This window comes from Phyllostomus discolor, chromosome 11 (assembly GCF_004126475.2).
Source record: "Phyllostomus discolor isolate MPI-MPIP mPhyDis1 chromosome 11, mPhyDis1.pri.v3, whole genome shotgun sequence".
NCBI classification, from domain to species: domain Eukaryota; kingdom Metazoa; phylum Chordata; class Mammalia; order Chiroptera; family Phyllostomidae; genus Phyllostomus; species Phyllostomus discolor.
Genome location: NC_040913.2, coordinates 3,909,597 through 4,053,775, shown reverse-complemented (window position 1 = coordinate 4,053,775; position 144,179 = coordinate 3,909,597).

Genomic DNA, 144,179 nt, shown 5'->3' with positions numbered 1-144,179 from the left:
CGGCTCCAAACTTTGGGTTCTTTAATGCACAAAACAGAGAGCCCTCCTGTATTCCTCACTCATTTTGCTTTTGCGTAAATTGAATCGGTTTTGCTCCATACCATTCCCCAACTTTCTTTCTGTCCTGGGTGTCCCCAGGCAGCTGTTCCCCAAGGGCGTGCTTCCTAGTTGCGGGGGGGGCGGCTGCATTTAATGCCCTTGCTGTCTAAGGTGTTAATCCACGCGGCTGAAAACAGGGCCTGGCCAGGAATCCTTTTCAGTCCAGTATTCAACATCCCATTTCCCCTGGTGTTGAGCCCAGGGTTCTCAGGACGTCTGAGAGGAGTGTATTCACTCATTACATCTAGTCCCGTGACACTGTTGCCTCTGCTGTCTGAGAATGAGTCACACGTGACCACAGCGAGCGTTCATGTTGCTTCTTAGAGCCCCCAGCGTTTTCACAGCTATAACCTCATTTAGACATGGTCCTCATCTCAAAAAGCTCACGGTAAACAATTTGGGAAATAAAAACGAACAGCTATGTGCTATCCCAGAAGAATTAAGCGGTGGTGAGTTTGCATCTAACTATCAGACCGGAGGAAGGTCAGTGTAGGCTGAATAAATCCCATTCAATGGGACTCAGCCTAGTCCCGCCTCAGGTTGGCTTTGTGAAAAACGTAGTAACTGAACTTCCCTGTACGGAGAGCATAGACGCATCCTCTTAGCTCACCAATCTCTGAGCTGTAAGAATACTGGTTTGTTCATACCCCCCAGACACAGAACACGCCTGCACCTAATCACATTTGTTGATTGATTCCTTTCCAAGCCAGAGACATGCGCAATTACGGAGTAAAATTAATGCCAGAAGGAACTCTGGGAACGAAGACATCCGTTTTCATTCTAAGACACAACAGATGAAGGTCCCACTTGACTTATGTTGTTTTGCTGCCATTCGCCTCCACCGTGGTGCTGGGTGCCTCCCAGAGAACCACTTGAAGATCTTGCAATTTGTTATGTTTTCCATCCGTTTCTCAACTGCAAAGCCTCATTACCCCAAGTTATACCAATTATTCCTTCGGGACCCATGGGCAACGGGAGGAACATTCAGACTCCAAATTAGCTGAGTTTTGCAGCAGGAAAAGTGGGAATTCACTTGGCTTTCTGTTTGCTTGAACCTCATTCTGTTCGTTAAGTCCCGCTGGGAGCCCACTGGCCACCCACAACGGCACAAAGCCCCGGAGGGGGCTCACAGTTGTCAGTCTGGGTCTCACTATTGTGTCTGTCTAATTGTGAGAGTAGCACTTATGCGTTGATTACATGTCCTTAGAAACCAGCATCATTAGAAACAAGAGATTTATTAAACGGACTTTGAACAATTTTATTCAGAATGTAGGTCAGTGATCATCCAACCCCTGCAGCCTGATGCACTTGGGATCCCGGGTCCCTTAAAGATTCCGAGTCAGGAAATCAGAGATGGAGTCGGGGCACCTGGGTTTTTAGCGCGTGCTTGAGATGATTCCAACAGAATCGGCCCGCCTGCCTTTGGAAATGCTGGCCTGGATTCATGAAAATGTTGAGGGTTAAAACGCATCACTGCGAATTACCTGAAAACAGGTTCTAATTCACTGCGGCTCATCAAGCCTGTCTTTTTGAGCTGCAGTAAGGTTGATTATTTTGAATGTGTTTATTTAAATGTGGCTGATGCTACTTTTGAGCAGTTTTTTCACCTTTAGAAGACTACTTCTCTACTATTTAATTTATTTTTTACTATTCTATTTTTATTTAAGTGCTATTGTTTCTGAAGGAAAATCTGATGCGGTACATATAAACTTTAATAGTTCCAAATTCACATACAGTGTCTTTTATGTCTTTGTTGTGAGATTAGTTAATCAATCAGTTACTCCATTTATGAATGGTGTATCAGGATAGGGAAGATTGTGTTTAGGGACCAACAACGTCTAATTTTATTGTTTTGAAGAGCCAATGTCGATGCATCATTGATAACTAAAGCCCATAGTTTACATTAGGATTTACTCTCTGTGTTGTACGTTTTATGGGGTTTGACAAACGCATAATGACATGTATCCAACGTGATTACAGTATTATACAGAATATTTTCACTGCCCTCAAAATGCCACGAACCTGTAGCAACTACTGACTTTTTACTCTCCTCGTGGTTTTGCCTTTTCTAGAATGTCATACAGCTGGAATGACCCCGTGGATAGCCTTTTCATTCAGCTGCTTTCGTTTAACCCGTTAAGGTTCCTTCATGTAGTTTCATAGTTTGATAGCTCGTGTGTTTATCACTGGATATTCCATCGTCCGGTTGTACCCAGTGTATTCATTCTCCTATTGAAGAACATCTCGGTTGCTTCCAGGTTTTGGCGGCTATGGCCAAAGATGTTACAAACATCCACGTGCAGGTTTTTGTGTGAATATGTATTTTCCACTCGTGTAGGTCGGTACCAAGGAGCATAGCTATCAGACCATATGACAGGAATAACATTTCAACATTTTAAAGCAAAAATCTTTCATGTTTGCTCAAACTAAAGGTTCACCTTGGGTTGGACTGGGGACTCTGCTCTCTTCTTCTCCCTCAGGGACTCCACCCCAAAGCACCTCTCGGCTTGACACGGGCGTTCACGGTCACGGCAGAAGAAATGGGGGAAACTCTGGGGGTCTTGAGCAGCAATTTAACACTCGGGCCAGCACACGGCCCGAATCACTCATGCTCACTTGTCTCATGCCTCCCCCCCCGCACACACACAAAAAGGGGCTGGGGAATTCAGTTCCCCGAGTTTCCAGAAGGAACACAGAACTGGATTTCAGTGAGCAGCGATGAGAACCACCGCACGATGCCCACGTGTTCATCAGATACTTGGTTTGCTGTCCTAACCACGTATGAAGTGATCTCGCTTCCCTCTGAGAACCACAGCCAGCAGGTCCATTTAGTCATGGCTTCGGCTCCAAGTGAGGGGTCTCTGGGTTAGACATTGTGGGCTGCACCCCAAGGGTGGGAGAGAGTCTTCAAATCTGGGACAGCGCCATCACCAGTCAGGCTTGTTGGGAGGAGCTTTTCATAACCCCCAGCTTCACTCTCTGGGAGATTCCTGCTTTTTCTCATACCCTGTTTGGCCAGCTATACAGTGGGAATTGGGGGACACCGTCTCTTGCGGCCTGAGCAGCCTCGACAGCCTACTTCTTCCTGTGACGGTTGAGACTCTCATGTGCCTTTCAGGGTTCACAGCTTTGGTTTGTTTTGGAAATTCAGTCCTCTCCATAGCTTAGCTTTTTCTTTATTTTAGTCTGGGTACCAGTGTGTGCTAGCAGCCACATCCATCCTTATTTTCAGGTATTTTCCCTACATTTGCTATGTATGTTTGTTCCCTCATCCTCATCTCCCCCGCCATCCCCCCCCCCCTTTCTTACTTATCCCCATGGCCTTTGCAACCAAGCTATCAGGCTGTTTTGGCGGAATCATCCCAGTAGTCTCCTTTGTGCTAAATACCATTTTCCCCTCAACTAACGCAATTTGTGGATGTCACCTTAATGTGTCCAGAGAGTTTAACCACAGGTGAGAAAGCTAAAGTCTTGGTTCAATTCCTGTTGCACTGTGGTGTTCTAACTGGAATTTGTGACTCAAGACATTTGTTTTTTCCTTTACTCATTAGACTTGAGACGTGGTTGTCTCTCCCAAACTTGGAAGTGCCTGGATTTGCGAGCTCTCTCTACCCCGTAAAACGTTTACAATGTGCTGTATTCTTTCCTGATTTTGTGTCTTTCTTGCAATACCTGTGTTATGGGCAAACATTCTGTGCCCTTCCCCAAAGAAACGTTGAAGTCTTGAGCCGCCAGCGCTTCAGAACGTGACCTTATTTGGAAATAGCATCTTTATAGGGGCAATAAAGTTAAGATGAGGTTATTAGGATGGACTGTAACAATACAAAACAATGTGTGTTCTTATAAAACGGGGAAATTCAGACACAGCGATAGACACAGGCGCAGAGACGGGATGAATGGCAGGTGACAATGAAGGCAGAGAGCGGAGTGACGGATGCACCAGACAAGGAGCACTGAGGACCGCCAGCAGCATGTCAGAAGCTGGGAGAGAGGCGTGGAGCATTCCCCTTTCACGGCCCTCAAACGGAGCCGACGCTGCCTACACAGTGACCCCGGATGGCTACCCTGTGAGACGAGACATTTTCATGGTTTAAACATGACCCCCAAACCCCCAGTGTTGGTGGTATTTTGTGATGGCAGCCCTAGCAAACTGATACATCCTGCAAATGAAGCGAACTATGTTAAGAAGATAGTATTACTATTCTGATTACTCACCACTTCTAGAGAAGGACATTTACTGAGTATATTTTTTAGCTTTCCAAATTACGTTAGGCAATAATCTTGTCCAGTACGCCATTGCTATATAATGTGGATCCCCACATTTCTAGGCCCAGCCCCTGCTTCATTCAGGGTGGGTAGTGCTGCTGACACACAAACCTGGACTCTCAGCTCACGTGGGGACGGACTCTTCCCCTCAAGCTATAGACTCGCAGCAGGCCAACTGGCAGGCTGCACTCCCCGCGGCCCCATTCCGGGCTCCAGGCTGATGCAACGTTCATTTCAACGTGATTCCAGGGTCACCACCGAAATCAAAAGGAGAAAAATGCTTAAAGGTCTCCCACCGAGAATTAAATGCTCTGTTCATGCACCACATACTGGCCGGAACCCATGACGCACCACCAGCCAACTACAAGTCTGGTCTCTTGTGTGCTCAGAGGGAAAGCAGGGCAAGCTATCAGTGTCACGCTGATAACTACCTTCAAAACACCCCCAATACATCAGTCTTGGAACATCTAGTGTTTCAGCTGATTCATTGACCTAATATTGAGCGAGTCCTTATTATGGAGCCGACACTACGATAGGTATTGGGGGCCAAGGGGCAGTAAAACTGAACTCCTATGTACGTGGGGAACTTACAGCCTGGTAGGGGACATGGACGTTTATCACATAAGAAAGTGTAAAATGGAAACGACGGTAGTTGATACAAAGAAGGGATAGAAAGAACTATATACTTCCGATGAAGAGATCTGACCTAGTCAGGGAGGCTAAGACACTTCCTAAGGCGGTGATATGGGAGCTGAGGTCTAGAGGATGAGTCTCACACAGGAAACCAGCGACAGAGTGACAGGAAGAAGGAACGACGCAGCAGAGGTCCCAGGAGAGAGGGAGTGTGAGACAGGAGTGGGGTGAAGGTAGCTGGGGACGGCGTCCTTAGAGACAGGGTGGAAGGGACCGATAGGCAGCACGTTCTGCAAAGACTGTTAAGCCTTGGGGACAAGTGTTGTCTCTGTCTCGATATAAACCGAATCCACTACAGGGTTTCAGTGGGACCAGCGTCTGAAGTGGCTCTCTGTGGCGGATGGCCGGCGGTCGCCTACAGGGCCGCTGGGCAGCTCGTCCGCGTGCGCTGTCACTCACTGGACACGAGGAGGGCCCCGCTTGGGACCAGACTTGGGCTGAGGCCAAGTGCAGTGTCTGCCTCGGGCAACCTGGGGATCGAGACAGCAAAGTCGGATGCAGAAAACACCGCCAAGTGCGGCGGGTGAGTCTGTCTGAAGGACGAGATCACAGTGGGGAGAAAAGCGCACCCAGCTGTTCTCCCCCGAAACCCTGTCGTTAGTGCATGGACCTTCCCCTCCGGGCCTTTCCCCACATCCTCAGCGCCTGCACCCAGCTCTAAAATAAACTTTCATACGAGAACATTTGATTTTTTCCCCCATCTGACTATTCATAACCTCTTTAACATTGATTTATAGTCTTATGGTCTTCACATTAATTCCGGGCGTAAGCCAGGAGAAGGTCATCCTCCTCACGATTTTTACAGTTTGCCGGTTTTTCTCCTGCCCGGCTTAAAGCCACAGCTTCCATTTCACGGCTCTGCAGCCCCTGCCTTCAGTGTGAAAATTACGTCAGGCCGCCCACCCCGACCTGGTTCATCACACACGTGCCTCTGCGGGGGGTGGGGGGGGTCATCTGGCTCTGGACAAGGCCGCCTGCTCAGTGGGGCACCGCCCAGTCTCGTCGTTTCCCTGAGGCCGGGAGAGTGGCCACGAAGGACACTCAGTCCCGTGTGACAGACAGGAGGTGGCCTCCCTGGGGGAGCACGATGCGCTGTAAAGAGATTCCATGTTTGGTTCATTCTGGCCCTTTGGGCTGCCAGACAGCCCCTCTGGGGTAACTCTGGGGACCACCGCTTCGATCCTTTGCTAAATTTCAGTTTAGAAAAGCCTTTTCCTAAAGTTTGCGCTGCTTCTCCTCGCTGGGGCTGTTCTTCAGTCATCCTGTGCCTTTTCACTGCCTTCTCTCCTGATGCGACCCTCAGTCTTCCGAGACAAGCAAGCGTCTTGGATTAGTGGCTTTGTCTCCCAAGTAAGGGAGGCTCCACGTCTTGGCCGAGACACAGTTAAACTGTAACTAGTATTGACGGAAAGTTTTTGAAAATGCTTTCTCTACTTCCATCTTTACTGCTTAGAAAATATTAAGCTAATATCGTTTTTTAGGTTGCAGGCCATGATGAAGAGTCAGGTCAAGGTCATCTATTCCAGTTCTCACAGAGAGTCGTCATCAAGGACAAGCTCTAGCGCAAGGTCACCCATGAAAATCCGGGTCCTGCCACTTCCGAGCTGCGGTCAGGGGCAAGTCCTTTAGCTCTCCAGGCCTCAGCATCCTCGTCTGTAAAACGACTTCGGGTGCACGAGTCTGTCGTCACCATCTCTCTGCCGAGTCGTGTGCTTGGCACCTGGCATCTAACCTCTCTTGGTCACTGCTGTTTGACTGCTTTCAGCCTCTTCATCCTCCCTCATAAAATGCAATATTTTTGAGCATCTGCCATAGGCCAGGCATTATGTCTCATGTACATTATCTCTTATAACCAGCATGCCGTTTTCTAAGACTGTCTATCGCTCACTAATGAGGAAGCTGTATTTGAATTGCCTATGGTCATGAAGCTAGTACATTGCAGAGCTGTGATTTGCATTTGGTCTGTCCAGCTCCCATCCCTAAAGGTGCTGGTCATTATCCTCATTGTAGGTTCCGTAACCCGGATTCCCCAGGGCTCCCGAGATGTGTTTCTTACTGACTTCTCTGAACAGCCATGCTGTTTCACATGAGGTTCCTTGTATCACCTCTGTTTGGGGGTGCATGTTTATGTCATCTCAATATCCATGTGTTGAAGCTGTACCCTCGAGGAAATGGTATTAGGAGGTGGGGGCTTTGGGGTGCAATTAGGTGGAGATGGGGTCGTGAGCGTAGAGCCCCCAGGATGGGACTAGCACCTGTGGGAGAAGAGGAGGCGACGCAAGACCCAGCCTCCCTCCGCTGGGTGAGGAGGTGGCCAGAAGGTGGGCGATGGCAAGCCGGGAGGGTCACTCTTCCGGGAACCAAGTCTGCAGACACTGTGATCCCGGGTGTCCCAGCCCCGGACTGTGAGAAAGAAATGTCTGTTGTTTATCCCACCCAGTTCATGGTATTTTCATTGCAGCAGCCTAGGCTGAGACCACACCTTCAGGATTATCTTCTCTTAACCTCCTCACCACTGAGTTCCCTGCACCCCACTGACTCCAGTCTCTTATCAGCCGCTTTTCCTGTTCTCTGTGCTTCTGCACCCAATTATTTTAATGACAACACCTCAGACAAATTTGTTTGACTTGTATTAAACATCTTCTGAGTGTACTATGGTAGAAACGATCACATATTTTTTAATCCTCAAAAGAGCCAGATGGAGGTATTTCTACTTTGTTGTTGAAAAACTTGCAGCAGATTGTGGAGTTGGGAAGTGGAAGGACCAGGACCCAAATCTAGGTTAATTTACTGATTGGCACCAGGATTATCAATTGGGAATCCGGGACTGCGATCTGTCATGCTTGAAAGCAGAAAAGGTCCCTTAGCATTAGAGTGGGTGACGCGGGTATTCAGCGTTGAAATGGTTGTTTGAAGGGTCACCTAAGGTCATGGGAAGGGAAGTGCCTGTGAAGACACAGCCTAGGGGCACCTGGAGGCAATTCCTGGGGTGCAGCACCGGTGCACAAGGAACGCTGGTCAGTGGGCTGGCTGCTTCCAGCTGGGCCCCGAAGTTTAAGGGCAAAGGACTGCAGACTCACAGTGTTCATTCCTATCGCCGTTCCCTCTGGCTTTGTGTTGGACGTGTGCATAGTTAGTCTACAGCCTCCAGAATACTGAGACATGATTGCATCCAAACTAGAGAAGGAATATGTGTCACTCAAAGATATGGGCACAAAGATGAATAAGACCACGGATCTCTTTTTTTGAGGAAGAAGTAGAGGTAAGAGTGTTTTTATTTGTATGAGGCGAAGTTACATCACGTTAGGCAGAAGTGCATTGTTTTGCCTTGTGGTTGCGAGCGTGTGTCATGATATAGTCTTTCTTATAAGTCAGCCCTCCCCCCGATCCACCAGGTTGTACTGAGCATGCTCTGAGTCGCTGTTCCACTGCGCACACCCGAAACATGGCTTCTTGGTTGACCGGACTGACGCCATCTTAGTTCAGTCCTGCTGTCCACACTTGTTTCGTTGGCAAGTTTAGTGATGAGAATGAAGGTGTAAAAGGACCTTGATCGAGTACTTACTGGAACAGACTGTGGTTGATACTGCTGGCTGGCTCCCTCAACACCCATTCCAGTGCCTGTGTAGTTTGCTCTCCTCAGCTGCAGAGGATGAAAAGCTAAAAGCTAGATTTCCCAGACTCCCTTGCAGCTTAACGTGCAGGCAAGTGCCTCTGATTCTAGGTTCCACCAAAATCAGTGAAACTATGCGAGACCTGGGGGCCGGCAGGAGCCACAGTGGCCGCTGCCGAGAAAAAGTGCAGTGGCGAGGAGTCTGTGTGTGCAGGGTGATGCGGCAGAGCGCCCCCAGGTGGCCGCGGGGGGAATGCACCTGCTGTTGTCTTGGCTGAGCGGCAACCAGCTCCTTATTGTCTGGGCGGCAAGCAGATTGGGTTCTTCAGCATCCACCGAGACTCTGGCAGTGACAAAGTCCTTCCACACAATTCCCGTCTGCTCCAACTTCTCAGAATGGATTTTGTCATTTTCAACTGGACGCCAGTCAGTCCTTAGGCCTTTTAGTTCTAATTTCCTAGTGTTTCTACTTTATTACAGCCTCTTTTCCAGAAGAAAATATATAAGCAGATGAGTTTGATTAATTACATGTCTCATTTGCAAGATTAAGTAAAAAATAGACTTCCGGAGTCCATGGAGGATCCTTTGAGACCATTAATTTTTTAAGTTTTTCACCTCGGGGGCTTTAAATTGATTTTCTTTTTCAAGGCAATTCTAGAGGATTGTTGTTATTGATTATTTGTGTGAGTCCGCTGTAAAACTAATAAACTCTGTTTCCGTAATGAGAAAGTCGAATTGTTTCTTCTTTCATTAGCTACAGTCGGCCGTGTTATTTATTACATTTTGAAGGCAATGAATTTATGGATTCCCCAAGGATTTTGGAATTGTTAACTGCTCTTCAGGCTTATTGTTATTGAACTGTAATTTTCTTAAGTTTTCTTATATGGATTACCTGACTACGGTAGTAACTTTGTGGCTGTTTTTAGAAGAAGTTCAAGTTGCAGCTGCATAAAGCATGAACTTGCCTCCTGCCCTGGTGAAGCTGGCTGTTTTTAAATTCCAGCATCCATTAAGCATCATTCACAGGGGCTCAGCTTTGAGACCTATGGAGACCTTGGACACGATGACTTCCAAGAAGGAGGAAGGAAGTTGGGTCTACAGGAGACAGAAGTCTCCTTCCCAAGGGCCTAGTCAGAGCAGTGCGATCAAACTGGCTTGGTGCTGACCTCCAAGAGTGTGTGATTCAGTATGCCCCGTAGCCTGAGTCAGGCCCTGGGAGCTAGGAACATACGTGAGGTCAGACAGGTGGTTGTGTGTGGTTAGTTCACGCCGGGTCTTCATCAGTGTGTGAGATTAGTAAGTACAGGATCCATCTTTTAGGAGAGGGGAAGTGTCAGAAGCAGTGCAAATCAGAGATCCCTAACAAGGCGGCTGAGATCAGGGCCGTTATAGCATCAGATGGAAAAAGTTCTGAGTTGGGAAGCTGGGGCAGATGCCCACAGCCAGTAACTGGGCTGATGTGGCAAGCGTGTATGTGTGCATGCATTCTTGCACATGCGTGCTGGGAATCTGAGAAAGACAATACCTGCCAAGAAGGGCTTCTGGTGGCCAACCGGCTCAAGTGTAAAAGCAGACCCAGCAGCCATTTCTAAACAGGGGACTCACAAAGCACACTTTCGGGAGAAGCCTGCATTGAGCTGCTGCCTCTACTGTGTTTGTGCCATCTGAGGCAGCCCTTAGAAGGAGTTCCCGGAATTGTATTTCAACCAATAGGACGGAAGCGCTCTCTGTCCAATCAGAGCTGCACAGCATCTTCACTGACCAGCTAGGAGAGGCCTTTTGGACCAGCCAGACTGCGGGGCTTTGGAGACCTCATGTGCATGAGGCTGGACCAATCAGGAACGAGGGACAGGAACGTCTCTACGAGTCAGCTCCCTGCTGACTCTTGGTGGCTCACCTTGCCTTTCCAACAAAGACTGAGGAGACTGCGTTCCCCTGGTTGGAGCTGAGGCCCCAAAGATGCCCCGCTGGAGCGGAGCGGAGCAGAGTGGACCTGCGTGGAGCGGAGCAGAGCGGTCCAGCTGGACTTGGCCCAGAGCTTCCTTGTCCCAGGCCCGCCCCATCGCAGGGCTTTCTCGCAACGGCGCCGTCTCATAACTGCGCTGTATCAAAGTTGAGCTGTCTGTATGGAATACACTTCCTTTCCTCTCTGCACCCCAAATCTCGGATTCTTGTTGGTGTTGGACTGGTGCCAGGGACCCTCTGTTGACATTTGCACTGTGTCCAGCGTGGGGCTCTAAAGGGACAGCGCGGTCTCCTGGCACCTTCTCAAGCCAGCACACCTGGGCGGTGCCTCGGGGTCTCAGGCAACTCCTCTCAGTTCCAAGATCTCCCACGCTTGTGCCGGCCTGAGACTTTGTTCCCAGAGACTTTATTCTTCCTGGGCAGGGGACCTTCACCCGGTGACCTCCATTCATGCACTAGGACCCAAAGGGAGGCTCCACATGATTTGGGTTTAGTGCTTAAACAGCGTGTCCCTTGCTCACATTTGGCACCAGCGAGGCCTTGCTTCGGTGAGGACATTCCCCCATCGTGCTTGGTATCCGGGAAGGGTATCCCCTTGTCACATTCGGTGCCAGCCCTGTCCTGGGTTGGGACTAGGTCTTGTCTACTAGGTGTGTGGCGACGCGCACGCTAGCAGGCACTTGGAAGGACATTTTTATAAGGAGGATTGCAAACTGTGAGGCCCATGGTCTAAATTTTCACACGTTAGTAAGCCACCGTCTGGAACTCTGGCTGATCGCATGCACCGAATTTGTGGTTCAGAGACTTGCAATTGGCTACGCTGAACAGAAATCAAAGCGAGATGCTTTTTTTTGGCTAAGATGGGGTTTCTTTGAAACCCCAAAGCTCATTTATTTGCATGCTTGATGAGCACACACACACACACACACACACACAAAATAACACACCTTCCAGAAACAGTGGAAAGCTTTTTTAAACTGGTACCTTCAGAGCTCTAAATGAAATCAAGAGGCTATTATTGTGTCTGCCTTTGTGAAAGTAATTCTAAATTGGGTGAGCGCCTGGATAAATTGGAAAAGGAAACCAGCACACATGAAACCAAAACAAAAAGGGGATCATTGGAGAGTTTTTACTGGGGCCCTCGCGTTTGCAAATGCAAAGCTAAGCTTCGTAAGAGAAACTTAGGAGATACCAGTGCGTCCTGCCCCTTCTTGCCCACTACCTCGCTCTCGCATCTCTCTCCTTTCTTATCTGACTTCCTCCCCCACCTTCTTGTCTTTCTGAACTGCCTTTTTACTCTCCTCCAGGCCTCCTGACCCCTCCTGATGCACCTGCCCTTCCTTCTTGCCCTGTGGCAGCCCCTTTCAAAGCTCTAACGGAAGGGGATGGAAATGACAAGCTGCTTACACACCCTGGGCAAAACCGGAACTGCTGGCACTAGTAAAAGACGTCCTAATCTCAAAACTACTTCCCTTGAATGTGAATGAAACGTTAGTCTGATTATTAGTGCTGATCAGCCTGATTTTTCTGACCTTTATCAATGTATTCATATGCTTGTGGGCGCTGTTTTGCTTGAGAATGGATTCGGGCTGCAGAATAAAAATCCCCTTGAGGACTTGAGAACAACTGGTCACCAGGGACGTGGAAAGGCACTGAGAGAGGCGGCTAAGCTGCTAAAGGCAACCCTGAAAATCTCCCCCAGCAAATGACTTCGAAAGCCATTACCACTGTGTGCAGGGACAAGACCAACCTGCCCACGGCTATTCGGATTGATCTGGACAGGCTTTCCAACCAAACTCGGGAATTAAAGAATTGACCGATGAAACTGTAAATTCGTTTAAGTCCCTTTCTGTTCCCGGCCTCTTGAAGTCCCGGGCACTGTCGTTAAACAGCGCGACCCTAACTGGGCAGCAGAACATCCTTGTGCGCTGGCTTCATCGGCAAACTGTTTGGACGGAGAGCCCGGGTCACCTGGGCTTCAGAGCCCCAGGGAAGGGCTGCCAAGCTCACGGCCCTTCAGGTGCAGCAGGTGAAGAGTGATATCCCCAAGGCACTTGCTCCCCGGGACTAAATCCAAAAGATCTGTTTCCATTGCAAAAACAAAACAAAACAAAAACAAAAACAAACCTGGATGTTTTAAAAAGGAGCATCACAGGTTTAAGAAATGGCAAGAGCCGAACCCTGGTGAGGTGCCCCAGGCCCCCTGTATACAATGCTATGGATCCTCAGGGGTGTTTCGAGAAAACTTCCCTGACTCCAAGCCGACCACCCAGGGGAACTGGATAGTAGGATCGGGATGAATTAGCCAGAGCCCTCGTCAGTACTGGAGCCACCGGGTCTGTCCTCAACTCCAGCACGCTTTGAAATGCCACTCTCTCAAGTTCGAATCCATCCAGATGGCCAGGGCGGCCAGCAGGCCCATGAAAGTCCCTCGACTTCCACCTGGCTGGCGGGGAGCCTTGTCCCCAATCTACGGCGACCTTGCAGGTCATGCTGCTTGGCACCTGAGCTGTAACCCACTGACCTGTCCCCCAGCGCTGTGCTCCTCACAGCTGTGCTGAGTCACCGTCGAGCTGTTGGTACCGAATAAAGCTTCCTTCTTCACAGGACCCCAAACTGGGGATTCCTGTTGACATTGACCTTATGCCGACGGCCATCGGTGAGCAACGCTCACGTGCGGATCTGGCAGAGGAAAATGGTAGGGGAAGAAGGAAGAGGGGACGAGTAAGCATGCAAACCAAGATCTGTGAGTTCTACCTTAGGCCCATGGGAGCCTCCATCTACAGCAGCGAGACTCTCTGAAGTTCTAGTAGGTTCCGGGGGAGCTGCCACAGCCCCTGTCCCAGCAGGAACGGAGGAGAGAGTCGCAGGCATGGCGTCCGCAAACCTAGTGAGGGAGGCTCTGCAGGCAGGGACTGACGGATGGGTGACATGGGTGACGCAGGCACCGTGTTTTGGAACCGGAAACAATGAAACTCATTGGCCCGTCCCCTATGAATGGGACGTGAGCAGCCATTTTCAGGCCGATTGCGTTGGCCATCTCATTTTGATAGTGGCAGTTTCGGCCAATTTAATCGTGTGTGTTTTTGTGAGTAATTTAGCATTCCGCTGAATGCGAGACCGCTCTCGGGGGAAAATAGGTAGTCTCTGTGAACATTATCCACAGCTCCGCAAAAGCAAGTCAGTTATGAAACCTACACCCGACAGCAGAGAAGCCGTTGTTCCATATTTATTTTTAAAGGGCGAATTTAATTAGGCATTTAATGCAGAAAAATAGAAACAGCGTTTGCTATCAAGGATGATGATAAACAACTCGGACTTGAATTTGGCAGTATTATCTTTTACTCATTCTCCCTGTTTCTTGCGTTCCAACTTGTTATTAAATATGATCTTCCTCCTCTTCTAATTTTCTCTGTGGTTTTCTCTCCACCATCCCCGCACCTCATTTCCACAGCTGTCATTTGATTTAAGCTCTTATCAGCTGGTTTTCTGATTCTGTAAAAATTCAGTTTTCTCTCCTACTGGCTAACCTTACATAATGCTATGAATTCAAGCTTTAAAAAGACTTGTTTTGTTCTTTATTTCCTTTATGTAAAAAAACCCTTTCCGTACCATCTTTTTGACCGATTCTACATTTCTTAGACTTGTATCCAAAGCTCTCCACAAGTCCTTTGTGTTATTTTTAGTCTAGTTTTTTCTTTTATTTAAACTCTTTGTTCAAGTTTAGCCACTGTCTCCTGAAGATGTGTGTATGCGCATGTATGTTACATGGATACATTTTGCTGGTGTTGAAGCCTCGCCCCTCGCCCCCAAGGCGAGGGGGTAGCCCTGGCAAACCGACACACCAGCCCCTTTTCCAAAGGCGTCAGCGGCCTCAGCCGCCCAGGGCCCCCTCCTCCTCTCTCCCTCGGGCCTCCTGCTCTCCGGGGACTGAGCTCCGCACCCCACCTCCCTCCTCGAGGTCTCTCACTATGCTCCTCCGTGACTCCCCCGAGCAAAATGCCTGCTTGCCACACATATCAGCTCTTCCCACCCCTTCTCCACACGTGCTCCGTGGCTGAGGCTCACAGTCACGTCTGAAAAGCAACCACGAAACTGTGCTTTGTCATCCCAGACTCTCAAGGCCCAGCTCAGAGTCCCTCCTGAGATGCCCCTCTCTCCCATGCACGTGGGACACTCACCCTCCATGAGGTTAAGATGCCCCTTGTCCGCACCCATGGCTTCCTGTGCACGCCTCTCCCAGTGTGCTCAGGACACTAACCCCCAGAGACTAGGTGAAGCTGGGGAGGCCGTAAAATATCCATCACCCGTGTTTGTCACTGAGGCAGACTCAGTGGTTCAGCGCGCCCCCTGAACGGATCCAACTTCACATTGCATTAATGATAGATAGATACTTGGCGGCAGCTTTAGTGGGGAAGGGGAGTGTGAGGGGGTCAGCCTGGCCGTGTCCAGCTCTGCGTCTCTCCCACCGTTCTCTGTAGCCTCCTTAACTGTCTCCTATGCTGAACAGAGCAACAGGACTCTCATTCCTAGCCCTGGCTGGAGTAGCTCAGTGGATTGAATGTGGGCTGTGAACCAAAGTGTCCCAGGTTCGATTCCCAGTCAGGGCACAGGCCCGGGTTGCAGGCCATGACTCCCAGCAACCTCACATTGATGTTTCTCTCTCTTTATCTTTCTCCCTCCATTCCCTCTCTAAAAATAAATAAATAAAATCTTAAAAACAAAAAGACTCTCATTCCTGAGTTGCATGTTCCACCCAAACCCAAAGGAATGAGGAGACGACACTCTGAAGTGTCCGTTACTCTCGTGTCCAACAAGAGGTGAGCAGTGGGGGTATTAGCTTCAAACGACACGAGGCTCCACGAATACTGGGAGAGTGGTATTCGAGACTTGGGAGAGAGCATAGATTTCATGTGCACTGGGTTTACGGCTATAGCTAGAATGCCCTCTGCTAAATGAAATCAGTAGTCAGTTCCTTTGTGATGTTAATACACACACACACACACATCCTGTTAAATGTTATGTGTGATTGGAAAGTGTCTCTTTGAAGCGAAGACATAGACAGTGTTAATTTTATTTTTTCAGCTTTGGAAATTAACACCAGCATTAAAATGCACAAGGATGGGGAATTATGGGGGTAGATCAACCAGATACTGGCTTGTACCTATATTTATGTGGCCTGCATTTTTCTGTGCAATTTTCAGATTCGTAAACTTTAGTGTTACATTAATAATTAGCATGAAGTCCCCATTATTTTAACTTTTTTTCCTCATAAAAAGCGTGCTGCCTGACATAACTCCCTTTGATTGTAGATGGGTCAAGAAATGTCCTTCCTGGTGTCTGACCTGGAACAGGACAACGAGCCCGTCTAGTCTGGAAAACTTGGAGCACTCACCCGTGTCTGTCTATGCAGGAAAAAGGAAAAGAAGGGCTGTAATTAAACGACAATCTTAGTTTTGCTTCTGATTTGAAGCAAATGAAGCCTAATTATCCAGCAGCCTAACTTTAAGAAACCCCACATGGGGTGGAGAACTGCCTACTAAGGTACTCATGAATAATTGATTCCCCTTTCCCCCTTTTTTTAAGCTAGGGCTTAAAACTGGAAAGGCAGAAGGAGGCCAGTCTGCTGAACATAGCGTGAGAGCTCTTTGAAAGGTGTCTTGTGGATTCTCCAGCTTACACAGGGCAGCCCGGGGCTGTGGATTGTAAAGTGGGACACAGAACAAGACCTAACCCCCCTCATCGCCACCGTTCACACTTTGGTGGTAAATAGTTGATGAGCCTCTGTCCTCAGGATGTTCGGGTATACTGTAGAAGTTACTACCTTTTAGAAGGTTCTAGCTCTCTCGCTTCATTTAACTGTGTAGAAATAATCTTTATTCGACCCATATGTGATTTCTGGAAAATTCTCTCTGGTTTCAGGGCTCCCTTAGTGCTCAGGCACTACTTAAGCCAGTTGTATATTTAGTTGGCTAATTCTCTGAGGTTTTGCCCCAAAAGCAATGATCTCCTTCTCGCTGATTCCTTGTAATTTTCTTAGGATTTATATGTACAATTAATATGGATTCTTCAGTTAAAAAATCACAAATGACAGAAAGGACCCCTTTATCCCCCCAGTGAGCCAGACTAAAATTAGTTAAAAGCATATTTGGGGGGCATATTGGAGCTTGCTGTGGTAGCCGCCAGCTGACCAGCGATGCAGATGGGACTCCCCCGCCACCCGCCCCGCCCATGACAGTCTAACAGCGACCACATCACTGTGCTCCAGAAAGAAATCTTTAGTGCATGAGCGGTTGACATGCACAGAAAAACCCTGCTGAGCTTCGGCTCTGAAGGTGACGTGCGCAGGGTTGCCTGCCTGAGCCACATCTTCATAGATCTTTGAGTGTTCCACCTGACAACAGTGTCACTGTCACTGTCACATTCCCGGACATAGGACACGTCTGTTGGCCATGCGACTATCTCTTTTCGTTATTCTGTTTCTGTTTCCAGTTAAGCGGTCGCTTCTTCAGTCCACGACAGGACCGGTTAAACCCTAGGGGAAGCGGACGTGGTTCTCGGCCGTGTTCACAAGGGCAAGCAAACTGCGCTCTGAGCCCTGGCTTCGTGGCCGGTCAGACGGGCATCACCGTGCACAGTGGTGCGCATGGTAACCTGCACCAGTCGGAAGTCCATTTCTCTCTTCCTGCACCGCTGCATGTTTCTCCCTGTTTGGTTTCTGTAATGAGTCACACAGCTCTCATCACGTTAATACAAAGTGTCACATATGCATTATTAGAAAACAATGTCTTCTGGACCGCCTGACGCCAGGGTGACTTGTACCGTGTATGGGGCGCAGTCTAAAATCATTGGAGTTGGCCCAAACCAGCACATGAGCGCCATTCTGGAGGCCGGGTCTGAACCCTACACAAGAAATACCTCGCTTATCAGAAGTAGCCATCTGCCTGCCAAGGGCCCATGCTCCCCAACGGGGAGCCCCAGGATGACTCCGCACTCAAGTTCTAGGCCCTGGGGGCTTTGCTCTACGTCTCAGGAAGAGAAGTTCGAAGAATGCCCCGAGGGGAAGAAACTGGCGTGGGCTGGTGACGTGGACACCAGTGCGCAGTGTCCACGGCATTATGGATGAGACGAGATACATTCACACGGACTACTGAGTCCTGTGGAGGAAAAGGGACAGCATGGCTACTCTCTCAAGGGGAGAACGCCCCAGTCCTTGCCTTGACAGGTTTTTACTGGGTTTCATTTTGCACAGGAATACAGGTCAAGCTCATTAATGATTGTCAGGCAGTAAGGATCAAACAATAGATAGCATACAGAGAACTACAAGGGCTTTTTCTGAGTCAGGGTCTGTTAGCTAAAGGGCTATAAAACTTTGGGAAACAAACTCACTTCCTGCTGGGACCCTTATCATTTAGTTGAGAGCATTCTTAGCAAAGCAGGTTTCACAGGATTTTTTGTATTCTTTCTCAGGCCTGATCACCCAGGGAACCCGCCCGTTCCAGCACAGGGCTGCACCACCCTCTGCCATTGTTTCAGGCTTAAGTCAGGCAGGGGAAGTAAGGCAGCCAAGAGATTAGGAGACTTCTCGCAGACAGAATGAGGACTCAGGCTGTGTCAAAGTGGAGGGCCGAGGGTCCATCACCCCCAAGTCCTTCCTTGGGGGCCTCCCATGTGATCGTGCCTGTCTTAGGTTGCTCCCCCCTTAGGGAATCTTACCCGCTATTGACTAACCAACCAAACATTGGGGACCAGTTATGGATAAAGTAAAAGGAGCAGAAGCGGAACCCCTGCCAGGGAGATAAGCTTTGTCTCTTTAGTGGCTTCTGGTCCGAAGGTCACTCCCTCAGAGCCTTAGCCTTGTGGAGGGGGGTGGTTACAGCTTCTGAAACCAGGCAGGGTGGTTCCCAGCAGGTTGGGGTGCCCTGTTGGGATGACTCTGCCCACAGGCAACAGAGAAGGATTTAGAAAGTTGTAAGAAAGGCACTCCAAATTGAGGGAGCCCCTGACTGTGGCTCCGGGGGTAGACCTGCTCTTTGCCAGAGCCTCAGGAAGACGCTGCCTGAGTCGGTAATTTTCAAACTTTCCCATTCCAGTCATACGCTACCCAAACTCTCTGCTTCGGGATGTGGATTTTCACACCAAACTCCCTCTTCTCTGTTTAGTGTCCACTGGATGTAATGACACCATCAGGGGTGGGGAGATGATAAAATCCTGTGGGAATCCCTGCAGTCCTGCAGAGGAAAAGGGCATCAGGCTGCTTCCTGAGCAAGTGAGACCCGCTTAAAGCCCCTCCCTGCCCTGGGAGCATTTCCTGCTCAGGGAAGATGCGAGTTTAATACCGGAAGCTTTTGCCTTTGTCATCTCAGATCCTCCCTGCCTTTTTTTTTTTTTTCCTACAAGAAGTGTTATGAGGACATTTCTACAGGTACTGTTTCCAGCATGAATATCTATGCTGGTTTCTTCTGTTGGTTGATCGCGTGTCACTCACAGGAGGGGCCTGCCCTTTTTTTCCTCAATAATTTACATTTTCAGAATCATCAAACAAAAATGAAAACTACCAATCTGGTTTTATTATTATTTGCCTCCATATTTTCTTCTTGTTCTTCTCTTTAAGAGCTGCTATTTCCTCTCATCTTCCCAACTCAAGAATGCTTTTTATTTTTCCCTCTGCTTCATTCTTTCTGAAATGAACCCCTCATTTAAAAAACTTTTATTATTTGTAATATTCTTAGGGTGTTTACTGTCCCTCCAAGTGTTAGCTGTCTTCATATTAATAAATTGACCTATGTTTATTTTAACCTCTAGCCCATTAAAAAGCCCATGAACCCACTGTTTTTTATACATAATGGGGTGGATTTTTGGCTTGTTTGATTTGTGCCTTTGACCTCAAAAATTCTCTCTGATTAAGTGTTTTTGGATTTGTTTGCACACCACACCTGTGTTATTCTATTCACTCGTTTGTAAATTAGTGTATTTGTTGGCCATTTGGAAATAGTCTCTTAGAGTGCCTTGCATTCAGAAACCCCAAGCACTTTTGTTTGGTCTTGCTCCAGTGAGGAACTTGACATTGTTAGGATGCCTTCTTTAGGAATTTTTCATGCCTCTACTCTCATGCTTTTGATCAATTTTCCTTCCTTTCTACTTTGTTGGGGGTGTTTCTCTTTTAATTGTGCTCCTATAGCTTGGTGTTTTCTGGGACCTTAAACATCCATGTTTAAACCCTAGAGAATAGGGTTTACAGAATTGGAAATGTCTTAGTGATTTTACTTGGAGAATCAAGATCTGGAATATTAAGGGTTGAAGGAGAAAGTGCAGCTCAAAGTTTTGCGGAAGTTTTTTATTACTTGAACTTTTTTTTTTTTTTTGCCTCTTGCTAGGCTGGGCTAACGCTGCACCCTGGGAGGGACTGGCTTTTAGCCAGTTTCTGGCAATGCACTCGCCTCCCAATTTCTCCCCCTTTAACTTCCATTGGGTTAATGTATTGCACATGATGATACTCATTTCCCCAGGCTTGACCCCTGGAATCCTTTCAAGAAGAGAAATGATGTCTTTGTCCAGTTGTCCTCTTGCTCTTCGCTCAGGGGCTTGGAAAGGTGGCCTCCAGGAGCCCTTTTCCGAATGCCAGTTAATCAAAGAAGACAGGGCTGGAAGAGGGGGGATGTGGGGGTGTCTGTTTGCCACGTCCCCTCCTCCTCTGTGTCCCACGTCTGGGTGAATGTCAAGTACTGAAAGACACTGTGGAAATAGCCATCTGACCACGGAATTTGATGGCCGGGAAGTCAATTTGGAAATGTTCAGTTTTTTTGTTTTGTTGAATCAAATGAGCAACAGAACCTCAAAAGCCCCAAACCAGCGAAAGCGCCTAGGAATCAGAGCTTAGGAAAGTAAATTGCTTTTTTTGAAGAAGAAGAAGGAGGAGGAGGAGGAGGAAGAGGGGGAGAGGGAGAGGAAGAGGAGGAAGAGGAAGAGGAAGAAGAAGAGAAGAAGGAGGAGGAGGAGGAGGAGGAAGAAGAAGAAGAAGAAAGAAGAAGAGTAAGAATGAAAGGGGCCTCCAAACACCATCTCTTGTGTGTAGGAGCCAAGAACCGAACTGACACCAGCATAGAGCAAACGGGACAGAAAAAGCTCGGTGTCATAAGACACAGATTGCAGCTTTACGGTTTGCAGAGACAGATAAGAGGGAGAGAAGACCAGAACAAACCCTGATTTGTTCGAGAGAGAAAACCTAGAATGGAATTTGCGTATTTATCAAGTTCCCAGGGAAAAGGGCTGCTGCGCAAGTGGCATTTACACACGAAGAGATGGAGAATGACCAGAGATGCTTAGATATTAAATTACTTTTAAACTGTGTGACACGAAGGCAGGAGAGCGTAAGAGCTTATAAAGTATCCGTTGACAAAGAGCACAAAAGGCACCACTTGGAAGCCTGTGGCACTGGGTGAGTGAGTCACCGCGACAGAACAGAGGAGGCTCCAGAGAGGAACCCGATGTTCATGGTCAGACTGAGAAGATCCTTTTTAAACCAGCCCGTATGTGTGGGCAGTTTTAGAACAATAGAACAGTGAGAATGCATCACCTATACATGTAAGTGTGGTTAATAGGCCAAGCCTTAAAATAACAAGAAAAAATTTAACATCTATGAGGGGATGGATCAAGGCAAGCTAAGTTATAAATACAACCTCTTTAGGGTGGAATTATACAATCTCTTCTTAAAATAGTGACTCATTGATTAGGCACAGTTGATTATGTATGAAACTGCATCGTTATATTCATCACAGTATTGTACATTCTCAGGGCCATGTCCAGACATTGAGGAGTACACAAGGGGCTGTTGGGGAAAAGCCCCAAAAGTCCAAATTCAGGATCGAGTCCAAAGGACTGACACGTAGCCTTATTCAAATTCATGAGAGCTTTCATAGGGGCAACTTACATACATGGGCAAAGCAGCTGCTCTCCCATGGTGGTGTCTAGGAAGAATCCGCACCCCTCCCAGTACAGGGTCCCCTTTTAAAGGGCGCTGAGAGCAAGGGGCTAATGGGAAAACCAGATGGTGGGTAGTCGTACAGACCCTCTGGGAGAACAATACATCACTAAGTTAAAAGAAAAGTTAAAGGTAACATCAGGCAGTTACTACACTCTACACATTCTTTAGCCTCCTCCCTGGGGGGCATGAGGTTCATCTTTGGGCAGCATTCCTGTCTCCAGGGTAGTCGGCCAGCATGAGGCTTCAGAGAGTTCAGCAGTCAGAGAGAGTTTAACACCCCACTCCATGCCTTTGCAGCTGGGGCCATGTTGTGTCTCTAAAGCGAGTTCCCCTACACTCCACCCGAGATGCCATAGGGGCCCTTCCATTCTATCAACCTTTCTCAGACTCTTTGTACCCTAATGGTCTGGAGTCTGAGGGCACAGCTCACTATATTCCACAGATACGCAGTGTGATCCACAAACAGATAACAATGACACTTATCAGAGTGCTCTTCCAAGACCGTGATAAAGGCTGAAGCCACGAGGATAGAGGTCAGCCCCTAACAATTGAACAGTTGAGATTTGGCTAGTCATTGGGGGTGGAGCAGGGGATATGTTATGATGATTATCAGGAATACACTCCAGGCAGCAAGGGCACACGAGGCAGTCAGGTTGGAGGGGGGGGGGCTGGATCTTCTGTGGGAGTCTGTCGACAGCTGCAGAGGGCACTTCTCCATTGACCCAGGAGCTTCTCTCATTCTGGGGGGTCGCCAACGTGTGAGCCCAGGTGGCCAGGGAGTGACCTGGCACGCTATGGCTGGAAAGACAAGAGAAGGTACAGGCACAAGCAACGGTAAATCATAAGCTTCAGGCAAACTGCAGGCTACTTTGTCACCTGTACTAAGAACTGTGGCTGGTGGCGGTTTCTGCCCTGGTTTGCAATACCACACTGAGTCCCCAGCAGGGGATGGGTTTGCTGGCAAGCTAATGTAAGGGGAGGCGTGATATTTCATTATTCCTCCCCAGGGTCCCTTGGGGTTGAGATGTGGCTCCACCCCAAATCACCACAAAAGCCATGCCCTTAGTGAGTGTTCGGTCGGATGGGTTTTGCACCACCAGCAGGCGAGGGGGTGTTGGAAGCAACCACGGAGATACCTGCAAGTTAAGAGTTTTGTCCCTCCTCATACACTCCAAAGAGCCCAGACCATCTGAGGGGGACCTGCCATTCCCAAGGTGCCCACAGATGCCAGGTCCCTGGTCCTAGGTCACGTGGAGCTGTTGACAGTATGGTGTCATGTCGCCCCAGCTGCAGGGTTCCTGCAGCAGTCGGGCTCTCCAGCCGAATCCTCACTGCTGTCAGGGGTCCTCTGGTTGAGAGGTGATGTGCACTGGGACGGGTACTAACACTCACATCACAGGGGCACCAGAGGAGAGAGGGATCAAAGCATTGAAAACCCGTTTGAAGAAATAATGAGTAAGAATTTTTCTAACCTGGTGGAGGAAATAGACATGCAGGTCCAGGAAGCGCAGAGCACCAGACAAGACCAATCCAAAGAGGCCCACGCCAAGCCACATCACGATAAAATGCCAGGGGATAAAGACAAAAAGAGAATCTTAAAAGAAGCAAGAGAAAAGCAGTTCCTTACCTACAAATGAGCCTTCCAAAAAGACTGTCTGATTTCTCAATAGAAGCTTTGAAGGCCAGAAGGGATTAGCGTGAAATATTCAAAATGATAAAAAGCAAGGATTTACAACTAAGATTCCTCTACCCAGCAAGGGTATCATTTAGAATCAAAGGAGAGAGAAAGAACGTCTCAGACCAGAAAGAGCTGAAGGAGTTCATCACCACCAAACCTGCATTTCAAGAAATATTGAAGAGACGTTTTTCAGTAGAAGGAACAAAATAAGAAGCCCTGGTCCGATAGCTCAGATGGTTAGAGCATTGTATCAATAGACCAAGGTTGTGGGTTTGAACCCCGGTCAGGGCACATACAGGAGTCAGCAAATAAATGCATAAATAAGTGGAACAATAAGTTGATCTCTCTCTCTCTCTTTCTCTCAAAATCAATTAATGATTTTTAAAAAAAATCATAAACACAAATAAAGTGGCAATAACTATATACCTATCAATAATCATTTAAAATGTAAATGGATTAAATGCTCCAATTAAAAGACATACGGTGACTGACCGGATAAGAAAACCAGACCTGCACACACGCTGCCTATGAGACACCCACGTTAGAGGGAAGGACACACACAGACTGAAGGCGAGGAGACGGAATAGGACACTTCATGCAAATAAAGACAAACAGAAAATGTGCGGTGGTAACACTTACATCATACCAAATGGACTTCACCACCAAGTCTACAACAAGAGACAAAGAAGGACCTATCATCATGATGAAGGAATCAATCCAACCAGAGGAAATAACCCTTGTAATCACTTACGCACCCGATATAGAAACACCTAAATGTATAGAGCCATTATTGCTGGACATAAAGGAAGACAGAGGCAGTAATACAGTCATTGTCCTTGTGCATTTGGGTCCTCAAGGGCCGCCTTCCTGCATCGCCAATTTACATTATCCTCAAACAGTGTTTCATCCCCGCCCCGATGTGCCAATTTATATTCTAGCTATTATAATGTCATTCAAAAATGTTCATTGAAGATCAAATTAAGTTCCTGCAAACATGAAGTTTAAAAAATAAACCTCAGCAAAGAGAAAATTCCCGCTGAGAGGGGAAAAAAATGTGCTCTGTTTGACACAAAATTTTGCTGTTTCCTTGCAACAATATCAACTACTGGAGCTCCGGTGACGTGTAGGAGATAAATCATTTCAGAATTTTAATGTGATCGCTCCAGCACTGACTGAGGAAAAGAACAACGTAGCTGTTATGATAAAGTTTCTGCTCAAACTATTTCACAGAAAGGAGACGAAGGCAGAAATGTTTGAAGGCTGCATTGATTTTTTAGAGTCTTGGCAAAGTTTGTTTATGGAAGCTGAGGTAATGCGATGGGCTATTATTCAAGGAAGTAGCGTCTCAATAAATTTCTAAAATTAACGGCTCTGCCTGTATGTTCTGCGCCTGTTGCCCGCAGAATGCGAGTCTATAAATTTATTTCTTTTACCCGTTGGCTTTCCCCAAGTCCTGATCTGGCCTGCTCTTTTCTTCCTGGGTTCTCTCCTCGTCATTTTACCCACATCTTCTAGCTTCGACTCACACAGCAAGGCAGACTATGGCCAAATTCATATTTATAATCCTGCCTTATCTTCCAAGCTCAGTGTCACATTTCAAACTGTCCACAAGACATTTGCACCAAAATGTACCATCCACATCTGAAATTCAAGATATCTAAAATTTAACTCATTTTCTTCTGGCTTTGTTTTAAAAAAAAAATGGCCGTTTTTTTTTTTTTTTTTAACCCTGTACTCTCAAAACATGCAAAATATTCTTGGACCGTCTTCAATTTATTTTTACATCCCTGTTGTCACCAAATCCGGTCATTTCTTCCTTTACAGTAACTCAGTTCAGTTCCACTGATCCATCTGTTGGCCACCTCTCATAGCTATGGCTCTGTACGAAAAACTATGGCTCAAGTATCTCATTAACAACAAGATCTAAACCCATGCCTAGGGACCTTGTGATCTCACTGAGATACGGTTGGGATAAGAGATGAATACAAATTTCAGTCCCAGGGCCATCAGATTAGTTTCCCTGCACTCCATACTCCCTTGCTCAAAAAACCATCTGCTCTTGTTTTCTTCAAGATGAAGCTCATAGGCTTAATTCTGGATTTCCAAGTGGCCCACAATTGGCCTCTCTCACCCTCTCCTAACAGCTTACATTACTTTTGTAAGGTTACTGTCTTCAAGGACTGCTTTAAGCACATTTAACCCATATTTCATTCAATCCTCACACCAAATCTAGAAGGTAAATGTTATTATTATTCCCTTCCAGGTGAGGAAGCTGAGACCCAAAATGTGTGAGTAACTTGCCCAAGGTTGCACAGCTTGTACACGAAAGATCCCAGGGTTACACCCTGGAGTCTGACTCCAGGGGCTGATGTCTGAGCCACCGCGTCCCGGTGCCTACCACACCCGCCCAACTGTGCTCTTCTTCCGCAGACACGACGGGGAAGGACCCTGACCCCCAAGCCCATCTGCAGGCTGGACGGTCAGTTATGATTTGTGTGAGCTGGCTTGAATGAACTGGACCTCTTTGAGGCTTTCTCTTGAGAATTTGAGATAAGAAACAGCAACTACTGCCATTTACATGGGTGTTTAAAATATGGGACTTTCATTCTGTTGTTTGGCTAATTCTGAGGCACTTTGGATGTCTTTGAGTTGAAATTTAAAATGGAAATGAAGATCACTTTTAATTCACATCATGAATGTAAAATGCTTTTCATAATTTTGCATTGAATTGAAATATTTGTCATATCGGTTTTTCTTTTCTAACTTTCTACCTTTTAAATGTTCTTTGGTGGGTTTTCTCTGGTAGCTTGTCCACTTCACTTTTTTTAGTTTCAGTAATTAGTGCTCAAAACGGAATATTTGGGGTGTTTGTTTTGAGCATGTCTGTGTATTTTCTTGCTGATCCAGATCTACTGATCTAGAATAGTATCCTTCCCCAGAGTACTCAGTCCTTCTCGTTGCCTTATTTAATTTAATGCTTTGCTTTTTTATATTTCTGCCAACTTCTAACAGTTACTTCACATTTGTCCAGATTGCTTTGGCCAATTTCATTTCCTTTAGATGCTTTCAAATATCATGTTCCCTTTGTTCACACTTTTTTAAAATATTCTTTTTCAAGTTCTTAAAAGAGGATGTTGGCTATTTTTAACAATTATGAATTTAAATTATATAAGTGCAATTTAAATTTAGATTTTTATTTACAAAAAATATAACTTTGAATTAAAATTTCAATAAGAAAGGTTTTGAATATTTGAATCAACAGCATTGAAAGAAATTTCTCAATATGTGAATGAATGTTGTAAGTTAAAATTTAATTCATACACAATGGTATCTAAAAGAATTCAGAATTAGCCCAGATAATCTTAAAGAAAATGAGCAAAAAAGATCAATTGAAATAGTAATATTTTGACTTCTGATGAACTATTCAAAGTAATTGAAGTAATTCATTTATAAGTAATAAAAATTGAACATATTTGTTAAAGCTGTCGAAACATTCTTGCTAAATTCTTAAACATTCCTGTTAAAAATTAAAGCATACTTTGATAAATACAGAAATCTGGCTGTTCTGCCAACTAGACGCAAGGTAACAGAGCTTTCTAAAAATGCATTTTGAATTTAAATTTGTCTCCACACTTAAATCCAATGGCCACTTCTGTTTCATTTCATTCATCATTTTGGTAGCATTTGCCTGAACCACAGCACTTTTAAAAAGCACTTTCTCCACGTGACGTGCAGAATACCACGCCCTCACTCGGTTCCTTTCCACTCCCTGGGTTTCCTCCTCGGGTTCCGCCTCTCCTGGACACCCGGGTATCAGCATCTTTCCTCCCCTTCACGGCGTTTTTCTTTGGATCTCAGCCAGCCACAGGGTCTCCAAGAGCCTCCCACGCTCTGCTCTTCGGAGCCCGTGCCTTCCACCTGCCCTCATCCCTCACCTCCAGACGCGTGGGTCCAACTGTTGTCCACTTGGATTCTTCATTGCCACTCCCAGTGAAACAGGCTGCGGGGATGACGGTTAATTCGACTCTACCCGTCTTGTTCAAATACCACCAACTTTCGCCTTTTTGTTCATGTAACCACCGACTGATACCTCGCTGCTGCGGCAGCCCGGCTGGTCCGGACTCGGGTCTTGCTCCTGTCCCCGGCCAGAAGGCTCATCTGTCAAAAGGCCACTCTTCAAAGACTCAGTGCACTGCGGTGTCCTCGTCTCTGTGCTCCACAGGGGCCCCACCTGCCTCTTTATGCTCATGCCCCTTTGCTTACCATGGGCCCCAGTGGGCCCCAGCCACACGCTAGTGTTCCTGGTGTTTCTAGAACACTCCAAGCTCACGGGCGTCTCCGAGCCTTTCTACTTGTTCTTTCCGCTGCTGGGAGTCCTGTTCCCACTGACTCTCTTTCACCTGATGTAGATTGTTGCCCAGATGTCACGTTGTTGGGGAAGCCTCCTCTGACCCTCGTATGTGTAGTAGGGCTCATTCTGACTTTCTCCCTTGTGCCTGTCCTATTTCTTCAGAGCCGTCATCGCTGCCTGGCATCGCAGAGCGCGTTTGCTTGTCGTTACCTGGCTCTCTCGCAGGACCCCACGAAGGCAGGGACTTCGTTTCACTCACTCGTGGCTTTCCCAGTAAAGAGCCCAGCAGATGGCAGATGTTCAGTAGACATCGCCTGAATGCACGCGTGTAGGAAATAAATCGCCTTTTACTTGACTTCAGTAACAATGGCCATCCTCAAGCTAATAAAGCTATTGGACTTACAGACGTGGCATCAGTGTCTGTTTGGTTTCCACGGTCTTGCAGCTATTTTCAGCATTATGTTACATCGCACTGCGGCCAATAAAAGCCGCTGTCAAGCTGTGTACAGAAGGCAGCAAGCTGGTTAAGACAAACTGATCTCCTCATGCCAAAGACAAATGTCTGGTTCCCCGAAAAGGCATTTCTCACGAATGGACAGTCACTGGACTGGGTCACCTTCATTGTTTCAGAATAAGAGTACAAGCACCAGGAGGAAAACCAGAAGCATTGTTCTAGAGCCTGACAATGTCACCAAGGTAGAGGGTTTTAGCTGAAGCTGAAAACAACCAATGCAACTGAAATCAGTAGAATGTCACCATTCAGTTGAATGAGCATAATTCTGACATGTTAATGAGGGCTTTATCTTGTGTCTAATTCACAGCACTGGGCATCACATAAAACTAATGGGGGTTTTTATTGTTTGGCCTTCGGACAGGGCATGGCTGATGGTGTTGACCTTCTGCTAGGCTCTAGTCTGCCCTCTGAACACAGACACACAGAACATTCTGCCTGTTGCCAGGTGGGAGGCGGTCTGGGGAGATGGGTAAAAATGGGGCAGAGATTAAGAAGGACAAATTGGATGTTACAAAACAGGCATGGGGACATAAAGTACAGCTTAGGGAATGTAGTCAGTAATATTGTAATAACCATGTATGATATCAGATGAGTAGATTCTCATATACTGGGGTGACCACTTTGTTAGTTATGTAAATATCTAATCACTCTGTTGTACGCCTGACAGTAATATAGCATCGTATGTCAACTGTAACTGAAAAAAATTAAAAATAACTTAAAAAAGAATTCCGGAGCAGCTGGTCCAAGCCAGAGTCCAGATCTCAGGTTCCCGGAGGAGTGAGCACATTTTAAAGCCTCGAGCTAAGACCTTGCCCCTTGAAGAAAGCATGGCCTCGCAGACGAGTGGCAGGAAGACAGATCCCGCAATGAGGGGCTCACCCGACCAAACCTTCCATGGATGTCTCTGCTGACGGAGAAAGCTGCTGAGCAGGAGGCAGTAGCCATGAAGCAGACATGATTCTAGATGCAGAAGAGATCGCTGGGGCTGGGGAGCAGCGGAGAATGCTGGGGGGGAGGTAGGGACTTGGGGGTGGCCCCCAAACTGAGTCGGACAGAAGGAAGGTCAGAAGAAGGTGGACGTACCAGAGGACGCTTTTGTGCTGAAGTTGGCAAGGACAGGGCAGCCCCCTCAACCACAGCTTCTGCTCACCCGCTGGTGCCGAGAAAATCCATGTGGGTAGGCAGGCTTATCATCCAATGGATGCTTTCTTAGTGCCTGTCCCTTCCAAGCAGGCCCTGACAAACATTTTGGTGCAGGTAATTTATCTGGGAGATGCAGGGAACACTGACAGGGGAGTGAAGAAGCAGGACAGAGAGAAAGTGGCCAATAAGGGCCGCACCAGGGTGCCAACCAGCGTGGGAGGCTGGAAGTGAGTCCGGGGGGGACTCCGGGACATACTAGCACATACCACGTACTTCTCAGACTCTCTAACTCGAGGGGCAGGGAGCTGAGGAGTTTAGACCACCAGTTCCCTATAGTCACTGGTGGAGGGCTGTTCCAGGCTCTGGTTAAATCTCCGTTCCGCTCACGTACTGCCTGCACGGTTCAGCCCTCCGCAGCTCCGAAAACAGCCCCGGGCATGGAGATGCTTGTCAGGTCCCAGGGATGCGGGTGATGGCGGCATCTGCTGTCCCCGGAACAAACCTACAGGCCATTCCCAACACTGTGCGCGTTGCCTGAATCCACTTGCTTTTCTTTAATCTAGATAAGAGACTGATTTTGATGGACTCGTCTGGGAGCTGGATAATTTATGAGTTGCCAGCCCAGACAGGAAGCCAGGGTCTGAGTTACATCTTTGCCTGTAACTGTCTGCCTCATACCTAGCAGCTCTTTATTACCTGCTCGTTGCACTGTATTGCAAGGAGTGTTGGAAGGAAGGTAGGAATATCGTTCAAAGACAAACTTCGGGAGTTCTACCACTTTTTTCTGAGTCCACACATCATTTCGGATCCTTTACTAAGGTGCATACACTTGGAATTTCACAATTGGCAACCTTTTGGGAAACAGGATGTTTAACAAATATTGACCATAATAATGAGATAATCTGTATTACTCACCATCTGGAAATTTTCACACTAGTATTCAGCTTTCATGTTCTTATTCATTTTCCTGTATTTAATTATACTCATTGTACCAACATAAATTATTTCTTTCACTGAAGGGAGTTATTAAATGTTCTCATGCTTTATTTTTAATCTTCAAAGTATGAATGATATAATTTCATATTCTTGGAAAGATTTGCTTTCCTTTTAGTTTTACTTTCAAATCATTTTGTTCCGTATTAATTACTTTGGGGGATTAATATTACTGATTTAATTCCATGTTAGCTAGTGGTAGACATAATCACTGTAAATGGTGATTAATTATTTAAATATTAGATAGCTTTTATTTTTTTTATCCTTGGACACTATATAATATAGTTCTTTTGGGAACCTGTGATGATACTTGGCTTTTAAAGTAGTTTTCCAGGTATTGAATCTGTTCTGGCCCATGTAGCCAATGCTTTGAAATCCAACTATTTTTAAAACATTTTTTATTTTTAAAGATTTTATTTATTTTTAGAAAGGGAAGGGAGGGAGAGAGAGAGAGAGAGAGAGAGAGAGAGAGAGAGAGAGAGAGAGAGAGAAACATCAATGTGGGGTTGCTGGGGGCCATGGCCTGCAACCCAGGCATGTGCCCTGACTAGGAATCGAACGTGCAATGCTTTGGTTCACAGCTCACGCTCAATCCACTGAGCTACGCCAGCCAGGGAAATCCAACTTATCATTAACTTTTGTTTAGCATTAAAAGTTTTAAAAAGCTATTACTGCATCAGTAAAATTCACTTAGAGTTTTTAAGACATGTTATTAAAATGTGCACAACAGGATTAGAAAAAATCTTCACACAATCCCCTTCCATCTCATGCCTGGACATGTCTCTCGGCAGCCCGTTCAGACGTCTGTCCTGGACTTTGGTCGCGGTGACGGTGGAGGTGGCGCTGGAGCTGATGTCATGCGAAGGCGGACACGTGGCAGAGAGCACGGTGTAAGGCGTCAAGTCGGTGGGTGATATTTTACTCATCCCTCGCGGTTTGCTGAGGCTCCTGGGAAAATTTAGAAAAAGCAGAAGCAAAGAAGACTCACAGACGTGTGGGACCTGTCACAAGCCTCGTGACATCCCACGCTTGCTCCTGTCTGCGACGTGCGTGCTTGTTCCCTGCTCTGCCTGGAATGTTCCGCTCTGCTCCCTCCTCTGAGTCGTCCACCCGTCCCGCAGGTGTTTGGGTTCACCGCCTTCGCTTCTCTCCATCGCCTCCGTCCGGCTGAGGACTTCAGTGTGTCTCTGCCAGGCCCCCTCTCTCCGTGGGGTTGTCTCCCCATCGTTTCGGTCTTAGCTCAAAGGTCACCTCTTGAGTTCTTTCCCCTGTGTCATAGTTAGAGGACCACTTCTCCCCCTGCTACTTTGTTTTCTTCATTATACTTATGACCTGAAATTACATTTTTCACATATCTATGCCTCTGTGGGGGAAGGGAGAGGTGTTTATTATCTCTCTTCCCACTGGAGTGTAAGCTCCATAAGGTAGAAACTTGCATTTTGTTCACAACTGAATCCATGATATATAGGATGTCTTTGCTGTATAGCCTGTACTTGATAATATCTGTTGAGTAAATATATCTTCATGAAGTCAAGAGGCTCTGTAGGAAAATGATGATTTCTCACGTTCCTCTCCTAGGAGTTCATTCTGATGCACACAGTCTCTTCTTCAGTATGCTCCAAGAACACAGGGTTTTTATTATCCATCTTTTTAGGAGTTGTCTATATTGTTTGGCATCTATAAAAAATCTCTAATTTTCTGATCATCTCAGAATTTCTTGAACCAGGACTAGATGCCACTGTTAAAAATCACAACCCATCCACATTTTATTTACCAAAGGAGACCCTGCTGTCCTCTCTGAGCCACAAGAAGTCATAGACAAGGCAAATACAGAGGCTGGCCAGTGTGTACTCACCTCGCAAACCAGGCCAATGAAACAAAGAAATCCGAGGTGGCAAACCCAAACCCCTCCAGGGCACAGGCCGGCAGACTCCAAGGAGGGGGCCGGGTACCAGGGTGGGCAGCTGCGCGGCCTGGGTCACAGCGCTGGGCTGCAGGCCGTGTTCCCGCACGTTTGTTCTCATTGTTTAAGAAAAGGAAATCACCCAGACTTTTATAACACTTCCTTAATCTTTAATGTAGCATATAGAATAAGATGTAAAAACACTGTGCAGGGCAAATACAGTTTGTCTCAGGGTTCCAGGTGGCCAGCACGCTCCCGGGCTACACACTGAAAGCAAGTCTCGAGGGCTGATGCCCAGACTCCACACGAGCCAGGGGGAAGAAGCCTGTCTAATCCCTTCTCGTTAATGAAGGTTGGGAAGGGCAGAGCGGGGAAACGTTTTCTATTTGCCTGCATAGTTTAACTTCATTTTAATATGAAGTCTCTAAGACCCAGGGAGCGGGCGTTGGGAGACACAGGAGAGGGCGAAGGGGTTAAAAAGCACGGATTGGTCGGGAGGAGCTCTCTGTGAGGTGCATGGCCTCTGACCACCGTGCGGTACACCTGCAGCCGATGCAAAGCACTACGGAACACAAAGTGTAGTAAACAATACGGTTAAAGAAAAGAAAATAGGAGTGCAGATTGCTGGTTACAGAATAGTCATGGGGATGCGAAGTGCAGCGTAGGGAATACAGTCAATAATATTCTAACAAACATGTATGGTGTCAGATGGGTACGAGATTTATCGGGTGATTACTGCACAGGTTACATAAATGTCTAATCACAATATTGTACACCTGAAACTAATAACACTGTATATCACCTGCAATGGAAAAATAAAAAAGTGTTAAAAAAATAAACCTTCAGCAGCGTTTCTGAGGAGCTCTGCAGTCAAGGACTGATGTCTCTTGTAATCTCCTCTGTGTCCTGGTCTGACGTGCTCCACAACACAAAGGACTTACTGAGAAAGTGACTGTGTGCTCGGATGGCATGACGCGTCAGACTTCTACAGAAGCTTCTAGAGCCGTGCTGTCCATTCTGTGTTGGTCTCCCTGCAGACCAGTGACGAGCAGCTGGCAGACCAGGACGGCGCTGCGAGCAGCAACTAGAATGACTCAGGGCAAACACAACTAAGTTTTTGGTTCCACAGCACGTCTGTCATTCCACGCGCGATGCGCTCCTTGAAGGCAGACTCTCTGGGTTTTTGAATTTTGTGTGTTTGAGACTAACGCGGTGTCCGGCATACCGGAGCTGGGTAATACAGGTGTGCTGAGTGAGTAAATGGACTAAGGTAGAAGAGGACTTCAGGAAATTGTACACTTGTTGTGTATAATAAATGCACTAAGTATATCTTAATCTCTCATACTTTTCTGGGCTAGAATTCAGTACCATCCACACTGTCATGTCTGATCCTCATGGCCACACGGCGATTGAAAGAATCCCTCCCAGGGTCTTCTTTCTTTTTCTTTCTTTTTTATTGTTGTTCAAGTACAGTTGTCTGCATTTACCCCCCACCACTGCCCCCCCACCCCAGCCATCCCTCCCTCCCTCCCCTGATTCCACCCCCACCTTGGTTTTGTTCATGTGTCCTTTATAGTTGTTCCTGAAAACCCTTCTGCCTTTCCCCCCATTATCCCCTCCCACTTCCCCTCTGGTTACTGTCAGATTGTTCTTAATTTCAGTGTCTCTGGTTATATTTTGCTTGCTTGTTTGTTCTGTTGATTAGGTTCCTGTTAAAGGTGAGATCATATGGTGTTTGTCTTTTACTGCCTGGATTATTTCGCTTAGCATAATGCTCTCCAGCTCCATCCACGCTGTAGCAAAGGGCAGGAGCTCCTTCTTTCTCTCTGCTGCACAGAATTCCATTGTGTAAATGTACCACAGTTTTTTAATTCATTCATTTACTGATGGGCACCTAGGTTGCTTCCAGCACCTAGCTATTGTAAATTGTGCTGCTGTGAACATTGGGGTGCATAGGTCTTATTTTCCGTTGACCCTGTAGAAGAAGTAAAAAGTCCCCTTGCCCATATGCCTTCCTTGAAACTGCATTATTCGCATTAAGATTTCAAAACTGCTCAACTTGCTGTGAACTCAGCTTCTTTCCCACGGCTGAGAGCCAAGGAGGGGCCTGATCACAGGCCCCTGAGTTTTCTAGTGTGTCCCAAGTCGGTGTGAACTCACGGAATGTTCTGCTCAGAGGCCACGGGGCCCAATTTTTAAATCCTTCTTCAGAACTTTAACTGTGTGTAAGCGGAGAAACAGAGTGTTTGTGGACAGAGAAACAGGGAGAAGTTCATTCCTCGCCCTTTCTGTGTTTCCACAATGGCGCTCTTTCTTCACCTTCTTTATCCATGTGCTTCCCCATTTTGTCCAGGTAACCACAGGCCCCAAATGCCTCTTCCAAGAGGAACTTCCCTCAACTCTCCTAGATAATTTTCTGGAATGCATTAGCCTTGGGAAGGTTCTAAAACCCAAAGGGAAATGAAGGAAGAGAAGGAAGGCAGGAATGATCTACGTAGATCCAGCTGCTGTTCGTGTTGTTGGGTAATAACATTCCTTTGCCCGGTGACCCCTCCAGGTGGGGGCCGAGGCTTCCCCGGGGCTGCTCCCAGCTGGGATGGTGGCTGAGCTCACCCCAGGCTGCCTCCCCGGGGACCCATCCACAGCTGGGAAGCCATGCCCTGATTTTGTGAAATGATTGGATAATTGCAATCATATGTCTCTCAATGGCTTTGCCAGTATGTTCTTCTTCTGACTGCAAGTTAATAAAAAAGATAGAAAACTTTTGTTTCTTCATGCCTAGGGGGGGATGCTAGGTATCCACAAGTCGTCTGGAGGTGAGTGGAGCGGAGTCCCACGTGTTTGCTCTAACAAAGCAGCAGTAAGTGGCACCAACAGAACTACTTTATGCATTCCTGTTTGCCTCCGGTCGTTCTCCAGTGACCTCAGATGGGATTTCGGTGACGAAATCGTCAGAGCATCAGCTTGTGAAATGGATTGGGAAATCCGAGGGCAATGACCTTCTTTGGAAGACTGAAGATGCTGACTTTTTTTTTTTTGCCGTGTTTTGCCTGGCTGTGAAGACAGACAGTACTTATTTGGAGACAGAGCACGGACACCTTTTGGGCGGCGGCTGGGGCTGGCCCTCTGGGGATTTCCACGGGCGTGTGCCCAGTGCACCAGCTCAGTCTTGCTGCGTCTGAGGTCCTGCAGCCAGGTCGCTGATGAGCTCCACCTGCAGTTTCAGACCACTTCCCCCCCCCCCCACCCCCGCCATGGAGACGAAGTATCTATCAATAGCTCTCCCGCAACACGTCAGGTGGTAAGCTTTTACTTCACGTGCCCCGGGACAGCTCCCTCTGCTCTCTTACTTGTAAGGGTAGTACTTTCAGTGTTTATAATAAAGGCTGGATTTCCATGCAGACGCCCCCTCTTAAGAGCTGAGTTCCCCACCCCCCCAGCATCAGGAACAACTTTTGAGGGTCTCACTGCCGGAAGCCGGCTTCTGTTCCTCCTCCGAGCCCTGCGTCCCCGGAGAGACAAAGCAGGACAGACGGGGATCAGAACACGGGCGCTGTTCCTGCCCGGCTTCCACGTCCAGCCCTCGCAGCGCCCCGTGCCTCGCTCCAGAACCGGACGCGCCCCAGCACCGGCAGTGCTGAGAGATGACTTACGCCTCCCACCCCCGCCCTGTCCCCGCTGCCCCCTCCAACACAACACACCCGGGGGTGGTGCCTGTAGAAGCCCCAGGCTGGAGGGGCAGAGGGCTCTACCCACTTCTGGGGACCTGGCCCGCAACCCAGGCATGTGCCCTATCTGGGAATCAAACTGGTGACCCTTTGGTTTGCAGGCTGGTGCTCAAACCACTGAGCAACACCAGGAAGGGCCTATATATTGTACTCTTTATAAATAAATATTAAATATAAAATACATACCTTTTTAAAGATTTTATTTATTTATTTTTAGAGAGGGAAGGGAGGGAGAAAGAGAGAGGGAGAAACATCAATGTGCGGTTGCTGGGGGCCATGGCCTGCAACCCAGGCATGTGCCCTGACTGGGAATCAAACCTGCGACACTGGTTCACAGCCTGCACTCAATCCACTGAGCTATGCCAGCCAGAGCAAAATACATACTTTTAAAAAAGAAAAAAAAAACAGCAGAAGTTTAAAAATTACCGTGGGAAAGGGGTAGGCCTAATATTTAAACATAGGTTTCAAACCCACGCGTTTTCTGGCTTCCCCACCTCTAGCCAGAGTGCATCCCCAGGCCCCACCCCCCACGATGGGTAGGCCCCATCCCCCATGATGGGCGGGCCCCTCCCTGTTCCTTGTTCATTATCACTCCCGGCTGGTGCTGAGCCTGCGGACCCATCACGCCTCACTCCTGACGGCGTGGAGCACGAGCGAGTTCCCACAGGTCCTTGCGTCTGGCGCCTCCACTTTACTCCCCGCTTCCCGTTTGGATGCAGCCTCAGAGGAGCTGGCCCGGAGCAGCGCGCCCGCGAGTGTCTGAGATGAAAGAGCGCCTTTCAGGAGCGCTCAGAGCAGCCGACCCCACGCCATCCCCGGGAAACCGAGGGCTCTTTCCTCCCAGGCGGCGAGCAGCTGCAACTCTGCTCTGGCCCGTGGGGACGACCGGCACCAGCGAGGCAGGCTGGGATTTCATGGGAGGGACAGAAACCGTTTCTCATCAAGTTATGACTAATATAGAGAGACAGTCCGAGCTTGCATCCAGGGTTTTCGGGGTAAACATCCTATTTCCCCTGCGGCCTCACCCAGCTCCCCTGTGGGCAGAGGTAGCGAGTTAGGTTATCAGCCTGACCAAAGGGAAGGGAGCAGAACTGGCGAGGCAGGATTGAGTCAGAACACCACAGCGTCACAGACACCTGCTCTGCCAATGGGCTTCAGTCCCTGGGCGGTCAGGGGAAGACTGGCTCTCTAATCTCCCCAGGGAACGAGCAGCGAGATCCTCCCGATTAACAGAGGGGCGGTTAAAGGTGAGGGGGAAATTCCCCTGCTGAGGGGTGTGCAGTAAAAGCCGCCCTAGTGCAGCTGGGGGTCCTTTTACCGTGAGGCCTGCGTGGTAGGAGCAAACGTGGCAACCACAAAGGGGAGGAGAAAAACGTGGGGAAAGGTCAGACAGGGTAGGGGCCGGAGCCCCGCACTGTCCAGGAAAGGGGTTGGATAGGGGGAGCCATCAACACAGCCCCGGGAAGATCCAGGAAAGAGATCGGTTTGAAAGAAAGCTTACCCTTTCCCAGGCCCAGGGAAATGCAATGAGACTGAGCAAAAGCTGGGGGCTCTCATTGTGCTTTCTCTTCTGTGGCCGCGTGGGCTGAAGCGCGGTGCTGATCCCAACAGGAAGAGAAACCAAGCTGGAGCCTCGGACGCCGGGTGGATGGCGGGGCAGCGCTGGGTGCTTGTAGGGAACTGCTTCGTATGGCGTGGAAATGCAGCTCAGCATGCATATGGGAAACCAGTGGGGAGCAGAGGCACACAGGACCACGCCCACAGAGAGGGTTTCCCGTGGGGAATCAGGCCCACATTGCACCCAGACTGCTGTGAGACTTGCTTTTGCTAAAACTCCCTCACCCTGGACTGAGGCAGCAAGGACTTACTGCAACTTCCTAAAATCTGAGCTAAACCTCCCAAGGGATGGAGTGTGACCGGTCCAACCACTTTCCCCTGGTCTGCAACCTCCTTCTCTTTGAAGTAATCAGCAGCATTCTTTCCTGTGTCATCTGTAATAGGCAGTCAGCCCCCTGCATGAACCTGTGTACAGCAAATGAGGACCGTCCTCCATGGAATGTGCCCAGAGAAGCCATAAAGGCCTGGCCAGGCGGGGACTGGGCCCTCTGGCCCTCTTGTCCTCTCTCTCTCTCTCTCAGAGAATGGCCACGCCGTCCCTTTTTCTCCACAGGACTTCTGTTGTCCGTGTGCATTTGTTCACGAGCAGCCAAGATCCGCCACAGGTGCTGGCCCTCCTCCTGGGCTCGGTGGGAACGGGCGTGGGCCTGCGGCCGAGAGGCTGGACTTGCTCTGCAGGGAGGTGGAGCGGAGCCCCCTGGTGATGGACGAGACACTGGGCGTGGGGTACCTGGTGGCCGTCCTCGGTTTCCTCTGCCCGAGCCCCTGAAATGCTCACCCTGCGAAGCCACAGAAGACTCCCACTTCCTGGGTGACACCTGGAGCCAAGACAGTGCCTTATAAATGGTGGCTGAATTCAGCCCGCATACCCGCAGGTGACGCTGTGCCGTAACCCCAGCGGATGCAACGGAAAGCCCGGGTGCTATCTCCCGCGAGGTCGCAGGCGAGACCAGTGGGCGGCTTTAACAGATATGTGGTCTTTGAAGCCGTCGTGGTCAAACAAGCCAGCCTGTAGCGCGTAGTGATGGCCAGTTCCCTTCTAAAATTAAGTTAGCTCAGAAAATATTTATCCAAGTTTTAGATTGCCAGGCTTACAGGACCCGGCAAACCTGAACCGTTCCAGTTCACACGCACGAATGGCCGTGTCTTTGTTGACCTTGGAGCTCTGACATGTCCCCAAGACGTGGGTTGGAGACCCTCGGCTCAGTGTGTTGTGAATGGGCTCCGTCTTCTTCAAACTCCGATACTCGATTCTTTACATGTGAAAATCAATTTCTTTCCTTACATTTAGAAAGGAATCATTTCTTTTAGTTTTTTTATTTCATATTTACTGTGTTTGTTTCCCACTAGCATTTAGTTCCCGTGTGCGCCCCTCCCCCCAGCAATCGCCGCATGGCTGTCCGTGGGCGTGGGAAGACCTAACCCGGATGACCCAAATGCTTCATTTCTCGCTGGACTTTAATTTGCTGCCTTTCAAACTTGTACAACATTTAATGGATACTGCACTTGCATTCTATTTACACATTTAAACCGTTAACTAAGCAATTTTGGGAAGATGCAAAGCCAACTTATTTGCCCTTTCACAGAGGTGCCCTCTTTCAACATTTCAGGTAAGGTTTTAGAATTGATCTCCATTTCTATTAATAGTATGCTTGTATGATTACTTTCTTTTAAAGTCCCCTTTTGGCATTTTCTATGAAATGTCCACTTTGGAAGATGAGGGACATGTGGGTTTTCTCGTCCCTGTTTTACTCGGACAGGCGTGCTCTGTCTTCCGCCACTCTCTTGTCTCAGTACAGATAGATTGTACTTTGTTACATTTCATACTATGACTATGTAAACGCTACTGAGAGCTGAGACAATGGGTAGGCTAGGATCACATGCCGCCTTTCATTCACAACCTTTCGTTTTCCTGGAGTTAACAGTGATACCTCTGATTGCTTAGTTCCTTTGTTTTCTAGTTATGTAACAATAATGTCAACCCAAACGTTCTAACAGTGGTCTAAATCAATTCTCAATACATACAGTTAGGGTCATCTTTTTATGGTAGTCTTTTTGGGGGGCGGGAGGCACCTGTTGATTTCCCTCCTTCTGGACTGCTGCTCCCCACGCCTGGGGCACCGATGAGTTGTCTTGGGAATCTCTGCCACCATCCTGAATATCCCAGCATTCCCTTTTCTTCTCTCCTGTGTCAGATCTTCTGTTTTCTGTACTCTTTGCTTTTTTTTTTTAACAGATGGTTTAAGGATTTATTTTGTTGGAACACATTTTCTGGTAGTTTCCTAGGAATGAATACACGAAGACAGATTTTCCGGGATCTTGTGTTTCTATAAATGTCTCTGTCCTACCCATACATTTGATGAGAGTTTGATTGTAATAATTATCTTGCCCAATTCTGCAGGCACGATTCTGTTTTCTTTCAGACTTCATAATTGCTGTTGAGAAATTGGAGGTTTTTTCTGTTCCCTGAGCATGTGCAGGAGACACATTATTTTTTCTCTCCACAGGCCTGCGCTTTTGCCCTTTAGCTCCATTTCCGAAATGTTCACAGTGCAATAGACCTGTGTGAGTCTAATTTTATTCATTTGTCTGAGCACATAATGAGACTGCAATCTGGAACTCACGCCCTCAGTTCTTGAATCATTTTTATGGTATTCTTTCCCTGTTTTTTTTTTTCCTTTCTGAAACTTCTCTCTGAAATCTCCTGGATGACCTGCTACCGATAAAATACAGAAACAGATATGAGACCTCAGCAGTCTTTTATTAGGTCAGACATTAGATTTGGTTCTGTTCAGAAACAGAGCTGTACAATACAAAGCAAAGTTGTAACTGTCACTGATTCCTTTTGTCTTGAAAAATGTAATTATGTTTGAATAGAAATTCATGAGTGATGCTTTTATGTTGATGATATACAATGTTTTATTATGTTGAATAGATATTTAAAAATGTATCTGTTTTACTACCTACTCTAAGAAATTCTGATAGATGTAATCTACATTAACAAAAACTTCTAAGGATTCTTAATAGTTTAACAGTATTAAATCACAGGATCCTTAAGCCAAAATGTTTAAGAACTCCTGTTCTTTGAATGTTCCTTCTTAGATGATCGTATTTTACTTTTACGGACACAATATTTCTCTTCTCTCTGAGAATATTAATGATTGTGTGTTTGAAATGTGAACTTTTCTTCTCCCTAAATAGCATCTGTTTCTGCTAAGACGGTATTTTTTGGGATCCATGGTGAGCTTTCCTGAGATGTTGGGGGGTCTTTGGCTGTTGTCTGGTGTCAGGGTGGGGACCCACAGGTGACTGAAATCTCAGGGCATCGGAGGGGACTTTCTGTGGTGTCCTGTGCCTGCGGGCTGTTGAGCCCATCCCAGACAGGAAAGTGGGTCTCTTTAGGTAGCTGGGCTCACTCCCCAGAGGAGGCTCTTGGGACTTCTTGCTTGAAGAGCAACAACAGGACTATGGTGGTTCTGGGAGCTAGGGTCCCAGGGGGTCTCAGCATTTCTCAGGCCAAAGTTCGCTAAACTCCCCTGTTGGCAGTGAGGTGCCCCCACATTCCTCCGTGGGTGTGTTCCCCTCGGACCAGAAACACTGTGCTTTACTCTCTCCAGAGAATACGTGTGTGGCTTTCTGCTCTACGGTGGGGAGAGGCAGTAACCCAGCCGCACGAAGTTGAGTATGAGATCCAGGTATCTGATGCCTGTGATACGTCTTTAAACCCATCTTGCTCATCATACCATCCTCCAAGAGCCCTACTCCGGGAGGGGCCGGGTTCTCACCTTTTGAGCATCTGCTGTCCCCACTGCCAGTTTAGGAGGTGGCTTTGTCCGCTCTGCCCAGCGAGCTGCCCCTTGTCCATTGTCTTTCCAGTTGTCAACATCCTGTCATTATTATTGCCTCTGTATGTCTCTGTCCTGTGAGTTTATGCCTGTAAAAAAAAAAAAAAAACAAAAGCCCACTATAGATAGCTCTTCTGGGGTTTGCTAGTCCATAGCAAAACCGGTTGGATGTGTCCAATGTGCCACGTCTACACGGAACGAGGTCCAGTTTCTGTGTGGGCTTGAGCATGTGTCCCGTGTCTATTTTTGTCCATGTTCCGTTCTGAAGGTTCAGTCACTGTGTTGCGTCCTGTTGCCAAAGTCGTCTGCTAGCACTCTGCTTGGTTTATTTTTGGCAAAGGACAGATACATTGACAAGTCTAATATTAAAAATCCTCCCCAAGGTTTTCTTTTGCTTCTTAGCATCAAAGAAGTTGATTTTAATTTAAGGAAGAGGAAGTTGCTATTTTTTTATAGCAGTCTCACAATGATAAATGTTTCAGATCTTTAGATATTATTATTAAGTCCATGTTGGCTGGTCCTTCTGTGCAGGAGATGAAATTCTGCTGTAGAAAATGATTTAAAAGGCAGATAAACGGACAGCCCATCGGAAAAGAAATTGATATCGACATTAAAATTTATTAATATTTATTGAGCTCGATAGTTCTTGGGCTCTAAGTCATGCCCCGGTAGTATTTAAAGAGACTCTGTCACTATTTCGGTTTCCTTGGAGACCATTTAAGGCACAGTGAGTGAGTGCTGGAATCGTTTTCGGGGAAATGACTAACCAGAATCTACCAGTAGAAACGAAACTGGCAGTGCTCCCTGGCTTGGCGATGAGTGTTGAAACAGACCTTTGCATCCCCTGCTTACTTAAGGGGCTCAGGGAATGAGACTCCTCTCCCTTCAGGACCTCTCGTGTAGAGCTGTCCGACTCCAGAGATGCATTTCTTGAGCTCTGGGGTCCCCCCCCGCCCCCCAGTTCACAGCGGGCTCCTCCTTTTCCTGGAGAGGTTCACTTCGGTGCGCACCGAGGGGGCGGAGCTTCCGTGTGTCCCCAAGGCAAAGCAAGCTGGGAGCATGGAGGAAAAATAATACAAGTGGCACTTTACATACTGGGGATGGTGGGAGTGATTTTCTCTTGATAATTTGTCATTTTTCCGGTTGGCATTTATTGTGTGTGAAATTAAAAGTGATATTTTTGTGCTGATTTGGTCCCATGGTTGGGACACCGTGGTAACGGCACGAGGACTGACCGCTCACAGGCATCGGAGCGAGACTAGGCCCTTGTCCCCGATGAGAGGAGGGTGAGGGTCTGAAGTCGGCGGTAAGGGCGACTAAATCCTAGGGAGAAGATGTGAGCAAGGCCTAGGAGTTTGGGGTTGAAGTGAATAGCACTGAAACTTAATTAGGCTTTTAATTCAGTAGGGGCCAAGGTTTGGGGGTGGGGGGCAGAACCTTCATTGGTCATATGTCCCCCGGGAGAATCTCATGTCAGTTTATAATTTTATTTATTTTTAATTATTTAGTTTTTAGATTTTACTTACTTATTTTTAGAGAGGGGGAAGAGAAGGAGAAAGAGAGGGAGAGAAACATCAATGTGTGGTTGCCTCTCGCACGTCCCATACTGGGGACCTGGCCTGCAACCCAGACATGTGCCCTGACTGGGAATCAAACTGGCGACCCTTTGGTTTGCAGTCCGTGCTCAATCCACTCAGCCATACCAGCCAGGGCATCAGTTTATAATTTTAAAGGCCATTTAAAACCTTTCCAGGCTCTTAGACTTTTGTGGAAACCCTTGACTTTAACTTAAAATGCAAATATCATTATTTTATGAATATGCAGGTATATTACATTGCTCATATTTTATAACGATTTTTATGATTTTTTTGCTTTTGACCTGATTTAGCTTCACGAATCCATTTAGTTTATCATTAGCTCTTCTTCCTCCGCCATCACTGTGCATATGCAAGAACCATCGAAGGATTAAAATGAACCTACAGATCACTTTCCCGTGCAATGATTTTTCATGAATATTGAATTTAATAATGAATCTGGCATAATGATGTTTTCTAGGTAGCTAATAAAACTTGCGTTACCTTCACTATTTTAGATCTTATTTCATACTTGAGAGTCAGTCCCCCCCTTCGGGAGGCCTGCAGCCTAGTGATGTGGCTGTGATGCCGAAGGGTGCGGCAGCTGGACATGGGGGGAGGGTTTGATCTCGGTGTTGGTGCCGAGGCAGCTACCAAGGTGCAGGAGGCTGTGGCCGGAGGAGCATGAAGAAGCACTGATTTCAATGTTCAAATCAAAACTCAGTGAAGAAGAAGACGTAAACCGACACGACAGTGATCTTCGTTTATCTGGAGAACTACTGAGTAAAAAAGACTTAACTTTTATGATTCATAGGCCAGACTTACAATCCATAGGTGTGATTCATAGGAAGATAAACTTCGGTTCAATATGAAGAAGAAAGGTCGAGTATTTTGAGAGTCTCAGTGACGGAATAAGTGAGTTTACAAACCCCTTTTACTTGTCCCAGGTGCCCGTCCACCTGCATGAACATTGCAAGCTGTTGGTAGCTGGCTAGTTTCGAACTTAAACTCCGTGAGAGAGGTTTTAGAGATACACATAGTCGATAGGTGGAGAGTGAATAGCACTTGAACCCACTCCCCGAGAAGTTTGCCTTGGGGTATGTCCTTAATCAATACGTCTGTCGGCCAATATAAAGGTACACTTTGTTGGAAAGTAAACATAGTTCAGCAGTTCTTTAGTTTTTAATTTTTTTTCCCCGTAGACATTTGCTGAGAGAGAGGAGAGGCTGCGGAAGCACGGGAGGCAGCTCCGCTTGGTGGGAGATGGGACGAAGCAGGAGGCTCGCAGGGGGTGGTGAGGGTTGCAGGGCAGCTGGGGGCGGAGCGGTCTCCAGGGAGACTTTGCCTTTGGGGACAAGGCCTTTTGTTCCTGTCTCTAAATGACAATGATTATGTCTTTGCTTACAGTGGTTTTCTTCCTAAATAAAAAGAAACCCTTCATAAGATAAGGGAGTTTCCCCGAGCCTACTGCGGGCCTTTTCTTTCTCCCGATGAGCCCGCTGTGGGGGACTTACCTTTGCACTTCGGAGCATCACGTACCAATTTGGAGACAACGGGAGGGACTTCAGGCAGTGCCCCATTCCATCATCTAACGCGCCACCAGCAGGCAATAGCCCCAGCACATGTCAACATACCACCATCCCATCTGCAGCAACACCTAAACGATCTCAACGTTGCAAATCCCTGTGCTTATTATAAACGAATAGGTAAAATGTCAGGCCAGTAACAGCTCAGTATGATTTTACAAACGAAAGATTTCTAGAAAGTACCACTTGCGATGAAGAGAGTTGTTTGCCTGGAAAGGGGGTGAATGATGAGGGCTCCATAGCACCCGATGGCTCGGTGCTAAAGGGACCTTGTTTAAGTACCTTCCACCTACTTCGCTCTACATCCCAGCCTTTGGAGGCCTAAGACCGGGAGTCTACCGGTCACGGCCTCTAACTGTTAAGTTTTTTAATCTTCACGTATTTATTTTACCCTGACAGAAAGTAGGAGGCTTCTGGGTCAGAGGACAGCCCAATTATTTACCGTAGTTTTCAGACTATAAGATGCACACCCCCTCCAAATTTGGGAGGAAAATGGGGGTACGTCTTAAGTCTGAATGTAGCTTACCTGGCTAGCTGTCATGGTTGGGGGGGGGCGGTGATGGATGGGGGTCACAGGAGGCAGAAGCAGGGTTGCTGCTGCATTTTCCTCCCAAATTTGGGTGGAGAAGTGCACCTTATAGTCTGAAAAATACGGTACTAACGAAACATCCTGGGCCAGCTCTCCAGGCCTCTGTGTCTCCTTGTGGGGCACCATGACAGGGCACATGTCACCGGGCCACAGGAGAGCAGACCTAAAATTATGAATTTTGGAACTTATATAGGAGCTGCTTGCACAGTTGCTCCTCTTCTCTGAGAGTGATTGAGAGAGAGAAAGAGAGAGAGAGAGAGAGAAAGCTTTTATTCTGTGGAATGGAAACATCTCCCAAGAGAGAGAAACCCAGGCTCCTTTTCGGAAGTGAGAGACTGGCTCCGGTGGGAACAGACCAGAGCCGTAAGCCTCTGCAGGGAGCTCCATCTCTAACCGCTAAGGCGTGCTCGCCATCAGCACCCTTCAACACGGGCCGCCGGCACCCTCCTCGGGGCCCCTAACCACGCAGACACAGGGAAACAGTTCCTGCTACCTGACACTCATGAACCCAGAGCATGCCTTGTCTGCCCCCTGTGGCTCAAGGTGGAGAACTCGTGCATCATTGCTCGTGTGACTTGTTATGAGCTTTCTTTCTTGCTCATGGGAATTTAATAGCAACATTGGAAATCTCTATAATCATTTGGGATTGCTAAGATCATTTACATGTAAGCTATTGTTATGAGCTGAATTGTGTCCCCTGCAAAATTCTTTTGTGGAAGCACAACCCTTGGTACCTCAGAATGCACCCACATTGGGACATAGGGCCTTCAAAGAGATGATGCAGTTGAATTGAGGTTGTCAGGATGGGGCCTTCGCCCAGCGGGGCTGGTGTCCTAGGAAACGCGGGAGATGTGCATGCATGGAGAAAGGCCATGTGAGGGCAGAGCAAGAAGGCAAGTGGCCATCTGCGAGCCAAGGAGAGAGGCCTCAGGAAGAACCAAATCTGCTGACACATTGACCTTGGACTTCCAGCCTCCAGCACTATGACACAGCTAATTCCACGCATCTGTGGTGTTTTATCATGGCAGCCCTAGCCCACTAGTGTGACTTTCATTCGTTTATATTTGGATGCCTGAGTCTTTCCAAGCACTCACTGTGAGTGAGGACAACCTCCTAGGACAGGCAGGACAAAGGTGCTGGTTTCCATTTCACAGGGGAAAAAAAAGTGAGGACAGAAGATCTTCTTGAGAGGATGAAGCAGTGAGACAGTAGGAACTGAAGTCCAGCGTTTGATGCCTAATCCAGTGCCTGCCTCGTCTCCGGAGCAGAGCGGTTCCTTGTGGAGGGCCTTCCAAGGCACTGGGGATGTTCCAAGTACTCAGTGCCACGCAACAAAGCATGGGCAAGACTCAAGGGCTTGGAATAACCCCATGTTGCTCTTTCTCCAGATCCCATGGGCTGACTGGCTCAGGTGGGTGGTTCTGTAGCTCCCTGCGGTGCAGCTGAGGTCCCACCTGCAGCACAGTCAGCTGGGGACTTGGCTGTCATCCCCTAGGGTGTTCCCCCACATGGCCTCTCGTTGTACAGCAGATCAGTCTGAGCTTCTTCATTGTACGGCGCCTCACTTTCAAAGGACAGCATCCCAAAGGGACAAGCTTCAGAGTGGATCCGCTGGCTAGCGTTCTGTGGCCCCCGGGGAAGGGCTCCCCAGCCAAAGAAGGAGCAGATGACCCAAAGCTGTGCACACAGGGAGGTGGGGCTCGTTGGGGGCCCCTTTGTAACAGTCTACCTCCAGAAGAATGCTGGAGGTTGCCCTTACTTAGATGTATGTGCTGTGAATACGATGGACTCTCAGAAATCCCAAGATGCGTTGCACCAGGAATTCGCACAGATCTCTCTGCTAATGATCTACCTCTCTTGTTTCTGCTTTTCTTTGTACATCACTAGGTTTCTGTCCTCTCCCCAATAGCTCAGTGTGTGCATGCTCTCTCTGTCTCTGTTTTGAATTAAAAATTTCACCCCCCCCCCCAAAAAAAAACACCATATGTGGTCCTGGCTGGTGTGGTTCAGTGGATTGAGCACTGGCTTGCAGATCAAAGGGTCGCCGGTTCAATTCCCAGTCAGCGCACATGCCTGGGTTGCGGGCCAGGTCCCCAGTAGGGAGGGTGCGAGAGGCAACCACACATTGATGTTTCTGTCCTCTCTTTCTCTCTTCCTTCTCCTCTGTATAAACAAACAAACAAGCAAACAAATACATAAATAAATAAAACATTTAAAAACATGCATCTGATTGTTTCAACTAGTCACCATCTCGCATTGCTGTATGCAGAGCTTCCTACCCAATCACACTGCAGGCCGCTGAGCCACAGGCCTACCTGGTCTAGTGGCTGTCCCCAGAGAGAGGCTCCTGCGGTGACAGCATGTTGCCTTTCGTGGAAGGAGAAGAGAGCTCAGACAGGAAACTTCATGGAAGCCGCGGCAGATACTGAGTCATGGCCTGTGTGTGTTTTGGTTTATGTTGCATTGTTCTCTGTGTGTCCTGGGGTGACCTGGAAGCCTGCAAAGATTGTCCCCTTTGGGTTGTCCAAGACACTTAGTAGCCCCTGAGTTATTACCTTTCTAGCCTCATTGACAATCCCTATGCAAGGGCTCAATAGCATCACCTTGGCTTAAAGTGATCGTTTTACGTAGTTTTGTGGACAGTGAGACTCACACTGAGATTGTTAAGGAAGCTGTGTCTTTGGCGTCAGGCTCCCGGGGAAGCTCACTCCTGCCTGACCACTCCTAAATCTCCGAGGGCCCACGGTACACAGCGGCCTCGGCAATGAATCCTGGGCGTTCTCGAGGGAAAATGAGAACAGCTGAGAGCTGCCCAAACTGCGGATAACACTGTAACCTATCATCGCTATGAAGTATAACCAACACATTGAAATGAGCCCTTAGTTTCTTTAAGAAGAGTTATGTGCATGAAGATAAATAGTGCACTATAACACCGTGCTTAGCTCCAGATTGAACCATTCTATTACGGCCAATCTATTTCACTAAGAAACGCACTCTCCCGACCCTCTGTCATGACAAGTGCGTACTTTCCAGCCGTCAGACTTGCCGTTGAGGGCCACCCATCACTCTACCTAATGGCCTTGTCTTACGTGTCGCTGGAGGAAATACAAGCTGTTAATAGGATATGTCTTTATTCTGCCGCCTCCAAGTCTACTCCTGCGCCTGTACCTTCACCCCCCTTCCCTTTCCTCCCGCATTCGATCTCTTCCCTTCCATCCTCCTAAGACTTCCTCTCGACAGGAATGTCCTCTCTCTTCTGTGTATTCGGCTTCTTCCTCTGTATCAGGCCTCTTCAGTCACAGCAGAGCCCTTCGCTGACACTGTATGCGCCCGCTTTGGTTGCTATTCCATTAGTCTCTGTTACCAAAATTGTTACAATGTTCTCTACACATTGTCTCTCCTTGCCCCCCTCTTTTTTTTTTATTTTCCAACTCATTCCTTTCTTTCTTCTTTCCATACATAGAAACTCCTTCTTCAAGGTCACTAGATAATCCCATCTTTCAAAAGCCTCCAAATTCTAATTGCACCCGCGATCAATGGGTGACCTTCATTAAAGCCGATTTTGCCCTTTCCGAGAGGGTTGGGTTGCCAGTTATCTCACTGGGCGTAGCGTCTGCGGCTCCTTTCCTTATCTCGTCCTCCCAGACTGCAGTACTGGAGTTGTACACGGAACTTGTCCGTGCTCTCTCTAGATAACCTCACTCGTTGTCAGGACTCCAGATACAATCTGGATTTTGACAGATCTCAAATTATGTTTATTGAAGGCATCTCGTTGATGCCGGGCATCTTTACTTAGCTGTTTTGTGTCTCATCTTCAGTTGACTATTTTTAAAAACACCTTCCTTTCCCTCCCTGCTCATTGTTCTTCCTCTAGTTTTCCCCAGTTTAGTAAATAATTCACCCAGAGGATCATGATGGGATCCTGGGAATACCTCAAGCCATGGTTATTAAGTCTGAGTTTCTGCTATGGGTTTACTATAATACACGTGAAATCAAGTATCAAAAATGTGTTTAGAACAATTTGCTGGCATTTAGTCAAAACTGCCTATGGAATACAGAGTACAACGGCAAAAGTTTTATTTTTTAATGTTCATTGCCATGGACAGCATTTTTATTTTTGGTGTGGAGCTATGTCTGCTAAAACAAATTAATATCTAACCTTTACAGACAGATCCCTTTGATAAAAACAAGCCTATTCCTGGGCGTACCCACACAACTGCTTCATTAAAAACCCAATGGTCAAAGATGTAGCCTTCCGAGACGGTGAGTAGTAAGAGTTCCCTTCTCTTATATTTCTCAGGGATATCATTGTATCTACATACGGCATGCTGGGAAATGACTACATGCCACATACACGCAATGGGAGACCAGTTCAAAATCAAGCCATATTTTCCCCTTTTATTTATTTTGTACAAAATCTGTTTATTAATCCTTTGGGAAGAGCCGCCCATTATTCTTTGTGGATAATAAAGATTGTCTCAGAGATTTGTCAGTACCGTGGGAATGTAACAGGGTGCAGCCAAGAGGGGAGCCTCAAATAGGGATCTGTAATAAGATCCAGAAGAGCCTGGAGATAATTGGCTCCACACCTGCCCGGAATCTGGCAGCTGTAGCCAATTGTGAGAGGAGCCGGCAATGGGGCTGCAGAGGAGGATTGGCGCCGGGATTTAAACCGAGACGTGGCACCCATTGGAGGGGGAGAGCCATGCGCAGCCCTGCAAGAGAGAGAACCCCACAGCTTTGGCAGAGTGAAGGCTCCCTTGGCCCTGAGAGGAGAAGGAGAAGCACGCGGACTTGACGGAGTGTAGACTCCTGCAGCCCTGAGAAGAGAACCACGTGGCAGCGCTGAGGAGAGAACCACGCAGCCTGGCAGAGTGGGGCCCCCACAGCTTTAGAAGGGGGAACCACCACCTGGTTTTAGCAGAGATCCCGGCGACTCAGCCGAGGGTGCCGGGAGCCCAGGGAGGTCTCCCAGTCGAGAGGGAGTTCTAACTGGGAAGAACCAGAGGACTACCTAAGCCATGGACTTCTATTTCCTTTCCTGAGACACGGTACTCTGGGCTGGGCAAAGGGGGAAGGAAGGACAGTGTGTGTTTGTGGGTGTTTTAAGGGACTTTGGGATTTTGGTGAAGACATTAGGTCACTACTTTAAGTTTGTATATAGCATTAAATAAACGTTTCCTTTCCTTTTCACAAATCTCTGGCATTGAGAGACGTCTTTCCTCTGGCGGCGGACATAACGGACCTGGGGCCTTCTTTCAATAATAGTATATCGTCCCAGGCCTCCCTTGTTGTGTGTTCTGTAACAGGAACACCAGTCCTGGTTTAACCCTGGAGCATACCATCACCTCTGGTTACTTTGAAGACGTTGGCTATCTACATGAAGAAATTAGGGCGTGTTAGCTGTGCGAGAGACCTGCGGTAGATATTTTGACATAATACACCGGACCTGGATTTTGGCATGATTTTAATTGTTAGTTATTTAGAACTTAAGATAATAAGCAATGACTTATTATAATTTGTTTTTAAATTCCCTTTTATTGTAACAGAGAAATGATCTAATTGTTTATGTTAAAAATAAAAACAGTTTCAGTATAGTTATATCTGGCACACAAAATGTAAAATACCTTTTCTCATTGAATTGTTGAACTTCTGATTTAGAAAAGGGGGTGCAAAACTCAAAACATTACCGTAAGTAATGGATGACTCTTCAGTATTCAATCCATTCAAGTCTCGAATTAGACTCTAAAAATTCCACAAGCATTTCGGTTGAGTAGCCACTCACCGGGCCCCTCCCGGGGAGCGGGCAGGGAAACTGGGTTCTGCACCAGGTGGGCATTAGCGGTGGGCCTGGTGCCGCCCCCCCGATGGCCCCGCCCCCCCGATGGCCCCGCCCCCCTGCGGGCTCACGTGGCTGGCAGTGCTGATTTTCAACCAGAGTCTTCCCAAGTGAATTCAGCTGAAGCCGTCCTGCAGCCAGTCTCCGTGTATGTAGGTCGCTGTCCTGCCAGGCACATTAGACTCACCGCTTCGGTCTTAGCAGGGTGCAGGTTTGTGAAGGCTCTGAGGTTTGATTCCACTTGTGCACCCGTGGGTTGTCCTGCTGCTGTTTCATGGGTGCCGGCGAAAGTCACGACACTGCTGAGTCAGAGACGAAGGACTTCATGGCTCACGGGCGTCATCAGCGTACTTGGTGTGGACTCTGTGAGACCCAGTCCTCACGCCCACTGTGACAAAGGGACGGATGACACCGGAGGATACCTGCGTCTGTAGTTGTGTCAGAGCCCTGAGCCCGGGAAACCAAAGGGCTTCTAACGCAAAGTAAGCCTGCTCTGGGGGGAGGAGTTGTGCCTGCATTCCAAGGCCGTTTCTACCAAGATCCTTGGAGAGCTCGTCTTTAACCAAAGACAATCCTTGCCTCTATTTGCAAGACGTATGGAAACCCAGAACCCCCGTGCAGAGTTGTCCCCCACAAGGAAAAGATTTTGTCTCTCAAAGGATAAAGGTTAAATTCAGATTTTAACCCTCTTCAAGCTGTTCTATATAGAAGCCAGGAAGATAATTAAAATTGTTTGTACTTTAATAGATAAGTCAAATCGCTCTATACAACTACGAACCAACCTAAGCAACTAATTTAAGGAGAACTGATCCAAGTTTGCAACCTTTAGTTTTGAGTGGGCGCACAGGTGCCGTTAAGGAAATTAATCAGCTTAAAGGCCATTTTAAGAGTTTTGATTCTTCTTCTTTGCGAACAGTGTGCTATTAAAAAGCAGATCCCAGACTTGCCCTCTTTAAATATGTATTAATTGGTATCTTTTAAAACTTTTTATTATGGGTAATTCCATTCTCCACAAAAGGAGAGAAAAAGAGTATGACAGCATCAGTAGCTCAATGTGCTCAATGATCAGTTTACGGCCAGGTTCGTTTCATCTCTCTCTCTTCCCATTCCCTTCTTGACCCGGCTCATTTCAAAGGAATCAGGCGCAGTTCCGTTTTATTGGGGTTATTTATGCTTTAAGACAAGGCGTTGCTGCCGCCATCCCTCCTCCGGCCCATTGCCTTGTTTGTGTGGTGTTCAGACCTAGCGGGGGGCGGGGGGGGACCTCCCTGCATGCCCTGTACTTCGGAATCCCGGTCAGGGGCTGAACACGCAGGCGCATGCACTGTGCTCTGTTTTGTTTTTATTCCTGAGCAGTCACCACAGCAATCTCTTCATTTGTACCCATAAAAACCAGAAGTTCCAGTACGATCAAATCTGGGCACAGAGGGAAAATCTAAAGCTTAGAATGTTCCTTTTGTTAATGACAATTTTTTCGTTTTTATTTTTTTAACTTTTTAAATTGTTGTTAAAGTGCACGTGTCTCCATTTCCCCCCATCACTTTCCCCACCTACCACCCCTGATCCCACCCCCTGTTGGTTTTGTCCATGTGTGCTTTATAGATATTTCTGAAAACCCTTCCCCCACCTTTCTTTGGGTTAGTTTCCTTTTAACCCAGCCAAGAGATTTGTGTGCGTTTCTCACATTTTCACGCGTGAGATGTGAGGCCACGACTTTCCTGAGGCTTGCCGGGACACACTGCACATCTGAGACTTCGTGTGACCTCCTGTAACCAGTCCTTCCTCCCACACTGTGACTCGTTCTTCCTGATGCCTTCGGGGCCTTTGCCAGTTCACCCGCGGCCGTAGAAACGAGTCTCCGGTAAATGAAAGGAGATCTCTGCTTCCAAAACAGACCGGCCCCTTACTCTAGAGACGTGGGTCCATATCTTGAGGGAAGAAAATGTAGGCGTTAGGTAGAACTTCTGATTCGCCGGAACTCTCCACGTGATTTGCTCAGAGGCACAAAGTGGGTTTCCTCCCAGCTTCAGAGCACTGCCCCAGGAGATGCGGACTTGTCTGTTTCAGGTCGGGTGCTCACTCCTGACGTATGCAGGGCATCTTACGCTTGTGGGTCAGGTACCAGCATCCTGCAGCTCTGTCAGGGATAAGGGTGCCCGACTGGGGATAGGGCAGGGCAGGGGACGGGCAAGAACAAGGGAGCAGCGTTCCCTTAGGGGCTGGGTTACTGATCACACCCGTCCCCTGAAGCTGACGATTGCAGTAAATCTGCAGTGCAGAGTAACCTTCTACTCCGATCTCACAGACTGGAACTGGTAAAGAAGAGGAAAGAACCGAGGTGGCCTGAAAGCTAAAAAACGAGTGTTTCTGGCAAAAGGGGCTGGAAATGGAAATACCAGTCTAGAGCAGTGACGATTTAATGGTGCCCATTTCAGGGAATCAGACCAGTTTTAGGGCAGGATGAAGGTATTGCCACCTCCTTAAACAATGGCCTGGGCACGCGGCCATCACGGGGTCAAAAACAAGCAAGAGGAAGTTGGGACACTTGCTTTGTCAGAGCTTTTATTGCTGCTGTTGTTTGGTGGGTTTTACAAACAGCTACTTTTGGGTACTGCAACTGTGTGTGTGTGTGTGTGTGTGTGTGTGTGTGTGTGAGAAGCATACCGACGGCTTTCGGTGGTGCTCTCTGGTCACCCAGGGGTTCCTTTCTTCGGTCTCTACCATATTTTCATACTTACAGCTGTGAAATTCTCTGGAAGAAAATCCGATACAAGACTATTTCACATTTACCGTATAGTGGCACTTATGAATACAATTTAGTTTCATCTTTTCATACTATTCTCTGCAGGAATTTTATACCACCCTTGCTCATGCCGATGTCTCTGGGGCTGAGTAATCCATGGCACCCCCGTTGGGCATGTATCACGTGTTCATCACATTAGTGCTTTTCTTAGTTGTCCACCATGCAGAACATTCTAGAGATGTACCTTTAGCACACCCAATAATGGCCATTATACAGTCTTATATGTAACAGTTTTATTTTTTTCATTCCTTTTCATGGGAAAAACATAACAAGATCTTTAAATAGAATTTGAGCAGATTCCTTCTTGGAGCGCACCAGCCCGGTCTCTCCAGCAACCTAATAGCACCACGTGGGAAGGAGCAGCACCTGGGCTCACAGGCTAATGCTGTTGCGCCGTCGCATGAGGTTGGTTACAAAAGAGGCAGATAGACAAGGCCAAAGCAAACTTTGATCATGTTTGGGAAAAAGAGCCCAAGGCACAGAGGATGGACATGGTGGTTGGTTGAGAACAGTTGGCTACATTTAGGATCTTTTTTTTTCTTAAAGATTTTATTTTTAGAGAGGGAAGGGAGAAAGAGAGAGGGAGAGAGAGAGAGAGAGAAACATCAATGTGCGGTTGCTGGGGGTCATGGCCTGCAACCCAGGCATGTACCTTGACTGGGAATCGAACCTGCGACACTCCATTTAGGGTCTTATTCATGACCCATCAGCCTTTCAGGTTGCTCACTACAGTGAGCTTTGAGCTTTTCGAGGTACTTGTACCTTATCATTGCAGTGAAAAGGAGACGGTAATTAATTTCCAGCAATTAAACATACCTTATTAATGTCTTAAGGTTCTCTTTCTTAAGGCCTTAAGAATGGGATAGCTCCTTCTCAGCCAGCATTTCCCAAGGAGGAAGCTGGTGAGGACGAATAGAGATGTCACTGAACTTGGACTTGGAAGTGTGGGCTCGGGTCCCACGCTGCCCTGACTGATCCTGTGATGTAGGACAAATCCCTTAACCTTTCTGAGCCTCTGTCTCTCCTCTTTCATGAAATGTAGACAGTATTCCCTGCTCACGGCAGAGGGTCGCTAAGGAGGTAAAACGGGATGATGCATGCTCCAGCGCTTTATAATCGGAAGGGAGCCAATCAAATATGTTATAGTTCTTGGGTTTGGCTCTAATGGGACACACACAGATGGGCATCCCCAGAGAACCAGAGCTGGGCCCGTCCAGGATGCTGACATAACCTTCTGTAAGTCCTGCCCTTGAACATGACCCCCATTGCTAAAGGGATGAAGGGGTGCGCTTACAGGAATGTATGGTTTTCAACAAATTGTATACAATTTTCAGAAGATCATAGCAATTGACTGACTGCTCCAGCTCTCCAACAACCTGAAAGAAAAAGCCCTGATTCTTTGTCCCCTGAGTACCAAATATTGGCCATGTCACGAGTACTCACATTTCATCAAATCATCGAAAATGCTTAACTACACACACAGTCCAATAGCGTCTGGTGAGACACATTGTGGGCCACTGAGGTGGTGTTCATTCTATGTCAACTGTATTCAAATCACTCATTTTCTCAAGTCGGGAGATCACGAAGTGTATAAATTCCTGCAATTCTTTTAAAGCTTCTTTTTTAAAAGATTTTATTTATTTATTTTTATTTATTTATTTTTAGAGAGGGAAGGGATGGGGAGAGAGAGAGAGAGAGAGAAACATCAATGTGTGGTTGCTGGGGGTTATGGCCTGCAACCCAGGCATGTACCCTGGCTGGGAATCGAACCTGCAACACTTTGGTTCGCAGCCTGCGCTCAATCCACTGAGCTACGCCAGCCAGGGTTAAATTCCTGCAATTCTTTACTAACCTCTCTCTTAGGCAAGGATGCATCAGTCCAGTTCAGGGCCCCCAAGCCAGGCCATTTTACGAGGCAGGGTAGTCCGCCTCCGTCTTCGGAGGGACAAGACGGCCACTCGAAGAGCCGAGATGGCTCGCTGATGCCTCTTAGGGTGAAGCTGTGTCTGGCAGATCTAGAATGAAGAGCTGAGACAATTGGAGGCAAGATACAAACAAGGTTCTCCGCTTAGGGATGACCAGCGAAGCGTTCACTTGGGAAACACGCAGCCTGGATTTACTGATGATCACCGCTGGTGAAAACAAACACCACTTATGCCTAATCCAGACGCCCAAACCGAGCTCCTGAGGACATGGGCGTTAACGCTGTTTGAGGCGATGGAGCAGCAGCCCACGACGTCTCGGAGGGTTCAGAGGATGGGACCGCTCCTCATGTGATTTACTTTCCTCCTTCACTGGCCAAAACAGCCCTGAAAGAGGGAACGGGAGGAGCCTGCCTTTTGGATCTCAGGCTGTGTGCTAATTCCACTTGCGAATCCGCGTGGGTGGTTTTGCATCCCTGTGTTAAAGCATTTCACCTTTTGCCGGGTCAAAGGGTTCATCCTGAAACTTCCCGAAGGAAGCGGCACCTGAGTAACCCAATGAATGGCAGGTGAACACAGACACCGAGGGAGCGCTGCCCCTCCTCCGGTGCCACCGAAGGCTGAACTTCCCAATACAATGCTCATCATTAGATGTTAAAAAGAGTGCGTTCTACCCAAGGATACAGACCTCAACAAATGTGGCAGCCGCCTCCAACGGCATGCTTCTGTGTTAGCAGACTGTCGCTGTCTTGGGGGCCCAGGAGGGAGAGCCAGCAGCCGCCTTCATGTCCTCGGGCTTCCCCTGGGTTAGCCTCCCGGCTCGGGGGCGTCAGCCAGAGGCCGGGCTTCAGGGACAGAAGGGTTTGGGTTTGAGTCTTGTCTTTGTCATCAAAGCAACAGGAGGCGGGTTGACGAGAGGTTAACCTCCAGTGCAGGGGAACCCCACCTGCATGAGAGGTGCTGAGATTGAAAGGGGACCGAGGCAGGGACACCGGACACCCTGGGTTAGGCACACGGGAAGGTGCCTTCAGGGCTCCAAAAGGTCACTGCAGGACAATAAAAAGAGCAGATAGTTAGTAAACAGAAGGTTGCCGGGGCCCTATATTTAGGTCAAAAGAAGTTATCTGTGCTCATCTTTTATAGACAAGGGCTCTAGGTCAAACTCTCCCAGGTAGCTGGGGGTGGAGGGGGAAGGGAGGAGTTTCTCTTGAGCCTGCACTGCCTTTAGCTCAAAGGAAGCCAAGTATCAGTGAGGCACCTCTAGGGGCAGCTGGTTCCAGATCTCCCCAGTCCCCGCGACCTCTTCCAGCTGGAGCATCCTGTGACTCTGAACCTCCCAGCCCTCGTCCTCCAGCTCTGGACCACTCCGCTCGTCCATGCCTTGTTTTCCAGGTCAGCCAGGTGCAGGGCAGCGACCACAGGGAAGCCCCTGCCACCCTGGGCAACTCCTGACCTACTACTGTACCCCTTTCCTTCACTCCCTTTGCTGCCGGCAGTTTTCCCCTGAGGTCCCCGGTGCTGTAGTGACAACCATTGTTCTTATCCTGGGCGGGGACCCCTTTGTGCTCTCATTCTGTCCTGCCTGCTTCTCACTGGGCCTCAGTTCTGTTCTCCCCAAGGGGACCTCCCTGTGCTTTTACCCACCGGGAGGAGGAGGACCGAGCCCCACTTCTGTCGCATCGATACTCCCTTAACTGCCCCGTCCTCTCTTCATGCCCAGCTCTGGGAAAGAGTTTCTGTGGTTGCTGTTTATGCTTCCTCCCCCCCTTCCCTCCTGCAACCACCGTAGCCTTGTGCTGGCCTTCGTCCGCTCACCTGACTTTTCTTACCCCGATGACCAGCGAGCAACCACAGTGCTGGTGTGTTTGTTATTTTGATCAGACCCTTGTTCTTGTTTTCCCCTCATTTTTTAATTTTATTTTTCTATCACAGATGACATTCAATATTGTTTTGTATTAGTTTCAGGTGTGCAGCATAGTGATTCGTTAATAGTATACTTGGCAAAGATGTCCCCCTGATATTTCAAGTGCCCACCGGGTACGGTACATGTTTATCACAACGTTATTGACTGTATTCCCTAGGTTGTACTTTATATCCCTGGAACTATTCTGTGACTACCAATCTGTGGTTCTTAACCCCTTCACCTTTTCACACAGCCCCACTGACTCCCCACCCCCCTGCCAGCTGTCAGTCTGTTCTCTGTGCCTGTGAGTCTGTTTCTATTTGTTTGTTTATTCTGCTCTTTAGATTCCACATATACGTGAAATCATATGGTGTTTGCCTTTCTCTGTCTGTCTTACTTCACTTAGCAAAATACCCTCTAGGTCCATCCGTGCTGTTGCAAATGGTCATGTTTCATCCATTTTATATATGTACCACTCCTCTTTAAATCTACTTGTCTATCGATGGTCATTTGAGTTGCTCCCACATCCTGGCTGTTGTAAATAACACTGCAATGAACTTAGGGGTGCATATTTTTTTCTGAATGAATGCTTTAGGTTTCTTTGGATATCTATTCTGAAGTGGAATCTCTGGGTCACAAAGTAGTTCCAGTTTTCAGTTTTTTTGAGGAGACTCTGTACTGTTCTTCATAGTGGCTGTACCAGTCTGTGCTCCCACCACCCCGCTGGTCCCTTCAACGGTGGGTGCCTGAATCTTCATTTCCTTCTCTGAACCTGGAATTAAATATTCCCCCCTGAATAGGCAGGATCTTCCTTCCCCCCCCTTAGGACCATTTTCTTCCTTGCTCGTGGGATCCTGTCTGGGATTTCTTCCCTTTCAGAGCTGCAAACTGGAGTTAGAAGACCGTTTTCATGCATTTCCGAGACCGCTGTCTGCTGCTGCCCACCTGCCCGCTCCTCTGCCCCAAGTTCTGGACCCCGACGTCTTTCTGCACACCGGTCTGCACCCCCGCTGCCTCGCCACGTCCCGCATTGTTAAGGGAGCCATATTTTCTTAAAAAAAAAAGTGTAACATTGATTTGACATCATCTATTTAAAAATAACTCGTGCGTACATTTCTAGAGATTGTTTAATTTCTGTTAAAATCATGTTTAAATTAAATATTTTAAAAAGTATGTAACTAAAAGGCATGAATAATAAAAATCAGTGAATTACATCTAATGTACAACTGGATTTTTTGTTTTGCTAGTCGCTGGAGAATTCTTTTCTTCTGTCATGAGTTGCAACACCCAGTTCTCACACACACACACACACACACACACACACTGAGTACACTGCTGAAGCCTGGAGAACTCCGTGAGATGAAATAAACAGTGAACTCCGTAAAGGAGAAAGCTCACGGGTATGGGTGGGTTGGCAGGAGAACCTGAAATGGACTGAAGGTCCCTGGGCTCTGATAAAGGGAGCGGCCATCCCTGTTTGCTCGGGCCTGGAAGCACCATGACCTGCGACATCCCTCAGTCCCAGGCAAACCAGGGGGGTTGGTCACAAGCAGATTCGATTCCATGCGTTACAAATCTCACCATAAAGGGCAAATCCCTGAGCCTTCCTGATCCCATGTTCCCCGTCTATGAAGTGGACCAGCCCGCCGTCTAACGGGGCTCTCCAGGAAGGTGCCCTTCAGGGCGGAGACCACAGGGGACCCTGGATGTGGTTCCCCCGCGGTGTGCTGAGCACTCACGCTTCTGCACATCCACCTCCCGAAATCCAGCATGCAGTGCCTGGATTTCTCAGTGTCTGACCCTCTTCTCTAGCTACAGGCAGAGCCTTTTTGTATCCTTCGTGAGAAATAAATGTATGGTGGACAAACAAACTGGTTAGGGACGAGGGTCCTTGGAATAGAAAGGTGGCCGTACTCTACACTTACATCTCTGTGCTACCTCCACCCCCCGCCCTTTGAGATCGTCTTGCAACATCACTCCCCACCTCATAAAAATACTTTCTTAGTCTGCCATGTCCACCTCAAATGGGGGACAGGTGTGAGGCTCGTTGCAGATGGCAGGATGGGGCCACAAACCCGGGGTCCCTGAGCAGAGGCGTGGCGAGGGCGGAGCAGTCACCGTCTCTGCCTGCGGCGTATCCATACCAGCTCTGCTCCTTCTTCTGAGGATAAAATACAACACAGGCACACATCCTTTACAGACTTTGAAAACTCTTGGGTGATAGGGTTTGTAAAGAGGAGTGTATCGATGTGAATATTTGTCTTTTTCATACCTCCTTTTGCTTATTTTCTAAGACAGTCCGAGTATCCCTAGTCAACAAGAGAGGCGGTAGCAGGAGAGGCTGATCGGCTGACTTCAGAAAGAAAGAAATGGCTGATTTCCAGTGCCCATTACAGCCAGGATCTGAATAATGCATTCATGAATGGCAGGGTTGAAGCAATGCATCAGCACCTAAAGCCAAGGATAGCATTCATTTTCAAAGATGTCATGTAAATGAAACAAAAAAAAATCAGTGCAGCTAAAAAATTCAGTAACCTGAACCTATTGCTAATATTTATATTTGAAAACCCGGGTGAAATATCAATGTTTCCATCGAGGCAGTAGGACTGAGCAAGCATTTGTCTATCCTAATGATAAATACTCATTTAAATACTTAAAGGCCTATGTTATATGCGAGGACTTTGGTCACGGAGACTGTGCGTACACACCGTGAATCTGTGCGCCTGCCTCCTGGCTCAGCGCCCGTGTCTTTTGGCGGCCGCAGCCTCACTTCTGGGTGCTTTGCATGCACCTGCCATTCATGAGCATCACTTTGAAAGGCGTGATTCTTAGTGCGGAGGGGAGTGTACCCCATTCGGCAACATCACGTCAGGGAAACACAGGCCATGCAGCCTAGACTGTGGAAAACACACGTCAGACACTTGTACGCTTGCTCGGCCAGAGCCGTATTGGCTGACAGCGTGAATTTGTTCTAAGGATGCCGGGGTGTCTCCTAGCACTCAGAGACACAAAAACAGCCAGATTTCAGCCAAGTCCGCTTCTGCAACCCGCCCAGTCATCTCAGACAACGATGCTGCCAGTCCCAGGTGAGCGAGTGGATGCCTCGGCGTGAAGGCACCAGGAGCACACGGAGGCCGATGGACACGTAGGCTGCGGGTGCGACATCCCTGGTCGCCTCTGCTCCCAGTCTTCCTACGCGAGGGATATGAAAATAAAGACTAAATAAATAAATAAAAGACAGCCGTTTGCTTTTTTATTTCCCCGAAGATATTTATATTTTCCCTGCACAGAACATTTGTATAAAATAAAAGTTTATCGCCCGCCCGTGGCTTCCTGCAGCAAGGACCGTCAGACGGAGACATGCAGTTATTATTTGCTGTAGCTCTGTGACCTTTGGTGGTAGGAGAGTGAAGTGAGAGTTTCTGACGGTCTGTGAAGGCAAAGTGGTTCATTCAAACTTCTAGGCAGAAGTAACAAAGCAAATTTTCAGGCTAACTTGCTTGATTGCTGTATCGTATCCGGACGGAGCTGTTTGTTTCTTGCAGACGCAGCCTCCACTGCTTGCCCGAAGGGTGGCCCCCGCGGCTCTAACAGGCTCATGCAGCTCAGGTGAAAAGTGCATGCCTCCCCAGGGACCCCTTTCCGGCGTTCTCCATTGGTCACGCGGTTCCTTCACAATTTCTTAAGCCAAGAGCTCGGACTGAGTCATGATTTTCCTTAGGACTCAGACATATCTGCAAAGAGAATAACCAAAAATACTTCCCCTTAAGGAGCTTGCGTTGTGAAGGGAGGAGACAAATACAAACAATAGACATAATGAAGAGTGAGCTACTTATTATATTAGAAGGTGGTAAGTGCAATAGAAAGAAAAGAGGAGCAAGGTCAAGAGCATCAGAGGGAGCTGGGTGGGGGGATTAGGTTTCACTGTAAAATAGGGTGGTTTGGGTAGAGCTCGTTGACAGGTGACTTCAGGAGCAAAGACTTGGGGAAGGTGACACAGTGAGCCGGGACGTCTCGGTGTGCACCGGGCAGCAGGGGCTGGCGCGGTGAGTCCGTGGGAGACAGGCAGGGGTGGGGGCAGGGAGAGGGGGAGCTCTGTGGTCATACCCCTGGGCCCTGCTGAGTGTCATGAGTTGAACTGTGTCCCTCAAATTCTTATGTTAAAGTTCCCACACCCCACCCCTCAGGACGTGACCTTATTAGGAAAGGGGGTCGTGGCAGGTGCAATAATCCCGTATGACTTGAGTCCTTCAAAAGAGGGGACGTTTGGAAATGGACCCACCTGGGAGAACACCGTGTGAGGAGGAGACACGGACCGGACCGATGCTCTGTGGGCCCACAAGTGCCAGCGATTCCCAGCAAACCACCGGAAGCTGGGGGACAGACAGAGAGCAGGTTCTCCTGCACAGCCCTCAGGGGGGACTGGCCCTGCCAGCCCCCTGACCCTGAATGTCTAGCCTCCGGAACAAGGATGCCCCTCTCCTGCATCGAAGCCACCCAGCTGGTGTGGCTCTGTGCCAGCACAGCCCTCGTGCAGGGCATCAGGGGGACTGTGGCTTTGGGTCGGAGTGAGGGGAGGCATCGCAGAGTTTGGAGCAGAGGTGGGTGTGGGCTGACCTAGACTTCAGCAGGGCCCTTCTGGATGCCACGTGGGGAAGACAGTATCGAGGAGCACAGTAGGGTTTTGCAGGTCATACATGGGGGGGGGGGCGTGGGTGGTCGGGAAGTGGCAGAATTCTAGACATACTTTGGGAACAGAGCTCGAGGTGCGGAGTGTGGGAACAAAAGAGGAGGCAAGGACGACTGCGGGGTGTCGGGCTTGAAACAGGGAAAGCTGGACTCCCTCTCACCGAGAGGAGGGCGGCCGTGGCCGGAGAAGGCTGTCGTTGGCTTTTGATGGGGGGGCGGGGTCAGGCCTTCAGTTTTGGGGCATGTGAACCGTGCGCTCCGTGATAGGCAGCCAATCGAAAACAGTAGCCAGTGGTAGCACAAAATGTGCTGCTATCCCTGTAAAGTCCCCGAGAGATGCTAATGGCGATGAAATCCATCCACGTGTAGGGAAGTCAAAGGAGGGGAGGCTGACGAATGTAATGACGCGATGTTAACGTGACGTGACGTCACATGATGTAACGAGTGAGCAGGGCCGACGGACGTCATCACGCTGAGGAATCGGGTGCACGTGAAGGTAAGACAGGTTCTCACTGGAAACTCCACCAGGACACTGCTGCGCTCAGGGCCGGCCCGCTGCTTTACATAACCTACACCCTGTAGGCCGCGTGCACGTTAAGGTGGGCTGGAGGAGTCCGGGAGGAGAATCAGCCGCAGGAGGGACCACCGCAATGCCCCTTCTCTACCCTGACAGACGGCTGCTCCCAGTGGGGCGCCTTTTCAGCTTTCGATGCATTCAGTATTGCGGGCTGTCTTAGGTCTCTGGTCCGCTATAATTCATTGTGCTGAACATTGTTATTTAATGCCCTTTCTGCTGAAAAATTAATCTCCATGACCATTAATCCTGAAGTTATTTCATGAGACATTTTAGAGTCCATTAGCATGCAAATGGAAAGGAGTGACCCCAGGTTTAATATTTTAAAAATGAAGAGGTTTTTACAATGGTTTATTTCGATGTTTTACACGGGGTACCACGCCAGGCAGGTTCCCAGGGTCAGCAGCACTTGGACTGGAGATTGGGGGAGCTGTTTTCCTGTGGGGGATGGGGAGGAAGACAGCCTTTGGGGGCAGGTGAAGAGTTGGGGGGTCCCAGGAGCCTTGGGGTGGCAGACACGCAGCCAGGGTGCAGGGTGCAGGGTACAGAGTGCGGGGCTGCGGGGACGCTGTGAAAAGCAGGAAGAGTGCGGGACGGGAGGAGTCTCTATGGAGAGTGCCCTGGAGGACAGAGAAGGCCAGTGAAGAGGCGAGAAACAAAGACCCGGGGGGGCATCTGGCCACCCATGCGCCATAACGTGGTTAAGATGTAATGTGGTTTGCTGTCCTAAAAGTCATGGGAGGAGGATTATTTCATGGTTAAGATGAATGCAACGAACATTGTTTGGGTGGGTACCTCTTGTGTACCGGGACGGTTCCAGGGACGAGAACCCAATGTCTTCGGGGCCACTGTATAGCGACTACCGTAGGTTTGTGGACCTGGCCCGCAGAGGCGTATCTATTTGCAGTGGGCTGAAAGAAGCCAGGCCTCTGAGCTGGAAATAGAGGTTGGGGATTCCCTAAGGACAGAAGACCACCCTGCTGGGCTGCACGAATGACAATCTGGTGACCTTCCTCCCTCCCATCTCGTACCTCTCTGTGTCACGGCGTGTCACCAAATTGCCTCCTTTTTGAATGTCTGTAGAAAGCACTGTCCTTGCAGAACAAAGAGCAGGTGAGAGCATAGCAAGCAATGGAGTGAGAACAGAATGTAACATAATAGCAAGAAGCGGTCAAGGACAGGTAACTGAGGACCTGGCCGTGGAAGGCAGGAGACCTTAGACTGAACCTGTTTTAGAACCGGAAATAAAACCACGGGTCAGGCCTCGCTGAAGACAGCGTGGGCGATTCTGTCTTGGTAGGAAGTGCAGCAATGCCTTGCACTCACTGAGTACCACATGCCGGGTATTGTCCCAAGAATTTATAGACATTCACTTATTTGCTCCTTACAAAAATCCTATGAATTGCATAACAACATTCTTCTTTTACCTCTGGGGAAACTGAGGCACAGAGGGTTAAGTATCTCACCCAAGGTCACTCAGCCTGTACGTGGTGGTTGGTGTTATAAACGGAGGCCATTTGCTCTCAGTCTGGATGCCCTTGACTTTGGGGCTCCCACGTGCAACCTAGTTTTTGTCCCTGGGGGCATTTTATTGCCTTTGCTTGCTTTCCGACCAGGTTACAGCTCTTGAAAGCCACGAGTTACACACACCAGGTGCCAGGGGGCAGAGCACGCACGCACAGCGACACGTGCTCTGTGCCTTCGGTGTGGCCGACGGGTGCTCCTTCTGGTTTTATTTGTCACAAGGCTGCGGTGAGGGAGCAGCCTGCATTTCATGCTGGAGGGACCCGGGGTTCGTAAAGGAAAGCTCTGCAAACCACGCCAACCAGCCTGCGGCCGGTGAGTGCCTTTGTGGGGTTTGTGAGAGGCTCCGTCCGCTCTCGGTGAGTGGCTTCAGGACCGAAAAAGAGTCCCTCACGTTCCTCATCAGCCGCATTGCACACTTGACTTTCAGAACATGAGCCGCTGTGGACGCGCACAGCTGGAAATAAAGGGAACAGTGGAGGCCTCCTTTGAAACTCCGTCTCCCTGTAAATATTTTCTTGAATAAAATTGTCAAATAATTGAAGTGTGTTGAAGCAAAGGTCTTGTGAGTTTTATCTTGATAGAGGGCCAGAGAGAGAGAAATGCTAAGAATTAGGATGCGTAGGCAATTGGAGAAAATAGAATTACCGATATTTTGTTTTTCTGAAAGGGCTGGCGAAGCTGTGACTACAAGAAAATGGTTCCTAAGGATATAGAAATAATTAAATGAGAGTACATTAGCATATCACCCACATGATCTTCCTTCTGCACTTGCAGCTGTAGCAAAATGTGAGCGAGGTGTTGGTTATTTCTCTTAAGAACCCAGGGCATTCTGATCATGAAAACCCGATTCCTCTTGGTAGCTACAGAGATTGTCTATCTGTTCTCACAGCCATAACAAGCATAATTTGGTGGCCAGTGGGAGAAATAAAAGATCATTTTAACCGAAGGGAAAATACGATCCCAGTGCGGGCGGGTAAACACTGCCCAGCGTGGGTGAATCCCACCCACCCGGTCCAGCAGGAGCCGGAGCAGAACTAGGCAGTGAGACTCCTCCCGCCAGCCCTGCAAGTTGTCTGTGCTTGCAGAGTGCATCAGACGGTGAGTCCAATTGAAAAATACAAGAATAAAATTGTAAAATCGTTTCATGTGTGAAACCAAAGCAAGCAGTGGACCAAAGGGTATTTTGATGCGTACAGGGTATCGGTTGAGTGATAAGTCTTCTGGATGTATTTTTCCGGTTTATGTTTAAACACAGTTAAATACCGTCGAGAGAGGGGAGGAGCTAAGGGTTTTCATCCTTGTATTTCAATTAACAGCCGATGAAATGCATGTTGATGGAAACCCCTCTCTGTATAAAATAGGTAAAGTTACGCTGTCTGACAAACCCAGTGGAGTCCTCCCCTGCTCTTCCCTCGGGGGGTTTCTGAGACACGGCCACGGGGTCCCCAGGTCCCGAGCAGAGACGGAGAGCCACCAGCTCTCACGCTGACGCCAAACCCTCCCGCCCCCGCCCCGCCCCGCCCCGCCCCGTGCCGAAGCGTCACCACCAGCTGCATTTCTCTCCTAGCCATTCTCCCCTACTCCTCTCCCACTCAGAAGTTGTCCCACTAATTTTTTTTCCTGATTAACTGTGTTTCGACACACTCACGGCTTTGTCCTTTTGTGAGAAGGTAGGTTAACAAGGTTATATGCAGACACCTTCAAACCAACAACCTCCTTAAAGGCAACTGAGGAATTGACTAAAATCGTGGCGATGTTATTGGCCTGATTCCTACCTGGGGAACTTAACAAATGTTATCACGCTTCTCTGCAATTAGTTCCCAGGACTTCTGAGACTGACTTTAGACCTGGTAACTCAGAATCTGCATGTACTGTTGTTTTGCGTTAGACATCCACAATGAGAAAGAGTTAGAACAGGCTGGGGGATGTCCGAATGAGTTTAATCAGGGGTGAAAAATGGAGCAAACTTCGGAGACCGAAGAAGCGCGAGGGAGGGCCTGGGAGAATGGGGGCACGGCCTGGGCGGTGCTCGAACGCTCTGCTCAGACGAGCAGAACTGAGACGTGATGGCTATCTGCATGTTCAGGCCTGGGTTTGACTCTCTGAAACCAGGACACACAGATTTGCCAGGCCCGTGTTTTAAAAGATGTTCTGTTCAACAACGAGTACATCAGCCTATGAATATTTACTCCTTTGGGTAAGCACGAGAGTGGGCTCACAGGAGCAGCACAAGCAATCTGTCAGCTCCCGCCCAGCCCGCCCAGAGATACGCTGGTGGGTGCACCCCCATTCAGCCCCTGAGTCATCATCCTACACCGCCTGCCCACCCTGCTCCCCTTCTTCTGGAAAACCTGCTACTTCCCTGCTCCTGCCCCCACCTGCCCCGAATTCAGCCAGCCGGGCTGCCCGTTGTTTACTCCCGCTTCTATCCTCTGGGTCTCTCGGCAGCGGGATCACCACGTGGGCCAGCGGGGCTGCAGAGGCGCCACTACCGCTGACTCCGCCCCTGGGCAGGCTCTGCGCCTCTCACCCCCCCAACCCCCGGCCCGCCCCGCCGCTCAGCGGGCACCTCGGATAGCTACCGCTGCTGCCAACTTGGGTTGGATGTTCTAACGCCACTTCCATGGAGCCGAAGACCCCTGAAAGTTGGACTATGGGAGCACAGGAGACTAGTCTGCAGTGGCTATTAACCAGCGTTGGGGACTTCAAAATAACCGCTCCAAATCAAGTGTGTGTGTGTGTGTGTGTGTGTGTGTTCATATAAAAGAGCAGGAGTCGGGTCAGTACTAAAATAGGAATGCCATAACACACAACAAGCTTGAATTCCTGCCAACGTAACAAAATCAGAATGCATAATCCCTTGAGGATCTCTCTTACTTGCATACATGCTCATGTTGCCTGGCCGCCTTCTGCATACTTTCTCGGGCTTACGCTTCTGCCGGTTTCCCCAGCTGTGAGTTCCACTCACCCCGCTCCGCAGCGGGGCAGAGGGAGGGCCACGCCGTTATCGCCGGCCCATGGGAGGCAGCTGGGGAGGTCCCGGGACTGCTGAACAGGTGGCTGGAGCCCACCTAGTTTACATTCTGGTTAAAGACCTCTGGCGTCATCTCTTGGGGAAGTGTTGAAACTGACTTCTGGCACCGTTTGTTTTCAAATGGGCACCCACCAGAGCTCCGTGCCCTCCCCCATAAAAGCTGGTAGGAGCTGGCCTGTGCTGTGTACGCTCTGGAGTGGCCTTCCCTTCCTGTGATCACCAGCGCTGCTGCACCAGCGATTACTGGGAGGCAGGAGTGAGACTGTGCGGGGAGGTGGTAGAGACGTTGGCCTCGTGCATCTGTGTACGCACTGATAACAGAGGCGCAAGAAAAGGGGGAAACCACCAACCAAAAATATCCACTCCGGCATCCTGAAATACTTAAAGCTTCTTATTTTTGCATTAGTCTTGTCTCTCCATTAAAACACAAGTGACCTTGGAGCACAATATGTTCAGTACCAAACCGTTTATTAGATGCTTTCCGCAGGGGCAAGTGATGGAGAGAAGCACCCTTCATTTGTAGGTCAAGTTCTAGGAGCGCTTCATATTTTTAGAACACTTTTTGGAAACAAGTCTAAAGCTTTTAGTGTACGTTACTTCGTTTGCCCCTCAGCACGGTTATTTATGACAGGTGGGGCGGGAATTATTATTCCTATTGTACAGGTGAAGAGACTGAGCTTAGAGATGCCGAGTGATTTACCCCGCATCACACGTGAGGGAAGGGCTGGGGCAAGGCTCAAATCTGGGTCCTTGTTTTCTCTCTGCAGCTCCGTTGAAAAATGTGTCAGGACAAGAGAGAAGGTCAGGTCCAGAGCCAAGGAAAGCACACGAGGAGCCCATAGAGATGGGGGTGGGGCAATGGGAAGCAGAGTCCTGGCCGCCAGGCGCTGCCTGGAGCTCTGTGGGCCCGAGTGGGAAGGGGACTGCACGGGTGTGAAGCACTGGAGTAACTCATTGGTCCCTCAGCGGCGGGCCACATGCCCAGATAAAGCCCTGCACAAACACTTAAAGACCCTTGCTTCCGTGTTTAAAATACAAGCTTTTATGAGAGTACTGTGCATGGGGGAGGAGTTGATTAGGGAGTGGGAGGGAAGGAGAGGGGCGGAAATAAGGAGGAAGTATTACTCCAGAGAAATAAGTGGTATCGCAGCCAGCGTCATTCTGGGGGACGTGCGTAACTCTAATAGGGTGAATGCACCGGAGACGGGTGATCAGGCCTGGGTCCAGAACAGGTGCAAAGGTAGGTCAGAAACCCCTGCCTAAGATAGGAAACACCAATGATTGCTATCTTAGTGGGTGAGTTAGGGACAACATAGCTTTGTAGAGGCAGTCTAGAAAAATCTTCCCGTGATGTGTGATACTAATCACCGTCACAGGAGCTGGAAGCTGAGGATGGCAATATATGTAGCTAGGAACCAGAGCTCAAAATTAAGTTAATGGTCCCAGATTGAGAAAGCTTCAGATGCTTGGCCAAAGCAAACTAAAAGCTTTTCCAAAAGCAAAACCAACCCATGCTTTCAAACTGGGCAGATTGCAAAGAGTTCTCACAGACTGAGTTCCAAGAAATATAAGCTCACAATTAAATATCTCCGATATATGTGGAGATAAGACACCATTACTAAGAGGCAACAGAAATCAGTGTACAATAAGACCTGCAAAGGTGGTCGATATTGGGATTTATAGATAAAAATATAAAAAAGATATATTTTATATGATTAAAGAAGAGGTATTGGAAGTATGTAGAGAAACTAGAAAAACTGTTCTTGTTATATTAACAGTGGCTATACTTTTTCCAGACATACCTCTTATATACACACAAATAAACACATATATGTATATATGTATAAACAAAACAGATACATATATGTGTGTATTTGTGTGTATCCACTATAGCATCATAAATCCCTACCAGATTATTAGAATTTATTTTGTTCTTGTTTTCACAGTACAATCCTGAGTTGTACCATTTGTGAAATGAAGGATTAATGATATTTGAGAACATTATTCTCCTTGCCACCTCAGCTTTTGTTCATCTCATTTTTCTTTTAAACTTGACCAGTTATAAATTTTGTTTTTATATATTTATGCGTGCATTTATTTTAAAATTCCTGGTGACATAAAATTTGCCTTCGCCAGCAGTGTTGCTTCAAAGGAGGTGACCTTGGAAGCCCCCCGCTAGGGGTTCCACTGCACTGGGCTTCATGGAACCTGTGATTTGGGGACACAGTTCTAACATCCTCGACCTGCTGGTCCCCTTGGTTGGACGGGGCAGGCTGCTGAGAAGAAGTGAGATGCAGAAACAAGTACAACTAATGAATGAGAAAAGGGTGCAAGCCCTGGGGGGCTGTAACAAACGTAGAGAAAATTTGAAAGACAGATTGGGTTGAGTCAGGCAAATCTGATGGGGCGACCAGGAAGCCCAGCGCATCTACCTCTTGCTTAAAGACTCCAGGAGATCCCCAAGAAGATGTTCTTGGAAACAGGGGACTGTCTCGAAGCCTTTGACAGGGGAATGATTTGGGACATTTTATTAAAGCTGCCCTATCTCACAGACACCAAGGAAGGCGACTCGCTGGTGGACCTTTGCTGAGCTGAGGGTCTCCCCTTGGAAATGAAGAGAGACACTTAGACCCAGACGGGAAACTCAACTCTGTGTCTGGGGACCTGAGCAAGCCAGGGCTTTCGGAAGAAGAGGTCAAAACAGTTCAGACAACATAGGCCAAGAGCCCTGACAGCACAGCTGGAAGGAACCCCGGGCCCCCCGACTTTACAGGGGAGAAAACTGGGGGCAGCAGGAGGGGCAGCAATGTACTCACGCCCGCACGGGCCACCAACGGTGAGCTGGACTGGGACCCGGGGGAAGACACCTCCTCCCAGCCTTCTGCTGCCTGCTTCCCACAAGGACTCCTTGGCTTTTGTGTCCAGAGGGGTGACGTCATTTCTTGGATTGAAGGAACAAAGGAAATCTTACTCCTTATTCAAGTGATACACTTAAGGACTCAGGTTATCTGGAGCTTTATCTTATTTGAGAAGTCGCAGCAAATAACCGTGATCGATCACCGCCTAGATCATCTAAGCTGCTCTCGGTGGGGGGGCGGGGAAACGTGAGGAAAGCAAGCAGGATGGTGCTTCTTCACGTCACACCTTCGAAACACGTCACTGTTTCCTGGAACCTCTTCGTGCTGTCTTGAAACACAAATGCATTCCTCGTGCTTTGGAGGCATGCAGAGGCTTGTTCCTCAAGACTGATTCTCTGTCAAGACAGCCACCATTCAATGATGTATCCAATTGTTCCTGAAGCGTTCCTGAATATTCTGAGTTTGACTTTAAGTAAGTTCTCACTGGAAAGTCATTTTTCCTTTTTTACCTACCTCCCGAACCCTTATATTATCACTCACGGCATAGGTTTATAATGAGTGGCTGGGCCCTGGTATAAACTTTTATTTTCCACTGTGAATGTGTGCTTAGCAATGCAATTATTGGAAGATTGCCACGAAGCAGTGCGAATAATTAGAGATAATAAAATAGCAGGATTTCAACACGAAAACACGCACCCTATGAGATGATGTGCATTAAAATTCTCTGGTACATCATCTGTCAATTTGGTAGGTTTATTATTCACGAAATCTGTGCTTCAAAAGTTAATGAAATCCAATAAAAGCCAATAACTGCGACTAGTATAGCAGTTATAATTTTCTGTATATTAAGAGACTTCTACGGTTCCACGGAAACAAGAAAGAATTAACTCTGAAACCAACTGGGTCGAAGCTCTGCAAACACACCGAGAGGGACTCTGGCATCATTTCCGAAACAGAAACCCCAAGGACATCGTTGGATTCCTCAAATCAGCCCAGGGGTCTTCGGGCATCTAACCATTCTCCCAGCCAGCTCATGGCGGGCATCTCTGAAGAAATAAAGGCTCAGAGGAGAATAAAACCTGAAATCGGGAAGAGCCTTCTAGTTTCTTGTTTGTTTTTTTTAAAGATTTTATTTATTTATTTATTTTTAGAGAGGGAAGGGAGGGAGGAAGAGAGAGAGAAACATCAATGTGCGGTTTCTGGTGGTTATGGCCTGCAACCCAGGCATGTGCCCTGACTGGGAATTGAACCTGCGACACTTTGGTTCGCAGCCCGAGCTCAATCCACTGAGGTACGCCAGCCGGGGCTGAGCCTTCTGGTTTCAATCCACGTGTAAAAGAGCGTTAGTTTCTCCACCTGTGAGATGGGAATAATGGAGAGACTTCCCGCTTGGGGCTCTCGGGGTTGGATGGGTGAGGACGGCGGAGCCCCCAGCACAGGGACTCGTAGGAGAAGCTCAGTTCCTGGTGGTCCATGCCGGGACGGACCGTGAGCTCTCCTCGGACCCCATGGGACACTTTGTGGGTGTCTCCAGCAGCCGGTACCCCACGGGTGATCTTGGCGAGGCCTCTCCTTGCTCAGACCTCTCATGGTGGTGCACTTCGTTGGTGTTTGCGACCGGCCACGTTTATTTAAATGAAGTGAAGCAGAAGAGAAAATATCAGAGAGCATCGTACGGGCTAAGTATTGTTTTCATTTGCATATATTTTTGGCGGAGACTAGACTGAAATGGAAAATTAGTTTTTTACTGGTCGTGCCCAACATTCGGAAGTTACTGGAGTGGATGGTGCCCCAACTTTGCTTTCCTCTTCAGGAGTTCAGCATTCTGTTAAGAAGCAAAAGTAATGAACAGCAAAGGGCTCTGGAGACGGAACCAGGAGACTGCCGGGCCCGGCCCTTCCTTGCTGAATTAATTTCTCCGAACCTCAGTCTTCCGTGCAAATGATGGATAAAAGTGCTCATGCTCACGGGCCTATCACAGGAATATGTATGATTACAAAAATATACATTCTGTCATGATTAGGATTATTCTGCAATGCCAAGCAGGGAAGCCTTTTGCCTTTAATCTCCCTGCCTGCACAGGCAGCCCCCCTAATCCCCCCCGCCCCCCGCTGTTCCCATGGCGACCACGTTCCCTCGTGCACTCTCCTGCTCTTCCCGTCTTATCCGCCCTCCAGGACTCGCTTCAGGTGCTGTCTCCCCGCAGAGCGCCTGCTCACCCTCCTGGGTTGTGTTTCCACGCCCCATACCACCCTGACTGTGCACATCTCCTTGCACGTGCCGCGTGCAAAAGTGAAAACCTGTTCTGGTGCCCGACGCCCCCACTACACCATCACACTTCCCACCTTCTTTCTCACTGTCTAATCTTCTATCTCAGTCACTTGTCCGCCCGCCCGTCCTGGGAGCGCTGTAAACGGCTGGCCCAGCAGAACCGAACTAACCTGCTGCCTTCCCCTCGCTTCCCTCCTGCGACTGCACGCTGGTTCTACGCTGCTTTCCACACAGTCGTGTAGTTTTCCCTACGTCTCCTCCTGTTTCTAGCTTGTCCGTGCCATAAAGAACAGCTCATGGTGTGGGGGGGTCCCAGTGACCCCCTGGTCTTCTTTACTGTGACATCTCCTGGGGGGGGGGGCTGTTTTAAAAGTGGATTCAGAAGGCAGCAGCAATGACGGAGGAAGAAACCCGGTGGCCAGGTGAGAAGGGTGATGCTGCCCAGTTACTCGCACGTTGTGCCCTTCACCTGGGAGGTCAGACAGGGATCCACGGCGGTGGGTGAGCGTGGGGAAAGCTCAGGCACAGAGGTTATTGGCGGGGGGAGGCTCCGGCCCTCCACGCTGTGCCTTCCCCTCCTCTGCCCCAAGGAGAGACGGGGTGCTGGGCTCGCCTTGGCCCCGCTCATGCTCCTGCCTCTGCCCACGGAGAGAGGGAGGTGCTGGCAGCCTGCTGGCCCTCACACCCAAGCATCCTGCTCCGAAAACGTCTGACTCCCAATACAACTCATAAATAATGCACAAAGCAACCTCCAGGGGGCCACGAGGGTGCGGCCCAGAGACCAACACGGCCCGGACACACGGACAGACACTCTTCGAACCCCGAGTCTGATCAGATGGCTGCATCGCCGTCTGGCTGGTGAACGCGTTTTCTCTCCGGTCGCTGCCACGTTGCCGGGCCGATGCATCGGGGAAAAGAGGGAACCGCCGCCTTCCCACCTCTGTCACCGACCCCTGGGAGAGAGAGCAGGCCACACAAACCCCTGGTTTGCTCCCCGGCGTTTGCTTGTTTGTTTGTGGGTGGAGTGTTGTCCCTGGAGGTGGCTCGCGCATGGCGTATTCAGAGTTCCAATAAATTGGAAATTGCTCCTGCTGAGATTTCTGACAAGTTGTTTTCCTGCGGGGTTCCACTCAAGACTTTCCTGTCTTCCACAGAATATTTAAAGCGGCTCCCGCGGGGTGAGAGACGCTGCAGACGCCGGTCAGTGCCGTGCGTGGAAAGCTCGGCTTGCTCTCCAAAGCTCCAGGCCGTTCAACTTTCTCTTTAGTATATATTGCCAATCACAGTCTGTGGCCTGCCGGCTCTCTGAAAGCTGTAATAATAATAATAACGGTGCCATGGCGTGCCTTTCCTCTCCAATGAGCTTTCACTTATCTTGAGGATGGCGTGAGACAGGGGCAAAGGCCCTGCCATTCCATTAGGGGGACAGCGGCACGCTTTCACAGGCCAGGCTGCAAAGCATTTGCACGTGCATTATCTCGACGAATCCTCATAACGTAATAGTACATACACCCTTGCACCATTGTCTCCCACTGACAGAAGGATGGGCATTGTCTTGACGATGGTCAACATAACCCAGCTGCGGGCCTGCAGAAGGCGGGGCCAATGCCCAGGCCTTCTGACCTGAATGCAGTGCCCCTGCGTTGTCTTCTGCCCTGCGGCGTGCCTCCGGGACCCTCTGCAACAGCCACTCAAGGAGAGTGGGCGTCTCTCCTGGTGGGAGAACTCCAGTTTCGTTTCCTCTCCGGCGAGCCTGGCTCTGGGGGAGGAGATGGGGTTGGTCTAAGAGGAGACCAGCGTCCACACTCTTCTGAGCTGGTGATCACTGACGGTGGGCGTGGGAACCCCACTCAGGCCAGGACGACATGATGGTGGCTCTCTGGGGCCTGCTCGGCTCGTTCTCCCCTAGTTCCTGCTTGCGGTGCTGAGCAGCCAGCACTGACCCCCCAGCTTCCTCTGGGTCCTCGACAGTGACAGAACTGGGGCGTGGCGGTCTTTGACCCCAGGTAAAACACTTTCGGGCTGCATCCAAAACAGGTAAACAAGTGAGGGAGCGGCAGCCTTTGAGACGGTGGCCCACCGAGAGAGAGGAGAACGAAAAAGGGGGTGATTTGACAAAAATCCGCTTAGGGAAGTGGACAGGGTAGGGTGGGTGTCTGAGTGGGCTGCTGGGGGGGCCTCTCTGGGGAGGAGACGCGGTCACTGGGCCTGAATGACAGGAAGGTCCCTGGCAAGGAAGCGTCGGGGGACCGTGTTGTGCATGGGGCGTAACAAATACAAAGGCTGCCAGTGGGGAAAGGCCTTGACGCAGTCGCTCTGTGAAGGCAGGCCACGGGCGGCGTGTGCTTGCAGCGTTGTAGACAGAAAGGCGAGAGTGGGGCGCGGAGGGGCTGCAGGGCAGGGCAGCCCCCACAGGCGGCAGGGCAGCCCGGCAGGCGCCCCTGTTTTAGGGGCGGCGTTTTCATGGGGGTGAAGGTCATTACGCTCTAGAGAACGCTAGCGCCGAGCATTCCCACTCAAGAGGGCTGCGAGACCCAGGGTATGGACACACTGGGCCAGGAAAGGCGTTAGACTGGACAGAAGTGACCGTTTGGGTAAAACAGGAAACCATGACTATGAAATGATGTTGCTCAGTCCAGCTGGTGGGCTCCTGCAAACCCCCGGTCACAGTATTTTTGTCAGCCCATCAGTCCATTACCTTGCTTTATGTTCGTTTCCGTTCAAAGACCCTTATTACACACACACACACACACACACACACACACGTGTGTGTTAGGTGTGACATCCACATGTTACCTAAGCCCCTTCAGGCATAAGTTCTCGTGCTCCTGGTCATGAATTCAACATGAACAAATAAGGTCTGTATTATACATTCTATCGTAATGAATACTAAGTATAATACATTATAGCGTATAATATATAGTGCTATATATTGCAATTCCTTTTAGGTATTTATATAAAGTATTTGCTCCTAAATGTTAAATATGTGTTTATATACAATATAGATGCACAACATTGTACATATCTATATGTAACTGATTACCATTGGACGGCGCTATCGCTGGGGCCCGAAGGAAATCCATCTCACTCTGGGCCCCCCCCACCCCCGTGAAGGCACGGCCCCGCCTTCTTGCTGATCGGAGTCCCGGATGACCCCTCCGCCCTGAGCTTGGAGGCCATTTCAAGCAGCAAACGCACCAACAAGAAGCACAAAAATATGGAAAATGTGGCCCTAAGTAGGCTGAAAATGTTCACTTGTTTCCATCGCAAGAACTGAAACCTGTGGTATCCGGAGAGCGAAAACCTCTTTTTCCACGTCCGCTGAGACCGTGGGCGTGGGCCTCCGAGTTGTCACTGCTCCCAGCCCGCGCCCGCCCCCGCCCCACGGTCCCCGTGGCAGGCCAGCGAGCCGGGCTTCGGGCTGTGAATGAGCTTCAGTGTGCAGGCAGGCGAATGCACGGATGCGGGCCCGCACTGAGGATCGACTGCACGGGGCCTCCCCGCCTGCGGGAATGGGCTCCGTCCCGACCCCCGAGAACGTCAAGTGCACTCGATCTGGGAGTAGGAGTGGGAAGTAACCAGAGGCTGGACTTGATGGGCGTCCGAGAAACCCAGGTCCGCCCACGGCTCTCTGCGCGTCTGCTCCTCCTGCATGGATGCTCCGCTTCGGGCCCTGGGCCTGTTTGAGATCCCCGAGCACGGCAGGTCGCCCACTCTGTTGGGTGCTTCCCCACGGGGCTCCTTCCTCCACGACGGGACAGGCGAGAGCGCTGAGCGGGCGGCTCTGAGGTCCCTTGGCCACTTGCTCTGCGGGGAACCTGGAGCAGGCCGTGCACTCGCGCTGGCTGCAGCTTTGTTTTCTCTGCAACTGGGATCGTAAGGGATTCACCGAAGAGGATGCAGTGAAAATTAAGGACATCCGGTTTGTGAAGCACTCCACCCAAGGCCCCGCAAAGTGTGGTGCTCGGCTGCTCTGCCACGTAGGATTCTTCCACTCGCCACTAGGCCACGCCCCCTGTGACACTTTGCAGAGTCCTCAGGGTCGGTTTCCCTTGGCGCTCCCAAATCGTGCCAACAAGCTTTCCTCCCTGGAAGATCCCTGAGAGAGACGGGTCTTTTCCACCCGTGTTGCCCAGCGTGCCTCAGACAGCTGGACACTCAGCGGCACTCACCAACATGTGTGGAGGGTGAGTTAATAAATACACGTGTGCATTATAATTACCGTGCACGACATTAGTGGCTTGACTAATCCAAGGACACGTCGGGCAAATAGAAAATAGCTCCTTTTCGAAAGTTCAAACCATAGACTTTGTCCGACCTATTCACCTAAGCCTAAACTTACACTAAAAATTGTTTCTATGCTCCAAGCCCTCAGAATTGGGTTTCCCCAAGTGTGGTTGTAATCACCTGGGAAGTTTGTTAATTATGTCGGTTCCTAAGATCCACCTCCAATCTGCTGGATGTGCCCAATGGGTAACAAGCCTCTCCCCTGGTGTCTGATGACCAGTGTGGTGGTGGCTGCCCACACCCTTCAGGATAATCTGGTGACACACGGGGGGGGGGGGGGGGGGGCAGTGCATGAGGACGGAAGTGCCTTGGTGAGGGCAGGAACCACGTCTGTTTTGTTCCGCCCGTACCCTGCACTCTAGAACTAGAATGACACCTAGAAAGAGCAGGATAAACACTTGCTGGCTAAACGAGCAATTACTGAATGACACAGATGAAAAGCCAGGCCGGAGCTCCCGGTCGGCGCTGTGGATTGCAGCACTGAGAAGGAAACCCCAAGGCCCGCTCGCTGGTTCTCAACCTTCAGTGTAGTTAACAGTCATTTGAAAAGCCTGCTGAGAAGGGATCTGCAAGACCTATCACCTGGAGACTGAGTCACTGAGTGGGGAGGGCGGGGCAGGACCGCGTCCGACAGGCTTTTTAGTGAGATCAGGTCTTCACGTGATCACAGGTGATTATAATGCAAGCATCCTGGCGCCACACTTTGAAAAACAGTGCACACGTCGTGCAAGCTGTGCTTCAACGGCCGAAACCCAGTTAAACGAAACTTTGGTACGTGGCTTGGCTGTGGAAGGTGCAGATAGCAATGCAGAGAGGAGTGTGTGGGTAGTATTTGCTAGTCTAGTCAAAGCTGTGAATGACAGTGACCACAAGACACTGGGACCTCTGCCATGTCGTTCCAGCAAATACCCGGAAAGCGTGTGTGTTACATTATGTTTACAGTATGGAGTGTCATTAAAATTCTCTTCTCTTCCAGACCTTAATTTTCTTCCTGATAGAGGAAGAAACGCGGGTCCCGCTCACTGTCTTCGGCCCACGCCCTGGTGAACGAGTGAAAAACAATATTGCAACCGCGGTCCCTCAGAATGTGTTCCCAGTCATTGGACCATTGCCGCAATGCTTCCCACTCCTGATGGCTCTTCTCCTGGGTCTGTAGGTCCTTCGTAAGACTTAGGGTTCTGAATTTTTCACTGTGTCTTCATCCCTAAGAGCTACTCCGCGGGCTGCTCTGCTAGCTCCTTTGCAGGCTTTTGAAGGAGGCGAAGCCTGTGAGATGCTTGCAAGTGGTGTGTAGGGACTGGTGGAGTTTGCAGGTGGCAGCGGGCGGGAGGAGGAAGCAGATAAGCCACATGGAAGTCGTTTGCCTCCGGCTGCACTTAGCTCAGAGTAATTCGTAGGCACTCTCCTTTATCTGCAGCTAGATGTGAGCATGTTTAAAAAACAAATCTCCAAGGAGCTCTTGTGTGTGATGGATTACAGAATGTTTAATTACATATACAGCTTTTCCATGTATAGATGGGCTAGGTAAGTCACTCCGTTTGGTTTACTGATGCGTGGCGCTGTGAATTGCTCCTTTGGCATAAAACCGTAAATAATAATAATCGTGCTTTATTCTCTGATGCTCTCTATCCTCTTCTGGTGCTGTCCATGACCATTGTCCATTTGAGGGTCACATGATCTAGTGAGCCTGGTAGCCAGCAACTGCCAGAGAGTGGGAGAGCCTGGGGCTGGTGTCGGAACATCTGGATTCCAGCTCCTGCTTCATTATTGATCAGTGGGATCAGCTTGGTCAATACTTAATTTCCCTGACACTTTTCTTTTAAACAACGGGCTTAATAAACAACAGCTACCTGGCTTACATCAGCATTGTTGAGGGCCAATGAGAGATGCGTGAGGGCTCATTTTAAAAAGTCATTAAATTAGAGCAAATATTATTTTTTATTTTTCTTGTTGTCAGATGAGGAAGTTGAGTTAAAAAATCAGTAGCAAAAGTCACAACTTGTTAGTGAAAAAGCCTAAAATGGCTCATGGTCTAGTTTTTTTCAACCACGCATTTGCTGGGAAGATTACTACTTTTCTTTCAGATGTATGTCCACAAGTGAGTACCTGGTATTTTTAAAAATATATTTAATTGATTATGCTATTACAATTCTCCCATCTTTCTCTCCCCTTTAATCCTGTCTGCCCTGTACCCCTTTCCCACTATTATTCCCCCACCTCAGCTCATGTCCATGGGTCATATATACGAGCTCTTTGGCTTCTCCATTTCCCATACTATTCTTACCCTCCCCTGTCTGTTTTCTCCCTGCCATTTATGCTACTGATTCTCTGAACCTTTTCCCCCTTTCTCCCCGCCCCCTGCTGATAACCCTCCATGTGATTTCCATTTCTGTGAATCTGTTTCTCTTCTGGTTGTTTGCTTAGTTTATTTGTTTTTGTTTTCTTATGTTCGGTTGTTGATTCTTGTGAGTTTGTTGTCATTTTACTGTTCATGTTTTTTATCTTCTTTTTCTTAGACAAGTCCCTTTAACATTTCATTTAAGAAGGGCTTGGTGATGATGAACTCCTTTACTTGACCTTATCTGGGAAGCACTTGATCTGCCCTTCCATTCCAAATGATAGCTTTGCTGGATACAGTAATCTTAGATGTAGATCCTTGCCTTTCATGGCTTTGAATACTCCTTTCCAGCCCCTTCTTGCCTGCAAGGTTTCTTTTGAGAAATCAGCTGATAGTCTAATGGGAACTCCTTTGTAGGTAACTCTCTCCTTTTCTCTTGCTGCTTTTCCTTATCTTTAATCTTGGGTAATGTAATTATGATGTGCCTTGGTGTGTGCTTCCTTGGGTCCAACTCTTTTGGGACTCTCTGAGCTTCCTGGACTTCCTGGCAGTCTATTTCCTTCACTAGATTGGGAAGTTCTCCTTCATTATTCTTTCAAATAAGCTTTCCATTTCTTGCTCTTCGTCTTCTCCTTCTGGCAGCCCTATGAATCAGATGTTGGAATGTTTAAAGTTGTCCTGGAGGTTCCTCAGCCTCTCCTCATTTTTAAAAATTCTTGTTTCTTCATTCTGTTCTGGTTGAATGTTTATTTCTTCCTTCTGCCCCAAACTTTTGATTAGAGTCCTGGTTTCCTTCCCATCACTGTTGGTTCCCTGTGCATTTTCCTTTATTTCACTTTTCACAGCCTTCACTTTTTCCTCTATTTTGTGACCATACTCAACCATTTCTGTGAGCACCTTGATTACCAGTGTTTTGAATTATGCATCTGATAGGTTGGCTGTCTCTTTGTCACTTAGTTGTATTTTTTCTGGAGCTTTGATTTGTTCTTTCATTTGGGCCACTTTTTTTTTTGTCTTGGTGCACCTGTTACATAGTAAGGGGAAGAGCCTTAGGTATTCACAGGGCAGGGCAACCCATGTCACTGCGTTGTGACACTGTATGTGGGGGAGGGGTTTGAGAGGGAACAATGCCACTTACTTCACTCCCAGCAACTTTCAGTCACTTCCACCACTACCCATAAGCAAATTGGGCCTTTCTGGGGCTGATTCCCAGATGGGTGGCAACCCCCACAGGTGTTTTCAGTCAGAGATTTGAAGCTTTATTTCCCCACTGGAACCCTGGGTTATGTGGTCTGTCTTGCTCCCCAATTGTTCCTCCCAGTTTATCCGCATGTGAATGTGGGACCCCCGGTCCACGAGCTGTTGCCATGCCCGCTCTACCAGCCACTGGCTTGCTGTGAGTCTTCTCCGCCCAGCTGCCAATCTCCACCCCTCCACCTGGTCTGGGTGAGTGTTTCTTCTTTAACTCCTTGGTTGTCGGACTCCCATACAGTTCAATTTCCTGGCTGTTCTGGTTGTTTTTTTTGTTTTTAAATTTGTTGTTGTCCTTCTTCTGGTTGTGCAAGGAGGCACAGTGTGTCTAGCTATGTCTCTGTCTTGGCCGGAAGTCCGTAGTGGGTGGCCTTTTACTGTGTTTACTGTTTTTATTGCATTGTCCAGCAGAAGATAATAGTTCAATGAAAGTGATTCTAATCAGTTTCTCTGCGAGAAAATTCTAGATTAGCAACCCTCTGAGTTCAGTCTTCTTTTTCTGGGAATGTGGCTGTGTTCTAGAGCAAAGTATGTCTACCTATGCCTCCATCTTGGCCAAAAGTTAGCATCTGATATTTTGATTCAAGGTGAAATTGTCAATGAACATCAATATTTTAAAATTCACGGTCAAAGGAAGCATCATCCATATTTTCAAAATATAAGAGTGTTGTTTACAAATGAAAACTGCAACCATTTTCTTAGGCATTTCTGATTAAAGGGAAACAAGAATTATTTAATATCTTGGCCTCTACCTGGCCAAGTGGTACGACCTCTCACTCATTTTTCTGTCATTCTGAGGATCTTATTGCCTCCCCTCCGGGTGGGATTCCTTGTTTACTGCCTTTCCATTCCTCCTGTTTCTTGGTGTATGCCCTCATTTTGGTGAAGTCTATTCTTCAATACTCTCCTGAGAAAGAAGATGTGGGCCGTCATTTTCTGAAATGTTAAATACCTGAAAATATCTTCATCCTCTGTTTGCATTCGATCGGCGGTTTGGCTGACTGAGGATTATGAGTTAGTGGTCTGATAATGCTGTCCTCAGAAAGGCCTGCTCCCAAGATTGGCGTGTGGCGTGTGGCTGGGAATTTGAATTTTAAACAGCTTCTCACACTGATATAAATGTTCTTTGAAAGATAAGAGTGCTTTGTGATGCTGAAGCTGTTTGTGCAAACAAGATGGCTCATGCTGAACACCTGTTTTTCCTTCAGGGTGTCTAGAATTTTGGTACGTGATCGGGGTGTCTAGAATTTTGGTATGTGACAGAGGGTGCCTACATGACCCACCCCCGGCAAAAATAAATAAATAAAATGCCATAAAATAAAATAAAACAACCCCCCCCCCCCACCATGGGCGTTGCCTCTCGAATGAGCATCTCTGACACAGTGTCCAACCCAAGGATGAGCTGTCCTTGCTGGAAGAGTTAAGCATGTCATTCGTGACTCCACCAAGAGGGCACTCAGAAGGTTGAGCCCGGTGTCCTCAGAATGGTGCCGCATGCACCTTCTCCCTTTGCTGATTTTGTTGCGTACCCTTTTGCTGCCATGAACAGTAGCAGTGAGGACAACTGTATCCCGAGTCTTGTGAGTTCTCCTGGCGATCACGGAACTTGGGATGCCGAGGTAGGTGGGAACTTTGCCCGCAGGACTTGTGTGGCACGGCGCACTGCCTCTGAGCTCCCCTGTGGTGGAGAGGTCTAGAATCAATCCTGTTTCTTTGTGTGCAGCCTTGCACCCCACCCAGCCTCCAGCCTCCTGTCTCCTCTCTTCTCTTAAATGTTTTATCAAGAATCTTCATGCTGTCCTCAGTGGTCTGAAATGCTGCAGTGCCGCAGGGATGTGCCTGGCTGAATGTTTATTTCCATTTACTCTGCTGGTCTCCTAAGAAATCTTTTCAATCTAGGGAGCCTTGGCATTTATGGAAAATTTTTCACAAATTAGTTTTTGATGATTTCCTCTATTCTAGTTTCTCATTTCTCTATTTCTGGAATTCCATTGTTTGGATGTTGGACCTCTTGACCTAATCATCTAATATTCTTGCTTGCCTCATTTCATGCAGTTCTTTTCCTGGAGGTTTTTGCTGTTCTTTCATTTGGGGTCTGTTTCTGCGTGTCTCCACTTGGGCTGCGTCTCTGTGTTCATTTCTGTGTATTAGGTGGGTCTGCCTTGTCTCCCAGTCTTGGCAGGGTGGCCTGGTGGGGCAGGTGTGCTGTGGGGCTCAGTGGCACCATCTCCCTGGTCACCTGAGCCACCATTGGTGGCTGTGTCTGCCGAACCTGGGTGTGTGTGAGAGGGCCCAGCTGCGTACCGTGGCTGGCTTTCACCAGTACTGAGCCTCGGGCAGTTCAGCAAATGGTTCAAGACACCCCAAGACTTGCCTTCCAGCTGTGTGTTAGGCTCAGCCACTGAAAGAGCCTCAGCTGTTACATGAGCTGTGTAAGCCAGGTTCTCATTGAGTCACTAGGTGGGGCTGAGTGGTGTTCATGGGGTTGATTCACACTGAGCACCGCTGCTGGGTCTCAGGTCACTCAGGAAAATTCTCAGGGGCCACCAAGGCCAGGGGCCACCTGGCCAGGGCCTTTCACACCTTATTGTTGAGTGGGGTCTCGGGGAGTGCACAGGGTAAGCCGACAGTGTGCATCAGGCCGAACCAGAGTAAAGATCTGGCCATGTGGAGAGTGGCTTCTGCACAGGAACACTGGTGCCGGTGGTACCCAAATGCCACACTAGTAAGTCTCTCCTTGTGTGTCTCTGACACCCCACAAGTCTGTCTGATTTCCTCAGGAGTCCCTTAAGAAAGACTGCAACACAAGCCCAAGCCCGCTGTAGCCAGCAGACTCCTCTGCAGGGGGTGAGCTTGGCAGGGTGGGGCCGCAGGGAGCCGAGTGGGTGGGGCCAGCGTGTCTCCCCAGCTTGACAAGCAGTCTCTGCTCTGTGCAGAGTTCGAAACCCGGGTCATAAGGATGCACAGTGAACCTGGGGGAAGAGAACATGAACTGAGTGACATCAACAGCAAAGACACAGGAAATGTGAAAGCGGAGCTAGAAAACATGGAAAGGAACCAGTCAGAAATGAAGACTACATGAACTGAAATGAAAAATACGTTACAGAAAATCCACAGTGAGGCTGATGAAGTAGAGCATCAAACCGGAGGTTGGGAAAACAAAAAAGCAGAAAACACCCAGTCAGAACAGCAAAAAGAAAAAAAGAATCTCCCCCCCCACCAAATTAGGATAATGTAAGGAGCCTCTGGGTCAACATCAAGCACACCAACATTTGCATCATGGGGGTACCGGAGGGACTGTGTGCAGTAATAATGACAGAAAACTTCCCTTACTTGACAAAAGAAGAGACATGCAAGTCACAGGGAATACAGTCAATAATGTCCTACTAACTACGTAGAGTGTCCGGTGGGTGTGAGGTGTATCAGCATGATCACTTAGTAAGGTACGTGATGCCTAAGCACTGCGGCGTACACCTGAAACTAATATAATAATGTATGTCGGCTGCAATGGGAAACTAAAAAAATACTTAAAAAATCAAAACAACTGCATTTGATTATAGCCTATTAAACATAAGAACTCTATGAATTCTTAATATTGAAATATATAAAACAGCTCACAGGACAGCAATGAAGGTTGCTGAAACACCAACTCATTACTTTGAGAAGTGAAAGAATTAGGATTTTATATTTTATATCTTTCCTGTATGAAATATAATTATTTTGGAATAATGCTTGCCTATAATGCATAACTCTATTCATGCAGAGTAGATGATGGAGAAAATACAAGTTGGAAATAGGCAATAATTCACAAAGTGAATGTCTTACCGCGGCAGGGTCCACCCACTGAGCGCAGCCACTGCGTCCCGGGAAATAGGGTGCAGCAGCTGCGGCTGCGGGTTGAGGAAGAATATTCAAGACCTATGCTCTCGTAGCTTTTGCTATTATTTAAATTACATGTGCTGCCCTACTATGTGAACCATGTTCTCCTGAGTGTGAGAACTTCCATGTAGAATCTAAACCATGAGGAAGTGTTCCGTTTATAAGAATCTGGGCAATGACTCAAAAAGGAAGACCACATGTACTTGAAATAATAAAGTGTTTTGCAATAAACAAGAGGCTGTGTGTTGTTGAGAGAGTCTAGAGAGCTGGAGAAATATCCTAATTGTGCACCCCAGCAGACAATGCTGTGGAAGTAAAAGGAACCATAAATATTAACACAGCACAGCTCTCTGCTTTCATGGGGACTGGAAAGCACGTGCAGGGGGTGGCCTAGAGAGATAGGAACGCTGAGTGCGGCGGAATAGCACTCAGAGGGCTGGGCTCGCATTGTGGTCACAAGCTGCTGCTTTGTGAAAGGGAGAGGCTGGCAAAACAACACAGTCCAGATTTCTATTTTAAGCCAATGGAGAAACAAAGAAACAAAACCGAACGATGAGCTATATAGCTCCTAGTCTCATGGCGTTTCATTCTCAGAAAAAAAAATATTCTGTGTTTGTTAAAATAGTTTCCATGGTCTCTGTGAAAGAGTCCTGCCTTCTCATGATACGGCCCAAGTAGGAGAGCTTTGGTTCTGTCTGTTTGGCCTCCAGCAGAGTTGCAGGCTTAGTCCGCTCCTGGACCTGCCTTCTCTCTGCTGGTCTAGGGCATTTGCGGGGCTCTTCTCCAAGGCCGTGTTTATAAACGAATCAACGATTTCCCCCAGCAACCTTCTTCCCTGTGATGGAAAGCCAAGCTTTGCCATCCTGAAGCTGCTTTGTTGGGGTGTTGATATTTTAGGCTGTTTATTAAGAAACAAAAAGACTCGGAACTTTTCATCTTCCTCCTCTCACTGCCTAAGAGATTCAGACAGAAAGCCCAGCTTTAGAAAGCAAGCCTCCTCTTAATCACTTTAAGAACCTGTATCCTAGCAGTCTTAGGGAGCCTCCAAGCTTTCCAGGAAGAAAGCTTTCTATAATATCTCATCTGGAGTAGAATAAATACTCGGAAAAATAAAAAAAGAAAAGTTATGTTTTTAAAGGGTGGAAAAGAACCAATATCTAATTCTGTATTGGTTTACTTTGGATATTTGCTTTTATTTGGCTTCACTGTTAGCAGTAAAATAGCACCAGCGTGTTCCTGGTGACGGGACCTCTCCGGCTGAGAAAGAGTTCAGAGTCAAGACTTAGGTACAAGCCAACATTGATTGATTTATTAGGTCACGGAGGCAGAAGAAGCGAGCCAGCCGGGCTCCGTGGGCTCAGGAAACAAGTGCAGAGAAAAAAGGAGAAACCTTGGGGCTTAGGAAGGAGAAAGGCAGAGACACTGCCCTGGGGGAAGGAGAGGGGGAAGGCACAGGTGTGGGAGGGACGGAGGGAGGGAGAGAGAGAGAACAAGAACTAGGTCCTCTGTCCTAGGGGGGAAACTTCAGGGGAGATCCCAGGGAGGATCTCAGCAGATTATTCATCAGCTTTCACTGGTGTGTCCTTTCAAGGTCATGAGTGGTCTCCACTGATTGGTCTGTACCGGGTCTGTCATTAGTCATCACAGCTGGTCCTAATGTCACCATGGTGACACCCCATCTGGACTCGCTGCTTTCCTGGGCCTGGAGCTGAAGCACAGCCGAGGCCTAGATGTCATCTCTAGTTGGACCAAAGCTCCGTCTCTGTGGTCAAGGGCCCCGAGGCTTTGTCTGAAGGTTATTGGATGCAGCTCAGAACCTCACCGTCCTCCGGGCTTAATGTGCAGGAAAGTGCTCACGCACGGGGGTGTATGGGAGTCACAGGGGTCATTCTCCAGACCCCTCGCTCCTCCTCTAAGGGCGTCTGAGACCATGTGACCAGCAACATACCAGGGAGGAAAGGTCAGGGGAAGATCCAAACCACCTGACCAGCGATGTGAAAGGTCAGGGGCCTAAACCTCAGGTGCAGTGATGCACTCGGGGGGGAAGGTCCCCTGGGGGTGAGGCCCCGCCCCACAGTGCTCTGCGGCGGGACACGTGGCTCCCCCACCCGCTCCTGTCTGTGTGACTGCCTGCGGCACACCCACACATCAAAGCTCCTCTCTCGAGATTTCTTTTCAGAAACACTCTGCACGTTTGCTAGTTTCTTTCAGTTTACCTTTGCTTATTCTGGAAAAAAACGAAAACTACTTTTCTTCAATTTCCTTCAAATGTATCTCCATACCTTATACCTTCCCTTGCTAAAAACATACAGTTTCATTTCATCTTAATTAGAATTCCTAACCCTTAGAAAGGGTTTAGTGACCCTCACCTTTTAGTGACTGTCAAAATTAAGTAATTAGTATTTTTCGGGTTGCCAAATTTATGAATACATTTCATAAACTTTAGCAACATGGGATCTTTCATTGGCAAATACATTAACAATTTTTAAAGAAACATATTTTTAATAAACTATAAGACATACTAATAGATTTAAATTTATCTTTCAGTTTCTCTGTAATAAGAAGCCAAAAGTAGGTGAACTTAGATTAAGCTATCGATGTTTCAGTATTTTATGTTATTTTGAAATATCTTGATGGTCAATGACTTTTATCATTTTTATTTAACTTAGTAAAAACTCTAAAGGTTCAAGTTATCAGGAGATTTTGAAAAACTATAAGCATATATAATTATATAACATCTATTATTATTGAAAAGTTTTATCAAGAATCTTTTATTTTAGCTGCATCTATTTATTAGTTCTTAATAGCTCTGTAGGATTTCAAAGTCACTTGTTATCCAAACTATATTCTTGACAAATTTTGTAACAGAGATAATATGGACCTAAATTTGTAAACTTCAGTAAAAACAAAAAATGTATTTGCTGTTCCTAACTCTAAAAAGTCTGTCTATTTAATTGAACCAAACTTAATTGGCTTCAATATCAAATATATAATGTTTCTTATAAGCATTTAATTCCTTTATGCCAATCACATATTATCACCTAGTCACGCCACCCAGAGTCAGGAACATACCATGTGTGTCTGTAAACACAGATACCACAGAGACCACACACATAAACGACATCACTAGCAACTGTAGATAAAACACATGGTTCCTCATTAGCACTTTACAGTTTCTAAGGAGGCTGTGGGAGTGAGGGTGTCGGGCACGGGTTACTTTAGCCACTTGTATTTTTAAAAACACCAGATTTCTTTTTTCCCCTTCAGTTACCTCAGCCGATAATGGGCTGTGTTTACGTTTCTGATTGCCCAGCAGGAGAACCTTTCAGAATGTTTCTTCCAGACTTTGAAAACTCAGGTCCCAATTTTGTCAAATTTCTGAGCAATTATTAAATCTTTTAAAACCTGTTCAAATACCTTGCTTCTTATCATCTTCTAGCTCAATAATCTTTGTAGAATTCCTACCTCGTTGGGAGTTCTCCAACTCCCTCTTCTGCCGTTTGGTCTCTTGTTAATTAACATGATTAGCCTGTGTAAGACCCTAAAAAAAGCTAAATAGCGAATTTAAAAGGCTTAAGACTAGTTACTTTTATCTGTATCTTTTTTCTCCTTTTGTGCAGGGCCATTGTAGTTGTAATGTCCTGACTTTTACCATATCAGCAAATATCTGAAGTTGAATAGGAAGGGTTCTGAGGGAACTTTGATTTTTGTTCTAATTTCTGTCCTTCTTATTAAGAGTGTCTTAATGGCTAGATATTAAAAATAATATGAGAGCTCTCTAAAATTCAGAAGAATTCCAGAAATAGACACTTCGTCAGTTTTCAGTCGTGCACTGGTCTGAGTAGCAGAATGAGATCAGGCCCCATCCTTCCCACCTGGGGCAGTAACAGCCCAGTGTCCCGTGAGCCCACACTGGACAGGCTGCCGCCCTGGCGGTCCCTCAGGAGCCGTCCTGGTGTCGGATGGGCTCTGTGGTAGTGCTTGTGTTCAAGGAATCGTTATTTTACTCAAGAGTCGTCCCCAAGCTCAAGAGTAGTGACGTTGGCAATTTGGATACGCCAAAGAGAGGCCGTGAAGTGTGTGTGTAGAGAAATGCGTGTGTATGGGGACTGATGGTACCCGTGGTCTCAGGAATTCGCTGCAGGTCGCGGCAGACCTGCCCCAGGGGCAGGCAGGGCTCTTGCGATACAAAACGTTAATTAACAGGAGGAGGGACGGTGCAGGGAGTGGAAAATTGGAAAAAGGTATATGGGAACTCTGTCCTTTCTGAGCTATTTTTCTATAAACCTAAAATGACTAAAGAATAACCTATTTAGAAATAAGGAACCTACACACTTGAAAAAATATTCCCGGTACATATATCTGAAAAAAGGCTCATCTCTAAATCCCAACTGTACAATCAAATAATTAAAAGGCAAACAACTTCATTTTAAAATGGCCGCAAAGTCTTAGACAACTCATAAAAGTCATATATTGGATGGCCAATGCTTGAAAAAATTTTATTACTCATCATGGAAACACACATTAAAATCACAATGAAATATTTTTAAACAACCGCCAGATTGGCTAAGATGTACACAAATAATGCCAAGAGTTTGCAAGGTTGTGGAGCAACTAGATCTCTTGAACATTCCCAGGAGAAATATAAAACATGTCTACTGTTACAGTCATTTTTAATTAATCGTACAGCTGCCTTGTGATTTACCAATTTCATCTTTCAAAAACTAAACCTTACTTCCATAAAAAAATGTATACAAGAATACTGAATGTAGTTCTATTCACAATAGCAAAAACCTTTACCACAACCCAAATGCCAATCAACCGAAGAATGGATAAGCAAAATAACAAGTACGTTATTTTCATAGAATGGAATGCTATTCAGCAATAGAAGGAAGGGACGACTGACGGATACATATAGCAACACAGAGTAATTTCCAGTTTATGCTTGGTGGAAGAAGCAAAAGTACATTTTTGTGATCCTCGAGGCGGGTAAAATTAATCCACGAAGACAGAAATCAGAACAGTGGGTGGTGAGGTTGGATTGCTTTCGTGAAGATTTTATTGGAATACAGAGCCACTCGTAGGTTTCTATGTACATTGCCTACGGCTACTTTCACACTGTGACAGCAGAGTTAAGTAGCTGTGACAGGGACCTTATGGTTCAAAGGCTCAAAACTTTTAAACGTTTACTGACTGCGGTGGTCACTGGCCAAGATGAACCAAATCTGGACCCTTGCAGAGGCTGGGCGAGGGACACACGAGGATTCCTTTGACTATCTTCTCTGTTTTGATGTAGCTGAAAACGATCCTCATTAATTTTTGACATTTGGGGCTCATCATCTTGACTGAGACCTGCAGGAGTTTTACTGGCTAAGCTCTTTCTTCTGTTTGGAAAAGTCTGATGGGAAAATGTGCATTTTATGCTGAGAAAATAGTGGCGCCACCTGGAGGCATCCTGAGTGGCGTGGAAAACACGAACAAGACGGCCATGTGCCTTCTGGTCGCCAAGGCTACGCGATACGCTCAGACAAGTGTTGCTGCTACCGCCTCCCGGGGATCAGAGCACCGCTGCCCGTTCTGCCCTCGCTCCCGTCAAGGAAAAGGGTCATCACGTGCTCCTGGGAGTGTGGGTTCGACTATGGGACTGGGGGGGCAGTTTTTGATGAGGGTGGGGTTCCTTGGTGTGATTTTTCCTTCTTTCTGGGATCTTCTGGCCCTTTCCTCAGTCATTGCATTCTCCTTTTAGATGGACTCTTGCTTTTGTGTAATAGAAACACGGGGGGTGGGTAGCCCTGACCCGGGTGGGAGGAGGGGCAGTGCGGCCGGCTCGTTCATAGCCCATCGAGTCTGAATTCAGGGCTGAGAAGAGGGAGGCATGAGGCCCGTGGGGTGTGTGAGTGAGCGCTCTTCTGAATCTTAGACTTCAAGAAAAGCTACTTTCCTTGACTGGTCTTTACCTTGTCCTTACTTGACGCAATTTCAGGGTTGCAAGATAAGGATTTCTAGCCCAAGATATGATTGAAATTCTGGGTAAAAGAGCCAAAAACCATTTGGCTTGCTTCTGGTCAGGCTTTGGGCTGGAGCAGGACCCAGAGGAGGAGACCACACAGCATTCGTCGGGTCCTGCAGGAGCAGAACTGGCTAAGGCGGCACTAAACACTCTCCGCTTGTCCCAGATGCACCCCTGCTTCCCTCCCTTCTGAAGCTGCGGCAGGAGCAGCTGCCAGCTGAGGACTTAGGGTTCCGAGCTCTCCGCCCTCCCCCCCCCCCCCCCCCCGGGTCTCTTTCCTTGTGGGAACTCATCAGCCCTTGGTAGCTGCTGTACAAAGTCGGTCCTGTGGCTTTAATCATCTAACTTGAATCATCCAACTAATGCATTTAGGGCAGGAAGTGTGATGAACACCAAAGGCCATCTTGAACTTTACTAATTAGCCAAGGACTTGGCCCATTACAAGGCGAATCTTGAACTGACGGAGGTTCCATTTCCTCCAATACAATAGAATACCATTAAATTTTATAACTCACTACATGCAACGCATCGCACGCCCCGAGACAAATGGAATAGTAGGAGAGAGGAGCTCTTTGTGTTGGTGAGGGGGACGGGAAAATGATGAGGTGTAAGTTTTTAACCGTATTGGACTGAGCTGAGACCGACGTACAGGACACATGTACAGATTAGATGTCAGGTCATCAAGGGTGAACACACGATGCATGTGGGAATCCCACAGGAATGAAAGGGGCCCCTGAGGAAGCGAGTTTACAAAGAGAATAACGAAAACAGAAACGGTGGGAGGACGTAGGGCATGCTGGGAAGCCGAGAAGGAACACTCAAATCCTCGGGCAAACGAAGCGCAGCAAGTTCGAGTTCACAGAGAGTTTCCGGAGGAGGGTTGTCTGCAGCGCCGCGGGCGGAGAGGACGAGCCACGTCAGGACGGAAAAAGGCTTACGCCCCCGCCTCCTGCCCCCTGAGCAGCCAGTAGGGACTGCCGTGGTGTAGATCCAGACGCATGCCCACGGCTCCTCTCAGTTTATTTCACGTTATTCCAAGCAGGTGAGACCTATTAGTCTATCAGAGCTAAAGCTAATGGAAAAAAATAGAAAAAGAAAAAAGTCAGAGACTCTGACTTGTATTTGGCTTTGGTAAGGCCATAGCAAAAAAAAATCTTACTGTAATCTGGCTGGCGTAGCTCAGTGGGTTGAGCATGGGCTGTGAACCAGGCATCGCAGGTTCGATTCCCAGTCAGGGCACAAGCCTGGGTTGCAGGCCATGGCCCCCAGCAACTGCACATTGATGTTTTTCTCTCTCTCTCTTTCTCCTGCCCTTCCCTCTCTAAAAATAAAATAAATAAAATCTTTAAAAAAAATCTTACTGTAAGCCTTTTTGCTGGCTATATAATCCACTTATATTTATAGTCCATTTCTCTGTACTTAGCAACTCAAGAATCTCAATTCATAATGGTGCCTTGTATTCGTACAGCATGTCACTGTTTATAAATCATGGTTTTATTATACAAAGTCTCAACATAGACCCATATGATGGGCTGAGCAAAATTCTAAAAGTGACAAAATGTATCCATTGTAATTGATTTAATTTCTACATTGTAAGTATGGTAGTCATAATGTGTGGCTGGTACAACTGCAAATACCAGAGCTTAAATGACTTGCTCTGTGAGACATGGCTACTAGGCAGCAAAATTGAGGCAAAGCAAACAACCATCTCTGGCTCCAAATTACACTCTTTTTTCGGTCCAGGGAAGTGTTTTGTCATCGTCGGGATGAACATTCTATTATTCATGCTCCGCTTTCCACCGCGAGCTGTTTCCCAGGTGCGGCTGCGCTGTTCTGCCCACCTCTTCAGGAAGATTAAATTATTCAGGGTCTACTTATGATAATCCCTCAATTACTCGTTGTGCATTTGCTATTTTATGTAATTCGGTTCTTGTTACAACCCTATGAGGTAAATATTACATTATTTTATTCATGAGGAAACGGGCTCGGAAAATTTAAATAACTTACCCAAGATTTGACAGCTAATTGTCGGAGTTGGAATTCTAACCACGGTAATTCCATTAGGTTCTTCCTGGACCTTAACCTCAACTGCACTGAAATTCTCCTAACGGCTACTTGTTCCCTTAGTTTCTCACTCCTCAGGCTTCAATTTGTAACCCGCGTCCAGCCCTTCTTTCCTGCGAATGTCTGAGCCTGCTCCAAGTTCATGGTCCCCATTGTGTCTTCTACCTGAAACCCAAACACCCAGCCCGCCAGCGTTCCTTGATTTGCGAGAAGTCACTCATCACACTTGGAAAAGTCAGAGTGGTTGCCATTACCCAGCAGTTGATCCTGGGCCCTGTGGTCGTTGGAGATTCTGTTTGACCATAAGGCTGCTAATCTGGGGCCTGGGTAGGTGGGTGGAAACAACGTCACACCTTCGAACAGCCAGTTCCCTGCTGGAGCGAGAATGTCCTTGTTTCCCTGGTGAAGGTTAGGGGCTGGGCAGGCTGACCGGCCTGGGTGGTTAGTGTCACTATCTGCTGCTCTCTGTGGGGGTCTTCAGAGGATCACCAGCTGTTCGGTGTGCTCTTGTGGAGCCCTGGATGCCCGAGGGAAAGCACAACAGAAGGACAGAGTCCTCTTTGCTCCAAAGGGAGCCTGGAGGTGGTGAGGAGGGTGAAGTGCATCCCACATTCATTACAGCGAGTGAAAGGTTTTGCATGTAATTCATCTGGGCGTGTCCAGCTTGGGGACGGGAACTCAGGAGCCTCGGAATGCTGTAAGTGGGCTTCATCTTTAGGGGCATCCCCTGTCTGGCAAGGAGATCCCCGAGTCATTTCCATTAGGACTGCACCCCAGGGGTTGTGGGAAAGCCGAAGGGGCTCCCGCAGGCCTCAGGAAACTGTTTGGAGGTTGGATCTGTTCTCACAGACCTGGGAGTTGGTCATCGTATCTGTACAAGGGGCTGTTTTCTGAACTCAACAAGGGTGCTAATGCAAGATTGATCAGTCAGTTCTATGACACACTGTGAAAAAAGAACTGATTACCATCGTTATTGTATTTACATGGGGTCAGTTAAAGAAATTTCCTGCACCTATTTACGATGGTACAGTATGGTTTTTTTAAAAGATGTTACATAATTTAAGAGAGAGAGAGGAAGGGAGAGAGAAAGAGAAGGCATGTTGATCGATTGTCTCTTGCAGACCCTGAGACAGTGGTTCCTGGGGATCGGCTGAGTCCCCCTGACACCCCTGTGGGTGGCCCGGGCAGGGGCACAGCCGGAGCCCCCGTGGGGGCCAGCGGAGCCCTGCGGCAGAGGCGCACAGCTGCCGGAAACCCAGTGGTTGCGGGGGTGATGACCAGCAATTCATCATCCAAGTATCTTGGGAGGAAAAAAGTGAGGTGTTATGAATAAATCAACACTCCAAATATTTAAATAGATGATTGTCACACACAGCTTTAGAATGCTGTGTTTTACTTGACCATTGAAGGTGCGTGCTTCAAGCAAAGTGTGAAAAATGTATGCCCAACAGCTAGGCAGTTTATGAACCTGGTTGCTAAAAAATATATATATGTATCTTAAGAAAACTTGTGTGAGTTAAATAGATAAGTTAGAAAGTACTTAATTATGTAATATGGAGATCTGGGATGCTTATTTCAGGCATGTTTTGGAGAGCATAGTGTAGCAAAAAGTCACCTGCTTTTAATCTCCCATTTCCAATAGGAACCTGAAGTTCACAGAAAGCTAACCGTGGTTGAAAAAGAAAGGTGTTTTTCTAGACTCCTAACTCTTCCTTTGATCTAGTAAAACACAAGGCTAGTGCAACACAGCGGGAGAGGTTTCCCGTGAAGCGTGTTTTGGAGGGTCAGAGGACATGAAAGAAGTGGCCCCTTTTTGCTGAGGAGGGAGAGGAGCAGGAGAAAGAGGAGCCCTGTGGAGACAGCGCCACCGGGACGGGACGGCGGCTGGCTGCCGAGGCCCCTGATGCAGTCCCACCTCCGCGGGCCCCTGAGCTCCGGCTCACAGGGGAGCCCCAGACGGTGCAGCGGGATGAGAGCACGTGCGGCTGCCGCTCTGCTCCTGCCGGGAGCACGCTCCGCAAGCAACACAGTGTCCGGGCAGAGGGCGTTCTCTCAGTAGGGGGGCCTCAGGTGGTTCAGAGCCTCCCAGACTCTGGGGGGGGGGTGTGAGGACCCAGAGGCTCACACAGCTCACAGCCCGGGGAGGAGACTGGGTGGGAGTGGCCCACGGCCAGAAGGAAGAGGCTCTTGGCCAGGGGCTGGCACGGGGTAGCCGTGGGCACGTCGGCCAACCCTGCGAGTCTGCTCTCGTATGGCCCTGAGCTAAGAATGGTTTTTGTGATTTAAAAGATAAGACGATGACGATGAAGAAGGAAGTGGAGGAAGGGAATGGGGAAGGAAAAAGAACTAGGAGAAGGAGAAAAAACAACCAAATACCACTACTACTATCCCCACAACTGACCATCACCACCGCCATCACCACTACCACCACCAACCAACAACTACCACCACCGCCATCACCACTACCACCACCACCAACCACCACCAACCACCACCAACCAATAACCACCAACCAACAACCACCACCACCAACCACCACCACCAACCACCACCACCAACCAGCAACAACCACCACCACCACCAACCACCACCACCACCACCACCAACAACCACCACCAACCACCACCACCCACCACCACCAACCAACCACCACCAACAACCAACAACCACCAACCACCACCAACCAACAACCACCACCACCAACAACCACCACCAACCAACCACCACCACCAACCACCACTACCACCAACAACCACCACTACCACCAACAACCACCGCCAACAAATACCACCAGCCACCACCACCACCAACCACCAGAACAACAGGAACAAGAACGAAAACAAGAAAAGAGAAGAAGTTTATGTGAGCGGGACTTGTGTGACACGAAAAGTCCACAATGCTCACTCTCTGGGCCTTTACAGAAATTGCGTGCCGACCCTGCTCCAGCGCACAGGGACCTCGTAATGAGACTGGGTCGCAGCCACCAGTGGCTTCGGCATCGCCCAGCACAGTGCCCAGACGCCCCAGTGGGAGCGGGACCGTCCTAGTGGGTGCACACCAGCGCAGGGACCAGAGCCCACCAGCCGCACAGCTCGGGGGCCTGCAGACTGGGAGGAGAAGCGGGGCGTCAGAGGCGTCTCCCTGTAACCCCCGGAGGGTCGGGAAGGCCCAGCCTGAAGGCAGGCACGGCCTTGGCAGGGAGAAGGGGGCGGACGCTGTTCAGAGGGGAGACCCCGTGCTGCCCGGAGGGAGAACTTGGAACTGTCACGTGAAGCTGAGTGAGCCTGCAAATGATGCTCTGAGCTCAAGGTATCTTAACTGAGGGACTTTACCTTGTTTTCTGCTGTGTCACACTGGAACTCCAGGGCAAAACAGAACAGTTATTGAAGGAAAAGATCACATCCACTCGCCTGTATCTCTGTGGTTACATTCTGACTGAACTCCATACCGTAATCCCTGTCTTTGCCTAGGAGAGGCTGTGCCGTGGAAACGAATTAACTTTGAAATCGGAGTGGCTTAACACAACAAAGGTTTGCTCCTCACCCCCTTGACTTGCCCGAGGTCAGTGGGCGCGGGCTCCGCTCCACACGGCCTCTCAGAGACCCCGGAGAGTGGGGGCCATGTCATGTCGTCCCCGTGCCAAATGGTCACCGCAGAGATCACTGCAGAGGGAGTGCAGAGGGGAGGGGGGCATCTGCCCTCTTTGACTCCACCTGGAAGTAAAGGCATCATTTCCCTTCATAATCTATTGGGCACAACAGGCAGCCTTACCTCAGCCTTAGAGCAAAGCCTGGAGATGCAGCAGAAGAAAGGGAACAGTGAGCTCAATCCGTCCATTTCAAAAACCATGTCGGCGCTCAAGTATACAGGCCTCACTCAGAGTGCTAAGGGGTTTGCAAACGGAGACACGGAGTCTGAGAATGTTCAAACAAACTTTCAAGTTTTGGAGTCCAGGCAAAAGAATAAACAATAAAAAGTTAACACAAATTCGAATAATGGAAAAAAAAAAAGAAGAAGAATGTAAGCTTTTGGAAAAACAATTTGATTCCCAAGATTTGTTTTAACTGCTAAGGAATAGTTGCTAAGACTGTTCTGAGTTTGGGAGCTGGGCCATCCATATCTGGGAGATGGTATTTACCTCTGTGACATTCATGAGACACGTGTTTACTCGGAGGCTGAAGGACTCACTCACACAGATGGCCCTGGCATGCCTTGGTGACTGGGGTAAGCCAGGCCCAATCAAATGAATCTGTGCTAGTGATGTATGTTGCTGGGATTCTCCAACAGAGTAGGAACGTCACGGATCCTGGGTGTTTTTCGTGTTATTTTCTTGCAGCACGGAGTGGTCCTGCCGGCACCTGCCCGGCGTTCTAACTCAGTTTCCCAAACGAGTCCATCTTGTGAAGCGAGCTTTACAACTCGGTGACCTAAGAGTCGCTCATCCCCGAAACACATCAGAGTGCTTCTCACCTAACTCCTGGTCCCGCCTGAAGCAGGCTGTGGCTTATTCCTGGCTTGCTCCCACAGCCTCTTCCAGGTGAATGGCTTGGCCAGACCCAGCCCAGTAAGGACTGACGCTTGAATACGTAGGAACCTGATCGCAGGAAGGAACAATATTAGCATTGTGCCTGTGTTGACTACATGCATTAAGACAATTACTAGGTGTAATTTCTTTTAAAGAAAATCTATAGATTTACATAAAAATTGAGCTGCTTATTCAGAGAGTACCCATATACCTCCCCACAGTTTTCCATATTATTAACGACTTACATTAGTGTGGTATATTTGCTATAATTAAGGAACCAATATTGATGCATTATTATAAGCTGAAGTGTATAATTTATTCATATTTTTTAGTGGCCTAGAGCAGTAACAGTTCTTCGTGTGGACCGCATTCACTCGGGCCACTCTGCTCCACGTTGTTTTTGCTGCAGTTGGAACTTCCAAAGTGGCCTCCTCGCACATGCATCTGGACCCTCGGCTGGGACGCCTGGAACTGCTGGGACCCCGGGCGCAGGCTGCACTAACCTCACTGCCTCTTTCCACCTCGCCAGGTGGTCTCGCCGGCCGCATAGTCAGCGTCTTTACAGGGTGAATCAGGTCTCTCGGAGTGAGTGTTCCGAGAAAACAAGGCCGAGGGTGCCAGTGTTTATCAGACTTTCGCTAGTGTCTTGCTTGCTGAGATCTCATTGGCTAAAGCAAATCACATGGCCAAGACGGAAGCCCAAGGGGGAGGAGACTACACGAGGGCACGCCTACCTGGAACAGCAGTCCGCCACCCTGCAGGACGCACTGAAATGAAAGAGTACTGAAGTGCCAAGTGTTGGTGAAGGTACAACACTCGTACGTTGCTAGTAAGAGGGTAAATTGGCACAACTATTTTGGCAGTATCATGAAAGTTCAGATGCTTATCCCATGACCTAGCAATTTTCCTGACGAGACAACTAGGTAATTTTATCTGCAGAAAGATTCATATGGTAATGTTCTTAGCTTTATTCATGAAAATAAAATTTAAAAGCTAGAAATACATATCAGTGGGATAATGGATACATAAATTATGGAGTAGTCATGCAATGAAATAACATACATCAATAAAAAGGACAAAACTTTGCTGCCTTCAGCCGCCTGGACCAGTCTCACAGAGATTATGTTGCACAAAAGAAACCACACACCGGAGACAGCCTGTAGCATCTGACTGATCCCATTCACAGGGTAATCGCCTGTCCTGACTTCAGCCCTGAAAGGCCCCATCCGGGAAACCCCTCTCAGCTGCAGGCAAACCAGAAGGGTTCCTCATGCTCCATTCATATGAAGTATAAAGTTTAAGAATGAGCATCATTCATTCATGTTTGTAGACGTGAGAATCAACGTTACCTCTGGGTTGCATATTAAACAGTAAAACGCAAGAAGGGACTTCCTACGGTGTTGAACACTTCTCTACGTCTTGAGCTACATGGTGGTTTAATGAGTATGTACTCATGGAACGATTCGTTAGCTCCACATTTAATTTTAGTGCAGCTTATGCACATTACAAGATAAATATGATGCCTCAATAAAAATGTAAAAGTAAAATAAATTCTCTAGCCCTGGCTGGCGTGGCTCAGTGGATTGAGTGCCGGCTTGCGAACCAAAGGGTCACCAGTGCAATTCCCGGTCAGGGCACACGCCTGGGTTATGGGCCAGGTCCCCAGTGGGGGGTGCTCCAGAGGTAGCCACACACTGATCTTTTTCCTTCCCTTCCCCTCTCTCTAGAAATAAATGAAACCTTAAAAAAAAATAAAATAAATTCTTTACTTATTGGCTAGGTGAATCTTAATTTCTTGAAATGGCCTGAGCGTAGCTTTCTCACATGTCAAGGAAGGATAACAGTAATTATTATCTCCTCTGATCGGTGTGACAGGAAATCAAAGGGTATTTATAAAGTGCCCGGCATATAATAAGCATGCGACTAATAATTGGGTCACAGCTTTGCAGACCTGAAGGTAAAAAGATTTTCTGTCTCTGAGCTTCCCGTCAAGGACTTTCCGTGCCGAATTCACGCGCCGGCCAGTAACAAGTTGTTTTCCTTAAAAACAACTCTTCCTCTCAGCAAGCACCGCCTGTGATGAAAACACAGCGCTGGAAGCCGCAGCCCAGCCACTGAGAATAATAGCCAGCAATCTTTGGAACTCTTTGGCTTGAGGAAAAGATGAGAAGTTTGAGTCATGCGGGTGCTTTGCCACATGTAGTTCCCGCTGTTTTCTCAAGAGACGTTCTCTGCTTCTCGGGATAGAGTCCCGGAAAGCTTTTGCTCAACAGAAGCCGGCTGGCGTGAGCTCTTCTGAAACTGCTCTTTCAGGAAAGGTAACTCGGCGGTCTCATTCTGGGGTCAGAAAGATGGAAGGCTAGTTCCCTAGGTCCCTTGTGGCTTACGGCACAGCTCTAGGAAGGGACCCCCTTTCTTTTTTTTTAAGATTTTTTTTATTTATTTATTTTTAGAGAGGGAAGGGAGGGAGAAAGAGAGAGAGAGAAACATCAATGTGCGGTTGCTGGGGGTCATGGCCTGCAACCCAGGCATGTACCCTGACTGGGAATCAAACCTGTGACACTTTGATTCGCAGCCCGAGCTCAATCCACTGAGCTACACCAGCCAGGGAGGGACCCCCTTTCAACACGCAGAACAATTGTTTTTCTATGTGCCGAGTAGCACACCCTGATGCTCACGGGTCCCAATGCTGCCACCCCATTTCTTTCGCTTGCTTTTATGCCTTTACAGAGTGAAGTGTTTGGGTTTCTGTTCTGTTGAGCATCTGAGCGTCCAAGAAGCCTCCAAACCTGAGTGGGAACCCTTGAGACTTTCGGAGACAGCCTGGCAGGGAGGCGGGCATGGTGCACTTCCCTGCCGTGGAGGCCTGCGCGATGTTTTCTCTGATGCTCTGTCTGTCTCTCTTTACATCATTTCTGGGTAAAGTTCCCATTGCCGGCAGATATGCAGAAACATTATTTACCTACAAAGCTCATCTGAGTGGGGTCGTGGTGAAATAGAATCATTCAGGAGAGATTTATAGTTAAGAAACACGTCCTGGAGGTCGCTCACGCTAAGGCCCGTTCTAGCTCCCATGACAATAGTGGACAGAGAATGTAAAATCTGGGTTGGAGTCAAGCTCCACTCTATGGAGCAGGTGACCTTGGACGATGAGCTACCCGAAGCCCCGCAGCTGAGCATGTGGAATGATAAATCACACGTGCCCCTCAAGGTCGTCGTAAAGCATTCACGAAAGCACGTGTGTGAAGGAAGCCAGCGCAGCACGGTTCCCTCAGTCAGCGCTTCCTTTATGGCAGGTCTGTGCCACCCAGCTCACTTGGGGTCTCCAAGCGCAGGAAGTGCACCCCAAGAGGGGACGGTGAAACCAGGGGCCCTCCCCTCCTCCCCTCAAACCAGGTCAGGTGTCTGCACGGGTCGTCAGCTCCAGCCCCGGTTCCCACCCCCCTCTGTGCTTTGCCCTTGATCCCATGCTGCGCCCTGGGAAGGGTTCTAGACCCCAAATGCATGATCGGCCCTTGAGAAATATTAGATAACAGAGCAGCTCATATCCTCAAGGAATTAGCTCGTCCTTGCTTGTTTCTGGGAAAAATCAATCGTTTCTTGCCTTTGAAATAAAGGCACTAAACCTTGGAGAGCACTGAAGATTTCAAGGCTTGGATTTCCTTTTCTCTCTCTCTCGTGTCTTTGTGTCTCTGTGTCTCAGAAAGACATTCCGCACAGAGCAGAGGCGCCTGCCGGGGGTGAGGGTGTTGCAATAAATGTGTGATTTATTTCATACAAGGACTTAGCCACATGTTTTGCGGGGTTTTAAAGGGAGCTTGAATTTTATTTGTAGCGTTTCATCTGCTGCTTTGATGTTGGAAACGATGGAAAATTTAGCTTTACTGAGACACGTGGCTGGGATTGACAGGGAACGGGAACGTTTATGGCCCCTGCCAACGCGCTTTGCTCAGAAGAGCCGCTCGTAGGGCGGGCTCCGCGGTCAGCGCCGTTGCTCCGCTCTGGCCAGCTCCGGGGCTGGCGGGGCAGTGCCCGGTTCAGAACGTGGGCGCAGACTTTGTGGCTGGTCCTCAGGAGGCAGAATCACCCCCTATGTGTCCTTGAGGATCCTCACATTCTATCATTAACCACCTAAGGCCCGTCCCTTTGCAAACAAGGAAACCCTCTCAGCGGTGCTCCTCTCCCGCCCCCAGTCCTGGCCAGCCCGCCCCTCCCGGGTGATCCGGGTGATGGTGACTGGCGCCGAGAGAGAGCCACCCGAGGGGCCACCGCCACCGGGACCCCTTGAAGCGCACAGCACGCCCTCCCGGGGAGAGCGAGCAAGCTGCCAGCTCGCAGTGGTCTCCTGAGCTTCCTCGTTTTCCTTCTTAAGCAGGAATTCCGAGCGTCTACCCAGGAGCTCTGGCCCTCTGGCCCAGGAGTGAGTGCACCTTATTGTGCAGGAGCCATGTTCCTCCCTTCTGTGACTTGGTGAGGGGCACGAGCCCGGCCCAAACTGCCCCCCGGGCCTGCCCAGGTAGTGTCCCTGCCTTCACACGTGGCCACAGCACCGCCACGGCAGAGAGGGGACTAGACACAGCCTAGGTGCAAGAATACCCTGATTCTACACAGCCAGGGTCCCTCCGATCCCTTCCGACAAGGAAATGAACTATTTCATGGTCCTGCCTATTTTCTTTCCAGATTAGTCCCTCTGCTTCCCTGGGGTTTTGTCGCATGTGTGGGTTCACTGGAATCGGCTGTGGAACTTCTGTTTCCCCCATCTTGGTGCTGCACCCATTCTCCTGAATACTATTAAGTGAGTGTTAAGGTAGAGATATTCAATATAGAGGGAAAATACGTGCCTGCCATCGGACGGGGGAGTGGCGTCGGAGGCCAGCTTCGGGAAAACGTGAAGACGGAGGGGAGAGGCAGCAGGGACAGAAGTCTGGCGCCCGTAGCATGCTGAGAGGGTCAGAAGGAGAAGAACAGGTTTGGTGCCTGGGTCGGCAGGATCTGGGAAGTTGCAGGGGACCCGGTCAGCGTGGTGCTGATTATTCACTCGTAACTCTTCATTCCTTCCCCACCCTACCATGCCCCCCGCCCCCACCACCACATAGATGACATAGACTCCTGCGCTTAAGCCAATGAATTGTTAGCAGGCGTAGCAAATACCACATCTGAATGGGCAGAGCAATGGATTTAATTAATGTGCTTTAATTAATGTGCACTAAATAACTTTTTTTTTTTTTTGCTTCTGTCCTCTACTATGAGAGCAGCCAGATGGTAGCTAATCATTATGGGTCTCAGAACGAGAAGACAGATGAAGCCCAGCCAAGCTGTGACCAACCAGCAGCCCTCACGTACTGTGAACGAGAAATAAAAACTTGCTTTAGAAGCCATTGACCTGGGGAGGCTGTTTGCTGCGGCAGCAAAAACTGACCAGCACTATGAATATTCATAGTGGTGGGCTGGGAAGGGGGCCAGTGAAATGGCGTGGAGGGACGGGAGGTGTCAAACAGCATGAGAACTGCATGCGGTAAGCTCTCGCGATGGGATCGCTACAGGACGCTTGGCATGTATCCAGGATCGGGGCTTACCTTTGACTAAGGAATGAAGTTTATTTTGGACTTTCTCCTTTTTGGTTACCTAATCCCTCCCTGTTGTTTTTTCCTATCCTCCTGTCTCCCGATGTCTCCCGGAAGCAGATTCCTCCTTTGTACTCAGTTACCTGTCATTTGCATTGGTGTCTCCTAGAAATTCAAAAGACTTTGTGTCTCAAGTGTGTTCAGATTCTGTGGAGACAATGGGTGAATACTGGTACATTTGGTCAAAGGATGTTCTGCCTTTGATAGGATTTCTATGACTTGGGTTTTGTAGGGTCATTTTTTATGTCTGTTCAAGAGAATACGAAATATAAAGTGTTAATCAAGCTGTACACATTCTGTCTAGTCACATCTAATGAAAGAATACTGAAGTTCTCTAGTCAGGACATGCTAACTTGAAGGGCGACAACTTGTGATTATCTGCGGAAGTTAATAGTTGCACACTTAAGCCTTGGGGTTCATCTCTGGGCTCGGTGAATTCCTACATTTGTGAACTTGGGCATGTTCCTTACCTCTCTGCACCTTGGTTTTACCTTTTATTGATGGTAAAAAAGAATAATATCTTTTGCATAGGGTCTAATGGCAGTTAAATCAGAAAATGTTTAAGGAGCTTTTAGCGCAGTGGATGGCACATTGTTAGGCCTCAACAAATGTTAGCTGTTATTCTAGAGCTAGTGCCATTATTATCACTACCCTGTTTCTTAAACTTACTTCTCCATATACATAGCGGGAATCGCAACTGAGCTCTAAGCTTGGATTTGGATGTGTTTGGACGTGAACTAGCAAGGCTGCTACGAGAAGTCAGTTTGAATGAGGGTTTTTAGTGAAATGTGAAAGAGAGAGTATACTTTTGTGCTGACAAAGGGAGTTAGAGAAGGCAGTGTGACCTCTGTCCCAGCTCTTGGAGATGACACCGTAGCCCCGAGCGGCAGCCTCTTTGGTGTGACTGAGGCTGAGGAGGGAGGACATGCTTCACGGGGGTCCTGGGCAATGAGGGGGACGGAAGCAGAAGGGCCTGAAAAGACTACTTGAGAATTCCTGAGGTTACTCAGAGACAAACATGGATGAGTCTTATGAGTGACCACGTTTTTCATCCCCAGTCTGGTGTGGCGTAAGGCCAGACAGGGCTCAGGCTTGGGGTCATACAGTTGGAATGAGGGCTGACCTCAAAACACAGCTATGCACCCTCCTGGTAGACTGGTTGTGTCCCCAACACCCGCAGATTTCCTTCACCTCCCCCAGTGTATGCATGGAATTCCACAGAATCGTTACATCCCTTTATTTCTGGGGTTAAATATGTACTTCCCCTTGGGGGGGATCTCGCTGTAGCTTTTATGATACCTAGTGCTGAGTTTACGAAGGTAATAAAAGAAGATTTTCAATAGGCAGCAAGCGCGAGAGCCTGAAGGGGCACACTGGGTTTACGAAGTGAGCTGGCGAGCGGCTGATGGAGGGACCGGGAGGGTGAATGAGTCACGGAACAGAAGTGGAAGCCACGATGATAAATTCTACCAAGTTCACAGCTGCGTTCAGATGCTGCATCCACTCTCAGCTTAATGACGTCGAGCATCCATTCTAGGACAGAGACACCATGCACTTGGCCTGATTCGAGGGTTAGGCATATCCACACACGTGTGTGTGTCAAATGACACAATACTCGCTGCTCTAAGAGATATATTTTAAAAGCTAAGTGGTTTGGTGTAGCAGGGCGGAGGGCAGGGATGCTCTGCTGGACTCAGCCCGGTGCACCTGTGGCTGTGAAGTGCATCTGTGTGTGGCGGGTACGGAGATGCACCATCCGGGTCCCCCTTCAGAGAAGGGCTTGTCAGCCTGGCGGTGGGAAGTGTCGTCACATGTCATCCTCATTGGGGACTGCCTCAGCTCTGGAGAGCTCCCCGGCCAGGGTCACTGTCTCGAGTGGCCCACTCCACAGACTGGTTCAAGTGGACACTCTGGTGTTTCAGCTCAACACGAGCCGACTCTAGCTGACTGCGTTAGCCCCTGAGATCTCACCAGCCCACCAAGGCTGACAGCAGGCCCGTGTCACAGCTCAGCTCAATCCTCTGCCCACTCCTGCCCCCCTGTCCTCACAGGTCCCGGTCCCTAGTGAACACGCAGCTCAGAGTCTGCTCACTGAATCCACACCCCAGCCCGGGAAGCCCGGAGAAGCCCCCTGCAGCTGGCGGCAGGGGAAGACAGAGCGGCTGACCAAAGGAGGTTTGCTCTGAAACGGGCACGAGTCACTTCCACTCACGTCGTTTGCTAGAGCTGAACGACCTGGTCAAGTCCTCTGGCTCCTCCTTTTTTAACAATCAGGGTGTCCCCAGAACTGTTGACTAGCTTAGCTAAGATCATCTAACTCACTATGTAGTGCAGACCACTGGATTCCTCGTGCTTCTGCAGAAAGAGCGGGGTTTGGCTTTTCCGTTCAGATAAGGAGAGCCACGCTACTGTCCGTGTCTCCCTGTGGTCTCTGTTCCAGGAAAGCCCGGACACAAGTCCAGATGAATCGCAGCAACGGTGAAGTCCCGTAGGGCACACACTCATTCCATTGTTCTCCAGGTCGTGGCCCACCCTTCCGATGTCTCTCTGCCCTGCTACCAGTTCGTTCCCTTTTCATTTATATTTTATCATGTTATGCTGTTCCTGCTGCAAGTTACTTCAAATTCCTTTTTGAGAATTAACCAGGGCATGTGTAAATAAGTGAAAAATTAAATTCCCAGAGGCACAATTCAGTATTTTTTTTTAAAGATTTTATTTATTTACTTTTAGAGAGGGAAGGGAGGGAGAAAAAGAGAGAGAGAGAGAAACATCAATGTGCGGTTGCTGGAGGCCATGGCCTGCAACCCAAGCATGTGCCCTGACTGGGAATCGAACTTGCGATGCTTTGGTTTATAGCTTGAGCTCAATCCACTGAGCTATGCCAGCCAGGGTGTGATCCAGTATTCTTTACACCACAGCGTCCTGCTGCCGACCTTCCACTGCAGGTGGGTGTCCCTACAGGAACGTTCCTGTTCCACTGTAAAAAGAGTCAGCTACACACATGGAAGTTCCAATTGGAATAACCAGTACGTGCATGGCACCTGCTACATAGCTAGTGCCTCCTAGAACTTCTGATTTTGAGAGAGAAAATGGTAACAAAATGTATGATTGTTACTCGTTTGTAAACTTTGGTTGAAAGATGAGATCCTGTCTGGCAGATACAGTTTAATTATCCTTCAAGTAATTTTATTTTTTTTTTTGATGGCCGCTCATGTTACGTATCACAAACCTCCATTTTACGGTCAATAAAACTCAAGATTGGAGAGGTGTTGCTCATGGCTCTATGATGTCAGAGCAGCAGCCCTGTCTTCCCGGCTATTTTGAAATTAAACCCTCTGTCTGATTTGTAAAAGCATCCCCCCCCCATATGGGAGGATTTCAGGGTTTATGGTAGGTATCTCTCCATCCTGGCACCTTCACCACGCCCATCTCCCAGGCCTTTCCCTCCATCTGTGCGCCTGTGACATGTGCAATGCCCGTCGGGACTCTGGCTCCTTCCCTCTCTGCCCACTGTCTGGTGAGCGTTCTCCCCTCGAACCACTGACCCCACCTCGCCCCCTCCGGTGACATCCCTGAGCTGACAGCCGTGGTTGCGTGTCTCACTGTGAGGGCAGGAGCAGTCCGTCAGAGCCACCCCCCAAACCGGGGAGCTCTGGGGTGTGCTTCCCGGCGATAAGAGCCCAGCGGGGCTCCCAGGGGGCCCTTCCACGGCGCAGCCCGAGCTCGGGGCTCGCAGGCCTCCTTCAGGCGCACTATTCCCTGACCAGCCTCCGGTTCCTGAATGCTTCCTTATCTTTCCTGGGCAGCGTGTGTGCTCCTGGAATTTGGTTATTGCGCTTTTACGCTGAAGCTTTTTAAGTCATTATATTTAAAAACCATATGTCTGGGAGATATGGCAGGGACCAAAGTGACACGCTGATCCATCCTCCCAGTGGGAGGACTGCCCCTCCCCCCTCTGCAGAGAAGTCACCTCTGTGGGGAGACTCGTGGCTCCCCCAAACCTCCCTTGTAGGACACAGCAGCCCCGCCAGTCCTCCAAAGACAGCTCATTTCTTCCCGCTGGGGCAGACATTCTTCTGAAAATTGTAGCTGAGGTTCCCTAAGTCATCTATGCCCCTTGAAACAAGCATTAGTTGTTCCCTCGTTCACGTATCCATTCGTTTCCCTGTTATTCACCAAGCACTTTTTGGGCCCACTCGGAGCTGAGCGGTAGAATGGAAGCCTCATGAGGGGTGGGCCCTGACGGTCCGCTTACAGCCGTGTCTTTGGGGCTTAGCGCTCCGGCGATGGCTGAACAAATACTCAGTACATTTAACGCAGTGCCGGCTGCGGCGAAGGTTACCAGTCTATGATGCTAGCGTCCACTCTCCTTCTTCCTTCGTCGACAGAGCCCTGATTGTGAGTGAGGCGCACTGGCAGCTGGTTATGACCACGTGGTTCTGCCCGGTGTGGTGTGACTGGGAAACCACGTACCGGGGTTGGTTCAGTTACAAAGGGTTCTCTCTGTATCCATTTCTTTTTTTTAAATAAGATTTTATTTATTTACTTTTAGAGAGAGGGAAGGGAGGGAGAAAAGGACAGAGAGAAACATCAATGTGTGAGAGATACATTGATCAGTTACCTCTCACACACCCCCATCTGGGGACCTGGCCCACAACCCAGGCATGTGCCCTGACTGGGAATCGAACCGGTGACCTTTCAGTTCACAGGCTGGCACTCAGTCCCCTGAGCCACACCAGCCAGGGCTCTTTATCCATTTCTTTAGCCCCAGGCTTGCAACCTAGATTTTTCTCCTCGCCCTCATGATTAAGGAATAATTTACATGGAGTAAAATGTACAAATCTTAATCATTGTAGGTCAGTGGATTTTTATGTGTACATATACTCAAAACACCATTCCCCAGATTAAAATATAAAGTATTGCTTGCACCCCAGGATGCTTCCCTATGACCGTCTCAGTCAAAAACCTTCCCAGAGTGACCCACTACCATCGTCAATTAGTGTTGCCTGTTTCTGAACTTTATGTAAGTGGAACCACTTAGTCAATCAGACAGAGTTTTGTCGGGAGACAGAAATGACATCAGTAATTTCAAGAGGGAAAATTTAGGAGAAAGAACTGTTAACCAGCCAGAGGGAGTTAGCCAGGAACCCGGGTGACAGAGGATCCTGAGGAATATGGAAGCAGCTACTGCCTCCAGGCTGTCACATGATCAGGGCGGCCACTGGGAATCTCCCCAAAGCTCCGCCCACACCCCTGCTTGGAGAGGGCTCAGGTCTCACGGAACCAGGCGGCCCTCTGGGGACCGAGAAGCTTGCTGTAAGTTACGGGCTGCGGCTGGCCCACAGATATGGCCCGCCTGCTGGTGGACAAATTGCTCAGGCGACACCGTCCTGCGTGGGTCTGTGTGGAATGCCAACATAAGCACGGCCAGCCACTCACCAGTCTGACAGCTGGCATGCTCATCAAAAACAGTCGTTTGGAACCAAAAAAGGGGACTCCTTCTTCCTGCTCCAGGTTGGCGAGGTCCCTGCAAAACCAATGATTGACAAGTCTCATTGAATAAACTGGCAAAAAAAAAAAATGTTTACAGGGTCAAGTAGCAGGATCACAAAGCAACAGGGGAGAAAAAGGAGTAGTTTTGTAGCTGAGAGGCAACAAATTGAAAACTCCCGTGTGATTCGAATATAGGACACTGTTTTGTGCCCGTCTTTTCTCCGCTCACAGTCACAAGCGCGCTGGGTTCGGCGGTAGCTGGAGCTCCCGCAGCCATCCGGAGCCATCCGGAGCCATCCGGAGCCCTGAGAGTGACAGACGTGTGGAGGGTGATGGGCATCGTCGTGATGAGAACCTGGGTCCCTGATGACAGCAATGGGGCACCATCGCAGCCCAGGACTCCTCGAATCGGGACATTTTTTAACCCGGGAGGGAAATTATACTTCTGTTTGTTTAAACCATGTGAATTCTTCCCGCCCAGCCCTGCTTCCATCATGCGGGCAGCAGAACCAGGTGGGACGGATACATAGGCTTCTGATCACGGTTTGGTGAGGCTGGCACACAAACGCAACCATCAGCAGAGTGAGAAAGGGAAAGGAAGGGATACAATCGATCGTTTCTCTGCGCCAGGGCCTGTGTTAGATCCTGGAGATACTGGGGAGCGTCTGGCTGTCCTGTCCTCTTGGGTCCAAGTGCTGTAGCAGCCATCACAGGTGGCTTCTCGGGCTCGGTTTCCTGATACCCAGTTTAGTGCTGCATTCTTTCATAATCCACATGTTAGCTGGATCGCCACACCTCTTCAGAACTAAGTTTCCTAAATACCCAATTTGAACCTCCTGGAAGTCTAAAACTTTTCTTAAAATTTCTGCCAGTTTAGCAGTTGGGGATGGAGAAGGGGGAAAGTGGTTATGTGAGGTGTTTAAGTTCTTAGAATTATTGCTCGTTGTAAATGACTTCTTCAGTTCATGGATGAATTTTACATATAATTAGTTCATCCATAATTCTCATACTATGTCAACTCAGCTGTGAAATTCCCAACGTTTATTAATTTCAATAAAAATGTCTACCCACACAAGTCGTTATTTATGAGTATTAGTCTTTATTAAATATACTGAAACAGTAGCCAAAGGGATCTCTATTTTTAAAATTTTTATTGTACTGTCATTTGAAATATATGTAGATGGTCCAAAAAAGGTTCAACTGGAAAATGGTAGACAACCCAATTTTCTATTGAGTTTCTGGTCTTTTCTTTTTTTAAGCTTTTTTAATTAAAACAAAATGTTCAATGGCAGTTTATATTTAATATTATTTTGTATTCATTTTAGGTGTACAGCACAGTGGTTAGGCAATAATATTCTTTGCAAAGTATTCCCCTAATATTTCTGGTACTCACCTGGCATTACACACAGTCGTTATAACATTACTGACTGTATATATTCCCTATGCTGTACTCTACATCCCTGTGAGTATTTTGTAACAACCAATCCGTACTTCCCAATCCCTTCCCCTTTTCACCCAACTCCCCAAACCCCACCCCCGTGGCAACCGCCAATCCGCTCTCTGTGTCTGTGCATCTGTTTCCGTTTCTTTATACTGTTCTTCACATGTCACCTACAAGTGAAATTTATAGTACTGGAAGTTTTTTATCTTTTCTTGATTGATGAGTGTTTGTAGTATGTAAAATAATCATTTGTTACATATACAAATATGACTTGGACCTAACATAAAACATATTTAAAGCCCTGGATGGCGTAGCTCCATGGATTGAGCGCGGGCTGTGGATCAAAGTGTTGCAGGTTCGATTCCCAGTCAGGGCACATGCCTAGGTTGCCAGCCACGGCCCCCAGCAACCTCACATTGATGTTTCTCTCTCTCTCTCTTTCTCCCTCCCTTCCCTCTCTAAAATAAATAAATAAATAAAATCTTAAAAAAAAACATATTTAATACAGACTTTTATAAGCCTTAGATAGTTTGCAAATGAAATGCTGTGCTGTGGCCAGCTAGCCTGAGAAAGAGCCATTTGCTTCTGACACGGAGGTGCTTGCCGGGCGCGGTAGAGGGAGCGGGGCCTGGGCCCCCGTGCGTGAGCCAGGCCAGCTCGGCCCCTGCAGGAGCGGGACAATGTGCTGGCAATCCTCACCGGCAATGGAAAACGCAGGTCGGGGACTGAGGAGTGAGTAATCTGGGTTCGCTGTCTACACTGATTTTACTCCCCAGATGACGGCCTGGCATCTTCATTTTGCTTTGGTGCGCCGCACTCAGGAAGGCTTTTCTGACCGACTGCCCTGCAGTCTGTTTTTCTCTCTCTTTGATATGCAGACAGCCAGCTACATCACAATGAAAGTTTCATGCCAAGACCAATACATAAGTAGGGCGAGCGGGATGGGGTCAAACGAGGCCACACGTAGCAAATGTGAATGTAGTAGTGTGAGAGTGAGGGGAAAAGAAAAGGCTCTGCCTTTTCTTCTGTTCCCGAGCATCCATTGCCATAGCAACACCTTCAGCTCCTTTTCTTACCTCTTTAGTGAACATACAGTGGCATAACCAATTCCAAGTATTGAAACTCACAGAGGTATTACCGATAACATCGCCTTTAACAAGGCAACACCATCCACGGGTCCACCTGATGCAGCCTCGGTTTCCAGAAAGTACCAGGGCCTTCTGGAATGTGTCCTCAGTGCTGCTGATCTCATGGTGGGAAATGTCAAGTTCAAGGACGGGCTTCCTTCCCGGGAAACAGAGGCCCTCGGCCCAGCAGGCTCCGGAGGGAGTCGGAATGAGAGGAAGCTACTTTCCTTCCTCTGCCTCTCTTCATCGATCGTCCTTGCTCAGTCCTTGCTGCCCACGCTGCCTGCTGCCCGTTCTGAGGAACTGATGTATCTCCCAAAAACACTGATCCAGAAGAGAAGTGGAATCTCCTAGAACAACGCTGTTCAATATAGTTGTCCCTAGTCACGCGTGGCCTTTGAAATGTGGCTAAACCCACGGAGATGTGCTGCGAATGTAAAGCATACACCAAATCCTAAGTATTCAGCACAGGAAAAATAATGTGAAATATCCCATCAGCAGCGTTTATATTGATTGCATGTTGAATATGCTGTAATGGGTTTCTTCTTACTCTTTTAATGTGACTACCAGAAAACTTAAAATGCCAGGCATCGCTTGCGCTGTGGCTCGCAAGGTATCGCTATTTGACAGCGGTGCTCTGGGCGCCGGAGCACGCCACCCCCCAAGGAGTGAGAATCCACTTCCTCCGCCCCTTCTCCCTGAACGGCTCTTCTTCCCACTCCTCCGTGCTCCTTCTCCTCTCTGCTTCCTTGTTATTCGCTTCGCCGTCTGTTGCTGTTTTCCCCTTATTGGTTCTGTTTGTCCATCTGAGATTTGAGATAAAGAGAAAGGGGAAGGTTCTGGAGAGAAAGAGGGAGACAGAAGGGTGATGAAGTGGGAAGGGATCGGGGTTCAGTGTCCTTTTTCCGTGTACATGTGTCCGTCCATCTTCCCTGCTGGCTCAAGAGAGAACTAAAAAGACGGCAACCGTGGTTTTCAGTGACTCCATCCCTCGTTCTCCTGGGGGGACATCTCTAACCACGACGGTTCCCTGAGATGCCATACGCCTCTGTACTCGGGGGGAGCAGCAGATACCCACTCTTACAGACCCTCGCTCTGCCACCCCCTGGACTTGTCCCTCAGGAAACTGATCTGGTGGATGAGACCTGGGGCAGCCTGAGCATCTTTGGACCGTGATACGGAAAAGGGGAGGCGGGTCACTACATTAAAACATCAGGCAGCGCTTCCTGTCACCACGTGGCTCCTTCTCTCGCCTGACTTCTGGGAACTCTCATTGTAGGCTGAAAAGCCCCCCCCCCACAAAAAAAAAAACCAAAAAAAGTCCAAATTCTAATCCACAGAACCCATGAATCCTTTACTTCACATGGTAAAAGAAATTTACAGATGGGATTAACTAAAGGATCTTGAGAGAGGGAGATTATCTTGGATTGTCCAGGATGGCCAGTGTGAGTCAGGGTGTGTTTTTTTTTAAGAGTGAGGCAATAAAACTCCCTGGCTGGCGTAGCTCAGTGGATTGAGCTCGGGCTGCAAACCAAAGCATCGCAGGTTCGATTCCCAGTCAGGGCACATGCTTGGGTTGCAGGCCATGGCCCCCAGCAACCGCACATTGATGTTTCTCTCTCTCTTTCTCCCTCCCTTCCCTCTCTAAAAATAAATAAATAAATTCTTAAAAAAAATTCTCTCTTGATCTTAAAAAAAAGAGTGAGGCAATAAAACTAGAACTGATTTTTTAAAAAAGACAAAACAACGTCAATAATCTTTCATTAGAATAACTAAGAAAAAATGACTCAAATAGATGAAAGGTGACACTACAACCTTTCATTTATTTATTCTTAAGAGCAAGAAATATTAGCTCTTGATAACAAAGAAATATTAAAAATCACAAGATTCTTATTCACACAAAGTCTTCCAAAAAATAAAAATAGAAGAGGAGGGAACACTTTCAAACTCATTCATAATGCCAGAATTATTCTGATACCAAAGCCAAAAAAGAATGTTACAGGAAAAGGAAATTATTAGGCCAATAACCCTGATGAACGTAGATGTAAGAATCCTCAACAAAATACTAGCAAACTGAATTCACATGAAAAGGCTCATACCCTCTAAGCAAGTGGTACTTATTCCTGGGCTGCAAGGATGATTCAACATTTGAACATCAATTAGTGTGATACACCCCATTAGCAAAATGAAGGGTAAAATATGACCATTTCAGTAAATGCGGAAAAAGCATTGGACAAAATTCAACATTCTTTTATAATTAAAAAGTCCCCACAATTTATGCATTATAGATGGGATGGACTTACGCATAATGAAAATTGTATACGACAAACAAAGAACTAACACGACACATAACAGTGAGAAGCTGGAGAGATTTTCTCCTGCGATCAGGGACAAGACAAGGAGCCTCACTCTCACTATTGGGAGTTCTGGCCAGGGCAATCGGTCAGGGAAAAGAAATAGAAGGCTTAAAAATTAGAAACAAAGAAGCAAAATTGTCTGTTTGCAAGGCATGATATTATATACAGAAAACCCTAAAGACTCCGCAAAAAACTGTTAGAACTAATAATTTAGTAAAGTTATAGAATACGAAGTCAAAATACAAAAAAAAATCCACTCTACATTAACAGCAAACTATCAGAAATTTTTTAAAATCCCATTTGACACAGCCTCAAAAAAAATAAGAATAACTTAACCAAGGAAGTAAAAGATCTATACACTAAAAGCTATATTACATTGATAAATGAATTATACATAAATAAGTGGAAAGATATTCCATGTTTATGGACTGGAAAAATTAATATTGTTAATATATTTATATATCCCAAAGTAATATAGAGATTCAGTGTAATCCCTATTAAAATGTAGTAGCATTTTTCCATAGAAAAATTAAAAAGAAATGTTAAAACTGTATGAAACCACAAAGACCATGAAGAGCCAAAGCAATGTTGAGGAAGAACAAAGCTGGAATCGGAACTTGAACTCTCAAGGCTGCTTTTGGGAACACCCTACTTCATTGTCTCTGACAAGGGGGTGGAGTTGTTCTCCCTGGGAGCAGCGAGGAAGCGTGGGCTGCTGGCTGAGAACCCGGTGGCCACAGGGTCCGGGTAGAAGGAAGAGGAATGGGACGCCACTTGGGGACAGGGTTGGCCAATGACATACGCCAGCCATGACTTTTTAGACATGAAGTGGTCTCACACATCTATGCCCTGTCTGCTGCTGTGACTAGTAAAATGCCGATTCACTCCATTCCGGTCATATTTTAGTCTATAAGCTTCTGGAGAGCCAAGACTGTGTTTATTCAGCATCACGCCTATCACATAACATGCACTTGATATGTACGTTAAATATAAATCTGATATGGATGTGTAATTCTCCAAAACGGGGAGTGACAAAAATAAAATGATGATTTTCAGAAAAATCCACGTTTTTAATTTTGACAAGAGGGTCTCATCGTTCAAAGATTTCAAAACAACTGACGAAGACACCTAGCTTTGGGCTGAGTCTTTCTGCATCACACACAGTGAGACCAGATGCCACTGAGTGTCTCTGCGGATAGCCTGGTCCCCCGAACCAGTACCGATCCCCGAGCACTATGTTGATGTTGATGTGCAAGATCAGTGAGCTGCTCTTCACATCCTTGCCTGTTCCCTTTGAATAGAAACCCACCCAGTTCACGCTGAAAGGACACTCGGTGAGCATTAGAAAACATTAATTACGTGCTGGCCTTGGTCTGGCTGCCCCTGCCGCTCACGGGCAGCCCTGACGTCTGTGTGTTTCTGTGTCAGAACTGCCTTACATAAAAAATGAGGATGCCTATCCTGATCTGGGTTGGAGTTTAAGCCGTTTTTATGAAGCGGAGAGTTACATGGCGAGCCACGAAAGGGTGCGTGTACCTTTGGAACACAACACGACTCTCTGGATACACTTGACCGGACCTTCTCAGTGTCCGGTAAGTCAGCCTGGAGCAGCCTCGGATGCAGACTCCTTAGCCTAACGCTGCCGGGACATTTTCCCTGCCTGTTCCTGTCTATTTTCTTCCTAAATGCAGTTATCTCAGGTGGCAATGACATCAGTAGCAACTTGACATTCTTCTAGTAAGTCAGCCAAGTGCTTCGGGAGAAAACCACATATAATGGTTGTCATTACATAGATGGAATAAGAAACATTTCAGGAATCTCCTTGTCAAGCTGTAAGTCATCGCTTGAGTCAGAATTAGTTAAAACACTGCAGCATCTCCTTCTAATACGCATTTGGTCATCTTCAGCTCAGGGCTCCGGGGCTCTGACACTCAGCGGAGAAGCGGCTACGAGCACCCTGTGAGTCAGCATTGACCTGGCGCCGACATCCCCAGGGCCTCCCAGGCTAGGGACTCGAACACGGAACCTGATTTTCAAGTTCCTCCAGTTTTCCGGCAAAACAGAAGAAACTAAATAGAAGTCTACTGACTTACTGTCTAGGTGTTCTGTTTTTTAATTATAAAGTACCACCACACCCAGAAAAATGTTAGGATATTTAATCTGTGTTACCCCTAATAACATTAAGCATGCTCAGCGTTGAGGATTTTAGTATCTTTAAAGGGAAGTGCTTATAACCCAAAATTACTTGTGGGTGTCACTCAGTCTGCAAGACATGTTTTTTTTTCTTGCATCTTTAATGTTGTGCTTATTTCAAAGACGTCCCATAAGTTTATGATGAGAATTCAGTTACCAGCTTTTTTTTTTCAGCTGCCGTTACATTTTTTTTCCTACCAGAAGAGTTTAATTTTAGATTTTCATTTTCAATTAAGAGAACGTCTTTGAGGTAATATTACCTGTAATTCACATACAAAAATAAACCTACTGAGTATCAAATGAGTTATTTTGGAGTTCTGAAAGTGGAATGAGTGTTCAAAAGTACTGAACTCGCCCACTTTCTCCAGGGACGGCAGGAGTACCTTCCTGAGGCTCAGAGAATCTCCTGCCACGGGGATACTGCTGTCTCTACAGACATAAACAATAATACTGTTCGATGAGAGTTTTTCTTGCTCCTTTTAAGATCATTTCAAGTCACAAACCCCAAGCAGCTTCTCTCAGGTGAGTGCACGCCATCCAAACGCCAGCTGCATTGCTGGGTAGGCGCCTTACTCAGCGGGGTCCTTGGAGGGTATTGACGTCTATCATCATGGCACAGTTTCGTAAAGAAGTCTGTAGCCTGAGTATTTTAAATGGCATCTTATCCTTAGGAAATAGCTACTTCCCCTGGAAAGGTTTCATTTCAAATGTATCATATCCGGACTTATCTGGAAGAGTCCAATTACTCCCTCCTTTTCTTGGTGTTTGTGGTTAACAGTTGAAGTGGAAGGGGGGCGGGGAGGGAAAGGCGGAGGGAGGGAGAGAGACAGAGAGAGGGAAGCTTCCGTCAGGGTGGCCAGACCCAACAGCTGAACTGGGGCGTGGTAAACAGCAGCCACTTGGAACCCCCAAGGCTGGGGGGCAGGCAGGGTCATCTGAGCTCCGACAACCCGAGCCTGACCGGACAGGAGGGAGCAGCCCTGAGAAAACGGGTTTAGAGATTTCACTGTTTCCCACAAGGCTCCACGGAGCGACTCTCTTCAGGAAGCCCAGCGTCCTTCCAAAAAGTTTATTTTTCTTTCTGATTACGTTTGTTTGGCCTTCAATTACATGCATTAGAAGGTCTTCATAAATCATCATTATCAGAACTGGAAACAGGAAGAGACACCAGGAAAAGTATCTTGCTTGGAAATACACCAATGACCAGAGTAGATTCTTCTTTCTCCTGTCAACAACCACCCCATGGTTGGCCTGGACAGTGTAAACAAAACTGCTTTATTATCGTCACTAACATTGCCCCACTGTTTTAAATGTTCTATCTTATTACAATTCTTTACCACATGGCACTTTGCAAGGTCACTCAAAGAACTTCCGCTTTATTCACTGTTAAGTAAAACGTGTCGAGTCTGCTAGTGAATCAGTATACAGGTAGAGTTAGAAGGATGAAATCTATCTAGAGTTTGGGTCTAAACATCAGGTAGAGCTAAAAAAAATTATCAAACTTTCTGAAGGCAATCTTCAAACAAGAAAAACACAAAGATATAAGGAGGGGACCCCTCAAAATCCAGAATTATCTTCTGGAGGGCAGGCCCTTGTAGTACAGGCTTCCCGCACTAAGTGAATGGTCTAGGGACCCATCTGGATCAGTGGAGCAGCTGGTGTTGTTGTGAGAGGCTGCATTCGGCTCTGGTGATTGTTTTTAAAAGACTCTTTCAACACGTTTGCCCGTTTCAGGATGGGTGATTTACGAGTGCACCTGCCCACACCGCAATGAGCGTTTAGCAGTTTTGGACCAAAAACAGCGTGACCCCTGTGCCCCACCCTCCCTATTCATCTGATCTCACCCTAAGTGACTTTTTTTTGGTTTCCCTGAATGAAAAAAGTCCTCAGAGGGAAATGTTTTGCAGATGTGGAAGAGGAGAAACAAAAAACAGCAGAAGCACCAAAAGTCATCAAAATCGCCGAGTTCAGTAGCCGTTCTGAGCAGCGGGCAACCGTCTCAACAGGTGCGCTGCATCAGACGGAGAGTGCTGCAAAGGTGACTGAGGTTTAAACATGTGAGAATAACTACACAGTTTTTTATAAATTAAGTTCCATTTTTTGAGTCCCCCCTCATGCAACCGGGGCACCAACTCCTTCAGTTCCTAACTCATCTCCCTCACTCCTCCCGCTCCCCTCACCTGTCACCCCCCTCGCCAAAGCCTGTCCCCTCTCGGGGTGCACTGTCCCCTTCTACTGATCATCTGACTTCTGATCATCTGCAGGACACTGGAAAGAGGGATGAGGAAGGGGGCAACTGAAGGACCAGACAGGTAATCCCTCCCTGGTGGGCGGGTGGGTGACCCCTGGTCCAGCCACGTCACCTCCTTACTAGGGCTGGTCCGCAGGGGACAGTACAGATAGGCAGGAAAAAACTCAATTTTCTGGGACAGTGGCTCAGAAATCTTAGTTTGGTCAGAATGAAACTTTAGAAATCAAGATAAAAAAATATATATTTTAAAAGGAGATCAGTGTAAAGATCGTGAGTATGAAACCTGCCGCAGGGCCTCAAACACCCACTCCCAGCACCACTGGACAGCCTGCTGCCCGAAGCACGGAGAGAATCGAACCGAGCGCGCCGGCGTGAGCGTACCGCATTCGGTGCAGTGACAACTGGGTGGGAAAAATGCTTCCCCTTTTTTCCCCTTTCCCGTTCCCTGCCCCCACATGAAAGCCTTTGGGAAAATTAGGGTAATGTCTCGAGTCCTCAAACTGTTCTTCTTTTGCCGCTGTTAACTACCATCACAGCATCATTCTTAAAATATTATTCCATATTTGTCTATGTTCAGAAACCAATTCCCTGGTGAAATGATGACGTAAGCCGCACACCAGATTGCACTTACCCGTTACCTACGAGGCTCCACCCACGGTTCCAAATTGCAGTGTAATCTGCATTAACGTTCAGCCCTGCGACTTCTACCGGAGAGCCAGCTGACGGCTGGCTGTTGGCTAGTACGGCTCGCTGCCACAAGTATGCCTCAACCGTGGCAGCATTTCCAATGTTGTCGGCCTTAATGAAATTCGTGCTGAATATGCATGAGTCATTGAGCTGTCTCCTGGCCTGTTGATTGAGTTTTCCTTTAACTGGCCTAAACACCGGGGTGGCTGTTAAGTATGTTTATCTTTTCTTGATTTAAGCCAGTATTTCTTGCAGTAAAATATTGCATTTGGAGTGCTTCTTCTGACCCTCCAGTGCCTTTTCTGTAAATGGCAAACAAATTCTTAATGTTGGATGGAAAAATTAAGTGGAAGATAAAGGACACTCTACAACTAAGTACTGTGAGGGGTTGACAGTGTTTATACCTCTTTGAAAATAAGGAGATTCCATTAAAGTAAGACCAGTTGAGAATCAAATTTCATCTCAGAACTTCTATCCTGTTGGCTTTGAAAATCTTGTGAACAACATACTAATCAAAAGTTGATGAAAATCAAGTGAAAATGGTTGTGCTTTGTTGACTACAGTTCCTGAGCTCAGAAACGAGGTACCAGCATGAATAAACTATTACTTTCGTGCACCAGAAGCTCATAATCTAGTGGAAAAAGCAGGATAGAGGCAATTATAACATGTTAGACTATGATACACATTAACAAGGGCATGAGCACCAAGCCATGGGGACTCAAGGGGGACAGCAAGTCATTCTACTGGAAGCATCAGGGATCACAGAAGGCTCTGTAGAGGATGGGAAACTTACCGGAGACCCGAAGGCCAGGTAGGATTGCAGACAGGTGGACAACAAGAGCAGGGAGTCTATTGTACGTTGGACAGAGAGCAGGATCAAAGGCTCTGATGTCTGAAACCACAGGAAGTGGCATGTCTGGGACACGGCATTGTTTGGGGCACATAGAGGGTGTTATTGAGGAAAAAGCTGGAAAAGTAGCTTGGATGCGGATTATAAAAGACCTCGACTAATATGAGTTGGACGGCCCTTGGGTAGCTAGCCTTTTGGGCTTTTCCAGCAGAGGAGGGCTTCATCAGAACGGTACCTTCAAAAAGAACCCGGGGTCTAGTGCATGAACTAAACTGACGAACAGAACCAAACCCGGGGCAGGGATCCATGGACAGGCTGGCAGAGCTCAGAGGGGAGGGGTGGGGGACTGGGAGAGGTCAGCCCGAGAACACACACGTGCTCTGTGCAAAGCCCGTGGACTCACACAGCAATGCGGGGAAGGGTGGCAGGTGGGGAGGGGGGGGGGATGGGGGACATCTGTAATAGTGTCAATGATGAAAAAAATTAAACTGACAAAAAACCCACCAGGGACAGTGTGGAGAGCACACTGAAGAGGGAGGGTACTATTTTGATCTCTGCCAAAATAGGAAAGCTTTGAGAAATTATTTTTTATGACAAGTCATGCTTTAAAAATGGCCCTGAAATTAGGAGGCATGTATGTACAAACACACCAAAAACCCCATCTGGAGAGAGTTATTTCAGTGGTTCTGCTGAGCAGGGCGGGGGCGGGGCTACAATATGGTCGGGTATGGGACATAATTGTGGGGGTGAGGTGCGTTGGCACAGCCACTGCACCCCAGACTTGACTTTCACAAGTCTGGTGACATGGTCCTCGGGTGGAACCTTCTATCAGAAATACTTGCCCATCCTACGCAAATCCGGTCTGCGGGTGAGACCTTCTGACTCGGGAGGAGCCTCTGTGTCATATGCATGCGATCGCCTCATGCCCGCAGTGCATCTAAATTCAGTCTCTCGGGGTGTGGGAAGGCGCTCTGAGGACAAGAGCAAAATGCGCCTTCTTTTTAAGTGCACCGGCGCATCCACAAAGGTGTACCACAGCCTGAGCTGCAAATCTCGGCAGAGGTCAAAGAACTGAAGCACGCAAACTATGTTCTATAATGAAAAGGAAATGAAACTAGACATAAACAGTAACAGAAAGATGTTCATCCTATGCCAACTATTGAGAAAATTAAAAAAAAAATTTTTTCTAAATAGCCCAAATGAGAAAGTCACAAGGGAAATTATAAAATATGCTGAACAAAATACATGAAAACAGATCAGGTCAAAACATATGGGGCATCACTAAAGGCACACTAATGGGACGAGGTCGCCCTAAACGCTTGTGTTGGAAGGCACACAGCTTTCCATCAGCAGCGCTGTCTCCCTGGTCGCAGCACCCGGTTCCAGGTCCCTGCCGGCGGGAGTCCTGCAGTGACAGCTCCTCTGACAGCTGTCGGGTTCCCTCCGCCCTGGAGCAGTCACACCGTGTACCTGTAAGATCCAAGTTAACTCATGTTCTTCTTCCCCCTTCCACTCCCACGCCGGGGCTCCTTAGGGAGAAAAAGAAACTCTCATCCTTCCACACTACTTGCTTTATTCTTGGGAGAAAATGACTTTATTTTTCCTGCACATTCCCCTCAGGAATCCGAAATGAATCATCCATTTTTAAATTTTTATTTTTCAATTGCTGTTTACCTTCCATGGTATGTTATATTGGTTTCAGGTGTACAGCGTGGTGGCTAGGCAATCATATACTTCTACAAAGTGCTCCCCCAGATGTCTCCAGCGCCCACCTGTCCGCATGCACAGTTATCGCGATATTATTGACTACGTTTTCCATGCTGTACCGTACATCCCCCTGACTGTCTTGTAACTATTGATTTGTTTTTGTTCGTTCTTTCACATTTTCCACCCAACCCCAGAACTCCTCTCCTGCTGGCAAGCATCAGTCTTCTGCATCTTCGAGTCTGTTAACATCAAGTCGTTAAAGTTGCTGAAAGAGTAGGCAGGCCTGTGGACAATCTTCCCAAAGCAAGTTATTTATTAAAGTGCAATTGCTATAGAGCTCGAAAATGTTTTTGTCTGGTTTAATTTTTCAGAAAAGGGGATGAAGAGGTAGAAAAATATTTGTTTATATGTTCAAACATAGTGCACACATTTTTTTCTGTCTGTTTTATTATGAATGTGATATTGTTCTCAGCCCTGGAAGGGACTCTGGCCTCCTGAGCAAGCCACGCTGGTAAATATAAATTGGCACATCCTACAACTCCATACAGACGGTGTCTGGATAAGCCCGGAGTGTAAAGAGCACTCCCCTGTCCCTCCCCCCTCCGTGCCCCCTTCTTTCTCTCCCTTCCTACCTCCTCACTCTCTTTTTCTCTCGTCCTCTTCTTACTTTCCCCTCCCGATATCCAACAGACCAGCGGGTCTGCTGCACACCCGCATGCATTTCTGATTGAACCAAAGAATTCAATGAACGGAGATGAATTTGAGCAATAGCCATGTCGACAGGACGTTTAGTATTCCATTTAGACTTGAGACGTGGGGTCTCAGAAAAAAGATGTGAAGAAAAACTTGCTGTTTTAGGACTTGGATTGGAGAAAGGGAAATTCAGTCCAATTGTTTAAGAATCCATTAGCTAATGCATCATTTTATCAATATTCCCAGAAAAGTTTGGCGCGACGGCTTTGGTGGGCAATGGCTCGGCTCGGAAGAGACCAAAGTGGGGGTGCAGCAGGAGACCAATGACCCACCCACGCGAGCTTGCACTGTACCACAGAGTGTATCACTTGGTGAGGCTCAGACATATGAGAGTCAGGCTGAAGACAATATAGCCATCCATTCTTCTGTCTGAGTACAAGCGTTCTGAATTTGTAATTCTTTGCTTTGAAAGACAAGTGGGTGTTCGAATTCTTGAGAACTCACACAGATTACATGCTTCATGAATAAGGAATTGATTGATAAGAGCGGTCTCTTTATGGAATCTATGAATGTCTGCTTCTCTAATTTATGACTTAAGGTCCGATCCTCTGCACCTTACGCTTAGAAGGGCAAATTCACAAGTGTATACGAGACCTGGGTTCTGAGGTTTAGATTAGAGCTGATGCCTTGCTGTAGCTTTCTCCCTGGTCTCACACCCTTTTATGCTTCCCAGGACCTATGAAGTGAAGGCGAAGAACTGTTCTATTTTGTTTTAATTTTAAAAAATGTGCTTTTTTGGTGTGGGTGGGGTTGGGGGTCATGGCCATCTTCCACCATAGACTCCCAACATGGAGTTTCAATATGTGTCTCTCTCTCTAAGCACCAACTTCAGTTTTTGTACGCTTCTTTTCAAGACTCATCACACCAGGGGTGGCCTCACCAGGTGCTAGAGTCTCCTAAGATGTTAACTGGAAAAGTGTCCATCTCCGTCTCCCGTACTTTCTGTGTCTCTGTCCCTGTTCCACACACACACTGACATGCGCGTGGGCTCATCCGAGTTACACAGTCCTGTTCCAGGTCCAAATTATTATTTCTAGCTACTTTGAAGATTTTATTATTTTAACTAAAATATTTATGAAGCCCTTTCTATGCACCTTATACTACTACGAAAATACAGACCTCGTGAAATATGTAGATGTGTCTGTTAGATGCTGCAGAAATACACTGTCGTGGTCCAGTTGAGGAGAAAAATATATTGTAAATGCTTAATGAATACACTATCTTATGCTAATGCATTTGCCTGCTTTTAATGAACTTTCTTACATGTTATGAAGTTGGACTCTCAAACAACCATTTGAGCTTGATGGGAAAGTTATCAATGTCTTCCTTTTCCGGTTGAGGAAGTGGATATAAGGAGTTAGTGACCAGCCCCTGATCACACACAGCTGGTGCCAGACGTGGTCAGCGAGAGAGGCTGCGGCTTCTGGAATCTGATCTACTGTTCCACAGTTTCCTCACTTGCCCTCTGGGCGAGGCTGGGCCGAGGGGAAGGCTCACCCTTTAATGAGGGAACTCTGGGTGGCAGGGCTTGGAGCTGCACCAGTCTCTGGAAGCAGAGCAGAATGGAGAGTCTCAAAGTGAATGGGGCACCAGACCAAAAGGAGAGAATGGCTGAGTGGAAACGGAGCCAGCCACCTCCAAAGTGGGTGATGCTAAGTGGACACGGGAAAGGTACCAGCTGGAAAGAAAAAGAGAGAGAGGGAGAGAGATGAAGTGGATCGCTCCTCCTGAGGAACGGCAGGGCTCTGAAGCGGGGTGAATCAGTAATGACAGATGGAGTTTGCTTCCAGGAAAAGGTTTTATATCTCTGTCCTACCAATCACAAGACCCAAGAGGGGCCAAGTATTAATTAGTTGGCTGGGTACGACGTGTAGATCCAGGGCAAGCCAGGTTTAAGAAGTAGGAGGCATTTCTCCCTAAATTGATCAACATAAAACTTTGTAAAATGCCAGCAGAAGCTGAGAAGCCAATCCTAAAATGTATATGGAAATGCGAAGGATGATGCAAACTGATTCTGACAAGTAGGAAGTTGGAGGACGTTCCCTTCCCAATCTCAGACCTCACTGTGAAGGCCAGCGGGTCCTTAGGGGAACGGATAATTCTTCCACACATGGTGCGGGACAATACGCATCCACACACAGGAGATTAACTGAACTCTGACCTCACACCACACCCCACATTTGCCCACGCGAGTGATCATAGACCTGAATACAGGAGATAAAACCTTTTCGAGGGAAAAGGGAGAAAATCTGTATGACCTTGGGTGAGGCCAAAGGTTCTTTAGAATTAAGAGAAAATAAAATTGGATTTGATTTCATACTTTTGGGTCCTTCATTTGAGCAGTTCAGTAAGACCCAACAGACGAATGGTGAACATCGAATGAAGAGAAATCTTTCTGGGTCAGCAAGCTTTTTATTCACATTCTGCTCTGAGTTGGGCCAATAAAGCCGTTATTACCAGTCATTGCAATCACCAGTGACAGTCATTGCAGTGGGTCCCTATGGCTGCTCTAATAAATAATCACAAAACAGTGGCTTAAAATGATGCAGATTTCTTACCTTAAAATTCTGGAAGTCAGAAGTCCAAATGCAGTGTCGCTGGGCTAATGTCACGCTGTTGGCAGCACTGGCTCCTTTCGGCGGCTTGGAGGAGGGTCCGTGGTCCTGTCTGTCCCAGCTGCTGCAGGCTGCCTGTGCTCCGTGCTCACGGCCCGTCCTCCGTCCCTGGAGCCAGCAGCTCAGCACCTTCAAATTCACTCTCCGACACCTGCTTTTGTCACGCATGCCCTCCCTCCCTCACCTGCCTGCCCTCCCTCCCTCACCTGCCTGCCTTCCCTCCCCCACCTGCCTGCTCTCCCTCCCTCACCTGCCTGCCCTCCCTCCCTCACCTGCCTGCCTTCCCTCCCCCACCTGCCTGCCCTCCTTCCCTCACCTGCCTGCCTTCCCTCCCTCACCTGCCTGCTCTCCCTCCCTCACCTGCCTGCCCTCCCTCCCCCACCTGCATGCTCTCCCTCCCTCACCTGCCATCTCCCTCTGATAAGGACTCTTGTGGTTACATTGAATCCAAGGAAGAATCCAGAATAATCACCCCATTGCAAGACACTTAATTTAGTCACAGCTACAAAGTGTGTTTTGTTATGTAAAGTAACATTTTACAGGTTCCGGGGTTAGGAATAGACACCTTTGCGGGATTAGCCTAATGCAGTAACTAACAGCGTCATCAAAAATGTTCATTCTGGAGTTACCTAGTTTATCCATTCTTTTTTCAATTTTTAAAAATTTTTCCCATTTCTTAAAAAAAATGTTTTATTTGTTGTTGCTCAGTTACAGTTGTCCCTATTCCCCCCACCTCCTTACTCTCCCCGGCCCTACCCACCCCATCTCCCACTTTCAGTCCCCTTCCCACCCCCACTGGAGGGTCAAGTCAAGGGACATGTAGAAAGGACCTAGGGACAAAGAGAGTTTATCAATTCTTTTAATAGATACAATAAACTTCTGTGACTGGTGTCATAGAAGTCACTATGGGGCTTAGGGGTTGGGCACCCTCCCAGAAAGCAAAGGGTCACCAATTTGATTCCCTTTCAGGGCATACATCTGGCTTGTGGGTTCCGTCCCCAGTCGGGGTGCGTACCAGAGGCAACTGGTCCATGTTTCTCTCTCACATTGATGTTCCTCTCCTTCTCTTTCTCCCTTCCTTCCTCCTTCTCCAAAAATAAATAAATAAAATCTGAAAACAAAATAGACAATGAAGTAATCATAATGATGTTTTGACATACAATTTAATTCTAATGGGTTTTTTCATTTTGGAGGGTGTGTGTGTGTATGTGTGTGTGTGCGTGCGTGGAGACCAGGGGATTGCAAAGCTGACTCTGCCTCCCACATTTTCACTCTGATACTGCGAGCCTAAAAACACCACCAGATGCAACTGCAGAAACAGGGACCCTGGCGTGAACGGACCTTCCCATTCTCAGTCCTCAGTGTTGTGAGGAAAGGGGTCTACTTGAGCACACTTGTAGGACACCAGCTGGGAGAATGTTCAGAATAGCTTTAATATTTTTCAGCTTTTGTTAAACATCTGGTCTCTTCCAGTAAATGGGCATGTCAAAGAATTTCAGTTTTTTTGAGTTCTTGTAATGATACTCCTGTTACACTTTTGCAGTTTCTGCTTGATTTCTCAGCTGAAGTTTATTTAAATCTCAGCAATAGATTTTGTCACTCTCTCAGATATGGTGGAATAGAAAGGAATTGATTATGTTTCCCCCATGTTCACACTTTTGACAGGATCTTATTGAGCAAACAGGATTAGCCCTAGGACAGTAACCCGTATCATGGTTCAATGAGGTTGCTAATCTAACACCTATGTCCTGGCACTCCTCTCTCTAACTAGAGGTCGTTACGGTTTTCCCAGGAAACAGATCCAGCCATTTATTTTGATTTATATTCTGCTCTGCTCGGTTAAGAACTGTTTTATAATGTGAAAATATGCGTCCGGAACAACTTTATTTGTTTAAAAACCTCAACGGCAGTTTTTGAATTTCTCACTGAAATTCTCCAACCAGCAGTGAGCAAAGCTCCCGGGATTCCAGAGGGCCACGTTTGTGACTCGGGCGCCCACACGCCGTCTCAGATGGTGGCCGCAGCTGGCACACGCACAGGAGCTAATAATGCGGAGTGCTTTGCTGGATACAAGCCTAGGACACTGTGGACTCCCGACGCTGCCCCGGAGTCTGGTCCCCGTCCAGCTGGGCCCCAGCACGCTCCCTGCCGGAAGGGAAGGCTGTACCTCTGGCCTGGGTGAGAGCAGCACCCCCAGCTGGGTGACCCTCTTCAGCCAGGTCCTGGAAGATCGATACCTGCTCTGTGGTTGAGGGATCCCCCATGGCTTGGGTATAAAGGCCAGCCTCGTGCTGACATACTTTACAGGTATTGTCTCGGTCTATCTCGTGACAGCCTGTGAAGCAGGCATTGGAGAAAACCCTAAGCAGAATCGGAGGACACACAACTCTTGGGAAGAGGAAAGCACACTCGGTGAATTTTACTCCAGTTGTTTATCCATAAGGCACTTTGCCATCTGCGGTGTTTGACACGTAGAGCTCAAGTAGTTGCACTGGGCTATGGAGACCGAGGTTGGAGTCAGGGCCTTTGGGAAGACTAGAAATTGAGAGGGGTGTGTCTAGAGAGAAGATGTCCTAAACTGCGCATGCACAAAGTGAGATTGCAGGGAGCTCAGCAGAAATAAAGGAATGAATGAATGAGTGAACACATACACACACACACACACACACACACACACTCATTATCATTTAGATGCTGCACCCAGCAATGGCGCGCTCGGAAGCAGCCAGTTTGTTCAAGCACGCCTCCAGCACGTCAGCCAGAATGCTGCTTGTATTGTTTGCTGTTGACAATACACCTAGAGTCCCTTCTGTTACAGAAAACAATGCCCAGCACAGAGCATTCTTTCTCTCACATGCCTCAAGTCTGCCATCAAGTCAGTAAATTGTTACATTAAGAAAAATTCCAAACAAAGGTGTCAGATTCAGTAGCAGCTACCAGCTAAAGATGTCTTAAGACTCCTGGTCAAGATGGCCGCGTAGGTAGATGGGGTGCTCACATCTTCACACAACCCCATCCAAATTACAACTGAATTACAGAACAACCATCATTCAAAACTGCCTGAAATCCAGCTGAATAAAAGTCCTACAACTAGGGGTTTTAAAAAGAAGCATTTTAAAGACTGCTTTGGAGAAGATCGGTCAGAGAGGCAGAGATGTGGACCCAGCTGGCCCCACACCCACAGGTGGCAGGTAAAAATCGGGAGCGATATCTCAGCTGCAGAGTGTGGAGCGCCCCCCTGAGGGGGGAGGGGCCCCAGCCCCACACCAAACCCTCAACACCACTGTGCTGAACACCTGAAACTAGACAACACATGAAAAAGGAATTGTGTGCGTGTGCGTGCATGTGTATAAGCTTGCGGCGTGTGTGTGCAGATGTGTCATGACATTCGAGCAGGGCGGTGACAAACACTGACTGAATGTCATCCACTGTGATCTAAGAGCTGCATCTCTGTTTTTTAAAAGGAATTGTTTATTGAGCAATGAGAGTTTTCAACGGGTTCTGTAATTATTGCGATGGCCGTTCCGACAGCTGTGTTGTCTGTATGCGTATTTTTAGCAGAGGTGCCTGCAAAACCAGCACAGGGTCCCTCCGCCCAAAGCTTTCTCCCCCTGCGCTCGTCGTCCCTCTGCTGCGCTCTGCAGACAGTCCCCCCACGTACCTGGTAGTGACACGTGTATTTTAAATGGCTGGGTATACTCATTGTTGAAAAAAAAGACGTCCTTCCTGAACAAGTGTTGCATGAATGTTGGAAGTTTAATGGATATTCCACCATCGGAGATGCATTTCTCTACCTGGGATTGTTGTCTCAGGAAACGTCAAGATGTCCCCAAATGTTCTTAAGGCCTCCACCTCGTTCCTGACAACCTGATCCCACTTATTCATCCGCCGAGCATGGCTAGGACACCTTTATACAGAAGAAAAAGATTAAAGCCATGAGTCATTCCCTCCCTGCATTTATAGTGCAGTGGGGAAGACAGCAGGCAAACTGAAGTTACAAGATAAGACACGGCCACTGCCGTAATTAGATGCCCACAGAGTGCTCAGGGAGCCAAGGGAGGGCCCTTCGCGTCCACGGAACGGTCAGAGGACACCACCAGGTGCCAGATGCGGAGCCGGGTGGGCGGAGTGCGGGGAGCCCTCCCCGCTCTCATGGGCAGCCCTTCCGTCCAAACCACCCTCCCCAGAGCCACTTCCAGGTACTCCCAGAATCCCTCCCACCTTCCTGCTTAATTTGAATGCAAGAATCTGTCACATGGAATTCCAAATTAATTTAGTTTTGTCGTCTATTATTTTTTAGAGAAGTTAACAATAGTTATCCTACAAACATTCGCTGAGCACCTGCTGTATTCCAGGGATGGTGCTCAGTGTCCAGGGTTTACAAATGAGCGAGCCACCGAGGGGAGAAAATCCAGGACAACTGTAACAGCGTAAACGACAAACCATTGATAAAAAAATGAGGAAGCACAGTTCCTGGTCAAACACCCAGTTGCAAAGTCAGTCGTGGAGCTGTAACACACAGCACAGGGGCGAGGCAATAACACTGCAACAACCACATACAGGGACGGGTGGTTATTAGATTGATTAGGCTGATCATTCCACAAGGTACATAAAGGTTAAACAGCTATGTTCTACACCTGAAACTAATATAACAGGGTGTGTCAACTACCATCAAAAATAAATTTAAAAAAATGAAGTAACACATGAACTAGGCTTTTGATAATATCATTTAAATAAAGCAAACTTTAATTTTAAAATGAAGGCACAGTGGCTGTACTAAAGAGCGTAAAAGAAAACCCCTCAAATGATAGGTCACTCATGTGTGAGGACAGTAATGACAATACGTAGAGTCACTTCTAGGATCCCAGAGTGAGTGTGGGTCATAACCCAGCAGCATTCGAGGCGGGAAGTGTAAGAAGTGAGAAAGCCAAGAAGGGCCCCATTCATGAGGCAACAGCTAAAGTGGGCAGGGTGAGTAGGAGGTGCCCGAGGTATGAAACATCTTTATTCAGGTTAGGAATGTTCCATCCACCCTGGCTGGCATAGCTCAGTGGATTGAGTGCGGGCTGCAAACCAAAGTATCGCAGGTTCCATTCCCAGCCAGGGCACATGCCTGGGTTGCAGGCCACGGCCCCCAGCAACTGCATATTGATGTTTCTCTCTCTCTCTCTTTCTCCCTCCCTCCCTTCCCTCTCTAAAAATAAATAAAATATTTTAAAAAAAGAATGTTCCATCCTACCCCTAGTATTTCTTATAGTATTTTAATGATAAATAATCACTGAAACTTACCAAATTACTTGGCTATAACTTTTGGGACAATGATACAATTATTCCCTTTTAGCCAATTAATGGGATTAATTTCTTTGATACACTGTCCACCGTTGAACCAATCTTAAATTCCTGGAATAAAACCTGTTTGACCATGATTTATTTCTTCAAATTCACAGTAGAGTCACTTACATAAGATTTGATGGAGAACTTGGAAATCTATGTTCAGAAGTAAACTGAGCTTACATTTTCTTATGTTGTGTTTTTCATGCCTGTTGAAATGGAGTTAATATAATCACCAAAAAATAAATTGGCAGCTCCCTTTCTGTTTTTTTTTAGAAACAACTTTATATTACTGGTTAATTTTCCATGAACACTTCCTAGTTTTTTGGTTTTGTATAATATGAAAATGATATTCCTTATTTTTTTAAGATTTTATTTATTTTTAGAGAGGGAAGGAAGGGAGAAAGAGAGAGAGAGAAAAACATCAATGTGCGGTTGTTGGGGGTCATGGCCTGCAACCCAGGCATGTGCCCTGACTGGGAATCAAACCTGCGACACTTTGGTTCTCAGCCTGCGCTCAATCCACTGAGCTATGCCAGCCAGGGCTCTTCCTAGTTTTTGAATTTGTTCATTTGCTGTTGTTTGTAGTGGTGGTGGTGGTGGTATTTCACTGATTTCCAGCCCAGGCTGCAGGTGAAATTAGCTGATTTTATACATCCCGACACCTAGGCCCTTTCCTACACACCACAGAGAGGTTAGATCCTCTACAGAAGAGATGAAGTATCTGTTTTTTGCAGCAATAATTTTTTAAAAATCTTCCCAGGTGGTGGTGTCAAACAGTCAGGAACACCCTTGAATTAGTTTCTTTCTTATTCAAATAAATAGGTTTGGAATGAGTCCTAATATTTTTCTGTTATTTGTTATTTTTTACCTTTGTCTCTATTAATTTCTTTCTTTTCTTTTCAGTTCATTTTGTTGTAATCTTTTCTAAATCTGAGTCAATGTTTATATTTATATATTATATATTATTCTTGTATTTTATTATTTACATTGATTCATATGCATTTATATAATGTACATAAAGTTATGAATTTTCCTCAGTGCTGCTTTAGTTTTTATTAAATTAATTTTTTAAAGAAAACCTGTCTTTTTTTCATACTTTAATTTTTTTTAAGATTTTATTTATTTTATTTTTAGAGATAGAGAGAGAGGGAGAGAAACATCAATGTGCAGTTGCTGGGGGCCATGGCCTGCAACCCAGGCATGTGCCCTGACAGGGAAACGAACCTGGGACACTTTGGTTCGAAGCCCGCGGTCAATCCACTGAGCTACTCCAGCCAGGGCTTATTAAATTAATTTTTTAAAAAGTTCTACAATTCTAGATTGTAGTTCCTTTGTAAATATTTTGGAACTTTTAAATGTTCCGAGGGAAGGAGTTATTTAATTATTTATTCTTATACATGTCTCAGATTGATTACACTTAAATCAGGGAATGTCAGTGTTCACCCTGCCTTTGCAATTCATCGAGGTTTGCTTTGTGGGTCAATAATATTTCATTTTCATGAATATTCTCTGTGTACTTAAAAATGACATGTTACACATTTTCAGTGATATATTATTTTTCTTCAATTCTTTATTTTTTAATTCGATGACACTCAGCATCAGTGTGTATTAGTTTCAGGTGTGCAGCGTAGGGATTAGACAGCCATGCACTTTACCAGGTGACCACCTGATATTTCCAGTGCCCACCTGGCACCACACACAGTTATTACAATATTATTGAGTAGATTCCCTATATTGTACTTTATAGTGATGTGTATGGTAATCAGTGACATATTTATGTACATGTGATTTACTTTATTGTTACTTATGCATGCTATGCCTGTACTTACTTTGTTCGCATGGCCCACTAGTAGCGGAATGAAAGCACCCGGCTACTGGTCTGAGCTGCAGACTGGACGAGAACGTTGCTCGCCAACTCTGCCTCATACCCAGGCCTCCCCTGCATCAGTCACAGTTCGGCGGACTCTCTAGACTAGGGAGACAGCGCCTGTTCTTCAAAGCAGCAATTTGCTGTCAAGTTCATGGCCGTCCAGTCTGTAGTGCTCCAGACCCTTCCTCGGTACAATATTGAATGGTTCTGAGCTCATTTTCCAAACTTTTCAATCCTTTGGGGTCAACCGCCTTTCACGTATACAGCGCACCAGAACATTCTTCCACAAGGAGGGTGGTGGGTGAGAATCATTCCGTTTCACTCCCTGCCCTGCCCTCCTCTGTCCCACTCGCCCCCCACCCCCACGTGTAAGCCAGCAGCGAGAAGCCCTTTAATGTTGCAGTGGAGAGCTGAAACCCACCCTTCCTTCCCCCGCCCACCTTGGCCGGAGCCACCATCACCGCTTGTCCGGATGTCTTCAGGAGTCTCCTGCCGGCGTCCTCCCTCCCTCCCTGTTCCCTTACGGATCCCTTTCCCTCCTGGAAGTCAGACTATTTTAAGCCCTGGATCAGATCCTGTCACACCTCTGCACCACACGTTAGAAAGGGTGTCGCTGGAATCCAAACTGCGAGGGTGGTCTGTGTGCGCCTACACAACCTTTTCCCTGGCTAATTCGAGCCTCATCTCACGACTCCGCCTCCTAAGTGTCAAACTTTCTGGTGTCTTCTGCTTCCCCCAGCCCACTGTAATTTCCGTCCTGAAACGTCATCTGTTTCTCCCTTCCCCCACCTCACTGCTCCTCATCTCCCCCATCTCTGCTCAAATGTTACTTCCTTCAGAGACCAGCCCCGACCGCCCATCTACCCTAGCTCCCTCCTGTTACTCACAGAAGACCATTCTTTCCTTCAGCACACTTACCCAGCTTCTACTAGATAGTTCTGTGTGTTCTAGTTATGTGCGTGTGACGTCTCTGCCCCGCGGGTCCCCCGCTCCACGAGGCGTCAGGGAAGGGGCCCGCATCTGTTTTACTTACACTCAGATATCTAGGGTCTAGTGGAGTTCTACGTCGTAGGTCCTCTACCAAGATTTGTTGAGTTGGGCATGTTTTAATTACACGAGAGGAAGGAGGCTATCTCTGGGAATTTATATAACGTTGCTTATGCATTCAAACTTTGGGATGATCCTGCTATGTGTTAATTGTAGCTGAACCCTGCAAGGATTTTGAGAACTTTTCATTACATAAGTCGGTAAAGGTTAAAGGAACATCAAAGGTTTGTAATATTGCACAGCTGCGTTCTGGCCATGCAGCCACTGCCCTCCTCGGCCCTTGCTCTGTGCGCCCCCGCCCCTCCAAGCAGCTGCGCACGAACTGGGCAGCTGCGGCCAGCGCTGCCCCGGGACTTAGGTCTTCGGGCGTAGCACGTGCCTGGAGAGCTCCACCACTGCCCCCACCAGCACCACCACCTGGCTTCGCCTTGGACTCAGAGCCTGCTGACCCCACGAAGGACAGAGGGCGAACTCTTTCATCCTGGGGAACTTTGCCATTTCATCGCTGTTGTTTCACCACGAGACGGCAAAGCGGCGTCTCCCTTCTCTCTTTAAGGGCGATGGAGGCTTTCAAGAAGCTCCAACAAACACTGGCATTTAAAAATCTTCTCTCTCTCTTTTTTTTTTGATCAAAAAGTAGGACAGAAGCAAACTGTAAAAGAAGTTAAAAGAGCAGGCTTTCACATTATTTTTCATCTGAATGGGAAAGAAAAAATAACCCTGGGGGCTCTCTCCACATAGGAAGTTTGGGGATTCTTGGCCGAATTCCTGTCTAGCACTCTCCGCCCTGATCCTCTCTCCCCCACAGCACCGCCCCCCAGCCCGGCTGCTGAGAAGTCCTCATTTGCATAATTAAACCGCTTCACAGGGATGCTGGAAGAGCAGAACAAACCATGCAGTAAGCCAAATGTTCTCCAAATGCCATTTTTACCCACGCTCCCACTGTGGGAAGGCTAACAAAGCATTAAAGCGTTCGAAGGGGAAGTGGAAGCCGTACAGTGACACTTAACACGGCCGTGACGTATGGGAGACGTTCGCCACGGGCCTGTGGGCCTGAGGGCGGGAGGAAATGGGGCTCAGGTGTGTGTGTCGGGGGGAGGGGCACTGTGAGGGCCTGTGAGAGCAGAAAGGGAAGGTTCACATGCATTCTGCAGGTCTTGGAGCTGGCTCGTGAGAGCTGACCCCACAAGTGGGGAGAGTTAACTCTCCCCGTGGTAGGAAGTGTGGCCTGCCGTATATCATTCCGGCCGCTGGAATCTCTGATTTGGGTACATTACCTTGAAGAAACTACTCCTAAGCTGTACACGGGGTGAGGGGTGGTTTCGTTGGTTTATTTGCTCACTTGTTTCTTTTGCTCAGGACACAGGAATAAGGCAAAGGGCTCCTGTTGAACAGGGAAGACTCTGGAGAATAAAGGGAGAGCCTCAGGCGGGCAGGGTGTGACCTGGCAGGGTGCTGAGCATCCTGCTACAGGCAGAAAGTTCAAGGAGTGAAGGACGCAAGATCTTTGCCTGTCCTTTAGCGTTGCCTCAGGCTAGCTCTGGTGACGCACCTAATCACCAGATATAATCATCAATAATGTTAACAGGAAAATCAATCCAAGTACTTGCGAGATGACGCATCTAAGGTGTTTAACATACCTTACTGAGCTAATGCCAACGGAGACCCTGGCCGGAGTCCCAGGCGGCAGAGCTCTTCTTTGTGGAGGTTCCGGGGCCTTCCCCGCAGCAGACTCAGCCGCACCCACGGGCCGCATCCTCCCTGAGCAACATCCGTTGGCTCGTGGTACTTCCGTCCATTACCCCACGGGGGTCAGCATCAGTTGTATTGTGCAGGGCGAGCCGCTGCAGCATCCACGGGCCGTTGGTCTAAGCGGATGCTCCTCCGGCAGAACATAAACTTCACGACAGATGTTTCGTTTGACTTGTTCATAGCTGTATCCACGGTACTTAAAGCAGTGCCTGTACTATGGTGGGCACTAAATAAATACTGAATGAATGAATGAATGAATGAGTGAATGAATGAGTAAGCAAGCAGGAGACTGAAGCAGAGGCTCAGTGGAGTGATCGGCTCATCTGGTGTTAAAACCAGAAATGCCGGGTCCCAGGAGCCTCCGTCTCGGGCACAGCAGGATGGTCAATAACCTAATGCCCAAGCGTGTGGGTGAAATGCGTTTGCACATCTAGTGTGTTTCAGACACTGCTCTGGGCCCTAGAACTAGGGCCATGCACGGGGCACGAAAACACCGAACGGGGCTTACGTTCTGGGGTGGCCATCACTAAAAACACGGACCGACCCACGGGCATGAGGTCAGGCGGTAAGATGTTCTGCGAAGAATGATGAAGAAGCGAAAATGATAACGAGTGATGGGTGGTCAGGTGATGAGGAGCTCGACAACTGGGATGGGTCCCAGGGAGCCGAGAGGGTTGTGCTGTGTGCACGCACCTGCCGAGGGCCTGGATGCCAGAAACGAAGACACGAACGCCACGGCCCCCGTCAGCTGCCTCCCACTTCCAGTCAGTGCCCCTGGTGTGACTCCAAGGCAGCCACGTGGCCTCCCGTGGTCAAAGCCACTCGGCGGCTACTCACTGTCGTCCTGACCCCTGTCAGACTGGGGTACTGCCGGCCAGCTAGCTGCCTTGCTCGACGTTGGGTGTGTTAAGATCGCACAAGATAAAGTACGTGAGGTTATTTCATGAACTTCCGACCACTGTACAAATAGAAGATTCTTTCTGTAAGACGTGCCGTCATGTAGGCGGAACACGGCGGAACCCATTTCAGCCTTTGCAGGGGCTGTGGGAACCTGGGCGCACGTCCCGGAGTCTCCCCTGCTCCTCCCCCTTTGCCCACTGCTTCCTGCTCCTTGCTCACACCAACCATGCCCTCCGCCTTCTAGGGGTTGCCCTGTGCTTGGGCCTTAGCTCGATGGCAGCATTGACTTATCTGCGGTGACTCTTGGCAAACACCCTACCTGACCGATTCCTGGTCTGCCCAGCTCCACCCCAGTACCAGCAGGCCTGTCTCGTGGCTCTCCGAGTAACGACCCCTGAAGGAGGAAGGGCACATGTTCCTTCTCTCACCTCCCTACCCCCATGCCCATCTCTTAGGTGCTGGCAAAGTGACTCTCCAGGAGGACACAGGACAGTTGGGTGGGACACCGCTGAGAGTGAAAGGGAGCTGGCTCACAAGGGTCAGCGCTGGGACAAGCACGGACCAGCGGGTGCTGGAGGCGCGTGGGACAGCGTCACCCCTGGCTGCTCCAGGTCCCGCCTGGGAGTTGCTCCCAGATGCTTAGAGGACTGGGGGGCAGGGGACCTCTTCTCCACTCTTGATTCAGGACAGATCGCTTCCTCTGGACGAGACAGAGCAGGGGGCCACCATCCTGCGAGTTCCGACATTTGTGCTGATGAGATCCTTGGCAAAAGTGAGCGTCACAGAGGAGCTCAGAGCGACTCAGGCTGTTTCTTCGCTCCCACTTTAAGGCCAAGGTTCAGAGTCGCGCTGGAAAACCCTGGACAACACTCCTGCACCTCTGCACAGTGGGAGCTGTAAAATCCTCACAAGAGGTGGAATGGAAGAACCTGGGGACGGGTTCCCCCCCCCCCCCCCCGTGTGCCAGGTGCTGTGGGGGTGCTTTACAACGTGATCGGACCTGACACTCACAGCAGTGCCACAAGGCAGGGACGGGCAGCTACCAGTTGTGACCACGCTCGGTGTTGTGACACCCTCCTTACCTGTTTATAATTTTTCACTTGACCAATTCTGCCTTCTGGCGGCATCAGGAACTCAAGGACATTGGCCGCTCCAGCCTCCCATCCGACCACTACGGTGCAGGCCGGGGACCCCCGTCAGGTGCACTGATCAGACACGTGAGTCTTCAGTGGGGAAGTGAGCCCACGTGTGTGTGCAGGTGTGCCAGGGTGTTGGTGTTGCCGGTGTGGCTGGTGGTAGAAGGGTCCAGTTTGGGAAGCGGGAAGGTCCCCTTCCTGGAATGTGCGGCTCCTATGGTCAAGCTGGCGGGAGCCACAGCCGGCAGCGGGGGCGGGGGGGGATGGGGGGGGATGGGGGACAGTGCCCTGAAGCTTCCACAGCTCCGTGTTCATCCCTGTTTGCGGAGGCTTAGCCCGGAGTCTGTTTTTCTAGTCCTCGCAGTCCTTCCGAGCTACCGATGACCGTGCTTTAAAAAATTCCCCTTTTGAGCATGAGATAAGTGACTCACAGAGACTAAAAAAACAGCTTCGCAAAGGTCGCCCAGTTCGTTAGAGACACGACGAAAATAGAAAGGCTGTGTCATCTCCCCGAGACGCGGGACTGGTGACTGAAACGCTGAGCTCCTGTCACCTAGCCTCCCCCACGCCCCGTGGCATTCAGCTGCATGCTGCGGCCTGCTACGCTCCGGGCTGCAACCTGCCCGCGGCCCCTGTGCCGGCAAAGCCCGGCGATCCTGGGGGTGGAGAGTTTGGCAGAGTCACAGTGACGACCCTTGGCACAGATACTTAAGTGTGCCCACACGCCGTCGGCCGAAATGACCCCTCGGGACTCAGGAGGGTCCCTCCAGGGGTGGGTGAGGCACACGGCGACGCCCCCTGACTCATCTCAAGGTGAGCATGTGGCACTGGACAGAGTACGCTGTGCACTATCGGACGGGAGCACACGGCTGAGAACTACCCGGGGAGGACAGAGCCGGCGGGCTGGCCAGTGGTGACCCAGAAGGGAGTCGGGAGGGCTGCCGTGAGCCCTGGCGCCACGTCCTATTCCTCTGCTCCGGCGCCTTAGGTGGCCATAGAAGCCTTTTTGTGGCTTGTGAGGCAGGCATCTCGGCGGTGACGATGAGGCAAGTGGCCCTCTGGGAGCAGCACGCACACGTGGAGAGAAATGAGTGGATGTGCATGCAGCAGATGGACTGGCGGGAAACACACAGCCCCCGAAGTGGACTATGTTCCCGGACCCTTGTGAGTTATCGGAGCAACGGCTGGACCCCTGCCTACCGCCTCCCACCCACCTGCTGGCATCGCTGGAGGGCGGAGCGGCTTTGATGGCCTTTGGAGGGACGCCCCCGGGAAGCCACTCTGTTGCAAAAAAAGAAAAAAAATCATTTTACACATGAAATCGAAAAGCAAACATTTTCTATTTCAGCTTCTCCCCCGCTGTCTGCGTCTTCCCCTGTTCATCCTCCGCGGCTGCCAGCACGCTGCGCCTCAGAGCAGGTCTGGGACACCGTGTCGCTGTCCTTCTCACCGGCTTCCTCGGAGCACCCCTCCCTCACACGCCGTTACGTCTGTACTTTATTGTGGTTCTGAGTTACTGCAGTCACGGCGAGACGTGAGCCTGGTCCCAAGGCTTTAATACAGAAATGGAATGAGGTTGTTGGTTACTGGGCGCTTCAAGGTGTGAATTCTGTGTGCAAAGCCACACAGGTTACGGCTGGACCGTGCACAGACCGCCGCCTGAACCAGGCTTTAGCACCAAGGGTTTAGTAGTCGGGTCTTTTTTGAAATGAAGTCTTAGTCAAAACCTGAAAATATAAAATTGATATAAAGTATATATTTAAACGAGGCTATATATTTAAAAAGTGCCAAGCTTGCTTGTTTTAACCTCAATCAATGAGAGAGCAGTGTAGCCATCTTGACAAACACAAAAACTTGAAATCAAGAATGGGATTGAGCCCTGGCTGGTGTGGGTCAGTGCAACCACAGGGTCACTGGTTCAATTCCCAGGTGGGGCATATGCCGGGGTTGCGGGCCAGGTCCCTAGTTGCGGGGCATGTGAGAGGGAACCAATGGATGTTTCTCTCTCTCTCTTTCTCTCTCCCTCCCCCTCTCTAAAAAAAATGTGATTGACACTTACAGTCATATTAATACCCACATCCAATATACCCCTGTATGCTTTGATGGCACACTAATGAGAAAAAATATAGTTACCACAGGTAGGCATTATACATGTGGAGATTTTAATAGCTTGCTTTGAAACCTGAAGGTATTTTTTCAGGAATCAGGTGTTAAAACTTTAAATAAAAGTACTATAAAATTTTGTTTCAAAGTTGAACCTTGTGAATGTAAAAGTCCAACAAAAAGCCCTGAAAACCTGCAAGTTCCAAAAACATCTCTAATACAGTTTCACTGGGCTACAACCTCCCATGCATTCCTCTGTTGTTACACAATTCTTGATTATTCAGTGGCCCTGGCGTAGACTGAGAAGGTATGTCCAAGTGTCCCTCGGCCTTGGTTTGACTGAGGCTTGGGCGTGACAACGATGCCAGGCTGACCCCGGAACGACATCAAGGTTGGGGGTGCTGATCGCCGACGCAGTCGGAAATGCCCGGGGAACTTTGAACTCCCCGATACTTCACTACGAATAGACTTCCTCCAGCAGAAGCCTTACCCATAACATACGCAGTCGATTAACATGCATTGTGTATGTTATATGTATTATATGCTGTACTCTTGCAAGAAAAAAGTAAGCTCGAGAAAAGAAAATGTCATCGAGAAAATGAGAAGGAGAGAAAATATGTTCATAGTGATTGTTGAAAAATGTCTGCATGTAAATGGACCCCCACACTTTAAACCCGTGTTCTCCAGGGGCCAACTGTAGTTCCTTGTGCATTTATATGTAAGAAGATGTGTACAGACCTGAATCTGCGTGAAAGTACCATGGATTCCACGAGAGCGCACGCCTACTCACATATACAGACACATAGTTTACTGGCACCGAAGGTAACAAGTGAGAGGCCTAATGTTTTCAAGTTACAATTTTAAATTTAATAAATAAGTAACGTAATTCTGTTATTTCAAACACTTACACAAACCTTGAGACCTCTGAAAAGCTCAGTGTCTTTGTGAACTCTGAAACCCGCGGTCATAAATCACAGCCGACAGACTGACCTAGAAGTGTCCAGAGGGAAAGCAAACTGTCCACACCCCCTCCCCCCTCACCGTGGCCAAACGAAAGCAGGGCGAGCACCATCCGTGCATCCTTCCAGTGGGAGGGTTCGAACGCAGGCAGATCTGGGGGTCCAGTGGATGCCCCTAACCCTTCGTGGCACAGACCACGGCCACCCGGGTTTCACACTACGCAAGGTGCTAGTGTTTGCATAAACTTGTCCAAAAGATGTAAGGACATATGAAGAACAGAATTAAATAATGCTTAGTCAAGAATCTTGGTCCCCGTTGGTAGGCTACGCACCTGGCTTGCAAAGACATCTGGGAAGGGGTCCTATATTTCATGGGCTCTCACGTGGGTGCAATACACTCACTGCATGCATGAAACACGGATTCTCCCTCGTCTTAGCACAAAGCTGCTTCTGTCTCCAGGACTCTGGTGGGGATGTAGATTGCCCTAAGGCGGTCTTTCTTTTTTTCTTTGATACTGCATCATAATCAACAGCTTGCCCAGCAGCCGGATGTAGATAAGGAGCTGAGATGACTAAGAAACGTACCTGCGTTGGCGACGCTCTGCTGCCAACAACTGGCTGAGACGGATCAGAGCGCAGGAAAGTGCGTCCACCCACTGCGTCCGCCCCTTAGTAACACGGACAGCACTTTGCTGCGGGCGGAGGAGCTTGGTGGCGCTGGGTCCATAAATCTCACGGTGCCCTGTCCGCAAGAACGGTGTAAACAACAGTGACTCTTGGCAGGATAAATACATATTTAGACATTTTCAGTGGCTACAAAGTACAGTAACACCACAGTTAACTCTTTTAGCTCATTTCCCTCAGAACCTTCTTGTTCTCAGCGCATGCGGCGTTTGAAGTGAATTCCTGCCCCGACTCCGTCCCCCTGCCTCAATTACGTGTGGCTATGCTAAGTATGATTTTATTTTCTTCCAATGTCTCAATGAATACATCTGTAGGCTCTCCCAAAAGATCTAAAAGTTTCTGCTTCAAGGATTTCCTCAGTTACCAGGCAGAGTTAAATTCCTAAACAAAACCTGGAATGTTTTAGCAGGTTTCCCAAACCTGCTCAAGAAAGGGGCTTGTTGTCATTGCTTTAAAAAAGGTTGCGGGGGGCGGGGTTTCTCTGGAAACAAGGCCCCGTATTTCAGGTTCACACACCACAGGTGTAGAAGACTTGGATCCAGGCTCAGGCTGGTGGGCCAAAGTGCACCTGTGGAGAGAGAAGAGGCGGCATCCCAGACGGAAGTGACCGGGAGATGTCTTCTCCGGTTCTTGGACCTTCTCATTGCCGAAGAGCCCTGAGAAGTCTGACGCCAAAGAGTGAGACTCTGGTTGGACACCTGAGTCACTTCCAGCCAGGCCCAATTAGCCACAGATTAACCTCAGAGCCACTCGGGACAGCTGGGCCAGGTCCCCCAAAGTCTAGGGGCGTCTGTGGGTCTCAAGCACAGGGCTTCACTGTGACACCTTCAACTGGCGACAATTCACAGTGGACAGGGTACAGAATGCCCTCTGTGAGAACTATTGAGAAAGAGGGAAGAGGACTTTTCCCTTCCTCCCACCTTCCCGAGCCTGAGTGGTTAAAAAGGAAAAAACGACAGAGTGCCACTTTTTCATGGGGCTTGTAACTCAACACCAAACCCCAATTTATCTCAGAGAGACCATTCTGGAGCAAGGAACGTGGATCTTTGCTCACCTGAGGTCTTTCTAATGAATAAAGGCCCATTCTTCCAACAAAGGCATCTTCAAGCCTTAAATAGTCTCAGGAAATGCTAAGTGTTGCGAGTTTTCTACCAGAAAACTTAAATCCTGTGACCCACTAGCCAATAAACGTTTGTCTCGATGGAAAGAATTTCAACCTTCTCTTTTTCATTCAATGTATTTTTGTATTTAAATGTAGGTGGTGTACAATCGTATTGGTTATCCTGGTTTCAGGTGTACAATGTAGTGATTTGACGTTTTTATACTCTATGGCGTGATCACCCCACCAAGCAAGTCATCAGTGGTCACGTGGTAAACGTACCCAGTGTGACTGATGATATTCCCTGCCCCTTGCCTCCCGTCCCCCACCCCTCCCTTCCGGGGACCATCCCTTTGGTCTGTTTCTATGAGTCTGATTTGGTTTGTTTGGTTTTGTTTCATTTTTAGATTCCACAAATAAGTAAGAACCTGTGACATATACCTTTCTCTGCCTGACTTAGTTTATTTAGCATAATGCTCTCTAAATCTATCCATGTTGAAACAAATAGCAAGATTTCATTCTTTGCTATTGCTGCTTAATATTATATATGTGTATCATATCTTCTTCATTCATTCGCCTATCAATAAATACCTAGGTTGCTTCCATAGTTTGGATATTGTAAATAATGTTGCAGTGAACATAGGGGTACGTGTATCTTTTCAAATTAGTGTTCACCTTCTCTTTGGATAAATACCCAGAAGTCCAATTGCTGGGTTGTATGGTTTATTTATTTTTAGTTTTGGGGGGAATCTCCATACTCTTTTGCACAGGGGCTGCCCCAGTCTGCACTCCTGCCAACAGTCCATGAGGGTCCCCTTTTCTCCACAGCCTCGCCAGCACATTATTTATTGACATTCTGGTAATAGCCGTTCTGACTGGTGTAGGGTGCTGCCCCACTGTGGTTTGGGTTTGCATTTCCCTGATGATCCCTGATGTTGAGCATCTTTTCATATGTCTGTCAGCCACCTGCATGTCTTCTTTGCAGAAATATCTTTTTATGCCCTCTGCCCATTTTTGATTGGACTATGTATTTTTGTTATTGAGTTGTATGTGTTTCTTATGTATTTTGGATATCAAACCCTGATCAGATACATGGTTTGCAAATATATCCTTCCAGAAACCAACAAACAAGCCAAAAGTGAGACTGCGTCAAGCAAAACAGCTTCTGCACAGTGAAGCAAACCTCCAACCAAACAAAAAGTGAACCTTCTCTCTTTTTTTTTTAACATGCATATTTTCCTTCGCAAGTTTGTCCTGGCCATGCTTTCAAGAAGTAACTTTGAATGACTGGGTCTCCCCATCTCACGCTGGATCCCCCCAGGAGGGCGCCCTGGTGCAGAGAGAGCTCTGTCCCGGGAGTCAGAGGATCTAAGACACAGAGTTCCACTCCTTAGTCCTGCACTAAGATTCCCCAGGTTCTCTGATGCTTGCTTTTCTTCCCTGAATAATGAAAAGATTGAATAAGATAGCCTTTTAGCTTCCCTTTAATGTTGAACTTCTATACCTCTTTGACTTAGGCTAGTTCCTCATTTAAAAACGCAGAAGAGAAGGAGAAGGGTCCTCAAGGAACAGGTATGAAGGAGCCGCGGACAAAGACAACAGCAGGAGGAGGACTGAATGTGGGAGGTGGGGGTGGGGAGGGCAGGGCAGAGGACTGTGGGAAATGGGGACGACTATAGTTGCACAACGATAGGAAAGGATAAAAAATAAAGGATAAAAAATGTTAAAGGTAATGGCTACCCGGAGCATCCCACAGGGTGTTTTGAAACATGCAAAACTCGAGAGGAGCAGAGTTGGCATATATTCTGGCCCAGTTACGTAAGCCAAGCACAATGCTATTAATTTTATCTGTGATGTGTCGAGGAGCCTGGCCAACATACTCAAGTGGAATATGCTTTTACCCATCATCTTGCTCTACCCTCTAATCGCTAATGTTTCTTTAAAAGTCACCATCTCTTCCTTGTGTCGAAGCAAGTGGTGGAATCCAAACAGCATTTATCAATGTCAAACTCAATCTCCTGACTGTAAAAATACCAGAATGAAAAGTATAATTATGATGCGTCTAGGAAGACAACAGAATAAATTTGCATACCGAGGATCCAAGAGTGGGGAGATTCCTTTATATTAGAATCACAACCCTTCTTTCAGGAACCAGGGTAAGCCTTAGCACATGTTGTATGAACCTAGCCTGAGTTCCCCTCCCACCTTAATGAAGCATGGTTTTAAGTGGGAAGGAACTGTAGAAATAATGGAACGACACACTGTCATTTTGGAAGTAAGGAAAATAGGACTGGAATGATCACTTGTTCAAAGTCACAGGACTAGAATAGCATTGCTGGGACTCATATGCCAGTCATCTGTCCCCCAGTCTGCCACTTACTGCACTGAAGTTAAGCAGTAGAAGCAGGAAGTATTGAGAGAAAGGAGAGAAGGCTGGTTTTTATAATAATCTACAGGATGAGGCCCCATGATCCCGTCTCCTTTGAAGCTTAGCGGATACAGCTGTGGGCCCCTTTGTCCTTTAGTTGGCGTCCAGAGCCCTAAAGAAGGAGCCGCCGTGGTCTCTAGGGCAGTGACCCTGGTTCCGGTATTAATTCGTCTCTGGGGAGAGAGCACAGCCTCATCACGGCCTGACATTTAGACGGGCCCCAGAGCTCTCCCCACGTGCTCACCTCAGGACCCGGGAGCACGGTCTACAGTTGCTTTGAAAAGACTGCCGGCAAAGCCCGGTCTGGGATGAGCCACCGCCGGCTCAGCCTTCTTTTCTGCTGGATGTCACTGTTTTGAAAGTGAAAGAAACCATTGGAGGATGGGTCTGTATCCTAGGCCAGGGGTGTCAAACTCATTGTCACCGGGGGCCACATCAGCCTCACGGTGGCCTTCAGAGGGCCGAATGTTACTTTAGGACTGTATAAGTGTAGCTACTCCCTCACTAGGGGCAAGGAGCTGGGTGCTGCCGCTGGGTAGAAACAAGGTGCCAGGCTGGATAAGACAAGGTGGAGGGCTGGATTCTGCCCGTGGGCCTTGTGTTTGCCACCTGTGTCCTGGGCTTTTTAGAAAAAATAATACAAGGTGTTTACCCAAATATTGTAAAATGCCAGATCGCTCTGGCTGAATCCACGGGCTGGTGGCAGCAGGTAGTGCATAAAGACACTGGCAGTGTCTCTGGCGGCTGTATTTCAGTTTGCTCTTGCGACCAAAGTACATCCGGTAAGACAGAAAGTCTGTCCGAAGTGACATTTCAGCCTGGTGGAAAGGAGCATCTGACACACGAAGAATATC